This window comes from Muntiacus reevesi, chromosome X (assembly GCF_963930625.1).
Source record: "Muntiacus reevesi chromosome X, mMunRee1.1, whole genome shotgun sequence".
Classification (NCBI taxonomy): Eukaryota; Metazoa; Chordata; class Mammalia; order Artiodactyla; family Cervidae; genus Muntiacus; species Muntiacus reevesi.
The window spans coordinates 129,744,035-129,888,213 of record NC_089271.1 but is presented as its reverse complement, the minus strand read 5'-3'; the positions used below and the strand labels follow the sequence as shown (position 1 = coordinate 129,888,213).

At 42.1% G+C, this 144,179-nt stretch overlaps 2 protein-coding genes and 1 pseudogene across 10 annotated transcripts; 1 reads left to right on the top strand and 2 right to left on the bottom strand.

The window, feature by feature from the left end:
* Nucleotides 1–45,638: 45,638 nt before the first annotated feature.
* ATP1B4 (ATPase Na+/K+ transporting family member beta 4) lies at nucleotides 45,639–82,960 on the top strand. Of its 8 annotated transcripts, XR_010660493.1 has the most exons (10): nucleotides 45,639–45,772; nucleotides 49,691–49,949; nucleotides 53,873–54,001; nucleotides 54,271–54,375; nucleotides 57,536–57,732; nucleotides 58,374–58,430; nucleotides 61,827–61,922; nucleotides 62,640–62,766; nucleotides 81,792–81,926; nucleotides 82,879–82,960. XR_010660493.1 is itself a non-coding variant. In XM_065916420.1 (9 exons), exons 1-9 carry the CDS (start codon nucleotides 45,710–45,712, stop codon nucleotides 81,845–81,847), a joined length of 1,077 nt encoding a protein of 358 aa, XP_065772492.1. In that variant the 5' UTR covers nucleotides 45,639–45,709; the 3' UTR covers nucleotides 81,848–82,084. The 8 variants fall into 8 exon arrangements, 7 of the variants coding, with proteins under 7 accessions (XP_065772492.1, XP_065772491.1, XP_065772494.1 ...); XM_065916420.1 differs by lacking the exon at nucleotides 82,879–82,960 and having other exon boundaries at nucleotides 49,691–49,937; nucleotides 81,792–82,084; XM_065916419.1 differs by lacking the exon at nucleotides 82,879–82,960 and having other exon boundaries at nucleotides 81,792–82,084.
* A 14,665-nt stretch (nucleotides 82,961–97,625) lies between these two features.
* On the bottom strand, nucleotides 97,626–100,732 carry LOC136154709 (dnaJ homolog subfamily C member 15 pseudogene; annotated as a pseudogene).
* A 3,032-nt stretch (nucleotides 100,733–103,764) lies between these two features.
* Nucleotides 103,765–137,531, bottom strand: LAMP2 (lysosomal associated membrane protein 2). Of its 2 annotated transcripts, none has more exons than XM_065914805.1 (9): nucleotides 137,324–137,531; nucleotides 126,770–126,888; nucleotides 125,872–126,094; nucleotides 120,751–120,909; nucleotides 119,653–119,819; nucleotides 118,159–118,281; nucleotides 114,008–114,071; nucleotides 113,404–113,568; nucleotides 103,765–104,277 (listed from the first exon to the last, which is right to left on the bottom strand). In XM_065914805.1, the coding sequence occupies exons 1-9, from the start codon at nucleotides 137,520–137,522 to the stop codon at nucleotides 104,138–104,140; spliced, it is 1,359 nt and encodes a 452-aa protein (XP_065770877.1). In that variant the 5' UTR covers nucleotides 137,523–137,531; the 3' UTR covers nucleotides 103,765–104,137. The 2 variants fall into 2 exon arrangements, with proteins under 2 accessions (XP_065770877.1, XP_065770878.1); XM_065914806.1 differs by lacking the exon at nucleotides 103,765–104,277 and adding an exon at nucleotides 108,629–111,025.
* Nucleotides 137,532–144,179: the final 6,648 nt, after the last annotated feature.

Genomic DNA, 144,179 nt, shown 5'->3' with positions numbered 1-144,179 from the left:
TTTGGGTACCAGGAAAATCATCACAGCACCAGGAAACAAAGCTGGTACTTGTCTTTACTTTGTTATTGTTTCCTTCCTATTCTGTGACCTGCATCAGTTACCAAACACTGTCTCATTAGTGTTTTCCAGTACCAGTAAGAAATGTTTGATGACATGATTTTAAATGGATGGAGCATCATTTATTTATCATTCCCTGCTATGGAATATTTTCAGTTCAGTCTCTCAGTTGTATCCAACTCTTTGCGACTCCATGGACTGCAGCATGCCAGGCTTCCCTGTCCATCACCAATTCCCAGAGCTTACTCAGACTCATGTCCATCGAGTCGGTGATGCCATCCAGCCATCTCATCTGCTGTCGCCCCCTTCTCCTCCTGCCTTCAGTCTTTCCCAGCATCAGTTTCTTTTCAAACGAGTCAGTTCTTCACATCAAGTGGCCAAAGTATTGGAGCCTCAGCTTCAGCATCAGTCCTTCCAATGAATATTCAGGATTGATTTCCTTTAAGATTGACTGGTTTGATCTTCATGCACCCCAAGGGACTCTCAAGAGCCTTCTCCAACACCACAGTTCAAACACATCAATTCTTTGGCACTCAGCCTTCTTTATGGTCCAACTCTCACATCCATACATGACTACTGGGAAAGCCATAGCTTTGACTAGATGGACCTTTGTCGGCAAAGTAATGTCTCTGCTTTTTAATATGCTGTGTAGGTTGGTCATAGATTTTCTTTCAAGGAGCAAGCGTCTTTTAATTTCATGGCTGCAGTCACCATGTGCAGTGATTTTGGAGCCCCCCAAAATAAAGTCTGTCACTGTTTCCATTGTTTCCCCATCTGTTTGCCATGAAGTGATGGAACCGGATGCCATGATCTTAGTTTTTTGAATGTTGACTTTTAAGACAGCTTTTTCATTCTCCTCTTTCACTTTCATCAAGAGGCTATTTAGTTCTCCTTTGCTTTCTGCTATAAGGATGTTGTCATCTGCATATCTGAGATTATTGATATTTCTCCCGGCAATATTTTAGAGGTTTCTAATTTTCAACATTATAAATAACACAGTGAACTAAATATTGGCATCTTTATCACCATGGGATACAACATTACAGTGGAATCGTTGGTTCCAAAGTTTCAAATGTTTATTTCCCAATTAAAACATGTTTATCAACATACAGTAAAGTGCACAGGCCTAGAGTGTACCTATTAATGAATTTTTACATAAATATACTCTTGTCACCACCACCCAGATCAAGATGTTGAACCTTTCCAGCATCTCAGATGACTCCCTTTAGCCCCCTTTCCAGCCAGTAGCCTTTCTAGATGCAACCACTATTCTGATTTTGATCATCAGGGCTGAATATATTCAAGGTTTTTAATACATATTGCCAAATTTCCCTCCAAAAGATTTGTAGTAAATACATTCTCATCATCAGCATGTGAAAGTGCCTGGGTCCTTACCCTCGTGGTTTTACCTTGCAGAGGAGATGTTTTAGCACTTAAGACACACCTGGTTACAGTTAGCGATCAGAAGGACCAGTCAAGAAGCCAACCTGGGGTTCAGCTGGGCAGCCGGTGTCCACAGGGAACCACAGATGTAGGAGCAAGAGGTGGAGGGCAGGCCCAGAAGGCAGCAAGTATCCCAGTCCACAAGTACCTTAGAAACAACTGCTCAGTCGTTTCCTTGTTTTCACTTTTGTTCTCCTTCACACATACCCAACGTCTTTTTTTGCAGCTTTCAAAATTTCTATAATGATCTCTTAGTTATGCCTGGTATGAAGTAGGAACTTAGATACTTGTTGAATATTTGGCACTTTTTATATTGATTGATTGATTTTAATTGAAGGATAATTACTTTATAATATTGTGATGGTTTTTACCATACATCAATATGAATCGGCCATATGTATACATGTGTCTCTGGGGAGTAAATTGTGGGGGAGGGGGTAATTTACATCCTGATTACCTGTGGCATTTGTTATCCCCTAGCTTTTTTCTGCTTCCTGAAATTAAACTTAACACTAAATATTCTCCAAACTGCAGAGATGCATGATGTGATAAATTACCCCCTCCCCCACAATTCTACTCCCCAGAGATAACAAGTTGGAACACATCTTTCCTGAGTTTTTCTCCATGCATACTTTTACTTTTGTTTGTTTTGAGAGTTAAATACTCATTTTAAAAAGTAAACTTTCTCAATAATAAGATAATATATCTTTTGTTAGGCATTGTAAGCTGTATTTAGTAGCGTACCAATACACCACATCAAAGTTCATCTTCAATCAGTCAAGCCTAACAATAGTCCATCCTTGCACAATAAAATCTCCTTCAATTTATATTACTACACCTACTTAGCTCTTATGGGCAGGGAATGGAAATTATATCTCACTTCTGATCACTAATGTGTGGTGAGGAGTATCAAGAGAATTATATGAAAATGAATATAAAGAAATGATTCTGATTTCAAAGTAGGTGGTATGGAAACATTACCAAAAGCATAAAAAATGATACAGGTATACGTACTTCTAGTAAATTCTCGATAGGAATGTTCTGAAGAACAAACAACCTGTTTCCTCCTACAGAAAGAAGGTAGTTACCTTTTAATACCTAGTGGTTTTTTCCACAGAATTTCACATTTTCCCAATTCAAAGGCCTAAAACAGAAAACAATAATGCATTCAGCAGTGAATACACTGGGGAAATCTTGATATTCAAAAAGGCCAGATAATGCTTTTTTGAATTTTAGAATAAATGTGACAGAGGTTAATAATCAAAGAGTGTTAAGGTTAGAGTGAGATCAGTCAGTGAGTAAACATAATTAACATATTTTATACTGTAAACTATTTACTGAAGGAAAAATCCATACAGAAAAATTCACCATACATACTGTTTTCTGAACAGGAAGAAGGGGCAGGAGATGAAGTTGAGTGACCTTAAGCCCACAGAAATGGGTTGGGGATCGTTTGGTGGGTTTCATGGTTTGGATGCCCTGGTTTACCTGCCAGAGAGCAGGTTGGTGGGGAGCATCAAATAGGATTTAGTGAAGCTGTAACTGCCTTGTTTCCTTCCTCTAATTAATTACAGAGCTCAGTACATCCTTTTCCCTTATCCCCATCAAAAAACATTCATTAAACACCTAATTAGATGTGGCATTGTCGCAGGCGGGGTTCGTGTGTGTCCAGCTGCTTTGTTCAGGTTTGGACTGGAGAGGATTTCTGTGTTCAGTGTTTTCTGGGAAGCAATAGATTTGCTCCCAGTTCAAACTGCTCCACAGAGCCTTTGAAAATGTTTACACTCTGTGACCCAGTAATTCCACTTCTGGGAATCTGTACTAAGGAAAGAGAAATCTGGACTGAGATTTATGTGCAAGGATGTCCATGGCAATGTTATTTATAATAAGGAGGAAAACTGGGGGGAAAAAACCTGAAATGCCCAAATTCAGGGGAAAGATTAACCAGGTGATACCACAGCCATAGAAAGCACATTTTATATAGTTATATTTGGCCAAAAAGGTCATTTGTGTTTTCTGTACCATCTGATGGAAAAATCTGAGTGAACTTTTTGGCCATCCCAGTATCAAAACTGTTTCAAATATTAAGGACATAGAAATATCTATAATAATGAGTCAATACATAGGTTAACAACTGCATGTATAGTTGGATCCCGATTTTGTTTAAAATTGCATCTATATGCAGAGCAAAATGACTAGAAGGAAAGTCATAAATAGTCACTGTAGTTACCTCTGGGAGGTGGGATTCAGGTGACTACCTGCTTCTTTATACTTTTCTGTATCTTTCAAATATATTCAGTGAGCATGTATTCTTATTAAAATTAGCCTCCCGAACCCTCCAGATTCTATTTTATAAACAAATTGAACAGGTGAATGTTTCATAAATTGCACTCTGTCCTCCCTGCACTGTGTGGTTGGGGCCACTCAGGACTCACTTTGGTTCTTCTCCCTCATACACATAACACACCCCCACACACAGACACACACAGACACACACACACACACACACACACACACTGCTCTGCTTTCAGTCTTCCTTGCCTGAGTGCAAGTTTCAGGCAATGTGTCTCCTCTCTAAAGGGAATTTGTACTTCTTTTTCATTTTGTGATTAAAGCTTGTTGATGCTGGCAGGTGGCAAGTACTTTTTCTGATCCAGCTCTTTCTATGCCCTGGAAATTACACCGGTAGGGGGCTGTCTACTCTGTGGATTGCCTGAAAGGAACAGCTTTCTGAAAAACTGACCTGTCTGGGAAAATAAGAGGAATGCTGCCTGGGGTAAGGTGGGGCAGTGGGAATTTGAGGGAAAGATAGCCTAGAGAGAGGGTAAAATGAGCAGCTTTGTTTATTAGAAAGGATGCCCTTAGTAAGGTTGTATTTTAGGATCTTACTGTTTAAAAGAAATACAGCTCTGTAGTTGAGTTAGACCTGTAGCAAGTTCTGTTGAAGGTAAACTGCCCCTAACTCCATGCCTGCCTCTCAGCTCTGTCAGATCCTCAGATCCTACTGTAACGAGGAGGGGGTTCAAGATGACACGCAAATTCATGAAGCATTCCATATTTTTTTAGGGCTTCCCTGGTAGCTCAGACGGTAAAGCGTCTGCCTACAATGCGGGAGACCTGGGTTCAATCCCCGTGTCAGAAAGATCCCCTGGAGAAGGCAATGGCACCCCACTCCAGTACTCTTGCCTGGAAAATCCCATGGACCGAGGAGCCTGGTAGGCTGCAGTCCATGGGGTCGCAAAGAGTCGGACACGACTGAGCGACTTCACTTCACTTCACTTCCTTTACAAACAGCCAACAATTGCAAAAATGAAGTATGAACCTAAATTTTGAACAATACAGCAATTTGTATAAGTTAAAAAGTGAAATTCTTTTCCTCCCCAATGTCACTCTTCAGAGGTAACTTCTATTAAAAGTCTGGTGTGTATGTTTCCACTTTTCCTATGCATATACAAGAATAGGCACACACACAGAGAATTACACATATAGATAGTGAACAAAAATGGAGCCAAACTATAAATATTATTCTGCAACTTACTTTTTTTAAAAGCCCAATATTATTTCAGGGGCATGTTTCCATGTCAGTATATATAGGTTTCCCTCATTTTTTTAGCAACTGTGTAACATTCCATCGTGGGACTGCTTCAGACTTATTTAACCAAGTCCCCTAGGTTGGACATTTCATTTAGATCCAGTTTTTTGTAGTTACAAGCAACAGTGCAATAAACATCCCTGTGTGTATACCATGGAATCAACTTTAGGGGGAATCTTCTTTCCATCAACTGTGCATTACCTAAGCATTTGCAATTAGTTTCCTGAGCTCTGGAGAACAGTTTTTAATGGCCATGCCAAATGTTCTGTAGCATCCCGAATGGTCTAAGGCATCCTTTCCAATTAAGCTGCAGTCTACTACACACTGCATTTTAAATGACATTATGCTTTAAGGACAGGGCACTGTCTTGCATTACTGAGAGTGTCGTAATGCTCTGTCTTCATACTAATGCCCTGGACCGGAGTGGGGACAGCGACCCAACACAGGGGAACACAAATATGTGACCTTCCCTCATCCACTTCTATCCAGCATCTCTCTACCACTTCTGGCAGGAAGATCCAATGAGATATAAGGTACTTTCTTTGCCACCAACTGGCCTGGGGAAAAGAAATAGGAGAACAGTAATAGTAACTTCTGAATTGAGGGAGACCAGACTGCTTTCCACCCTTCTCCCCTCCCCCTGTCTCCCCACTACGCCCAGGTGCTCATTGTCTCCACTAATCTTCTGGTGGCTTGCAGGCCCTAGAAAGAGTCACCCTCCTTGGAGGTGACCTCAGCCACTGCCTGTACCCCCATCAGAACACATTTCTTTTCAGAACTCTCGGTTGCCAGTGTTCATTTGTGTTAGCATGACAGAGAGCGCTTAACGGTTGGCATCAAGAGACCATTTCCTAGCCCTCGGCCTTTGATCAAATCAATTAATCTCTCTGAGCCTCCATTTTGACATCTGCAAGATGGGGCTAGTACCAACATCTTCTCAGGGTTGATGTAGAGATGAAACGAGGTAGTGTAGGGAAAAGGCTACTGAAAGCAAGGAAGAATGTTCTGTGATTGTGAGGTGCTGTTATTATTTATGGATTCTCTCTTCCAGATAAACCAATTTGATTTGATTTTGTTTAGATGGGGGATTTCTGGAGACTATAGTGTTTTAACTGGGAGGAGTGCTTATGAGGGTAAAAATGTCAGGTTGTGGAGTGGGCCAGTGGGGAAGTTATTTTGAGATGGGGAATCCCTTCCAGACCTTCAAATCCACATATGGAGGGGGTTGCTGGCACCCCCAAGATGGAAGCTGATCAGACTCCCCCTGGCTAAAATGGCAGAAAGGTCTCTGTTTCCATTTTCTGTCTCCAGGGGAGAGGAAGACGGGTTGGAATGGGGGCGAGAACAGCATAGATTTCTGTGGGCGGGCCTGTGTTCTAGCAACTGTTTGGTGTATTTTTAAAGGTCAGAGAGGCTTTGGCTCTATAGGATGGAGTGGCTGTGACACCTGATTAATGTCTGTGCAGTACTTTCCAGAATGAAATTTAATCAGCAGAATGATTGCGGCAAGCAGCTGCCTGGAGGAAAATGATCCTGTTCTAATGGTGGCTTGTTTGATGTGTTGGCATTGTAGTGGGGCACGTACATTATTAGTCCAGCCCAGGGGGGCCCAGCTAGGGCACTGGCTCAAGTAGTAAGGAAATGCAGCAAACAGCAGCAGCCCTTCTATGGCTCTACGTAGGGTCACTGCTTTCAGATTGTCAGCTCCTCCCCACTCAGAAGACCTTTACTGTCAGCCTCCTGCCTGCCCCCGGGGGTCTTCCCTGTCAGCTCCTTTAACCCACTCCTATCATTATTCTCCATCCCCAAGGCCCCTCAGATCCATCATTCTTTGTGCTCCCCCCACCAGCTTCAAGGCCTTCCCTGACAGCTTCCTCCAGCACACTCAGACATGCAAGTGTGCGTCCCTCCGCTCCTCCCACAGGTGTTCTCAAGGCTTTAGCGAAGTGAAGATGGTCTCTCCTTGGTCTAATGAACCCTTCTTGGCCTATTTTCTCATCAGAAGCACAGAGGCCATGATACAGACTTGCAGAAATTCTGTAGTCAGTATTTTTTAAATGATTTTTCTAACACGCTTTTGGCTACACCATACAGCGTTTGTGATCTTAGTTCTCCAGCCAGGGATTGAACCCACACCCTTTGCATTAGAAGCCCAGAGTCTTGACCACTGGACCTCAGGGAAGTGCCTGTAGTCAGTATTATACTCCCTAACAGGTAGGAAATACAGCAGATACCTAGGTGATGTGTGTCTGTCCTTGTGCATGTACCGACTCTTTGCCACCCCGTGGACTGTAGCCTGCCAGGCTCCTCGTCCATGGAATTCTCCAGGCAAGAATACTGGAGCGGGTTGCTCCTTCCTTCTCCAGGGGATCTTCCAGACCCAGGGAATCGAACTCTCGTCTCTTCCATCTCCTGCATTGGTAGTGGGTTCTATACCAACCTAACCACCAGGGAAGCCTCTGACTGCCATGTGCTGCCACTCAAATGCCATGGTGTGCCTTCCACCCAAGCTGACTGTGCTGGGCCGTCCTCACCAGGACCTGTGGTTTGAGAGGTTTTCCCAGTAGTAGAGTGAGGTTGAAGGAGCTAGTCACGCTTTCTTGCTGCTGTTTGTTTCCCCAGTTTGAAAAGCTTCCACTTAACCCCTCCAGGGTATACCCCAGAATCACCACAGGGACCTGACCCAGCACAGGGGAAGTGCTTGGAATTAAGGCCCCAGTTTACAGTGGAAATGGTAGCCTTTTAGAATGAAAAGGAATCAAAGTGGAGAGGGCTGTAACAACCCTCTCTAACTCAAAGTAATGCTGAGTAGACTCTTCTCCACCGGAAGTTGCAAGGACCCCCAGGTTTCCCCAAGGTACCACCCCAGGGTCCTGTGTATGAAATGAATCTGAAAACCAGGAAAGCAGAGGGCAGTCTTCCTGGCCCCATCAAGCTGTGGATGCATGTGAGAGGGTCTAGAGGCAGAATTGAACCAGAGAAGGTAGACATTGTATTCACAATTAGAAAACATCTCGACTATTGTGAGCACTTGCATTGAGGCAGATTCTTTACCATCTGAGCCACCTGGGAAGCCCCTGCTATGTACCAGGTCCTAGAAATAATTAAGATTCAAAAAATAAGTAAGATCCTTCCTTCGAGGAGTTTGCAGTTTTTTGTTTTGTTCTGTTTGGTTTTTTGTTTTGTTTGTTTGTTCCCCACACGGGTTGTAGGGATCTTAGTTCCTGGACCAAGGATTGAATCCAGGCCCTGGCAGTGAAAGCAAGAGTCCTAATCATTGAACTGCCAGGGAATTCCTTCAATGAGTTCACAGTTAAGTGGGCAGAGAGAGGTTTGTAAATACATATATAAGTAAGTGAAAGCCACTCAGTTGTGTCCGACTCTTTGCGACCCCATGGACTATACAGTCTATGGAATTCTCTAGGCCAGAACACTGGAGTGGGTAGCCTTCCCTTCTCCAGGGTATCATCCCAATCCAGGGATAGAACCCAGGTCTCCTGCATTGCAGGCTCATTCTTTACCAGCACAGCCACAAGGGAAACCCCCAATATATATATCATATATGATATACTTACATACATACATATATATATATATATATATATATATATATATAATTTCAGCACAGGAAGCTAAAAGGAATGATAAAGGAGATTTATGCTGGATTCTGAAAGAAGACCAAGAAGGGAGGGGAGAGGTGGTGCCTGATTTAAGTATTAAAAGATTTACTCATTCATTCTCTAGGATGTAAATCCCATGAGGTCAGGGACTTGTTTTGTTTGCTGTTGTAGGTCTAACACCTAGAACGATACCTGGACTATGGTAAGAATGCAATATTCATTGAATAAATAAATACATGCCTACTATCTGCTAAGAGTTGGACACGACTTAGCGATTGAGCAACAACAACAACAAAAATGTGCTAAGCACTTGGGATACCTGGTGGGGGTGGGGTGATGAAAACTGAAGAGTCAGTGAAGAATTCTAGGTTTTTGGCTTGAGCAGAGGATTGGTATTAATTCTTCCTTAAACGCTTGGTAGAATTTGAGCGGGAAGCTATCTGGTCTGGGCTTTTTGTGTCTGTGAGTATATGTGGGAATTTTTGATTGCTGATTCAATCATCTTACTTATACTGGTCTATTCAGACCATTTCTTCTTGAATCAATTTTGCTGACTTGTGTCTTTCTAGAAATTTGTCCATTTCGTCTATGTTATCTAATTTGTTGGCATATATTTGTTCATAATATGCCTTTAAAAATTTTCTAAGATCAGTAGTAATGTCCTTAACTATAATTGTTGCATTGTCTATTTCTCCCTGTATTTCTCTCAGGTTTTGGTTCATGTATTTTGGTGGGGGTCTGCTTTTTGGTATGTATATATTTATAATTGTTTTATCTCCCTGAATTAGTGACCCTATTATCATTATAAAATGTCCTTCCTTGTCTCTTGTAATAATTTTTGCCTTAATGTTTATTTTTTTTATATTAGTATATCAACTCTCTCTTGGTTACTGTTTTCATGATATGTCTCTTTTCATCCTTTTAATTTTAACTAACTTAATTGTGTCTTTGAATCCAAAGCATGTCTCTTGTAGACTGCATATAATCAGATCATACTTTTTTATCCATTCTTCCAATTTCTGCCTTTTGATTGTAGTGTTTAATCTATTTGAATTTAATGTAATTAGCAAGAGGTAGGATTTATGTCTGTTATTTTGCTATTTGTTTTCTATATTTCACATCTTTTTTTATTCATCAATTTCTCCATTACTCCCTTCTTTTGGGTTAAGTGAATTATTTTCTACTCTACCATTTTTATTACCTTGTTCCTTTTACTATATTTTCAGTTATTTTTAGTGGCTTCCCTGGGGGTTGCAATTAGTATATTAATTTATAAACACCAACCAAAATTAATACCAAATTAATTTCAACATTATTTAAGAACTTTGCTCCAAGAACGTTCCATTCTCTCCCTGCTCCTTTATGCTGCTATTGTCACATTAATTACATCTTTATACGTTGTATGTCATCAACACAGATTTATCATGATTGCTTTACACAGTTGTCTTTTAAAACAGAAAGAAGGGGAAAAGGAATGTGGTATATGACCTAAAATTAATATTATGTATTGCTTTGATGGGCTTCCCCGGTGGTGCAGTGGTAAAGAATCTGCCTGCTAATGCAGGTAACCGGGGTTTGATCCCTGGGTCGAGAAGATCCCCTGAAGAAGGGAATGGCAACCCATTCCAGTATTCTTGCCTGGGAAATCCCATGGACAGAGGAGCCTGGTGGGCTACTGTCCTGGGGGTCGCAAAGAGTTAGACATGACTGAGTGACTAAGCACGCAGCACACACGCATTGCCTTGATATGTGGTAAAACGGAGAGCGCCTCGAGTGACCTCACTGCAAATTCCCCTTCCCATTCTGCTTCCACGGATAAGGTCCTCCAGCAAACGGCCCTCCATCATGGAGACCATGCACAGTTCCTGCTTCTCCCTGAATAGTGGGCTCCAGTTTCCTGCCAGCCCAGAGAACTAAACAGGCCAATCCCAGCCTCCCACGGGAACCAAGGGTCACTCTAGCCTCTTTTTTTTGGGGGGGGGGGGGGCTGTGTCTTGCAGCTTGCAGGATCTTAATTCCAAGACCAGGGTTTTAACCCATGCTGCCTGCAGTGGAAGCACAGAGTCCTAACCACTAGATTTCCAGGGAAGTCCCCATCCTCTAGATACTACAAAGTCTCCTCTCACACCCCTGGTTGTTCGCTCTGTTCCCAAGCACAACCTGCTTGTGGTTCTGTGTTACAGGAAGTGTCCTCCTCCCTCAGGCTGTAAATATATGTGACTAATGAACTGCTGTCTGTTTCATCTGTCCAGTGTTGGGTGTTGTATGTTTGGTCATCCCCATAACCCTAGGGCAGCATCCCTCCCTCAGCAGGGGGCTGAAGAGGACGTGGTCAGCACAATCAGTGTCATGAACAAGATGGACCAACCATGACCAAGGACACCCTCAGGTTTAATTAACTGTTCATGGCTAATGAAATGGTTCCATCATGTTGCAGATGCTGTCTAAACTTGGCAGTTCTGCCCAGTGGACTTGTTCTTTGGCTTGCAAGGCAATGTGTTGGCTTTGCTTGTCTCTTCCCATTCTCTATGCTCTAATCCTCAAGATAAGAATGGTAGCTATTCGAGTATATCCCATCATGGTATGCTATTGGTTTTCACCCGTATTTGGCAGGTGGTTTCTGAGGCACCTGCCTGTCAAGACAGCACACACAGCATCTTGTCCAGTTGGCAGTTGATCACAGTTACCGAAGGTGGGGCTATAGCTCTCTGGTCAGTGACTGTCACTAGGCATTTGGACAGCCATCACCTACCTTGTTCATGATTGTGCACTGCCAGAACGGGCCTGGGGACACTTCTTTGTAAGGTTCATGGAAAGGAAAGATACCATCATCCTGAGGAGAATTACTTGATTATTCGTTGCCTAATAGTCATTGCTATTCAGGCAAGGATAGCATCCTTGCTTCGCTCTTGTACTGCTGCTTCCCTTGCTACTGTCCTGTATGCTCTCCTGACTCCCAAAGGTATTGAGGTGCACGTTCATGGTGGCCCATGGCCCAGGCACCCGTGATTTTAAAAATGGGAAGGAATATTTCATACTTAGTTGCCATCCCAACCTATAACCCCTAGCCAGTGTGCCTGGGCTTTGCCTAACACTGCTGCTTGCCAGCACGCCAAAAGTCCTAATCTTGCAATCACGGGGCTTGACGAATCCCATTCAGGCCATAGACAAATTGATCTTACTGGATGAGGACTTTAACTCAGGGCAGTTTGGCATTCCCTGGAGGAGGAGGGAGCTGCCTATGAAGTGGGCCCCAGGGGCCCTGAACCTTTCCCCGTAACAATCAAGAAGGTCCACATCACAGGTGATTGGGTAGAGACAGAAACTGAAAGCAGCAGTTCTGCATGGCTAGAAATCTAAGTTGTTATGAGGAAATTTTAAGAAAAAGTAGAGAGGAGGAAAAGGGCAGTCCCCGTGGGGGAAAGAGTAAGGCTGCAGCAGACTTGTGGCCCCAGTGATCTGCTGCCACACCACTCTTCTGCTTATGCCTCTATTGCAAAAGGAGCTCAATTCTCAGGGCTGCAGGAAAAAAATTAAACTGAAACACAGGTCCCCAATTTGATACAACAGGAAATACAACATTGACTAAAATAATTTATACAGCAGAAAGATGAAAGGGCACTTTCACACCTCTACAACATACTTTCTGAATTAACTTCAACACTTGCAGTTGAAATGCGCCAACTGGCAAATCTTCATGGACCTAATCAATACTGGAGCTCAAATTATCGTTATACCTGGGGACCCATTAAATTTAAACAAGGTACCCTCTATAACCTTAGGGGAATTACTGACTGTAAAATATAGGACAAATAGGTATACCTCACCTTAACCATCAGAATTATTATTTTGCCTAAATTCCCCATGGTCACAGCACCCATTATCCTAAAATATCCTGTAGTGGGCATGGGCACTCTGACCCAATGAGTAATTAATCAAAATTAAATAAAGTTTTGGCACTTACAAATTTCTTTGACTAAGTGAGGTGCCATGGATTCCCCAGTTAAAATAGTTGATATGACCTGATGTAACCTAAAATAGGGCCTTCAAGGATTAAAACTTATAGATAAGACCTAATTAGTGAAGGAGAGATTATCTCCACTGCTCCTTCATTTGACATCCTAGTTTGGCCTATTCCTCAACCTGGAAAGAATGAATGGTGCCTCATAGTATGTAACTACAGCCTCAGTGCTGTGGTCCTATCCGTATGGCTCCCACATCCAATATTCAGTTTCACTGGAATTACTGACTCCAGCCACTCAGCAACTATTTTGCTATAAGTATTACAGATTTGGATAATATATTCTGTCCAGTATCTATCCCAATACCTTCTCAACTGCTGTTTGGCTTCACCTCTGAAAGGTCACAAAACACCTTTCCCAGGGTGCTCATGGGGTACCTCAGTGGCCTTGCCATCACACCCAAGACCTCAACTGCATCAGCCTTTCTCTGGGAATACAGGTATGACATTACCTCAATGATATCCTACTTCAATGAGGTTCATTTACCACATTTGTTAAGTATATACAAATACTCACAAGGAGCTCACAAAAAGGGGACAGACCATTCCACACACAGTGCAAAGCCTCACTACCTCTGTTACAACCCTGAAAATTCTTTGGTAGACTGACAGCTGCTTCATCTCTGACACTGTCAGGAAACAGCTATTGACCCTTTAAGTGCCCACAATGTTAATACAAGTCCAATATTAAAAACATTTTTTTTTCAATTTTGGCTGCACTGGGGCTTCGCTGTGGCTGGTGGACTTCGTTGACCTGGGTCATGTGGGATTTTAGTTCCCCAACCAGAGATCAAACCCGAGTCCCCTGCATTGGAAGGCAGATTGTTAACCACTGGACCACAGGGGATGTCCCACATCTTTGAATATTTCTTTTCTTTTCATTTTTTTGGTTCTGAAGGCACCATATTCTTCACTTACAAATTTTACTTTACCTCACTAATGCTGTTACTTGCAAACTGACCCATTTTAAATGGGGCCTTCTCCAACAAAAAGCTTTAGAATCTGTCAAATCGAAATCAACAAGCACTTCTGTTAGTGTCCTCATAGACTCCTTCACTGTAGCTTAGGCAAACTCCTTTCATGCCTCCTGGAATCTCTAGGCCACCTACAAATGACTATAGGTGGTCCCTAGGTTTCTGATGCAAGAAGCTGCCTTTCACAGGCCTGCACTATATAGCAACAGGACAGCAACTGAAGGCCACATATTGAGATCCCCTGAAATTTGAGTTTCTCACAGTCCCTGAGCCTACCTCGCTGCTCATTATGCCTTGGTTCTTGAAAGCAGCACCCCACAAGCACGTCACAGCTAATGAGGCCTCCTTGACCCAGGATGAAACCAAACCTGGGCCCTGTAGTAGATTCCCGCTACAGGAGGCATAGCCAGTCATATGCCTTCTCAGTCATTTGCCAGATGTCATGATGCAAGGAGGTCAAGCCTCTCCCAGACCCTCGGCTACCATGGGACTCCCTTAGGATCAACTAAGTGACCAATAATGGGAGTTCACACAGTTTATGGGTGGTATTGCACCATCACACTTGATGGAGTTCAGTAGAATGTTGCTGTTTTTCATCCCTTAACCAGAATGTCTCTGAAAAGGATAGTACATGAGAATCAGTCAGCACAATGGGCCACACTTCACGTAGTCATTTTAACATTGGATGCCCTGACCAAAAAGAAGTCTCATTTACATATTTTTATAAATTCTTGGGTCATTGCCCAAGAAGTGCCCCCTTTGGGGTAAAGAACTCTGAAAAATCTCTTGACTCATAGATACCCAAAATATAAATCAAGGTCACCCATGTTTTGACATATACTAAGGCCACAATACAAGGCCTTACCAGGATGCTTCTTATTCCCTTTGGAGTTGTAGACATTACTGATCATGACAAAGGGATTCATTTCATTTTTCAGAATACACAATACTGGCTCTTAAAGAAGGTATCCACTGGAACTTCCACCTCTACTGTAGGCCCTAGGAAGTTGGTTTAATTGAACGGCAAACTGAGCTCCACAGAGAACTCTTATTTAAGGTACAGAGTGGCAAATGGAGCCCCACTGGGTGTCACTATTGCCACAGGCTCTGATTAGTTTAAATTCATGCCCCCTGGGGACATGTACTGTCTTCACCAATGCCACACAGATCCCTCATGTGACTTGACTGGCCAAAAATGGATCACCTCTGAAGTTAATATTTTTCAATGTTCACCTTACCATGTGGTCCTCTTTCTCCTGGTCAAGCTGCTCCTTCATTTCCTAGGGAAGTACTCCTACTCCCTGAAATTCTTAGTCTGTGACCAAGATTTAAATTGATATCAAGACCTTCAAGAGGTCAGGTGTGATGTAAATCTTAATAAGTGCTGCCTTGTCAGCTGGTAAAATCAGGAGGGCCTCAAATAGCCTAACTCCAAGTTCCCCTCCTCACTCTGCTCATATGGATGATAAAGCCCCCTAGCCAAAAAATTCTCCTTACCATGGGGATTAGGCACAGTTCTTACTCAACCCAGAGTAGCATGCCTTAGTTGTCTGCCAGCCCTTGGAATTATTCAAACAAGCCAATCATGTCCTTCTGTGGAAACTGAGAGTCACCTCATATCCTTGATACTATAAACTCTGACTCCTTCAGATCATGTTTGTTCACCCTGTTCCAAGTACAACCCCCTCGTGGCCCTGCATGGCATGTGCTGTCTTTCCTCTCCTGGGCTGTGAGTATATGTGACTAATAAACTGCTATCCATCTCATTGGAGAAGGCAATGGCACCCCACTCCAGTACTCTTGCCTGGAAAATCCCATGGATGGAGGAGCCTGGTAGGCTGCAGTCCATGGGGTCACTAAGAGTCAGACACGACTGAGCGACTTCACTTTCACTTTTCACTTTCATGCATTGGAGAAGGAAATGGCAACCCACTCCAGTTCTTGCCTGGAGAATCCCAGGGACGGGGGAGCCTGGTGGGCTGCCGTCTCTGGGGTAGCACAGAATCGGACACGACTCGAGCGACTTAGCAGCAACAGCAGCAGCATCCATCTCATCAGTCCTAGCCATCCCTATAAACCTAGAATGGGGAATCCATCCTTCACCAATGAAGAGGTGGTGATCAAAACAAGGAGTTATAAAGAAAAAAATACATTTATATTGTCTCATACTTAGCTATGTAATTAAATTTAACAGTTGACTTTTTTTCATGCGCATTCAAGTTGTTACCTAGTGTTCTTTCATTTAAGTCTGAAAATATCACCTTAGTATTTCTTGTAGGGCAGACCTACCAGCAATAAACTCTCTTAGTTTTTGTTTATCTGAGGATGTCTTCATTTCTCCTTCATTTCTGAAGAAAAGTTTTGCTGGATATGGAATTCTTTAATTGACAGTCTTTTTCTTACAGCACTTTTAAAGTGTAATCTGACTGCCTCTAACCTCCACTGTTTCCAATGAGAAATTAGCTGCCAATCTATTGAGTAACTTTTGTATTTAATGAATCACTTCTCTCTTGCTGCTTTCAAGATGATCTCTTTTTCTTTGTCTTTTGACAATTTGATTATAATGTGTCTAGGTGTGGATCTTTTTACATTTATCCTACTTGGATTTGTTTAGTTTCTCAGATGCATAGATTCATGTTTTATTTTTTCTAATGAAATTTGGGAAGCTTTCTAACCTTATTTCTTCAAGTGTACTTTTTGCCCCATTTTTTCTCTCTTCTCTGAGTCACCCATTGTGCCTATGTTTCACTGTGTCCAAGAGGTTTCTGAAGCTCTGTTTATTTTTCTTTTTGTTCCTTCTTTCTGCTCCTCAAATTCAAAATTCTTAATTGACCTTTCCTCAACTCATTAATCCTTTCTCCTGCCTGCTCAATTCTGTTATCAAGTTCCTCTAGTGAGTTTTTCATTTCAGTCATTGTACTTTACAATTCCATACTTTCTATTCCATTAATTTTATAATTTCTATCTCTTTGTTGATGATTGCTATTTGGTGAGACATCATTTTCATATTTTGCTTTTAGTTCAGGAGACTTGCATTCCTTTATTTCAGCATATTTAAAACATCTCATTTAAAGTCTTTGTCTAGTAATTCCAGTGTCTGGGCTTTCTCAGGAACAGTGCTTATTGACTTCTTTTCCCCACTGTGTATGAACCAATCTTTCATGTTTCTTTGAATGTCTCAAACTGTTTTCTTTGAAAAATATAATGTGGCAACTCCTGAAATTAGATTTTTTTTTATGTTCAGGGTGTTTTATGTTTTGTTTTGTTTTTCTGCTTGTCTTTGTCATTGTCGCTATTTGTTTGGTTAATGACTTTTCTGAAGTAATTCTGTAAAGTTTGTATTCTTTGTCATGTGTGACCACTGAAGTTTTTGCTTGGTTAGCTTACTGATCAGCTAATGATTAGGTAGAGATTTCCTTAAATGCCTGGAATCAATGTCTCCAAGTATTTATTGAGGGGCTCTGTGTTTACTTTGGAGCTTTCAACACTGAGCCAAATCATTTGAAACTCTGTCTTAGCTGTATATCATGATTATGTAGAACCTCAAAATCATCCAGAGGTGAGAGCTTTGGGCCTCCTCAGGTTTTTCCTGAGCATGCACATAGCCCAACACATGTATGTAGCCTTCTAGATCCCCAGGACTTTGTCAGAGCTTGTCAAAACCCTTATGGGTCTTTCATTTCCCTGCTTTTCCTTTTAAGTTTTATGGTTAGCCTATTGTGTCCCAAGTATTACCCGTTGCACCTAGTACCAATGATGCTAAATAACTACCACTTATTATTTCCACAAACACCCTCAGGGAAAAGGCTGTTCATACTGGGTGAGCTCTGAGTCAGGTCAAATAAGGACAAGTCTTGTGAGTGAGGTCTTCCAGAAAAATATCAGACAGGTCAAATGATGACAGTTCTATAGGGCTTTGAAGGAGCTCTAACCTCATTTTGCCTCCCCCAGTGGCTGCCAGGCTCTCGGTTTTCCTCATGACTGTGGGCTGTCATTGTTAAAGGCTACTACAGAGCTGGAGAGAAGGGGATGGGCATAGAGCAATGCCACTAAGTTTGCTGTTCTTACCACAACTTACCTGTTTTTCTTCAGTAAACACTCTCTGATTCCTGCAAGCATTTGTTAATTCCCAGAGGTCTAAAAAAGTTGACTGTGACCATTATCACCAGTGTTCTCACTGCTTCTGTGGAAAAGAGTATTTTCTGTGGTCCTTACCACATCATTATTGCTGATATCATTCTAATTCAGTTTTGAACATTTGGAGTTTGAGATCTCTGTAGGCTATCTAGTTAGAGATATCCAATAGGAGACTGAATATATCAATTTGAAGGCTGGGTCAATCTGATAGAGAGATTAAAATGTGGGAGGTATCAGAATAGTTTAAAATACTGGAGTGGGTGAGCTCACTCAGGAAGAATTTGTATGATATGAAGAACAGACATTTTTAGGAAAGAACTGTGGAGAACAGCAGTATTTTTTAAAATTTATGTTTAATTGGAGGAGAGTTGCTTTACAATGTTGTGTTGGCTTCTGCTGTTAACAGTGTGGATCATCGATCAGTATACATGTGATAGTATGTAGAGCCTCCATCCCTCTAGGTCATCCCAGAGCACTGAGCTCAGCTCCCTGTGTTCTACAGCACTCCTCACTAGCTATTTATTTTACACATGGTAATGTATATGTCTCAAAGCTACTATCTCAGTTCGTCCCTACCCTCTCCCCAACTGTGTCCACAAGTCTGAATAACAGCAATATTTAAGGGTAATTTTGAGACCCAGAAGTTTGAGAAGGCACAATAAGAGAGGTAAGAGAAACCAGAAAAACCTGAGTTTACAAATGTATTTGTCCTTGGCCATGTTCTTCATGGTTTGAAATCCAGTGTAGTTCCCAGCTTGTTTTTTGCCGAAATGACAGCATTATGAAAACAAGGAACAGATTGGTGTTTTCCAAAGATTAGAGACAGGGGAGGGGGTTCAGAGGGAGGTGGGTGTAGTTATAATAGGGCAAGATGAAGGATTCTTGTGGTGTTGGAACTGTTTATTGTCTTGACTCTGGTGGTGGATACACAAACTTGTACAGGTGATAAAATTACATAGAACTTAAAATACACTCACATACAGACATATACACACAAATGAATGTGAGTAAAACTGGGGCAATCTGAATAAGTTCAGTGGATATTAATATCCTGGTTGTGATATCACACTATTGTTTTTTCATGTTGCTATTGAGAAACTGGTGCTTCCATGCTGGCTCAGATAGTAAAGAATCTGCCTGCAATGAGGGAGACTTGGGTTTGATCCCTGGGTTGGGAAGATCCCCTGGAGGAGGGCATGGCAACCCATTCCAGTATTCTTGCCTGGAGAATCCTCATGGACAGAGGAGCCTGGCGGGCTACAGTCCATTGGATCACAGAGTCAGACACGACTGAGTGACTTAGCACAGCACAGCATATTGAGAAACTTGGCAAAGTATACAAGATGTGTCTTTGTATTATTATTTACAACTGTATGTAAATCTAAAATTATATCGACACAATTTTTATTTTTAAAAAAGTAGCCAGAGAGAAAATACAGATGCCCTCACAAAGGAAAGGCAGACTGTCAGAAGACTTCTCAATAGAAGCAATGAAAATCAGAAGATAGTGCAATGATACCTTCAAAGGGTGGGCTAAAATCTGTCAATTCTGAATTAATACCCAGGAAAAATTATCTTTTGTGCATGACAGTGAGATAAAGGCACTTTCATATAAACAGAGAGTTTAGTAAAGGATGTACTTCAAGAAAAAAAATGATATCGAAAAGAAGATCTAAATCACAAAAAGAAATATTGAGAAAGAATTGGTGATGATGTGAGTAAATAAAAAAAAAACAAGGTAAAACAATAATGTATAACTTGCGGTATTTTAAAAAATATTACAGTGAAAATACTAAGCAATAATTGCGTGAGAGTAAGTACAGGTTTAGCAAGGTTGCTGGATACAAAATCAATATACAAAGGTCATAAATAAATAAATTCCACAAGTACGGGGTGGAACAGAAGCCCCAAATGGAATAAAATCAGAAACAATAACTTAACAGTATTTCAAATAAATAACACAACCATGTTAGGGGTTGGGTTGAGAGTGGAGAAAGAACTAACCCTAGAAATTTCTGAACACAATATTTTGACTAACCTAGACTTAAAATAGCTGTAAACAAATTGTGTACTCTAGGTAGTGAGTATATTTTTTGCAGGGGTATGGGTAAAAAATTCTGCAGCTGCTTATGTGTGTTGTCTCCTTCCTTCACTATCCATCCTAAGTTCTCACCCTCAGATATCACCTCTGCTAGTCCTGTTGGCTTCCTTGGTGATGTCAGTGAAACCCTCATTACTGTGAAACCTGAGTCCCTGGCAACCATACACACCTCGGTTTGGGGTTGCTGCACTTGTCCATTCACAATTAAAATGGACTAAGGCAAAGGTCTACCAGGAGTTGTCCAAATGGATTACATAAGCTCCATTCATATCTCATCTTGTCCCTGTTTTGTAACAGCAGCCCACGGGGACTTGGCACAAACTCTACAATACATATTTTCTCACCCCTTATTCTTCCTACTCCATAGGGTCTGCTGGATCATATAGTTTAAGTAGCAGAACTGCTTTCACTTCCTGGATCTGTTGAAAAGAGTTCTTTCCTGTTCAATGACTTACTCAAAGGTGGTAGACTTCCCCGATTCCAGGTATATGACGGGACTAGTGTTCCTAGGTATGGAATGATTTGCTGTAAAACCCAAATAGTTCTTCCTGGTACTGGGTTTTTCTTCTTTGTAGGAGGGATTACAAGGTGCCACAATTTGTCTTTTACTTTGGCAGGAATGTTCCTGCATGCTCCTAACCACTAGATCCTTTAAAAAAAAAAAAACTTCATTAAATCTTTACTGGTTTTATCTCCTACAGTCTGGAGCACGTATCTGTACCAGTACCAAGGCTTGTGGAGTAGTAGCCATTTCTTGCTCATCCTGCTCAATCAGCATAATGGTATCATTAATGTAATGGATAAATGATGTTCTGTGGCTGTTAAGAGAGGCCAGATCTCTTTGAACTACTTTATGACATAGGGAGAAGTAACATATCTCTGGACAAAACAGTAAATAAATATTATTATATGTTCCACGAACTGTGAACTCTTTCTGATCCTCTTTCTTGTTTGGACTAGCAAAGAAGATATTTGCTAAATCAATGGCCATACATCATGTAATACCTAAAAGCCAAATTAATCAGCTCTAGTAAAGATACCATGACCAGTACAGAAGCTGTGATTGGCTACTACTTGCTTAACTTACAGTCACCTCCACTCATCTTTCAAGTTCTATTCATTTCTTCAGGATCTGTACTGGTTATGTATGAAATGGGGAACACCATCCTTTCATCTCTGAGATCCTGAGGGTAGCACCTATCTCTGCCATGTCCCATCTTGAGTTAGGGAACTAAGTACTGATTTTTATTTATTATCTTGACTGTCACCTAAAGTTTTAGAACCTCCAACCTAGTCTTTCCACTGTTGTAGCTCTTACCCTACAAGACACCCAGTGTGAAGGTTATTCCAGCTGCCAAGTATGCCAATCCCAGCAAAGACTCAGTGACCAGGGAAATGAGCATCTGGTAAGTCTAAAGACCTAGTGAACCTCTTGTAAGATGTCTTTTTGCAAGGACTCTATTTATTATCCAGTCTCCCTATAACCCACTCTCTAATAAGGGAGTCATAATGACAATTTGGGTGTCTGGGTATCAATGTCCCGTAGTCCTCTAAATGTCTCCTCTTTCCCCAATGGACAGTCACCCAAATAAATGGCATTAGGCCCCTTTGGGGAAAACATGGGGCTAGTATTATGGTCTATAATTTCCGTGGTGATTTAGGGTCTTTCTTTCCGGGGACCTGGCCACTTTTTCAGCCAATGAGTTCCAGGTCTTGAAAACTGAATCAGGTCCAGGAACTTGGCAAGGGATCATGGTTTTCTCAGACTCCTGCTCATTCATTGCAGGTCTCTGTATGAATGAGCACTCAGTTACCTGGTAAAGCTGCTGTCCATCTTGCTAGAATTTTCCTCATGACCTTGCTAAATAGTGTGTTCCCTGAGCCCCTCCATGAAACATAATCTCCAGTGGGTCTTTTGGGCTTACATAATATATACATTCCAACGTTCCTACGGCCTTAGGTCTTTTAATCCCTTCCTCCAGTCTCCCATAACAACTTGGGCATTTCAACCTCACTTAATGTGAGGTTCCCCAGGCTTCTAGGAGTCACCCTAGCAGCGTCTGTGTGTCCTGGCTGGAGTATTGCCTCAATCCGTTCAGGTGGCTGTAATAAAATACTACAGCCTGGGTAGCTTATAAACAATAGAAATGTATTGTTCACAGTTCTGGAGGCTGGGAAGTCCAAGATTTAAGGGCCAGCATAGTCGTGTCCTGGTGAGGGCCCTCTTCCTGGCTGACGCCCCTCCTAATCCCCTTATCGCTTGGTCACACTATCATGGTCTCATTCCAACATGCTTTCTCAATTTTTTGCCATGTGGACAGGCTGAGAATTTTCCAAACTTTTAATTTTTGTTTTTCTTTTGATGAACAATTTTAAGCCATTTCTCTCTTCTCTCATTTTACTATGAGAAGTCAAGAGAAGACAAGCTGCTCCTTCAACACTTTGCTTCGAAATAGCTTCAACCAAATATCCAACTTCATCGTTCACAAATTCTGTCTCCCACAAAACTCTAGGACATGAACACAAGTCGACGAAGCTGTCTGCCACTTTATAAAAAGAATGGCCTTTCCCCCAGCTTCCAATGAGATGTTCCTCGTTTCCATTGAGACTTCATCAGAATGACCGTTAGTGTCCATGCTGTGACATGCTGTGACCATTCTGTTTGGACCACTTAGGTATTCTGTAAGAAGACTGAAGCTCTGTCTATACTCTTACCTTCTTCTGAGCCCTTACCCAAACCACCTTTAATGGCCCATTCATGGCAATGTAGACTTTTTCTAGCATGCACCTCCAAATTCTTCCAGCCTCTACCCATTGGAGGTGATTGTTTAGTCACTATGTTGTATCCGACTCTTTGTGACCCCATGAATTGCAGCCTGCCAGGTGCCTCTGTCTGTGGGATTTCCCAGTCAAGCATACTGGGGTGGATAGCCATTCCCTTCTCCAAGGGATCATCCCCACCCAGGGGTTGAACCCGGGTTTCCTGCATTGCAAGTGAATTCTTTACCAACCGAGCCACCAAGGACGACCCCTCTAACCATTACTCAGTTCCAAACCTGCTTTCACATTTGTTGCAGCAGCATTCCACCCCAAGTATCAAAATTTGTGTTAATAAGGGCTCTTCAAGGACTTCCCTGGTGGTCCAGTGGCTAACTCTGCGCTGTCAACACAGGAGGCCCATGTTTGATCCCTGATCAGGAAACTAGATCCCACATGCTGCAACTACAGATCTTGCATGCAGTACCTGCTGCAACTAAGACCCAGTGCAGCCAAATAAATAAATATTTTAAAAAGTAAGAGCTCTCCAGAGAAATATAATCAATAGGATATATATAGATATATGTAAGATGAGATTTATAGGAATTGGCTTACACGGTAATGGAGGCCAAGAAGTCCCATGATCTGCTGTCATAAGCCAGAGACTGGGTAAGTTGGTGATATAATTTCTTCCGAGTCCAAAAGCCCGAGAACCAGGAACTCTGATGTCTGAGGCCAGGAAAAATGAACATTCTAGCTCAAGAAGAGAGAAAGGAAATTCGCCTTCCTTTGCCTTTTTGGTGTTTGGGCCCTCAACAGATTAGATGATACTTGTCCACACTGGTGAGGGTGGATCTCTTTATCAGTCTACTGAATTAAATGCTCATGTGTTCCAAAAACACTCCCATGGGACACACAGAAATCATGTTTTATCAGCTCTCTGAGCATCCCTTAGCCCAGTGACGTAGACACAGAAAATGAGCTATTATGACAATTAAATCTTGTATCCCAAGAAATTGTGAAAGTGTCAGTTGTGTCCAACTCTTTAAGAGTACCCCAAAATCTATAAACTCTCCCTTTTCCAGTCTTATGACATGGCCCCCTTGATTGAGCACTCTCACAATCAAGTCCCATGAATACCCTTCTGACTCCTGCTGACACATTCTAGTTAATTTGTGTGGCTCCCTTGGGCTTCTTGGAGAAGGAAATGGCAACCCACTCCAGTATCCTTGCCTGGAGAATCCCCTGGGCAGAGGAGTGTGGCAGGCTACAGTCCATGGGGTCGCAAGAGTCGGACACAACTTAGCGACTAAACCAAACCTTGGGCTCTAGGGCCTGTCCTCTGCAGTGGGCCCATGTTGTTCTTACATGGGCTATGCTGCTACTTGGGGCTGGCAGGAGAAGAGGTGGGGGCAGATCCTGAGGGGGGTCTCCTGCTGCCTTCAGAGACAGACACCTTTGCTGTGTCTTCTCACATGGGGGATGGGGTGGGCTGGAGTGCTATTTCTTAATAAGGAATGGGCCATTGTACAGGTTCTGAGGGTGCAGAGGGGACTAGGGTAGGGGTGTCAGATAATTGACTGGATGCCCAGTTAAGTGAGAATTTCAGATACATGAATAAGGTTTTGGTATTAGTGTGTCCCAGACAATATTTGAATTTTTGTTATATTTTATTTGCTAAATCTGGCAATGTGAGCCTAGAGAGCTGCTTTGATCTGAATATTTGTGTCCCCACCCCCTAAATTCATATGTTGAAATCCTAATACCCAATGTGATGGTATTAGAAGGTGGGGCCTTTGGGGGGTGATTAGGTCACGAGGTCGGAGCCTTCATGAATGGGCTTAGTGCTCTTATAAAACAGACCCCAAGGAGCTCGCTAGCCCCTTCCACATGTGAGGACACAGAGAGAACTCTGCAACCCGGGAAGAGGGCCCTCACCCGACCATGCTGGCACCCTGATCTCAGACTTCCAGCCTCCAGAGCTGTGAACAATAAATTTCTGTTGTTTCTAAGTCACCCAATCTGTGGTATTTTGTTAGAGCAGCCCATACAGACTCAGACAGACGTCAAAATGTTCAGGCTCACTCACCAGCCCGTGTCCCAAGTTTTCCCAACCAAGGCTCTCACTTGAGCACAACAGACTTGCCTCCATCAGATGTTCAGTCACCTTCGAAGCTCCTCAACTCTTTACAATCGTTGAGTTTGTGGCCTTGAGACTTTTTTTCTGTTCTTCCACTGCAGAAGACAAGAGCTTTGGTGTAAGCCACCAAAGAGATGTTCTGGATTTCACAGTGCTAACAACCCTCACCTTTTTATTATCCTTCTGTAGGTATCAATGCAACTAAATGAAAGCTGGCAAATTTCATTGTCTTCGTATGATTCCCTCTTCTCCCCAACCCATTTCCCAAAAGCCTGAATCATTGCACTGACAAGGCATTATTCCCTTTTCATAGACTATTTCCCCAAGACACTACCTGTGAAAGTTTTAGCAAGAGCGCCACCATCTGGTGCCTGGGACAATCCATCCTTCACATACTACTGGGTACGGGGTTTGCATTGACAGCCTAGTCATGAGTGATCCCATTCCCCAAATTCCATTTTACTGCCTGATTTCTTGGATCACTCCTGGTAGCAGATATGTTAGTCCTCTGGTAAGAAGACACTGAATTGGAGAACGAAGTACGAGAGGTTTATTGGAGGGTAACATCTGAAAGGACAGGAAAGCAGGTTTGGGAAAGGAGAACCTCAGATTGTGAAAGTGAAGAGCTCATTAAAGAAAACCCTCAAAGGACTAGGCCTTAGTACACCTCCCATGCTCAGGCACTAGCTAGGGGCTGCGTAGGAAGAGCTTGGCTTCTGCTCTCTCAAAGGTGCTTCACCTGGAGGCTGACAGCTAACTGCACTCCTTGCAGCTGGATGGCAAATTCTTGAAAGAACAGCCAAGAGACACAGGTGGTTCTTTTCAAAAATGGTGCTAGGACAATAGGGTACCCATATAGAAAAAGAAAAGAAAGAAATCGGATCCTTACTTCAATGAATACCCCCAAGATCAGTACAAGTAGATTATATGTCTAAATTTGAAGGGCAAATTATGCTTTTGTGATGTAAATGATTGTGATCACAACTCTGGGATAGTGAAGAATCTTAAACAGCACACAAAACTATTAACCATAAAAGAAAAAAATTAACACTTTGACTACATTAAAATTAACATTTCATTAAGAGAATTAAAACTTAATCCATACAATAGCAGAGATATTTGCATTATACATGTAGCAAATAAAGTTCTAGGACTTGGGACATATAGCAAGCTGCTGGAATATGATAAGAAAATTTTAAAAATGGATAAAAAGTCAGATCTGAAAGAGACACGTGCACCCCAATGTTCATCACAGCACTGTTTATAATAGCTAGGACATGGAAGCAACCTAGATGCCCATCAGCAGACGAATGGATAAGAAAGCTGTGGTACATATACACAATGGAATATTACTCAGCCATTAAAAAGAACACATTTGAATCAGTTCTAATGAGATGGATGAAACTGGAGCCCATTATACAGAGTGAAGTAAGCCAGAAAGATAAACACCAATACAGTATACTAACGCATATATATGGAATTTAGAAAGATGGTAACGATAACCCTATATGCAAGACAGAAAAAGAGACACAGATGTATAGAACAGACTTCTGGACTCTGTGGGAGAAGGCGAGGGTGGGATGATCTGAGAGAACAGCATCGAAACATGTATATTATCTATAGTGAAACAGATCACCAGCCCAGGTTGGATGCATGAGACAAGTGCTCGGGCCTGGTGCACTGGGAGGACCCAGAGGAATCGGATGGAGAGGGAGGTGGGAGGGGGGATCAGGATGGGGAACACATGTAAATCCATGGCTGATTCATGTCAATGTATGGCAAAACCCACTACAATATTGTAAAGTAATTAGCCTCCAACTAATAAAAATAAATGGAAAAAATGGGTAAAAAGTAATAAACAGTTACTTCACAAAAGTAGAAAACCAAATGGCCAATGAATACATGAAAATGTCCTTAACTTCACCAGAGAAATGCAAAATAAAACCATTATGAGATACCATCACATCTACCAGAAATGGCTGATGTTGTTTTTTAATCCTTACAATACCAACCATTGGTAGGGATATGGAACAACAGGAATTCTGACACACTGCTAGTGGAGATGTAATTTGCTTTAACCATTTCAAAAAAGTTTGGCATTATCTAGTGGATTTAAAGCTAATGTATTTTCTGTGGCCCAGCAATTCCACTTCTATGTATACACCCAAGAGAAATTTGTAAATATGTTCATCAAAAGACATGTACAAGAAAGTTCTTAGCAGCACTGTTTTAACAGCCCTTACACTTGAATAACCCAAGATGTTGACCAGCAGTAGAAAAGATAAAAAATTGTGATATTTTCAAACAATGGAAAACTATTCAGCAGTGAAAATTAATGAGCTACAGCTACATGCAACAGTATGAATGTACCTTACAAACATGATGTTGATGGAAACAGTTCAGTTCAGTCGCTCAGTCGTGTCTGACTCTGCGACCCCATGAATTGCAGCACGCCAGGCCTCCCTGTCCATCACCAACTCCCGGAGTCTACCCAAACCCATGTCCATCGAGTCAGTGATGCCATCTAGCCATCTCATCCTCTGTCGTCCCCTTCTCCTCCTGCCCCCAATCCTTCCCAGCATTAGGGTCTTTCCCAATGAGTCAACTCTTAGCATGAGGTGGCCAAAGTATTGGAGTTTCAGCTTCAACAAGAACAAATATTGCATACTGTATGACTCCATATATACAAAGTAGAAAAACAGGAAAACCTAATCTACATCGTTTAGGAACTCATACATAGGCAGTAGAACTATAAAGAAAAGCAAGGACATGGTTAACAAAAGTCAGGATATTGGTTATTTCTTAGAAGCGGAAAAATGGGAGTGATCAGGAAAGGGGAAAATGGGAGGGCTGCTTCTATTTTTTCCCAATTTTTTATTATGGAAAATTTTGCAGATAGAGGAAAAATTGAAAGAATAATACAATTAATACTCACCTACCCTCTAATTAGATGTAACATTTGCTAACATTTTAGCATTTTGCTTTATATCTCTCCATGTATACTTATATTTTTAACAACTTTATTGAAACGTAATTCATATCTCATATAATTCACCAATTTTAAGTGTACAATTCAATGGTCTTTAGTATAATCAGAGATATATGCAACCATCAGCATATTCAATTTTAGAACATTTTCATCACCTCAAATGTACACTTCATACTTTAGCTATCAATTCCCCATCCCCCTTCCTCTCAGCTAGCAAGCATATACTTTCTGTCTCTGTAGATTTACCTGTCACAGGCCTTTCATATAAACAGAAATCATGTGATTTTTTGTGATTGGCTTCTTTCATGTGGAAAGTTTAAAAAAGTTTAAAAACTTTCATGTAGAAAGTTTTATTTAAAAGTTCATTCATAAAAAAATAAATAAAAGTTCATTCATGTTGTAGCATGTGTCAGTACTTGTGTTAAGTCTGCTTGGTATGTCATAACAGAATACTACAACCTGGGAGATTTAAACAACAAATTTATTTTATTTATTTTCTCACAGTTCTGGAGACTGGAAGCCCAAGATCAAGGTGCCATCAGGGTTGGTGTCTGGTGAGACTCCTCCTTGGGTTGCAGGTGGCTACATTCTGACTGTTCTCACGTGGCCTTTCTACTCTTTCCACTCTGACTTGCAAAGAGAGGTCGCTGGTGTCTCTTCCTCTTCTTACAAGGATGCCAGTGCTATGGGATGAAGACCCCATCCTTAGCACCTCATTTAACCTTCAGCATCTCCTTAAAGGCTCTATGTCCAAATTCGGTCACATTGGGTGTTAGGATTTCAACATATAAATATGGGGGGGGGGTGGTTAGTAATTCAATCTATAACAGCAATTCATTCCTGTCCTATGCTGTTCTTAGTTGCTCAATGGTGTCTGACTCTTTGCAGTCCCATGGACTGTAGCCCACCAGGCTCCTCTGTCCATGGGATTTTCCAGGCAAGAATATTGGAGCAGGTTGCCAATCTCTTCTCCAGGGGATCTTCCCAATCTAGGGATAGAACCCAGGTCTCCTGCATTGCAGGTGGATTCTTTACTGTCTAAGCTACCAGGAAAGCCCAGTTCATTCCTGTTTATGGCCAAATAATATTCCATTGTATAGATATGTCACATTTTGTTTATCCATTTACCAGTTGAATGGCATTTGGGTTATTTCTACCTTTTACCTGTTATGAATAATGCTGCTCTATTATAAACAATTGTGTATAAGTTTTTGTGAAAACATGTATGTTCATTTCTCTTGGGTCTGTACCTAGGAGTTGAATTGCTGGGTCATGCAATAACTCTATGTTTAACAATTAGACGAACTGCCAGACTGCTTTCTGAAGTGGCTGCACCATTTTACATTCCCATCGGGAGTGTATGAGGGTTATAATTTTATCAAATCTTTGACAACACTTATGTTATCTGACCTTTTATTATAGTCATCTTAGTGGGTGTGAATGGCATCTCATTGCTCTTTCAATTTGCATTTCTCTGATCAATCATGATGTCAAGCACCCTCTTTATGTGCTTATGGACTATTTACATTTCTTCTTTGCAGAAATGTTTATTCAAATCCTTTGCCCAATTTTCAACTGGGTTATTTCTCTTGTTAAATAATAATATTTCTCACCAATACAGTATACTAACGCATATATATGAAATTTAGAAAGATGGTAATGATAACCCTATATACAAGACAGAAAAAAAGACACAGATGTACAGAACAGACTTTTGGACTCTATGGGAGAAGGCGAAGGTGGGATGATCTGAGAGAACAGCATCAAAACATGTATATTATCAAGTGTGAAACAGATCGCCAGTCCAGGTTGGATGCTCAGGGCTGGTGCACTGGGATGACCCAGGGGGATGGGATGGGGAGGGAGGTGGGAGGGGGGTTCAGGATGAGGAACACATGTAAATCCATGACTGATTCATGTCAATGTATGGCAAAAAACACTACAATATTGTGAAGTAATTAGCCTCCAACTAATAAAAATAAATGGAAAAAAAATAATGAGTTTTAAGTGTTCTTTATAAATTCCTTGTTTTGTATTTCCTTGCATTTCCTGTTTTTGTCTTGTTTTGTATATCCTTAGAATTTGTGGAAGTTCTCGGATGTGTGCTGTGCTGTGCTAAGTCGCTTCAGTCGTGTCCAACTCTTTGTGACCTTATGGACTATAGCCTGCCAGGCTCCTCTGTCCATGGGATTCTCCAGGAAAGAATACTGGAGTGGGTTGCCATGCCCTCCTCCAGGGGATCTTCCCTACCCAGGGACCGAACGTGCGTCTCTTACATCTCTTGCATTGACAGGAAGGTTCTTTATCACTAGCACCATCTAGGAAGCCCCTCTTGGAGGTGTAGACAAATATTTTTCAATAAATTTGTGAAGTTTTTAGCCATTATTTGTTCAAATATTTTTTCTGTTCCTTCCTCTCTTCTGCTTCTAGGAGCTTGGTATTCAGTGGAATGGAGGGCTATAGCTCCGAGTTTTCTAGGCTCACTTCTCTCAGCACAAACCACCACCTTACAAGGCAGAACAAAAGTAATGGGGCCCCAGTATTCTCAGTGGGGCCATGCCCAAGGTAGAGCCTGCATCCCACAAGTGGGTGCTGGGTAAAAAAGGAAGCCTGTGCTTCCTGGCCACGCTCACTGGATCTTAGCCTCAGCAATGAGTAGCTAAGGGCAAGATGAGAAAAGCTCACATCCTGCACCGCCTAAGAAGGCAGCCTTCCAACTGGGAGCTAGGGAAGGCTGGAGCCCTGTGTTCTTGCTTGCATCAATCAGGAGAGGAGTTTCCTTCTTGCAGAGCTAGGAAAGTGGGAGGAAGAGAATGGGTCTTGTTTCCAATACCACATACTCCCCATGTTCTCATCAAATTTCAGTAGACTCTTTCTTAAGTAGATGTTTTTTCATTTTCTGTATGTCCTTAGGATCATTTCCAGAGAGTTTTTTCATAATTTTCACCAGTTTCACTGGAGAGCTGTCCACAGAGCTCTTCACATTGTCCTACCAGAGTGGAATTTCCATATATATCCATGTATAGTTTTTGCTGAGCCATATCAAGTAAGTTTCAGACATCAGGAAAAATCCCTAATTATTTCAGTATGCATCTCCACTAAATAAGGACATTTTCCTATATAACCACAATACAATTACATTCTTGAATATATGAACATAATTTCTACGTATCATCTAATAAATAGTCCATATTCAAATACCTCCAAAAATGTCTTTTATGGGTGTTTTTTGGGGTGGTGGAGGTGGGGAACCAACAACCAAAGTTTACATGTTGCATTTTGTTGCCTTGTCTCTCTAGATTCACTTAACACCTGCCGATGTTTCTTTTCATGTTATTTATATTTTGAAGAGTCCAGACTTTTGGAAGTCTACATGGGAGGACGGTTATTTCTTGAGTGTTGTCAATCTTTTATTTCCTGGCCTGGGTAGTGGTTTTCCTATGGCATTAGCTTTTTACATTTTCTCATTACACTGCACAATAATATTTTATGCATCAAATTTGTATGTAACTGGTACTACCAAGAAATGAGCTATCAAGGCATGAAAAGATGTGGCATAACTTAAATGTATATACTTTAGTGAGCGAAGCCAATCTAAAAAGGCTACCTACTGTACAATTGCAATTATATAACATTCTGGGAAAGGAAAAACTATGGAAACAGTGAAAAGGTCAGTGGTCGCTAAGGGTTAGTGGAGGGGGATGGATGATAGATAGAGGACAGAGGACTTTTAAGGCAGTATGATACTATAGTGGTGGATACATGCCATTATACACTTGTCAAAATGCATAGTATATACAACACCAAGAGGGAACCCCAATGTGAAGGAAGGACTTTGGATAATGGTGATGTGTTAGTGGAGGCTCATTGATTGTAACAAATGTATCACTCTGGTATGGGATATTGATCGTGGGGGAGGTTGTTGGGGGTAAGGGGTATATGGAAACTCTCTGTTCATTTTTGCTATCAACCTAAAAATGCTCTAAACAGCAAAGGCTATTTTAAAATCTGTATGCATATTATATTTCACAGCTTTTTGAAAGGAAGACATGTCTGGGGAGAAGTGATTACAGTTATAGTGCTCTAAGTTTCTCACATGTTTTAGAAGGTGTGTCAATATATTAACTTTAGATTTAATTAAGCATAGTGGGCCATCAAAGTAAAAATTCTATGCTTTCCCGTATTACACTATCTTTCTCTCTAGAACCAAGTAAGGGATTTTTGACTTTCCAAGGTCTCTAGGTTCACTCTTGATAAGTAAACAATCAGATTTAGTGCCTGGGCTCATCTTTGCAATTGTCATGGCTGCTTCTTCCCATCTTATGAGGGTCTCCTCAGAACAAGTATTTGAAAGTTCATTCCAATCTCATTCTCTCCAGAGAGTTGGCTTCTCCCCTTGACCTCCAAGTTACAATAGCTTGGAGAGGTAACCATCTCCCCCCTCGTGCCCTCCCCTGAGGTTAATCACTTCTTGCCCTTTGCCCTGGGGAGGAACAGTGACAGAAGTCTTGGCATACTGCTTGGAAAGGTCCTTGACTCCTGATCAAGGGGATTAGACTAAGAAAGAGGCCAAGCTAATGATTAAAGAGAGAGTTAGGGATAATGTTTCCTTGCTTCTATTCCTAGCAGTACTGTACTAGCACGGGATTGGTTCAAATTAACACCTGACTTTCTATCTGTGAAACTAGGGAGACCACTCTGTTTGGGCTAACAAAATACTCGGGGGAAAAATGTTTTTGTTGATACCGTAAGAGTGACTAACCAGAGAAGTCTGGGAATTTTTATAAATAAAATAACCTCGAATATACTTGTAAACACCATACCATTCCACAGCATCATTCCTTTTTTTAGCTCGATTTTTTTTTTTTTGAGAACAGATTGTGTCACTGAACAGATGCAGGCTTTGCTGGGAAGGGAAGCAGTGGACATGCGTTACAAGAGAAGGTACAGGCCTTGCCTTCAAGGTTCTTACAATCCTATTGGAGAGAAGAATAGTCAACTAGGAGAAAGAAGAGAAAATATCTCACTGGTTTGGAGTGCATGGTCATATCTTTATATGCCAGAGGTGAGGCTGACCTTTGAAGAAGGGGAGGGAGGGCTGTGTTGCTAATTAATTGTGGAAAATGATGGCACTATGTAGATTCCCTAAAAGTGAAGGCCAACAGATTTGCTTTCAAAAACACCTTTGGGGAATTCCCTGCTGGTCCAGTGGTTAGGACTCCGTGAAGCCCGGGCTGTATCCCTAATTGGGGAAATAAGATCCCACACACCTTGCAGTGCAGCCAACAACAACAACAACAACAAAGTAACAGATTTGGCAGCTGTGTTTTCTCTTAAAGAATGTCTGAAAAAAAAAGAATGTCTGCTAGCCTGGATGGGAGGGGAGTTTGGGGCAGAATGGATACATGTATGTATTTACAGCTGAGTTGGTCTGGTGTGTACCTGAAACTATCACAATGTTGTTAATTGGCTATACCCCAATACAAAAGAAAAAGTTTTGTAAAAAGACTGCTGATGTCAACTGGGATGTGTTCAAGTCCTCAGCACATTACAGAAGGCTTATTTCTCTGACCCTCTTTTCTATCGCTGGTGCTGCTGCCTGTCTTAGAAAGTAATAGGACTCCACTCCTTGGACAGTGTTCTACATCCTAGCTGGTCCACAAGTTTAGATTGACCTTTCACCTACTTAGGGCCCAGGAGTGAAGTTGAAATCATCAAGGAAAAGTGGTAAGAGATAGGATCCTATGTGGACAGGCTCTCTCAGTGAGTCAGTTCAGTTCAGTTCAGTTCAGTCGCTCAGTCGTGTCTGACTCTTTGCGACCCCATGAACCGCAGCACGCCAGGCCTCCCTGTCCATCACCAACTCCTGGAATCCACCCAAACCCATGTCATCCAACCATCTTATCCTCCGTCGTTCCCTTCTCCTCCTGCCCTCAATCTTTCCCAGCATCAGGGTCTTTTCAGATGAGTCAGGTCTTCGCATCAGGTGGCCAAAGTATTGGAGTTTCAGCCTCAACATCAGTCCTTCCAATGAACACCCAGGACTGATCTCTTTTAGGATGGACTGGTTGGATCGCCTTGCAGTCCAAGGGACTCTCAAGAGTCTTCTCCAACACCACAGTTCAAAAGCATCAATTCTCGCTCAGCTTTCTTTATAGTCCAACTTTCACATCCATACATGACCACTGGAAAAACCATAGCCTCAGTGAGTCAGGGCAGGTCAAATGAGAGAAATGGGTATAATCCTCTCTTCCATATGCCATGCTTTTCTGGTGACCAATCATTTCTAATTTATTTAATGTCCATCTCCCCAACAAAAGGGCATACTCCATGAGGCTACTGACCATGTCTTTCTCATTCTCTGTTTTATCACCAGCATCCAACACAGCATCTGACACGTAATCAGTGTCTTATAAATATCTGTTACATAATTAATCAGTTAAGTGGGACTTAAATCCCGACAGGATGTAGATGAAAACTAGCAAATGAGTGAGAAAAGGTGGGGAGAAATGAACTGGAGTCTTTGTTGGGAGCCATGAAATGACTGCAGGAAGGAAACAGGAAGTGTGGAGTAGTAGGGCCTTCTAGTAACCGTGGTGAGAAAGTGAGCATGAGTAAAAGCATCTTGTTGAGCATCTTCTAGGTATCTGGTGCTTTAACATGTATGAACTCATTTAATCTTCATGACTCTTCGAGATAGGCAATATGACAATTTTACATTTTACAGATGAAAAAAGAGATTCAAAGAGGTTCAATAATTTGTTGGTGATCATTATTGTGAGACAATTGCTCATGGATCTCTCCTGTTTCTGCACATCCTATGAACAGAGACAGTGAGTGACCCTGTACTGGACTATTTTCTTCAAGATATTTGTACAGTAAACAGCTTTGGAAGATCCAGTGTCTCTCTCTGGGCCAGTGGAAAGGCAAACCTACTGCTCACCCTAAAAGATTCAGACTCATTAAGGTCAGTGTTGCTCTCCTGTAACACAACCCACAGCATGTGCAAGCATCACCTGGCCCTTTTTGAGTAGCTCCTCTGAGATCTTGGGGGCAAAGGGAATTGACACAAGAAAATGCTTATACTCTGGCCACTACTATGGCTGACCCAGGAGTCTCATATCTTCTGCCAGCATTCATAAAATGATGTGGCAGGCTAAGTTGGTAGCTTGCAAGTAAGATAAAATCTCAGAGGCATCACAGGTCCTGATGGTTACACAGGTGAAGTGCCAAAAATGGGAATGGTACCCATACCTGTTTGACTCCAGAACCCGCATTCTTTTCCCAGGATGCTGCTGCTTCCTGAGCTACACATAGGGCTAGTTGCTACATCATATGATGTCATTTCTCCCTGTCCTCCCCCCTGCCCCATACCTTTGTGTCATTAAGTCTGATTTTACTTTTCAAATTGGATGATTGGGGTATTCGGTGAAGCAAAGAGGTTTAAAGTATCTGATTATAATTGTCTTTCCCTCTGTCTCCCAGGTGAATGGGAGTCCTTCATCTATCATCCCATCTTCTTAATCATACTATTTGCTCAGGGTTATGGTTCTTATAATAGTGAGGCTTTTGTCAGGCATATTCATCTCAAAGAACAAAAATTCCCAGAGGACGCAACAACTGGAACAACTTAGATACTTCATAAATAACCAACTAGAGCTTCCCTCGTGGCCCAGTGGTTAAAAAACCTTGCAATGCAGGGGACATGGGTTCAATCCCTGGTCCAAAAAGATCCCACATGCATCAGAGCAACTGAGCCTGCAAGCCACAACTATTGAGCCCAAGTGCTGTAACTACTAGAGCCCGCAAACTCTAGGGCCTGTGGTCTGCAACAAGAGAAGCCACCATGATGAAAAGCTCATACATTGCGACTAGAGAGTAGCTCCCACTTGCTGCAACTAGAGAAAGCTCTCCCAGCAACAAAGACCCAGCACGGCCAAAAAATAAAGAAAGAAATAACTTTTTAAAAAAGAAAGTAAATTAACATTCACATTTTAATAAAATTAAATAAATAACCAGCTAGATTTAGTGCTTTGGAGGATACTTGCCAAAGTTTACCTCACAAGGCTCTGGGGCTCCTATATCCTTGCTGGGCCATCTAGGTAGTAGTTCAGAGGGTATACAATGGTGGCATCCCAAGATCCCATTTTCCATATGTTTTGAAACCCTGAAATAATTGTATTAAAGTGGCTTCAGTTAGAGATTTCTAATCTCAGGAGTCCCAAATATCCCTTTTGTTCATATAGGTCTTTTGCTCTTATTATCTACAAACTCTTTTGATCTTCAACAATGTTGGCATGTCAGGCCATCATTCTCTGTATTCACTAAAGTTAGAGCTACAGCTGCCAGCACAGGGTTGGGAAGAGGGGAAATCAGAGGCTAAGGAGCAGTGAGGTCATTCCCCTGATCATGTCCCCAGAGGAATGGTCTACCAGAAGACCTGATGATTTGTCTAGCTTTTGCACCAGAGTGATCATATACCATCCTCACAAGAGTCCTTTGAGGAAATAGGTCCAAAAAGTAAGTGACTAAGCAGTTCAACATTCTGCTGTGCACTCATAGCAGATCTGGGGCTAGCATTCCTTTCTATACCTTGCATATTTAGTGAGTCCAGAGGCTGGTGCCCTAGTTTCCAGGAGGTAGAAGAGTAGGATGAAGGGTAGGATGAGGATTCTTCCTTTTGACAGCTTCTGTCATCCTACCAAAAGAAAGGGCCATGCCTAGACATGTCATGCTTCCTTCCACTGAGGCAGGGCAGAAGGGTGATGTAAGGATTGGTGTACTGCACAGAGCTGGGGACTGGGAGTCCTGAAGTCTGACTGGACCATGAATTCTTCTTTTGCATGAGTTCTCTGCATGCAAAATCTACATGTACGTGTCTTTGGGCCTCAGAGTCCAGCCACATAACCAGTCCTCCTAGCCAAATGGCCCCCTGGCGGAGTAGTAGACAAAACCTCCCCACAGCTTTCAGCTATGTCCTGCCTGACCCCCTCTAGCAGCTGTTGCTCTTACCTGAACAGAGGAGGACTGTTTCACTTCCATGACTTCTGGGCGTGGATTTACCAAGCTGGGCTGTGCTTGGGTTGGAGCCAGGGTTGGTGGGAAGCAAACAGTTGCAGAAAAGGGCTACACAACTTGGAGTTGCCACCATCCTGAACCATGCACGGACGACTGGGGACAAGAGAGGGAGGCATTTGGGATGCAGGCATCTGTAAGGTAAGGAGAGTCACCAGCACGTGGGCTCAGGGTTTCTCCTCTTGAGTTGTAGGTCTGTTGGAAGAGGCCAGAGACAAGGAAACAATTTATTTCAGTCCTGCAGGCTCCTCAGGTGAACAGCAACATGCTGTAGAGACAGTTTCCTTCTTGCTAGTGTGGGCATTAGCAATTCTCCAAGAACTGGAAACTTCAGAGAAGGCACATTAATTTACTTCTTTTATCTTAGATAACAGAGGTCTACTTAGGAGACCTCGAGAAAAGATTATGGTGAAGATACACACAGCATAGAGAACTACTAGATTCCAAAGTGGCTTAGTCATCAGCATCGTGTTATACAATGTCCCTGATTCCCTCTGGAAGTCTGTTCTATTCTCCTCTTGCCAGGGACTGGGAAATTCTCCCTCCGTAGTCTATAGGGACAATGCCACAGGTTGCTGGTCTGACTGCCTTAGCTTGTTACTGTCAATCCTATTGAACAGAACTGTGCCTGGCTACCCAGGTGGCACTAATAGTAAAGAACCTGCTTGCCAATGCAGGAGACATAATAGATGTGAGTTCGATCCCTGGGTCGGGAAGATCCCCTGGAGGACATCATGGCTACCCACTCCAGTATTCTTGCCTGGAGAATCCCATGAACAGAGGAGCCCAAGGGGCTACAGTCCACAGAGTCGCAAAGAGTTGGACACGACTGAAGCCACTTAGCATGCACACACGCACTTACCTGTCACCAAATTGTGGGGGCCCATTCCTGCTACAGTCAAGGTCACCCTAGGCCACACTAGCTGGATTTGCTTTCCTGACCGGGAGGCAGCAAGCACAGTAGTGGACACGGCAGGCACCATGACTGACAGGTCTAGTAAAGAGGACTTCCCCTGAAGGTTTACATCAGCCTTGGTGACAATCCACCTATGAGAGATCTGGCTGAACACAAGAGAGACAGGGTCAGTTCTGTGTGTGCGTGTGGAATAGGCAGCTGCCCGTGCCAGTCTTTCCCAAATCATGTTCCTCAGACCCCTGCAGGAGACCCATCTTAGTGTTTTAAAACTTCAAATTTCTGAGCTCTATTTCAGTCTTACAGAATGAGAATTGTGGAGTTGGGATCAGAGAGTCTGCATAGGTAAAAGCTCCTCATATAACTCTGTGTCCACTAAAGTTGAGGACCTCTGTTCTATATTCTTCAAGCTTCATTCAAGTAGTCATCTCCTTCTGGAAAGTTCTTCTACTGCTATCTCTGTTTAGCAAAATCCTGCTCCAATCCTGGAGGCCAAGCTCAGATGTAGCTGCCTTCATGATGTTTTCCCTGATTTCATGTCTCCTTAACTGCAACTATCTCTTGGTGCTATGGGGTAGAGGATACTAGGCATCTAAGAACTGGGGTTCAAGGAACATTGGGGATATGAGAAGGCATATCTGGGAAGGATGGGATTGTAGGAAAGGGTTTATGTTTTGTCCCCAACTTTTTATTTGGAAAAATCTGAAAGTAAACTATGATCAATAACAGCACGTCCTTCCTGGAAATTAACCAGGACAGTAGCATTTTAGATTTGCACATATGCTCTCTCTATATACACACATAAAAACATGTATGTATTTGTATGTATTCAGCTCCAACATTTGAAATTTAATTGCAAGTATCATGCCACTTTACATCTAAAGTTTTGCATCTAAAATTGCATCTAATTTCAGTATGTATCTCTTATGAACAAAAGCATTCTCTCATTCCCTTGCAAAATAATAATACCATTATCACATCTAAGAAACATAACATTGACAAAACAGCATTGTTCAATATTGACTCATATCAAAATTTCTCAAATTATCTCCCAAACATCCTAGCTATTTGTAATTCAATCAAGAATCATGGATTTCATTTTACTGTCTTTTCAGTTTCTGCTAATCTAGATCTAGAACAGTACATTTGGCTTTTTTCCTTAATGATACTGATATTTTTAAAGAGTCCAGGTTGGCTGTCTTGTTTACTGTCTGGATTTGTCTGACTGTTTCCTCATGATTAGATTCGTATTAAACATCTCTGGCAAGAATACTACAGGAGTAATAGTGTTTACTTCCCAGCGTGTCACATCAGGAGGTTCACATGCCATTGCCCTGTTATTGGTGATGCTAAATTTGATCCCTTATTTAAGGTGGTGTCTTCTAGAATTCCTCTTTGAAAAGCTACATGTTTCCTTTGCAATTAATAAGGAATCTGTGGAGTACTCTGTGGAGTAATCAGGAATAAGCATATTTAATGAGCTCTTATGGTGATTCTTGAGTGCACTGAAGTTTGAACCACTGTTTTCCACGGTGTGATGTGAATGAGGGTCCTCCAAGGCCTGATCTGCCTCCAAAATACCTCAGGCTTAGCATGTCAGCCTTCACCTTTCACCTCTCACTCCACCTCCAAAGACCCTCTTGCCTGGCTCCAAATCCTTGAGAGACATTAGTAGACCAGATGGGGGCACTGCCTACAACCCAAGGGAGCTTGCTCCCCTTACTCAGGTCACTGGCCTTGTGAGGAAAAGTCCTTGAAAATGGACAAGGTATTTTTGTCTGTTTGATTTGTATCATTATCAATAATAATAATAGTGGGATGAACTAAGCCAAGCACTGTATGTAAATTACATCATTCAATCCTATGCCAATCAGGTGACTTTACAGATGAGAAAAGTGAGGCTCAGAGAAGTGAGCGACTTCCCCAAGGTTACACAGCTGTTAAAAATGGGAACTGTTTTGTAAAGCAATTATCCTTCAATTAATAAATTAAAACATAGTAGAAAAAAAAAGTGGGAACTGGATTCAAATCCAGTACCAATTAAAAAGCATATGCTTTTAAACACTCAGTTCTACTCCCTAATGAATCCCACTTCAGAATTCTCTTTCCATTTTCCTCTGAAGAGCTCCAGGCCCACAGCATCCCTAAGCATGAGGAAGCAGGGACACTGGACTTACTATCTTTCAAGATGGAGAACAGCGAGATCAATTGGCATTCCTGTGGTCTTGCAGCAAGTGAGTAACCGAACCGGGATGTTGATGGAGGGACCTTAAGCTCTTGCTTATGAATTTGATTTTGATTTAAGAGGCAGCTGAGAGCCACTGTGATTTCTGACTGGTGCTTGCTGAATCCAGAGTGGGTTCAGGTTGGATTAATATCATTGTCCTTTGTGTGGGGAAAGGCTGCTGCTTGATAATCAACAGGCTTTCGGGCTTTGGTGGAAAAGACCGGTGTTGCTTAACAACCCCTTTCTGAGCTTTGCACACTTGATTGACTGCCTTTAGGTTTACAGTGCTCTGTCCAGCCTGTCACAGGGGAAAATGCTACCTCTTAGATTCTAGTTAGGTCAAGAAAACCTCTAGCTCTCACCCTACACCCTCCATTCCCAATAAACAGGAACAATAATAATAATAATAATAATAATAATAAAACCTTGTAAAGGTGCTCCAAATTTGTGTATCCCGTAGTTTTCTCTAGTCTGCCAATTCTCCCATGAGGATGCCCAGTCAAATGCTGCAGTGAAATGAAAAACAAACAAACAAACAAAGCCACAGGAACCAAGATTCTCCTGCTAGTAAGAGTCATTTGTTAAAAAAAAAAAAAAAAAAAAAGAGTCATTTGGGGAGGGGGGTTATTGAATGATTTATCTTTAGCTTCAGGTTGCCCGTTTCTTAGTGACAGGGGTGTCAGGAAAATATTTCTGCACCTGTTGCAAGGTTTCATCTCTGGCTGGAGATAGACACAGACAAACACATATAGAATATCATCCCAATTTTAGCATATGTGCTGTTAAAGCAAGCACACATACATATAAAGTATCATCCAAGTTTAGCATATGTCCTGACATATTAAACAACGTCATATATAGACACAAAAGATTCCATAGTTGGAGGAGTCCTAAGAGGTCATCTAGCAAACCTTCCATCCTACTCTTCACCCCCTGGCCGCACATGCTCAGAACAGCTCTTACTCAGAAACCAAAGTTTGGGCAGCTCCAGTGACAAGTTGGGACTTCCGTGGTGGCTGAGAGGCAAAGAATCTCCCTGCCTGCAAAGCAGGAGACCTGGGTTCAATCCCTGGGTCAGGAAGATCCCCTGGAGAAAGAGAAGGCAACCCACTCCAGTATTCTTGCCTGGAGAATCCCATGGGCAGAGGAGCCTGGAGCGCTACAGAGTCAGACACGACTGAGGGACTAAACAACAACAATGCAAATAAAGTTATGCAAAAGTTTCAGAGGCAGCTGGTGCCTGTGACCAGCATTTTTTTTTTCACAATGATCTCTTATAAAATAAAGCGAAATCCATCTTCCTAGTAACTCCTGGCTTTAGGGGGCTGCTCCCTTTCTCTGGAGTCACTCATTATAAAGGATCTCCTTTTCTATGCAGGCTTGTCCCCCGACCCTAGAGAGACTGAAACCTCCAGCACCACAGTGCCCAGACAGGATCTTCTCTGCAGTGACCCTCCTCCCCCTCCGACTGCTCCCTTTGGATGGCATGGGTCTGCAAGGATCACTCTCCCAGCTGCTCCTGTCCCACCTGTATTGCTCTGCTTCCCCCACCCCCACCCCACCCCACCCGGCAAGCAAGCACAGAGCTCCTGGGAGGCTGGGCCACCGTGGGCCCACTGCAGTGCCATCACTCAGCTTGCCAAAAGCCATGTGACACAGCAAGGAAGCAAGTGGTTAGAGAGGTACATTGGGTTTCTGAGAGGCACTAGTGCAGCTAAGGCAGAAATAGGCTCGAACTTAATAATCTGCTCATCACCCACAGTAAGAGACACCCTGACTTATTCAAAGACACCGTGGGCGGTGCAGAGGATGAATAAGCATGATTCACTGCCACTCTGGCACCCGGGGCACGAAGAATAATAAAACCCAAAGAATTGTAGCCGCCTGAGTAGTAAATTAAGAGATCCGGGGCTCAGCTAGACTCTCGACATCAATGTTACCATGGCAATAAAGGGCCCCAGCATTCAGCAGCTATTACAGAGCAGGCGTCTAATAGGCTAGTCTATGTCACAGCCAAAGCCCAAGGGGCTAGCAAAGAAGACCAATTAGCATATCCATTCATTAGGGGCCTCTGCACACTTCTTCTCTTAATTCCAATTAGTTGTTTGTTTGAACCAACGTCTCTTGCCTGCATTATACTCATTAGTGCCTTTTAGCCACTGGAAATAGGCTTGAAACTCCACAAGGACCTCACTATTTCCCAAGCCTTCATTTTCCCCCCAGGGGTCTAGGCTGATACAGTCACCAACTTAGGGCCCTCAGTCCCTCGAAATGAAAGCATCTCTCACTGTATAACTGTACTCGACAGATGGAAACTGCTCAGGAATGTGATGCGCTAAGGGTTCTTCCTGGAACCCAGCGAAATAAGGATCCGGGGCCATTATCTGGACCATTCAGGTCAAAGAAACCCTTCGGCCTTAGCCAGTGAGCCCGCTGGCCACGCCTGCTGGCCACTACTCAGAGGCTAGTTGTTCGGGAGGGGCAACTTTGGGCACCCGGGACCATACTGGCATCATCAAAGTCGAACAGTAGCCATTCCAGCTTGAAGGACTGCCCTTCAAGGTCCAGCCCAAACCCCGCCTATTCTGGGAAGCCTTCCCTGATCTTTGCAGTCTCGAATGAGTTCCCCCTCCTCCATGAATTTTGAAGATGACACCCTATGCTGGGCAGCATTCATGGCAGCCTCAGCTCCTCGGCCAGCCTGGAGTTCCCTCACCCGTGACTTCAGAGTCCTCAAGGTCACTGGGAGGGACTGGGGTTCTAGGCAGTACTCATAATGCCACTGCAAATGACCTTCTAGAGGCTCCCCGAGGACTTAGCCAAACTCCAGGCAGGGACACACCCCACCCCCACCCCCACCCAACTGTGTAAATAGCTCACAAGAACAGATGCCATAAACTAGCCTCTCTCATGGCAGAAGGAGAGAAGCTCTCAAAAGTGCTACCTTCTCTTCCTTCCTGGGAACAGGACGACCAGGTCCATAAGATTGTTTCTGTTCCCCGTCAGCAACCATGTGGTTTGACTGAGGCAGGCAAGCAGGAAAAGGGGCTTACAGAAGCAGCTGCTAACATCTGTGCAAAAGGACTGACTTGAATCATTTGCCTCTAAACTCGGTAGCAAATTCCAAGCCTCTCCTTCCTCCCTCCTCTCTCGCCTTTGTAGCCACTGCTTCATTTGCAGCTCCATTGGTCACTTCTGGCTCCAGTCTGCTGTCCTGTTAAGCAGATTGCTTTTTTCCCCCCAAATTGGCAGGAACAGTTTCTCCTTTAGTCTTCTGAGTGTGAGCTCAGACAGATTTCTGTCTTTGAGATCCTATGGGATTTTGTTATTGTACCCCACCCAACAGCTGGCATTCCAGAAGGCAGCCTGGGCTATAGTCAAAGTACATTGCAAATATCTTAAGTATATGGCAAACCCCAAATCACCCAGAATGCTAGGGAATGAGAGATTCTGGAGAATGGAACATTTTGTTACCTGAGTTCACATTAATCCAAACCCCCTTTTGTCTCCTACTGTTGGTTTTTTTCCTCTCAGCTTTATTCAGATATAATTGACATACAACATTATGTGAGTTTAAGGTGTACGATGTGATATTTTTCCATGATACACATATATATTGCAAAATGATTACCACCATAGGGCGAGCTAATACCTCTAGCACATCACATAATTACTATTTCTTTTTATGATGAGAACACAGAAGATCTACTCTCTTAGCAGCTTTCAAGTATATAACACAGTACTATTAACCACAATTACCATGCCACACATTAGATTTCCAGAGCTTATTCATTTCAAAACTAGAGGTTTATACCCTTTGACCAACATCTCCCCAATTCCCCCATGTCTCCCTAGCCTCGGGTAACTATCATTCTACTGTCTATTTCTATGAATTTGGCTTTTTTTTGATTCCACATAAAGTGAGATCATACAGATCATTTGTCTTTCTCAGTCTGACTTATTTCACTTGGCACAATGCCCTCAGGTCCATCCATGTTGTCATTAATGGCAGAATTTCCTTCTTTCTCATGGCTGAGTAATATTCCATCATATGCATGTATATACACCACACCTTCCTCGTCCATTCATCTGTTGACAGGGCACTCAGGCTCTTTCCGTATCTTGGCTACCATGAATAATGCTACCCCTACTCCTGACTTTTTAAATCTTGCTAACATAACTGTACACTTTTTTTTCTGCCTTAGTAAGAGAAGACCAATGTATCTATCCTTTGTTTGGTTTTTGAGGCTTCCAAGAGCTTCAAGTTCCTCATGTATACTGAACATCAGGAATCACACACAAAGTTCAAGTGGAGAAAGCATAAGAGGTAAAGCTCAATGTCTACTGAGACCAGGGTAACCCCTGGAATATATTTTGCTTTCATTGAAATCCCAAAAGATGAATTTCTCTTTTCTTTGTCAGTGTTCTCTTCCTCGTGAAATGAGAGTATCAGAGGTGACTCTGTTAAAGAAGAATCCTGAGTAGTAACGTTCTAGTAAATGGAGTCTTTATTTTAAATTAGCCACTATTGAAGCTGTCTTCATCAGAACAGCCTAGGTTGGCATTATGAAAAAATCGATCTTTCTAAGTGGTTGGGCTGATTTTTCTGGTTATCAATATGCCCAGAATATCAATGCCTGCAACATTCTCAGTCACCTGGGTGTGATGGGAGGGGGCGGGGATTTATGAAGGATCACATATTCCTCCTAGGCCTTTTAGCTACCCAGGCTCCAGTGGGGTGAACCAAACAGACCAAAACTGCTATACAATGTTCTTGGCTGTTTTTACTAATTTTCCTTTTGGTGGATCCCACATTGGCTTCAGGAGTTATATATGTCTGGGAAACCGACACTGCAAAGTTCTGGCTTGTTCCCTGCCCTGATGCTAAGGGATAAATATAGATCTCAACCACTACAGAAATTTGGCCAGGATTCCAAGGGGTGTGTGTGTGAGGGGCAGTGCTGATGGGGCCATTCTGACATGTGGGAGAGAAAAAAGGTTTCTTTATATCCAAGGCCCTCTTTGGTGGGGGGGAGGGACCAAGCAGGAACCTGGCCTCTAAAATCAGAATGCATAATCCATATTTAAGGGGCTGGTGGATTGACACAAATAAGGAATATTATAGGTGGCTTAGTGTGGGGCAGGGGAGGTGGGGAGAGCAAAGGGAATCTTTCCTGACACCTTAGATCCTTTTGCATGAGATCAGCCTTATGAAAAAAGAAAGTTATTCTTGGCCAACTCCCCTCACCCCCAACTCCCACCCAGGCCCCACCCCCTGCATGCACTGATATCCAGCTCTCAACGGAGAAGGACACAACTGAAGACTGCCATTGGGCCCATGGTGGCTCAGCGCTAGAGAAGGGCAGGGAGTGGGAAGACGTGAAGCTTCGGGGTGGGGGCGGGGTGAGTTGCTCATCCTTGTGACCCAGAATATCTCCCCCTCCCTGTAATGATGAGCTTGCTTTTCCATAAGGGCTTTCCTTTGATTCAGAGAAGGGGCCAACCAATGAGAGAGGGGCATGTTAGATTATTTTGGGGAAGGGCTCATGCCAGGAGGGTTCACTTTTACTAGACGCCAAGTAGCCCCAGCAACCAGTGTCTCCTGTACCAGCAGCAGCTCCGGAGCTCTCGCCCACTCGCCTGCCTCTGCCCACTGCACAGCCATGAGAAGGCAGCTCCGGTCCAGAAGGGCTCCGACCTTGCCTTATGGTTATCGCTACAGACTTGTGAGTCCTGGGGAGCAGAATATTTTTGCTGTCCCTTTAGAATGGGGTGGGTGGGGGTTGTGTAGGTCATGACTTACGGCTGCTTCTCTTTAGGATGGGCAGGAACAGTGAAGTTTAAGGAAGCCCAGGGTTTCAAGCGTGAGCAGTGACTCCCGGGACCCCATTGCACCCTGAATGGCTAGACTGAAGGAGGAAGCCCCTCTCCTGTGTAACAAAGATAAGGGACAGGGGAGAGGCCAGAGAATGAGGGGGCCTTCTACAATGTTTTCGTGGGAGTCTAAGAATTTGAACAGACCTTTTGGAGTCTGGGAGTAGAGGTTTCATTCCAATAGCAGGAAATGGAGCCAAGAGAGAAGGGAAGGGAAAGAGGAAATGAGAGTTGTTTGCCTACCCAGTTGTCTCAGTCCCTTTGGGTGGGAGCTTCTGAGGAACCCAGCTACTCTTTTTCTAAAGCTGAAATTCCAAGCTATAGCTAAAATCCTGGAATACTAGACAGAAACTGGGAGCAGTCCTAGACATTGTTTCTCTAGAATACCCTCATCACTTAAAGGAGACTGCTGTGGCTCAGGGCATGGGAGGTACTGGCCATTTACTGCAGAAGCCAAAGTGAGAATGCAGGTTTCCTCATTTCTCATCCTATGCTCTTTCATATTTGCAGTATGCAACTCCCTAACCCTCCAGCACCCATGGCCTTCCTGCCTGCCACCCCACCCTGCCCAACACTCACACACCCCACCTTCAATGTCACCATTTATCTCCAGGATGCATTAAAATTTTTTTTGAACCCAAAGTTTCCTTGCATTTACTTTGCTAGATATCATGAGTATATGCCACATGCAGTGTTTTTTTTGCTGGGAAGTATATTCTGAAATCTCCCCCAGAGAGGGCTGTGATCTGAGCCTCAGGAAGAAACAAAGCTTACTCCATTTTTCTTGGGGAATGGCCACTCCCCAACCGGGGACCTAAGTGGAGACTCTCAACAGCCGGCAGAGGAAGACACAAATTCTAACCCCATACCAACCTGTGGAGGGCTTCTCGTAACTTTCTAGCCACGGTTTGTAGAATCTCTCTTGATGTTCCCCAAAGTCCCTTCCGGTTCTCAGAGCAGTCACAGCCTGTAGGGCATATAAAATCATTCCTTATTTGGATTCTTTTCTCTATAATGCTGCTAAAGTGTTGTGTACAAGTTTAATTATCTGTCCCTCGTTTTGGATTTTAAATGCATCAGGGGATCTTGCTTTATCGGGAACACTTGATCATGTTTACAAAGAGAGGATTTGATGCAGTGAATAATTGTGTGCTAATGTCTCTTTTAAAATTAATCAATAGTTCGAATGTTTATAGGGTGTCACTCAATGCAGGGCACAAATTTATCTTCCGGGTCATACTGTTTGTTTATGTATTTGTTTATATGTTTATATATTTAGAGTGCTCAAAATGGAGCCATGTTCTGCCCTTCAGACTCTTTCCTTTTAGGGCAACACCACGGCCCCAGCACACACCCACTCTTCCATCTCTGCACACTCACACACACTATCACAGGAGGTCAGTGCCACTTTAGGAAACAGACAAAAACAGGCCCTCTCATTACAAAAGGATTCCCTACTGGGTTCCATTAAACACTGAGCTGCCCCCAAAGTGCCCCTCTTGTACATTGTGAGGTTCTCCTACACCTGGAAGCCGGGGCAAGGGGGAAAGATATTTGCGGTTCCTGAAGCCCAGGCAGTGTGAGAGCTGTGGGGAAATTAGCTTTGAGAAGGTTAATTCTTCCCGGGAGGGTAAAGCTTTAATGACAAGCCATCTTTAATGGGATTATCGTGAGAGCTCATATCTACAAATAAGATCAGGCAGAGGCCAAAGCCAGCTGCCTCCTCTGTGGAGTAGGGGTGGAGGGCAAGCAAAACAGGCGACTAGGAGAGAAAAGATTTTCCCGAAAATATAAAGGGAACAGAAACTCCTTCACCTTGAAATGTTATACTTCAAATTCTCCGAGATTTTCAGTTACATCAGATTCTCTGGAGGCCAGGATGACTGACTACCCACTACAGTCCGGATGAGCGCCTTGACGAGGGCATGGTTCAGGAGTTTTCAGTCAGGCAGTCATCACTGATGTTTGTTCGGTGCCCACTGGTTACCTAGCCGCAGGCTCCATGCTGTGGAGGGCCATCAAGGAGTTAGAAAAATGGCCCCGCCCCACCCACCCCCACCCCAGGCGCTCAGAATGTAATTCTGGAGGTCAAGTGGGTACCTATGTTCACACACAAGTGAAAGAGATTTAAGAACACGTATTAATCCGTTCAACATTGAGTGATGGGGGTTTATTTTCCTAAGCCTTACCCCGTGAGTCCTTGTCAAGAGTTAGAAATCTCCAGTTGTAAGCACCTTCAGCCTCTTGGGAACACAGAATCTAACACATTGCTGTGTTCTGTCAATCTGCTCAACCACTTCTCAGTTCCTGCGCTCAGAGTGGTAGAGGAGAAACATCATTGTCAGGGATGTTGCGAGACATGGGTTCAGAGACTGTCTGCTCTGTCGTGAACTAGCTGCATGATTCTGGCTACATCCTGTTGCCTCTCTGGGCCTCACGTGGACAAGTGAATCTTCAAGGTCCCCGTCAGGTCTGATACGCGCGTGACATAAGACTGTACCTTTGAACAAATTAGAGAGCAATTCAAGAGTGCTTGTAATCAAGAGCTAGACAGCGCTGGGCAGACTGAATGCTGCCAGTAGAGCCTTGTCATTCTGTCTCACTTTTACGGATCCTGAACAATCTAGCTCTCCGGCCCGCCCCGCCCCGCCCCCCACGTCAGCCCTTTCAGTTGAGTGTCCTCTAAATGGCCTTTGAGGAATCAGGCAGGGAGACGGCGGCATGGAGCCCCTGGCCTCTATCATTGGACACATCCCCCCAACAGGTGCACAGGCCCTGCCGCTCTTCAGACTTGGACGGCAGAGAGAAGGGAGGGTGGCCTCATTTTCTGCTGCTGCAGTGAGCCTTGGCAGACCCACAAACAGCAGAGATCCAACTCGCCAGCCTGTGGCTGGGAGGCATTTGAAATACCATTTGGTGAAGTCTGGGTTTTTCTCTTTTTTTGTTTAATTTTCTTAGAACCACTTGGAGAAGATTACAGTTTCAGATCTCAAGTAATGGCTGCAATCAGTCAATCAACAAATATGTGCTGAGCATTTCCTACGTGCCCAGATTTCTGCCAAGGGTACGGGCTTGGGGGTGGGGAAGACGAAGGCAATATCAGTTGCCGTCCCAGCCCTCAGGTGGTCTATCCAACCTGCTTCTGGCAGGCAGAGGTTCCAGCGTGGGCAATAGTCAGAGAAGCAGCAAAGAACTGCACCCCCAATCTCTTGTTTCTGTGGGGAAGACAGTCTAAGTTTTGAGGAGGGGTACAGCAGCTGGCTTTTCCTCCTGATGTCTATTCCAAGCTATTTTTAGCCACAACTTAGGATGGTGAGGTTGAGCAGCTGAAAGCATCCAGGGTGTTAGGACAAAGCTGCCTTGGACTGAGAATGTGCCATCACAGACACAAGTGTCTAAAACTCCCCCATCGTCCAGTGTTGAGCTCAGTCTGCCCTGACAGGCCAAAGTTAACGGGAAGCCATGGCCCCAGGACAGAGTAATGACATGAACAGTCCTAGGGGAACAGCCCAAATGCCTGCAGCCGAGAATAACACTTGCACCTCTATGGAAAGAATATTGGGTCAAAATGGGTCATAGAAAGGATATTTCCTGCAAGAGAAAAGAGAGAAAGAAATCTGCCTCTTGTAACAACAGGTATGTTTCTGGGTAAGTGGACATCTGAAGCATCTCCAAATATTGAGTTGTTTTTCATTTATTTCGGCTGGTGGGATGTGCCATGGGAAATTTTCTTTTCCAAAAAAAGGGGTTGTGTGTTGTCACTGTTTCAGGATGATCAGGATGAAGTGAACCAGAACTACTTAGCAGATGAAGAAGAAGAAGCAGAAGAGGAGGCTAGGGTGATGGTGGTACCTGATTTGGAGGAGGAGGAGGAAGAAGAGGAGGAGAAAGAAGAGGATGAAAAGGAGGAGGAAGAGAGTCACAGTCAGGAAACCGACAGTGCCTGGTGGCGGAAACTGCAGATTGTGAATGAATACCTGTGGGATCCGGAGAAAAGGATGTCTCTGGCCCGAACAGGTCAGAGTTGGAGTAAGTCCCAGTGGTCCCAATGCCCCAGTCAGGTGTCCTTTGCTTTCGGCTTGGCGTCCAGAGCTCCTTTACCACACGTTGGATGGGCTTGTCTGCAAACTTCTCTTAGCTCTTCACGTAACCGGATCAACGCCTAGGGAAATAATGGGCAGATCTCATCAGGACAAACTCCAAGTGGGTGAACAGATGATTGTGTAGCTGAAATCCACTGGGCTCAACAGCATTTTGTAGTGCAGAGAGACAGTAAGAATGCGTTGGAAAAGCACAGATTTTATGGAAGCCCCAGCCCTGTCATTTATCATTTATCGTTTATCCTCTCTGAGCCTCAGTTTCCTCGCCTGCTGAATGAGGAAAGCAGTATCTCCCTTTCTCTCTCACAGGAGCAGCCTGAGACTCCGATAAAATATGAACATGGTAAAATCGAAAGTATTACGCAGAAGACTATTCCTAGGATACGAGACTGAGGTCCCTGCTAACCTGACCAAGGGTTTGTACGGTCTCATCATTTCACCCTGTATGTCAGAGAAGGATAGCCAGGGCTGCCACTGACCCCAGGTTGTGGGTACTCTACGGCTCCAGGGTGTTTGGAGAGAAATGGGTTAAAGGGATCATTTCTAGTGATTTAAGCCCAAGCTTCTGTATTTCTTGATCCATGGCAGAACTGCAGTCCACATGCAGCCACCATGTTACTTCACAGCTTCCCCAGCACTCCTCTCCCAGGGTCCCTCCTACTCACCTCTTGAACTCTTAATGCTGATCCTTCTCAGGAGATTTAGCTTGTGGTAAAATTCACACTCGCCACACTCTCTGCACATCCCAGGAAAAGAGCAGCTGCTGGTCTGAACTCAGTTAATTCATGGAAGGAAAAACAGATAAGTCTATGGATGAAATAAGAGTCCCCCAGTGCCAAGAATCTACATTGCTGAAGTCCGACATTCATGCCTTCTAAAGACCCCTTTAACTGAGAATTCTCTCCTTTGTAGCTGATGTTTCTAGTTCAGCTCAGTCAGGGTGAAACGGCCAGCCCCGCTTCCTGAAATTGGGAATAGCAGGTGTGGGGCCCCAAACAACACCCACCTCCATTCACCCCTCTTCAGTTCCCAGCCCCACCCCTGCCCATCCCTCGAACTCTAAACACTCGACTGGAACAAATGTACCTTTCAAGGAACATTCTGACATTCTGGAAGCTGCAGACAAATGCAGGACACTCGCTGGGGCTCTAAAGGGGGCACAGCTGTCTCTGGCTTGCCTAAAGAGGACTGGAAAAACAGGCCTTGTGAAATGCAAGTGTGGTTCTGGGAGAGGAAGCCCTGCGTTAACCCTTAAACAGCCATTGGAACTTAACCAGATGAGCTGACCCAAACTGTGCCTGCGGAGAAGAATCCATAAGCCAATACGAGGGGACAAGGGAGGAAGGTTCGAGTGTCCAGGGGAGATGTGGCAGTGGGGACACTGCATATCCAGGCCTCTGGGAAGCGGGTCTCAAAGGCTAATCCTGGGCAAATGGCAAATAGTGATGTTAATGCCCAGGTCACCACATGCCTTGCTGTCTTCTTGCTTGAGAACTAGGTGCCAATTAAGCACTTACAAACCCTATCCAGCCTGGACATCAACATGACAGACATATTCACCTAGACTGTTATTATATTCTGGGCTTTTCCTCTTATAGCTGGGCAACTTCTATTCATAGGAGCTATATGTTATTTTTTTGGGTACTGACCAGAAGTCTATGAGGTAGTAATATTATTGTCCCCATTTTACAGATGCAGAAACTGAGGCTTAGAGAGGGTAAGTAACTTACCTAAAGTCACGCAGTTAATAAGTGGCAGGACTGGGATTCAAACCCAGTTTGGATGAACACTGGAGTTCCTTCTCTTGCCAGAACACCACACTGTCTTCATGAACTCTAGCAGTGAGCAAGGCCCTGATGGGTAGGGCCTCAGGACCTGATGGGATGTCTTAGTGGAAGGACTGAAGAGTTGGGATTGCAGGTATCTTGTCTATTCAAGATATAATCGTCTATCCAAGCTTGGGTGGGGCATTCAGGGGCGAACCCTGGATTACCTAGAGGAGCAGCCCAAGTAAAATTTGGATATTTGGAGCAGAAAAGGTTGGAGGGATCATTGGGTTCGGGTGGGTACAGTGCTTGGTTTTGCCGGGGGTGGGGGTGGTGCAGTGTAGCTGAGACAGCCTATCACAGGCTCCAGGGCAGAGACTCCTGGGCAAAGCTGAGGGGATGCATTGCTAGTGCCATTCTCCCATCTACAGCTTCCCGGCCACACATCCTGAGCAAGAAGGAAGACGTCTCCAGGGGAATGTACCTATCTTCTTTTGCTTTCCTTAAATCCATGAAACTGAGCCTTCTGGTCCCCCAGGATGGTCCCAGCTGTGGATGGGTTGCCAGGATGAGGACAGAGGAGGGGGCACAGGGCACATCCCATCAGGCCAGCCAGTGGGCAGCAGCCAAGTGCCACAGGCACACAGGTGCTGCTGTTTCTTCTCCGGGGCCTCCAACTGAAGTGAGGTGTTTGTATTCCAGCTCCGCTTTAGTGCATCTTAGAAAACATAAAGGTTCACCTCCAGTGAAGTTCCTAAGGAATTTTTTTTCCTCCTTTTCCCGACTCTTTTTGGGGGCTGTTAATTTTATTTGGTTCATGGTTCAATTTAAAAATTGACATTTGGATTTGGTTTGGGGTACAGCAGAGTTAGGTAGTTTGTTCCGGTTTCCAGCTCATGATATGGTTCAAATCCATAATTCTGACATCATGTCACTGCTGTGAGCAGAGTTAGATGCTATTTTCTGAGACAGTCCCAAAGAGGGGCATGCTTATTCACTCATTCTGTGCTGCCTAATCCTGGGGCAAACCTGGTCCTGATTCAGCCCACAGAGGAAGAATTCATACAACTGTGCCTCTGGAAACTATGGTAATAATAATAATAACAGTGATGAAGAGTGTCATATATAGAGGGCTGAGTGTCTGCCAGGCCCTGTGCTATTCTATTTATATGCATCATTCAATGTTAAGAAGTCAGTACTATTATTATCCTCATTTTACAGATGAGGAAATTGAGGCCCAGAGAGGTAGATAGCATGTCTAACATTCAACAGCTAGGAAGTGGTAGCATCAGCACAGGATGGAAGGAGAGGCTGAATTTCAAATATTGTTAGGGACATAGATCAGAATATGAGGGAAGTGCTAAACTTATCACCGTTTTATCTGCAAGGAATCAGGGGGTGCCCAAAGGTTCTATATCTTGCCCAAGTGCACAGTTAGAGCTCACAGGTGGCAGGTATCAGTAAGTACAGTTGCCCCCTCCTTCCTTCCCCATCCTGTGTTAGTGTTCTTTTTGAAATCAGAGTCACTTAAACTTTTGCCAAACATGAGTAAGATTTGAAGTACATAAAGTGAAACCTTGCTTTGCCTTCATTAGAGTCAGGTTCAGTGGAAATGAATCAAAAGTTTGAATTATGGACTATGTGAAAAGAAATGCTGGTTTCTTCACTTGCAAATATATATAATCACCAGAACCAAGTGGCTAGAACTCTTTAGGACACATGCTTTAACGAATAGCAGAGAATGATTTGTATATAGGACACTGACCATAGCCCAGAGGACTCCCAAGCAATTTGCCCTCTGCAGTACTTTAAACTCTGTTCCCCTGTAATTTCGTTCATGGTCATCATTTGCTCAGCAAGCCCTTCCATCGGAGATGCTGTAAAGGTAAAACTGCAATCAGATCTCTGACACAATTCTCACCAATTTCAAATCGGTGACATCTGAATAAGCAAGGACAAACTGAATCTGGGGAATTACAAAAAAAGCCACGTCACATGTTTACGCTGGTTCTGATTCGTAAGTTCAAATGCAGACGCAGGGCTTATTGGCCAGCACTGACCACCCTCATCTCTGATTTTTCTGCAGGCCTGATCTTAGTCATTTACTTCTTCTTCTATGCCTCCCTGGCTGCTGTGATCACTCTCTGCATGTACACGCTATTTCTGACCATCAGTCCTTACATGCCGACCTTCACTGAGAGGGTGAAGCCTCCTGGTGAGTGCCCAAATACCCTGAGCTGTCCGAACACCCTGGACAGAAATCTGCTTGCACGGCATGTTCAGCCTCAATTAACTTTGGCTCTTCCCGGTAATGACTTAGGGATTCAATTATTAGGAGTAAAAGTAAAATGGTACTTGGCAGATTATGGTCCTTTTCATTTTGATTGCCTGGGAGGGGGTTGGGGGGAATGGTTTCATGGGAATCGATACAAAAAATTATCTCAAGAACGGGTTAATATATCCAAGACTTGTTTTCATTGCCAGGAGTTATGATCAGACCCTTCGCCCATAGCCTTAACTTCAACTTCAACGTTTCTGAACCTGACACTTGGCAGCATTATGTGATTAGTCTAAATGGGTTTCTCCAGGGTAAGTGCCTCTGAATGGTGAGAATATCTTTGGAAAGGTGATGGGTGGGAACTAAAAAATCACTTGGCTCTGAAATCCCAGTCTTAACTAACACTACCCATTCTGGTTTTTCCTTACCTTGTGTCCCCCTCAGCACCTGTAGATACAATCAAAAGTACTGTAGTTTGTGACTGTATGTTGCCTTAAAGTATATAAGCCAAAGATGGTAAGTTATATGTTTATATGAAAGCATATAAGCCAGTAAGGTGATAAGTTTATTAGGACAGAGAACTTGCTTTCTCTTCTGGAATACCCTAGAGCACCTAGTTATGTCCTGGACATATCCAGATGGCTCAATAATGATCAATTATAAAAGATAATTCCAGGGAGGGGGCGGGTGGTGATGAGAAAAGGAGAGTGTTCTCCAGAACAGGAAAACTCTTACCTCTTGTGTTTTCTCAAGGTGAGAGAATTCATTTCTTGGAGAGGATCCATCTTAAAGGATGATCCATCTTAAAGAGCCTTTATTTAAGGCTCTTTATTTAAATAGCAGTCCAAAAGGGAGTTGGAGGACAAACCTCTGGGTGGCAGTCACTCCAACATTTTGATAGCCAGTGTTTTCAAGATGCCTATCTCTGTAGTATCATCAGATAATGTTTTCAGGGGCAAATGAATGGCTTTCTGAGAAGCCCTTACACAGGGTGAAAACTGAGGTAGCAACTTGGTTAAGTTTAAACATAGAGCCCACAGTCTCTGTATTTCTCCAGCTATCAAGGTAAATCCATGGGTTAACTGCACCTATTTTTAGTGGGGGAAAAGCCAGTTAGACTGGTTTGGTTGTCCTGGCCTGGCTGAAGCCCAGTGATGGGGGTGGCCTACAGAACATGCACTGAACTAAGAGGATTCTCTTAAGTGATAGGAAGTGTTATTTAAATGCATAAATGTCACTGAACTTTAACCCTGCATCTCAGAGTCTATTGTCCCCATTTTACAAATGGGGGAATTGAGGCTCAGAAGGGGGAAGAAACCTGATCAAAGTCTTCCAGTAGCCGAACCAGTGTTTCAATTTAAACCCTTGTTTCTGTTCTTGACACCCTTGCTACTCAAAGTGTGATCCAGGAACCAGCAACATCAGTATCACTTGGGAGTTTGCTGGAAAGGGATAATCTCAGGCCCCACACAGACCTGCTGAATAAGGATCTGCAGGTGGTCTTTACACCCTTTAAAGCTTGAGAAGTGCTGCTTTTCACAATTCTTTTCTGCTGCCATATGACCAGGAATTAGAAACTCAGCTTTGTATCAGAGTCATCTTGATTAAGTCTGAGATTCAGAATCCTCACCTGTAAAATGAGAGAGGCATGGTTCTTTTTGAATCCTTGGAGTCCCATTTTTGGCACCCCAAAATGTTTTGGGCATCATAGCCAGCACAATATCTTCTCTTCTTTAAAAATGCTTGTGAGCGATTGCAAATGTACTATCAGAATCTCTGCTAAGGAAATTCCTCTGAGAAGACAGAAGATGCAGAAATATCAATTCTGACCTGATGACAGAGGTGGGAAACATTAGGAAAAGCATTGGGTTTTTTAGTTCCTAAGTGTAGATAATATGCCCTGTTTAAAAGGAACACATCTCTGAAATAGACATCCCAGAGTATCAATTTCATTCCTGTGAGGACAGAGATTTTGCAATAAGGGTCATGCTCATGTCACATTATTTTTAAAGGAACACCCTCAAGAGAAACAAAGAACACGTGATTAGAGTTTCTATTTAGAAAGTTATTTGAACATAGTTCTTGTTCTTCAAAAAAAGATTAAAAAAAGAGAGAGATTAAAACAAAACCTTGAATTGAATGTAGACTTGTCAAAGGAAAAATAAAAGCTTAGCCATAACTGAAATAGATTTAAAATTCCCAGTTGCTTCTAATATCAAGCCCAAGTCACAGTCTGTCTAGATAAGGGTCCAGCAATACTTTTGGAGTTTTACCTCTGGTGGCACAATCTCCTCTGAAAAACTGAGCTACTTGGAACATAAATGCATGGAGGTTGGATCTAATAGAAACTGGATTTCATCATTGAGAACCAAACTGGGAATAATGTAGTTATTTCTAAAGCCCAGTTCTATGGTATCTAGTAGCCCAGTCAGCACACAGACAGACCCTTTTCAGCCCTCTCCCTGATACCTATACCTTGAAAGTGAAAGTGAAAGTTGCTCAGTCGTGTCTGACTCTTTGCGACCCCATGGACCCCAGTCCGTGGAATTCTCCAGGCCAGAATACTGGAGTGGGTAGCCTTTCTCTTCTCCATGGTATCTTCCCAACCCAAGGATTGAACCCAGGTCTCCCGCATTGCAAGCAGATTCTTTATCAACTGAGCTATCAGGGAAGCCATGAGTACCTTGGACACATGCTAAATTCCACACAAGGGAAAGGGACACTAACTCTGAGTCCCTTGGGTCTCAGCAGATAAGACCTCACCCCCTCACCCTCTCCGTGGAGACCCTACGTTTGTCATTGTTTCCTGTCTTTCAGCCTAAGTTTCTATTTTTCAGTGCTAACTTCCCTCTATAAAGAATGAGGAGCTGGTTTATTTCCTCCTCTTCTTCCTCCCGCTTCCTCCTGTTTCACAACACACAGTTTTCACCTTCTCGCATTGGGTGCCTCTGATCGACCTCAAAGAGAGGTTTCCTAGACTGAACTTAAAGAGATATAACCCCCGTGCTTTGCCTCTATGTATATCCCATGCCTTGATATGACTCAGTCCTTCTTCCAAAATCCGCCTGCTATGCGCCTCTTCCTCTCCCAGAAGTATTAATAGAAGAGGCAGCCCTCCATGTTTACAATTTACCATGTCAGAAAAGAAATAATGGAAAATAGAGAAGAGTTATAGAGCGACAAACATAATACAATCCAGAGACGGATATGGAAGAAGTTCCAAGAGAATGAGAAGCAAGGGGACAGGCAATCCAAGTGGACTAGGGGGACTAGCCCAGAAGGCTTCATGGAGAGATGTTGTTGATGAAGGGCCTGGAGCCCCTGATGCCAGGTCACAGGGTCTAAGACAGACTGAGTGGGCTTTCAGAGGAGCACAAGTAAGCTGGGGAAAGGAAACCAGGGAGAACTACTGAAAACCTGGCCCTCTCTGCAGCACCTAACATGACCCTTTGCCACCCCCACATGCTTTAGGTTACAATGACAGTCTTCAAGAGGAAATGAATGTAGACTGTCCCCCTGGCCAGTACTTCATCCAAGACGGTGATGAGGATGAAGACAAGAAGGCCTGCCAATTTAAGCGCTCCTTCCTGAAGAACTGTTCTGGCCTGGAAGACCCAACTTTTGGCTACTCTACAGGACAGCCTTGCATCCTTCTAAAGATGAACCGGGTATATTGGCCCATGATACTCTGGTGATGAAAAGTGGATGAGTTGGGTAGGAGGGCTCTGGCCACTCCATGTCTCTTGGGTTCTGTCTTCATACACTGTTAAGCTTGGTCATTTTTACCAAAAGCATCAGTAATACAAACAACTGGATAAACCTACCAAGTAATAATTCCTTTTCTCCCTGAATACTTTCTATTTGGATTCTTCTCCAGCACCCCTGAACCTGCCCTTGGATGCCTGTATCAGGAATGAGATCTTGAGCTGTTTGGCACAGGGGACTGACATGAAGGTGGTGGTGGGGGGCAATTCTTCTATCACGAGAAATGCATTTTCCTCCTCTCCCACCATGCCTTGGGGTGGCAGAGCCTTATCAGGCATGCTCTTCTTTTGACACCAGTACGTTCTTTACATCTTCAGGATAATCTTGCTGCAGTTACCACTGATATTCATATCAGCCACAAATAAAACAAGGAGTAAGCTGAGCTGTGTAGCTCTGAAGATATTTTGCATCTTCTGCTTTCTGTAACATTTCTGAGAGGACAAATAGATCAAGTTTGTGCCTAAAGAAGTGATGACTCTAGGGGGATTTAGAAAAGCCCCACTTTTTGACTGTCAAATCTGTTAATTTTTTTTTCTTTTGCTAGATTGTTGGCTTTCGTCCTGAGCGTGGAGACCCTGTGAAGGTTTCCTGCAAAGTTCAGGTAAAGTGCCCTTTTGAAGAAGTACTGTTAGCACATCTGTTTCGTGCAAAAAGGTGGGTCATCTCTTCCAAGGGCTTTACCATGGACAGTTGGCTAAGGGTCAGAGAAAGGGTTAATCTTTTCATAACTGACCTCCATTTATACCTTCAGTCCTCCCTGTTTCCAGAAAGCATTCCATTCATGTGTATTTGTGTGTGTAGTGTGTGTGTGTACGTGTGTGTGTGTGTGTGTGTGTGTGTGTGTGTGCGCTGATGTATACCTGTGAAAGCCAAGGACTGAACCTCAGCTAAGGGCCACAGCAGGGAACAACAATCTGCCAAGTCATTAATTGGGATTCTGTTTACACTTTTGCTTTTAGCTCTAATTACTTGTTTCTTTGAACTAAACAAGCGGCTTTCATTAGAGTCATTAGTCCCTGCTTTTAAAACTGAATTTCACTTTTTGCAGCAATGACCAGTGGCACTGGGTGTTGCAATAACAAATGACTACAAAGGAAGTATAAACAGAACTCCATTAATATGCTAATTAACTGTCCTTCAAGGGACCATTAACTCCTATCTCATCTGTGCCAATTAGCTCCCTTGTAGGAAAAAGCCCTAGATCTTGGGTTTGCTTCTTAAACCGGCAGTAGCTGCCTCCTGTTTGCTAACAGCCACTGTACCCCCAGTCCTGGGCAGATGTCTCACAAATAAGTGAAGCCAGGGAATCCCATTCTCAGTACCAGAAATGCCACTCAAAACTCCAGTCTTGATGGTGGCAGATCAGAAAGCAGCAAAAGGTGGCATTTATTCAGCAGTAGTTCACATTCAGTAAGAATTTATGAATCACTTATTAAGTACCAGGTACTCTGCCTGGTGTTGGGAGTGCCAAGATAAATATGAATCTGTCTCTGAAATCAAGGCAGTCAAGTAATACAGATGCAGTGGGGACATAAAAGAAGGAAAGGTTAGTTCCACATGGGAGGTGATGACACTGAAGATGAGCTTTGAAAGGTCAGGCCATGCTTCCCCAGTGACCAAGGTAGGAAGGACATTCATTTTGTTCACATATACATGAGCATGTATAAATATACACACATGAGAGGTATGACTACAATTGGTGGAACTGATTCCACACACCATTCACCAAAAATAAATTTCATTACTTTTTAGAATATATAAATAAACCATGAAGACGAACTCAGTCTTAAACTAGCATAGTAATTGGATTGAGTCCTGCTTAGAGTTCCCTAAGGAAATCAAACCAGTCAATCCTAAAGGAAATCAGTCCTGAATATTCATTGGAAGGACTGATACTGAAGCTGAAACTCCCAACACTTTGGCCACCTGATGGGAAGAACTGACTCATTGGAAAAGACCCTGATGCTGGGAAAGATTGACGGTGGGAGGAGAAGGGGACGACAGAGGATGAGCTGGTTGGATGGCATCACCAAACTCAATGGCCGTGAGTTTGAGCAAGCTCCAGGAGTTGGTGATGGACAGGGAAGCCTGGTGTGCTGCAGTCCACGGGGTCACAAAGAGTCAGACATGACTGAGCGACTGAAATGAACTGAGAGTTCCCTAGTGGAAGTCATTCATTTTTCAGTTTACATCAAACCTTGCTGAGAACTGTCTTAAAAAAAATTGAGTCATTATACATTCTATAATAATCAACACTGGTCAAATCCACACCCACTTGTGGAAGTCAAGCAGGATGAGGTAATTACTAGAATAAATTAAGGAGAGTTCAGTTTATACTAAGCCATTATAGTATATTGATAGAAGTAATCACACGACCTGAGTGAGTGATTTGCTAGTAGTGATTCACTATTTGTCTCTTACTAACCTCCAGACCTTGACTATCTAGGGCAATCCTAACGCATGGGCAGAAAGCCCTGCCTGACATACTATGATGAGAGTCAGTTCAGTTCAGTTGCTCAGTCATGTCCGACTCTTTGTGACCCCATGTGAAGCATGCCAGGCTTCCCTGTCCATCACCAACTCCCAGAGCTTACTCAAACTCATGTCCATCAGGTTGGTGGACCATCTTCTGTCGTCCCCTTCTCCTCCTGCCCTCAATCTTTCCCAGCATCAGGGTCATTTCCAGTGAGTCAGTTCTTCCCATCAGGTGACCAAAGTATTGGAGTTTCAGCTTCAGCATCAGTCCCTCCAATGAATATTCAGGACTGATTTCCTTTAGGATGAACTGGTTTGATCTTCTTGCACCCCAAGGGACTCTCAGGAGTCTCCTCTAACACCACAATTCAAAAGCATCAATTTTTCGGTGCTCAACTTTCTTTATGGTCCAACTCTCAACATCCGTACATGACTACTAGAAAAACCATAGCTTTGACTAGTGGACCTTTGTTGGCAAAGTAATGTCTCTGCTTTTTAATATGCTGTCTAAGTTGGTCATAACTTTTCTTCCAAGGAGCAAGCATCTTTTAATTTCATGGCTGCAGTCACCATCTGCAGTGATTTTGGAGCCCAAGAAAATAAAATCTCTCACTATTTCCATTGTTTCCCCATCTATTTGCCATGACGTGATGAGATCGGATGCCATGATCTTAGTTTTCTGAATGTTAAGCTTTAAGCCAACTTTTTCACTCTCCTCTGTCACTTTCATCAAGAGGCTCTTTAGTTCCTCTTCACTTTCTGCCATAAGAGTGGTGTCATCTGCATATCTAAGGTTATTGATATTTCTCCCAGCAATCTTGATTCCATCTTGTGCTTTATCCAGCCCGGCATTTCACATGATGTACTCTACATAGAAGTTAAATGAGGGTGGACTTGTTTATTTAATCATTCCCCCTTTGCTTATCCTCCTGACCCCACCCCCTGTAATGAAGGCCCTCAGGGAATGTGGTCAGAGACACGTGTTTAGGTGAGCCACGTCCAGACCGTGCCCCTGTGCCCCTCCTGGTTTGACCTCCCCCAGAATTGAGCACACCACATGCATGGTGCTGTAGAGTGGGATTTACAGAGCATGTTCTAATTTACACCTGCCTCGGCTCCAGAGTCCAAGGCTGGGTGCCAGGTCCAGTATGATTCTTTGCAGACGGGCTGGCATGGTAGGCCCTCTTGCAAGAGCAACACCAGGTACTGCAGGCCCTTTGGAGCCCCTCGGAGCCCTTCCGCCTGAGTCTCCTAGGAGCCCGCACAGAGCTACACTGAGAACCTTCAGCCTCCCATGGTCTGGGCCTTCTATTCAGAATTCTTTGAACTGCAAAGCCAAAACCCAGTCTCTCCCTGGAAACATTCCTCTGGCAATAAGTCTGGCCTGAGCTATGCCTCACTCTGCTTTCCTGATCTTCCTGAGATGGACACACACAGTGTTTCCACCTGGGCCTCAGGCCCCTTGAGCTCAGGCTCCAACTCAGGGACCCAGCGCCTGATACATACTTGCTTCTACTTACAGAGAGGTGATGAAAACGACATCCGATCCATCAATTACTACCCAGAGTCGGCTTCTTTTGACCTCCGCTACTACCCTTACTATGGCAAACTGACTCATGTAAGTCTGTACTCCCCTTTAGTCTTTGCTGTCAGAAAGGGCTCAGGCTGGGATCAATGAGAATTAGGGAGCAGCAGGTAGTAATAGCAACGGGGCGAACAGCTGCTGGCCCAGACCAGGAGTTCACTCCACCAATTTCTATCCCAACTGCTCCTTGCCAAATCTGAAGGAATCTCAAACATGGTGTGGCCTCACTCCTTCAGTTTACAGATAGAAAAATGAGGGTCCAGAGAGAGGAAGTGACTTGCCCAAGGTCACACAGCTAATTAATGGCAGAACCAGGGGCAGACTAATCACTTACCATTGCACTCAATGATGCCCAAATAATCGGGTTCCTTTTTCTCCTGCTTGGAGTCTTGGGGCAGTGAAGGCTTCAACGCCAGCATGGAGACTTAATAAATACTAGCTCTGGTTTGATTCATGGTCTGATACCCAGAGAACCATATCATGTTGAGTTAGAACTGGTTCTCCCCAGAGGACAGTCAGACAACTGACACTGACTTATGAGAGAAACGCGTCATTTTCCCCCAGGCCCAGGGCAGACAGAGCGTCTCAGTTGCTTCAGCCACCTGTGACTTGGCATCATGGGATTTACACAGTTCCCTTTGTGGAGGCTATTCCATCCTGCACTGACCATCCAATCACATCCATCCTACTGTCCTTCCCCACGCCCCCTCCCCTCCTCCCACTTAGAATTCATTGTTCTTCCACCTACAGGTTAACTACACCTCCCCGCTGGTGGCAATGCACTTTACAGATGTGGTGAAGAACCAAGCGGTGCCTGTGCAGTGCCAACTGAAGGGCAAAGGCATCATAAATGATGTCATCAATGATCGTTTTGTGGGTAGGGTAATCTTTACTCTAAACATAGAAACCTAAGAACTTCGGGGGGCCACTCCCACCAGTTCTGTTTCTGTTTTATTTCATGTTACCCTGGTAGCACCTGAATTCTTTTCTTCAATCAGGACACAGCCAGATGGACACCTGAGACAGTAGACCATTTTTCCTTGCCTTTGACATATGTACAAAATGGCATTGTGGGAACTATTTGATTTTTAAAGGTAGTCTCTCCTGATGACAAATAGATGATATTTGTTTCCTTTTCCCCCACTTAAAACTAAAACCCGTACTTGCTGCTAGAAGTCTCATTGCAGTGTAAACATAGTATTTGATAAAATTCACAGTAGCCATGAAGGAGAATTTCTGTAACGATTATAAAGTCATCATGTTTTCTAAAAATGTGTTGTTTTTGGAGGTGAGATTCCTCCCAACCAGGCTCATAACTAACCCCTTTTGTTAACCTGCCTGGCAAGATCCTGCCCTGAGAATCACCAAGCAGACCAATCCAGAATACACCTAGGGCCACCATGCCCAGGGAACTCTGTCTCCAAAGGTGCTTGTGAAATAGGTCATGGGCAACTAAATACTGCTTCACCAACTAGATTGTCTCCAACTGGAACAGAAGTCACTGATACCTGGATGTTGTTCTGGGACAGACCAGAACATAGGCCTTCCCTACGACTTCTTTGGGGAGGTGAGGCCCAGTGCAACTAGGATGAACACCTACCACACGGATGTGACTGTTATTAGATTTCTTGCTTTATGGTGTAAACATCCAAAGGCTAATGTCCCCGCAGAAAGGTTGTCTCAGCTTCAGGCAAAGGAAAAGACAAGGATGATCTCCACCACCTAATTCTTCTCGGGCTATTTGTTTGACAGTAGTGTGATGTTCTTTGAGACCTCAGGGATGGATGTGTTGACCACCCTCACACCCTCTGCCACGCCTTTGGGGATTGAAGTCAGGGTCTCCCAGCTGATACATGGTAAGACAGAAATCTCCTGCCAGGCCACCCTCTATTCAAGTCCCATTAGCCAGCTTTTCATTTTCTTAAAAAAACATGGTACGAGGCAGATGTTTATCCAGGTGTGGATCAGCCAGGCTGCTTTGTCTTATCCTTGGCCATTATGACCATTCCGCTGCTTGTCTCTATAGGGGAAGGGCTGGGACCAGGAGAAAAAAAGAGAGAGTGTCAGAGAAAAGCATGGTGTCTCAGGGTCCAAAGCAAGCTTAAAGGCCACCTGGAAATATCCAGAGTCAGAATCTCCTCTACAATGTTTACCTTCTCCCAAAACAGGGAACTGACAGTTTGGTAGTAAAGGCAAACAAGTAAGGAAGTAACTACAATATAGTGTGACAAGAGCTTTAATATTAGTATGTGGGAATGCTATGTGAACACGAGGAAAAATAACTCAAGCTGAGAAAGTAGCAGAGGAAATTTCACATGCAAAGTCACAATCATGAAAGACCATGGTGTGTTTGGGTAACTGTGAGCAGCTCATGTAACTCGAATGTAAAGGGCTCAGAGCAACGGCAGGGAGGGGCAGTGGACTGGGCTAGAAAGGCATGCAGGTACTGAAAGAGGCCTTTGAGTTTTATCCAGTAGGAGAAAAGGAGTCATTAAAGCATTTTATGGGCTTCCCAGGTGGCTCAGTGGTAAAGAATTCACCTGCTAAGCAGAAGATACGTAGGAGACACAGGTTCAATCCCTGGGTGGGGAAGATCCCCTGGAGAAGGAAATGGCAACTCACTCCAGTATTCTTGCCTGAAAAATTCCATGGACAGAGGAGCCTGGCGGGCTACAGTCCATGGGGTCACAAAGAGCCGGACACGAGTTAGTGACTAAACGACAACAAACAAAAGCATTTTATGCAGGGAAGCTTTGTGATACTTACTTTTCAGAGAGAGCACTTTGGCAGCCACATTGTGAAGGGTGCATTGCAGAGGGACAAGACTGGGGAATGGGCAGTGAGGGAGAAGGAATCAAGAATGACACTAAGGTTCTGAGCCTGGCAAGAACCACTGGGATGGTGATACTGTCGATTAAGACTGGGAATACATGAGTGAGGCAGGATTGGAGAGGAAGATGTTGAGATCAATTCTGGACATTTTAGGCTTGTGATTTCTACTTGTCAGACACTGATGTGGAGCTGTAGATATAAGTGGGTTGGGGAAGAAGGAAATCTAAGAACAAAAGCAACATTTGCTTAAGTGAACTCTCCTAAGAAAGTCCATGGTATTTAATCATGGGACTCTGAACCACTTGTGTAAACATCACAGCAATCTGGTATCTCAGGTAGTGCTTCTCTCTTGGCTTATGGCAGAAAGGACTGCTGCTGCTCTTTGGAATCTCCTTCCCACACACCTTTCCACCTCTTAGTGACAGTAAAGGGGAGCTGACTGCTATTAACAAGTGATTCAAAGACATGCGACAGCAGATCTGTGGAAAATACAAAAAACAACGCAACTGTCTCCCCTCAACTCCTTTCCTTACCAAATTCGACTTTCAAAGCTAACCTTTAAAAAGAAACCAACTTGAAGATAACAACTTGAAAACCTCCTAACAGTCACCTCAAATGATCAACGTCTCGAGATTGAGTAGTAACAGATAATAGAACAGTAGATCTGGAAAGGAACTTAGAGAGCGTTTAGTGAAAACAACCCGCATTGCATCTGACTCCAGGTCCAGTGCTCTTTCTACTCTGAGCTGCTGCTTACCAGGAAGTACCATCTTTTAAAAAATCAATGAATGATATCCCAAACATTTTAAAACATATGTCAAATTTGAGTTAGAATAGTTAACATTTCACAGGAATTCAACTGGTGCTATATATTATACATAATACATTATCCTGTTAAATACGTTGACTATTAAACAGACAAGGAATTATGAGTCTTTTGTCATACAGTATTTCTCATTCAATGGAATCCATCATTTCCACAGTTTCAAAGCAATGTTGAATAGAAGTAGAATACTTGGGGATGTCAGCCAGGACATTTAAAAATAGCTTTATTATACAGAACTGGATATTATAATATATTCATTAAAACTGGATTCTAACATTTGAAGAAATTTCCAGTGGATTAATTTAAATAGTCCACTAAATGGTGCTGTACCAGGATTTGATTTGTATACCATCTGTTGCATTGCACTGGTTTTACTTGATTGTCAATGAGAAATACTATTTCCAAATGCCTTCATGATTTTTGTCCATGCTAGACTTAGGATTTTTTACTTCTTAGCCCTTGAAATTATTATTCTAACGTTACCTTTCTTAGGCATCTGTTTGCTGGGAATCTTCATGTAGAAAACATTAATATTGTCTTGGGGAGATGTTGACAGCAATAAATTAAAATTAAAAAGGAGTGTATGATTTCCTCTTTCTAAACTATACCACTGATTTCCCCACAGGAATATCGGGCAGACATGTGGGTGGAAAACTTGACAACTGACAGCCTATTAGTTTAAGACTTTTTTTCTTCTCCCTCCCACCATTTTTTCCCCGACTCTTGGGATTCGGCCACAGGAGGATGAAACTAAAAGTTGTTCCATTTCTAAGCATTTTTCCTTTTGCAACATTCATGCTCCAGTTTCTCGGAAGACTATTTTGTCAGAGTAAACTGCCTTTCTTCATCAAGGTTGAGTTTCTGGTATAAATTATTCTGTTTGTTTGCATAGAGAAGAACGCGACAAGAAACTTTGAGGCAGGGGAAAGGAACAGAAATTCAAAGAGAAACTGCAAGTTAAGTGACTTCAGGGCACATCTGACCACAGACTATCTCCCAGAGCAAATCTCTAGTGGTAATTGCAGCTAAAGACAGAAATATTTCCATTCCCTTATTTGACTCAGAGGCTAGGCTGCAGTCGGAACCCCTTCTTTCTTTGCAAGCTGCCGTGGGCTAAGGTCTACTAGCAGATATGGTTTGAACTGGGGGGGGGGGGTTTGTCTGTGATTGCAATGTATTTCCCCCATCTAGGTTCTGTGTTAGAGTCCTTTTTCCTTACTAATTTCAACCATGATAAAGCAATTTAACCAAATCACGCAGAAGTGTGATTTACCGTGTGATTTTATCCAGGCAGAAAATAATTTTGGGTGTCTGTATGTACTGAGGGGTCTCACACCCTCAGTGGAGTGAGGAGTAGATGGAGGCAAAGGGCAAGGAAAATAGAGTTGAAATGCAGAACAGCCCTGCCTACTTCACACAGTTCTTTAGTTGTAGGCTAGGAAAGAAGAAAAGCTGATAGAGGGATCTAAAAGTTTTAAGAAGGATGTGGTAGGCTCTCAATCTGACAGCCCTGTATTCAAGATATACTTCTCCACAGGCCCCTGATTAGCCATAGCATCAGTTAGAATTCCAATAAGAAATAGACAGCATGTTGACAAAATAGAATAAGTGGTAGAGGATTTATTTACAAAGAGATTAATTATAAATGTGTCAATGTAGGGAACCACAAAAATAGCACAATAACCCAGGCTAGTACAAGCCAAACTCTTAACCTTCCCTAGGTCCTAAGGGACGGGGTTAGGAAGAGGTTCCCAAAACCCAGGACTGAGCAGGGTACAGCTGACCACCTCGAGAGAAGTGGTGACCTTGCTAGAGAACTAAGCTATCTCAAGGTGACCTAGTAGGCAGGGAAACAGGAGAATACATACCTTGACTTAATCTTCCTCCCTCCTTCTGATCTCCTGCTGGTAATTCCCATTGCCCAAACCCAGCCAAAAGTCAGAGGGCAAGTAAGCCCTCTGGTGTGGTCCATACAGGTCAGTCTCCCAAGGAAAAAAGCACGGTGGAAAGGGGAGGGGGGACTACTTTTGGAGTGTCAGACACAAAACATCTAGCACAGCCACCAATTTTGAGATTCTGAGCACAGACTCCTGGGAGCCTGGCAGAGTGCTAGAACCATCTACTGAACCGACTCCAGTGACTGGGGCATTTTGTCTTCATGCATCCTCTACTCCACAGCCTTGGAGTCAAAGGCAGTAGGTTTTCCCATGATAGGAACTCATTTCTCTGTTCTTTAATATTCATTCCCTTTTCCAGTTTCCTCCTTCATACTTTCCTAATCTGGTATCCTTTGGTATGTCATTTAAAACTCTTTTGCTTGTAAGTCACAAAACAAATGAATAAAAACTATCTCAAATAGACTTAAGGATAAAAAGAAATTTACTGAATCATGTAACTAAAAAGTCCAGGTCCTGGTTACTTTGGTTTCAGGCATAACCAAGTCTTGGAACTCTATGTCATTAGGAAACAGTCTTTCTCCATCTCTCTATACTGCTTTCCATCATTCCCAGGCTCCACAAATCAAGATATGTACAATGGCTGCCAGCACTATCAGGCCTATATCCTCAAAGGCTAATTTTCCTTTGAAAGGCTTCCCTGGTGGCTCAAACGGTGAAGAATCTGCCCACAATTTGGGAGACCCGGGTTCGATCCCTGGGTGGGGAAGATCCCCTGGAGAAGGGCATGGCAACCCACTCCAGTATTCTTGCCTGGAGAATCCCATGGACAGAGGAGCCTGGTGGGCTACAGTCCATGGGGTGGCAAAGAGTTTGGGACAATTGAGCAACTTAACACTTTCACTTTCCCTTTGAAAAGGTAGCTTTCTCTTCCCTGATAGTTCAAGTAAAAATTCTGAGTCTCTCATTGGCTTGAATTGGATTCTGTGTCCATCCCTGAACCAACCTCTGTGGCCACAAGGAGAAACTTCTCTAGTTGGCCAGGCTTGAGTCACATGCCCAACCTTGGAGCTTGGGGTGGTATCAATACCACTCAGCTTGCCTGGAGTGAAAGTCAGGGAGAGGTGATCCTCTTAAGGAAAACTGAAGTGATTTTACCAAAGAAAGATGCATGAGTGGAAGTTAGCATAGCTGTCCACTGCATTTTGTCAGTGTCCCGTCAAATCCTACATCTACTTATGGTTGTTCCTGACAGTCCTTTCACTCTACTCTGGCATTTTGTCAACACCTTTGGCTTGGAAAAAAAAGCAAGGTGGAAAGAGAGAGAAAGAAACCATCTTGATTTATTCTACTTTGTCTTTACCAAAGAGAATTCCATTATTTAAATCTGCATTCAAAGTCTGGCTTCCATAAAATGTTTTCTTCTCAGAATAGAATGATACAATCTTCATAAAATAGTTATTAATAACTTGAATCATAAAAGTATTTGACTTGCATCAGAACAAATATGTTCACAAATAAGACACAGGATGAGGGTAACATCCTTTCCCTCCCCTCCAATCCTCTGACTGATGACATCATCTTGTATATAGAAAATCCAAGGAATTAAAAGACTATGACAAAAAAAAAAGACCATGACAGCTAGAGAATAAGTTCACTAAGGTTGCAAGATAAAATATCAGCACAAAAAAATTGATTGTCTTTCTCTGCACTAGTGGTGAACAAACCAAAAATGAATTTAACAAAACAATTCCATTTATAATAGAATAAAAAAGAATAAAATATTTAGGAAAAGGTTAACAAAACAAGTGTAAGACTTACACACTGAAAACTACATAATATTGTTGGAATAATGTATAATGGAAATAACCCCAATGTCCACCAACTAATGAATGGATAAACAAAATATAACATATCCATACAGTTGAATATTATTCAGGCATAAAAGGAATGAAATACTGATCCATGCCACAGCATGGATGAATCTCAAAACATCATGCTAAAAAAGCCAAACACAAAAGGTCACATGTTTGATTCATTTATATGATGTATCCAAAATAGGCAAATCCATAAAGACACAATACATCTGTGGTTGCCAAGAGCTGGAAGGAAGGGGAATGGAGAGTGCCTTTTAATAGGGATGAGCATATCTATCTACATATCACTTATCTATCTATCTATCCATCTATCCATCTCTATATAGAGGAAGAGAAATTTCTGGGTCATATGGTAATTTTATGTTTAACTTTTTGGGGAACTGTCAGACTGTTTTCCAAAGCAGTTGTGCACCCCCATTTTACAGTCCCACCAGCAAAGTATGAGGGTTCCAACTTCTTTATATCCTTGCCAACACTTTTATTATTTTTTTCTTATTACAGTCATCCCACTGGGGTTGTAGTGGCATCTTATCATGTTTTTTAAAAATATATATTTATTTGACTGCTCTGGGTCTTAGTTGCAGAATGTGGGATCTAGTTCCCTTACCAAGAATTGAACCCGGGTCCCCTGCATTGGGAGCTTGAAGTCTTAGCCACTGAACCACCAGAGAAGTTCCCTTATCATGGTTTTGATTTGCATTTTGCATTTCCCCGATGACTAAGGACAGAGAGCATTTCTTTTTCTTGTGCTCATTGGCCATTTGTATATTTTCTTTGGAGAGGTGTCTATTTAGATCCTGTGCTCATTTTTAGTTTGGTTGTCTTTCTACTCTTCATTTGTTAGGGTTATTTATATATTTTGGATACTAGACCTTTATCAAATACAAGATTTGCCAAAATCTTTGGAGCAAGTTGTGAACTCAGGAAGTGTGAGTCTTCCAACGTTGTTCTTCTTCTTCTTCTTTTTTTTTTTTAAAAAAAGGTTTTTTTTAGCTTTTCTGCATACCTTTAATTTCCATGTAAATTTTTTGACCTGCCTGTCAATTTCTGCAAGAAAGATTCTATTTCAATGATTGCTTCAGAGTTAATAGCAGGTTTTCTCAATCTCAAAATTGTTGACTTTTTGGTCCAGGTAATTCTTTGTTTCAGGGACCATCCTGTGCATTTTGGAATGTTTGGCAGCATCCCTGGCCTCTACCCAGTATACATCAGTAGTATCCCCTTCAGTTGTGGAAACCAAAAATGTCTCCAGACATTCCAAAATGTCTTCCAGGGGTCAAAATCACCCCTGATTTAGAACCACTGGTTTAGAGTATATATCATTAACATCATAATCCATCTTTAAGTTATTTCATACCACTTACATATTGTATATGAACCTTACCATAGAACCATATGTTCGACTTCTCCCCTGTGGGTCTTTCTGCTATTGTTATCATACATTTTACTGATTCATATATCATAAGCTGCTCAACACATTGTTATTATTTTAATTTAAACAGTAAACTATTTTTAAAGAGATTTCAGTAATAAGAAAAAATTATTATATATTTAATTATGTAGTTATCATATATTTTATACTGACAACCTCTACCATTTGAATTGTTTAGACCATTTATATACTATGTGATTACTAATTTGGTCGTATTTAAATCTACCATCTTGCTGTTTGTTTTCTGTTGGTCCCATCTGTTTATTGTTCTCCCTTTCTTGTTTTTCTGTCTTCCATTGGAATTAATTGTTTTTAAAATGATTCTACTTTATTGACTTATTAGCTATTATTGCTTCATTTGTTTCTTGTGTGTGTGTTTTTAGACATTGCTTTAGGGTTTCATTGTAGAAATCTTTATCACTCTCTACCTTCAAGTAATATTACACCAATTCATGTATAGTATAGGAACTTTACAACAATTAACTTCCATTTCATCTTTGTGCTATTTATCATGCATTTTTCTTCTATGTATGTTATAAACACCACACTGCATTGTTATTAATATTACATTTACTTTAACATATATCACTCTTTGTTCTTAACATGACTTTTAATAGCTAAATAGCATTATGTACTATCCAGAGTATGGATGCATCAAAATTTATTTAATCAATTCCAAATTGTGCATTAAGGTTGTTACTTATTTTTCCTTGATATTAAAAATTAAAAATCAATGAACATTCTTGTGCTAAAATCCCTTTGCACACTTCTGATTATTCCTCTAGGATATTTTTTGTGGCCAAAAAAATATATATACACAACAAAAAATTTGCCATCTTAACTATTTTTAAGTGTAGAGTCCAGTACTGTTCAGTGAGTTCACATTTTTGTGAAACAGATCTCCAAAACTTTTTCATCTTACAAATCTTAAACTTTGTACCCATTAAACAGAAGCTCTTCTTTTCCCCTTCCTCCCAGCCTCTGGTTAACAAACATCCTACTTTATGTTTCTATGAATTTAGATACCTCATATAAGTGGAATTACACAGTATTTGTCTTCATGTGGCTGGCTTAGTTCACCTAGCATAATGTCCTCAAGGTTCATCCATGTTGTAACTAACATATGACAGAATTTCCTCCCTTTTTAAGGCTGAATAATATTCCATTGTATGCATATTCCACATTTTGTTAACCCATTCATATGTTGATGAATATTTGGGCTATTTCTACCTTTTGGCCATTATGGATAATGCTCTTATGAACATGGGTGAACAAATATCCTTTCAAGACTCTGTTTTCAATTCTTTGGGGTACACACCCAGAAGTGGGACTCTTGGATCATATGGTACTTCTATTTTTAATTTTTAAAGGAACATCCGTATAATTTTCCATAACAGTTGCACCATTTTACAGCCCCTTCAAAAGTGCACAAAGCTTCCAATTTTTCCAAGTCCTTATCATCATTTGTTATTTTCTGTTTTGTGATAGTAGCCATGCTAATGAGTGTGAAGCAGCTCTGTGTTTCATTAGGGTTGATGCCTAGAGCTTTATTTTGTTCCGTTGATTGGGCCATGTTTCTCTGTTTCTTGTTAATTTTTTTGCTGGGCTTTGGGCATTTGAAAAACCACCACTTCTCCCAATCTTTAAGCGCTAGCTTCTTGCAAGGGAAGACGTTCTCCAAGCATCGCTGCTCCACGTTCTGAAACCTCTCAAACCTTTTCCGATCTCTTGCTCCCCCTGGTGTCTGCTTGCAGAACTACAGTCCTAACACGGTTGCCATTTCCTTCTCCAGGGGTCTTCCCCACCCAAGGATCGAAGCCAGGTCTCCCTCATTGCAGGCAGACGCTTTAACCTCTGAGCCACCAGGGAGGCCCATCTTTATTCTCAGTGACTTTCAAGTCTATTTTCATGCGTTCGTGTCCGACTCTTTGCGACTCTATGAACTTTGGTCTCCAGGCTCTATGTGGTTCTCCGCACAAAAATAGTTAAGTGGGTTGCCACACCCTCCTCCAGGGGATCTTCCCAGTCCAGGGATGGAACCCATGTCTTTTATGTCTCCTGCATTTGCAGGCAGGTTCTTTACCACTAGCTCCACCTGAGAAGCCCAAACCTGCTCTCAGTGGCTTCCAAACCGTGGTGCTGGTCCCATCAGTGTTCTGAATCAGACAAGACAGAAACTAGTCCCTCTGGCAGTCCCAGACAAGTCAGAATGTTGGACATATGTTCCTTTTTTATTCCTTCTGGGGGGAGGTGCTCTGCTATGGAGGTTTTCCTCCTGGTTACTCTGTACTCTGCTACACAGAGGGAGTGACATGAACGAGTAACCAAAATGCATGAATTTTCCTACTCTTTCACTGGACTCCCTCTTGGTTTTATAAGGGCCTAGTTGCTGTAGCTTCTCAACTGGTCTCTAGAGTTTTCACAGAGGTATTCTGGTCTGTGTATTATTGTTAACTCAGTGTCTCTGTGGGGAAAGGAGAGCCTGTAACTTCCTAGTCCACCACCTTGTTACCTTTGCCTGTATTTTAAATCAGGTTTTCTAAATCATTCAGTTGTAGAAGATCATTATATATTCTGCATATTAACCCCTTATCAGATTTATAAATATTTCTCCCATTCCATGAGGATTCCTTTTCTTTTTTTTTTTGAGTATTCCTTTTCAATCTGTGTTTTTAATGTGTCCTTTAATGCAAAGATTGTTTTCTTTAATGCAAAGATGTTTTAAATTTTGACATAGTGCAATTTATATATTTTTTAAAATTTGATGCCTGCATTTTTTTGGTGTCGAATCCAAGAAATCATTGCTAAATCCATTCTTTTACTTTTAAATTATTTGTATTTTTATATTTAAAGTGTGTTTCTTGCAGGCAACTTATAATTGAGCCTTGGTTTTAAATCCAGTCTCTTAAAAAAATAAATGAATCCACTCTCTTGAGAGTCTCTGACTTAATTGGGGTACAACTTCAGTGGTGTATTTGCCCCATTTATTCCTTTTTCTCTTTTAGACTTATTTTTGATTAATTGCATATTGTTTATTATTTCACTTTTGCCTTTGTTGGTTTTATTAGCATTAGCTCTCTAGTTATTTTAGGGTTGCTTTATCTACACTAGATTGTTAATATTATTTTAAGTCAATTTTATCTTAGGGATTTAAATAATAAGAAAAAATCATATATGTATGTATATCTCCTTATTGTAATAATTTCTAGTGTTCTTTATTCCTTTGTAGAAATCTACATTTCCATCTATCATTTTCCTTCTGCCTGAAGAAATCCCTTTGACACTTACAGTATGGATCAGCTAATAATGCATTATTTCAGCTTTTGTATATCTGAATAAGTATTTCACCTTCTTTCTTGATACTGTTAAAAATATGACAACAGGTCACAAATGGAGTCACTTATGCTAAGCCTCACATCACCAAACAAAACTTAACTACAGTTTCAGCTTTCCCAAAAATGGAATCTTAAACCAATCGGTCAGGAATTACCTGATCAGTACTAGTGAGGCAATCTTCCTGATAGACCCCTGCCATCCCCTAAAGGAAACTGACCTTGCCACAACGAATCTGCTAGCATAATTTCCTTGCTCCTGTTCCCTTCTGCCTATAAAAATCTTTCATTTTGTACAGTTCCTGGAAATGCCTTTCTACTAGATGGGATGCTGTCCGATTCATGAACCATTGAATAGAGCCAATAAGATCTTTAATTTTTACTGAGTAAAAATTGTTTTTTAACAATATTTTCACTGGGTAAAATTCTAGGTTGACAATCATTTTTTAATTTCAAGACTTTAAAGGTTTTGCTCCTCTGTCATCTTACATAATTTCTGATATGAAATTTACTATCATCCTTTTATGTAACATGCCTTGATCTGGTTGATTTTAAGATTTTTTTGGGAAATTCTCTAGTGATCCAGTGGTTACAATTCAGTACTTTCACTGTCGTGACTCCAGTTGAAACCATGGTCAGGGAACTAAGAGCCTTCCTGAGAGCTGCACAGTGGGGTGAAAAAAAAATTTTTTTTCTCTCTCACTCATGAGCAATTTAACCATATATGCCTTGGTGTAGTGTTCTTTAATATTTTGTGTGCTTGAGGTTCTTTGAGCTTCTTGGATCTGTGAGTTCATAGCTTTCATGAACTTTTGAAAGTTTCTACCAATTTTCTGAACTCCCTTTGAGAACTCCAATTACACAAATACAGTTTTACCATTGCTCAGTGATGCTTTGTTCATTTTTTTGGATGCTTTTTCTCCTGAGTGTGTCATTTTGGATAGTTTCCATTGCTGTATTTTCAAGTTTACTATTTTTTTCTTCTTCAATGTCTAATTTACTGTTAGTCCCATTCAGTATATTTTTATTTCAAATTGCATAGTTCTCAATTTCATAGATTTTATTTCTGTCTTTTTATATTATACATGTCTTTACGACTTTTGAACATACAGAGTTATAGTTATAACTGTTTTAGTAGCTATAACAACTGTTTTAATGCCCTTGTCTGCTAATTTCAACATCTCTGTTGTTTTGGGGCTGCTTTTGATGGGTTGATTTTTTTTTTTCATCTCATTATGACTTACGTTTTCCTGCTTCTTTGCATGCCTAGCCATCTTTGATTAGATAACCAACAATGAGAATTTTAACTTGTTGAGTACTAGTTGTTTCTGTAATCCTACAATTATTGAAGCTTTTCCTCAGAGACACTTAAGTTATTACAAGGAAACAGTTCAATCCTTAAGGATCTTGCTTTTATGATATTTTAGGTGGGTTGAGGTTGCAGGGGGCCCAGGTTCAATCCCTGGCTGGGGAAATAGATCCCACATGCCACAGCTAAGAGGTCACATGGTGCAACTAAAGAATTTGCATGTCACAAGTAAAGATCCTGCATGCTGCAAATAAGACCTGGCACAGCCAAATAAATATATATTTTAAAATAAATAAACACATGACTGAATAAATATTTACTTTGTATCCAGCAACCATGATGATGTCATCAATCGTATTAGTATTTATTAGTGTCTCTTGGATTTTCTGGGTATACACTCACACCAGAAAAAGTTATGATTTTTTTCAATACTTATTATACTAAATCATTTTATTCCTTTATTGCATTGATTAGAATAAGAATATGTGGAAGAACAATTATAATAGCATTCCTGTGTAATTCTTGGTTATCTTGGAAATGCTTTTAGTGTTTCATTCTTCAGAATGATATTTGTTGTTTGTTTTTAGTAAGGAGCCTTTAGGTAGGTCTTTCTGTTCTTATTTTACCTTGTGTTTTTATCAGGGATAGTTACTGGATTTTATGAAAGCAATTAAAGTATATTATTAATATGATCCATGATGTTCTTCTTTAATTCATTTTGTTATGAATTACGAGTACAGGTTTATTTATACCAAACCACCTTTGTATTCCTTGAATATATCTAAAATGATAATAATGGATTATACAATATTTTCAGCACTAAATCAGTTCAGAATTAACTGCAACTAACAGAAAGCCTAATTAAAAATAGCCTGTTAACCATAAAGACACTGAATTATTCAGCAACAGTGGAAGTGTAGAGCAGGTGTTTCCAAGGCCGTTGAGAGGCTGAATAAACTCATCAAGGACCCAGCTCTCTCATTTTTCCATACTGCTCTAATAAAGTCGAATCCCTTTTTCAATGTTTGACTGTTGACAGCTTTTAAGCTTCACCCTCCCTCTTCCCTTTGTGCCTCACATCTTGGTAAGTTGGTAAGAAAGCCTGGGTTCTCCTTTCTTTGGCACCAGCCACAGATTCAAACCCCCAGACCCCAACCCATGGACAGAAACCTTCACTCCAGCCCACCACTCCCCAGACCACCATAAAAATCCCCAGCCAGGGCTTCCCAGGTGGCACTAGTGGTAAAGAATCTGCCCTCCAATGAAGGAGATGCGGGTTTGATCCCTAGGTCATGAAGGTCCCCTGGAGAAGGAAATGGCAACCCACTCCAATATTAAGAAAAAAAAAAGAAAGAAAAAAATCCCAAGCCAGTCTTTCTTTCCTTCCTCTCTCATATCATTTCAGATTAATTTGAGATGCCTGCCCTGGTTGCCCCAGAAAGTCTCATTATGTGAGCAATTTCAGTGTTGACATCAAAACCAAATTTGGGGTGGGGGTCCATGCTGTCTCTGTAGGGTGTCCACAGTCAGTACTGTGAGTAGAATGCTGAGACAATGATCACCACCAACAGGGGTGTGTCTTCTCTTGCTCTGGCTTGCTAACTGACTTTGATGCCTGCTGGCTAGCTTGCCCTTTGAGTTGTGCTTCATCGTGCTGCATTGGCTGAATCCTACAGAGCTCTGTTATAGATTTAACTAAGTCAGAAGTTTCAATAATTAATTGGCATTTAGAAGTACAGGATCAGAGCCCTCTTTAAAGTGAATGACCCTGGGTTGTGTGTCTTGGCCCAGACCTATCTGTGTGTCTTAGAATGAATCATCTGTCTTGATTCCAGCCTAAGCTGTGACTAATGCTGTTGCTGAGTCGCTAAGTCGTGTTCGACTCTTTGCGACCCCATGAACTGTAGCCCACCAGGCTCCTCTGTCCATGGGATTTCCCAGGCAAGAATATATATATATATATATATATATATATATATATATATATATATATAAAATCATACATCAATGCGAATCAGTCATAATTACAAAAGAAGAGAAGCAAAAGGCAAAGGAAAAAGGGAAAGATATACACAACTGAATGCAGAGTTCCAAAGAACAGCAAGGAGAAATAAGAAAGCCTTCTTAAGTGAACAATGCAAAGAAATAGAGGAAAACAATAGAATGGGTAAGACTAGAGATCTCTTCAGGAAAACTGGAGATACCAAGGGAACATTTTATGCAAAGATGGGCACAATAAAGGACACAAACATCAAGGACCTATCAGAAGCAGAACAGATTAAAAAGAGGTGGCAAGAATACAAAGAAAAACTATACAAAAAAGATCTTAATGACCCGGATATCCACAATGGTGTAGTCACTCACCTAGAGCCATACTGAACTGTGAATTCAAGTGGGCCTTAGGAACCATTACTATGAACAAAGCTAGTGAAGTTGATGGAATTCCTTCCAGCTGAGCTATTTCAAATCCTAAAAGAGGATGCTGTTAAAGTGCTTCACTCAATATATCAGCAAATTTGGAAAACTCAACAGTGACCACAGGACTGGAAAACGTCAGTATTCATTTCAATTCCAAAGAAAGGCAATGCCAAAGAATGTTCAAACTACTGTACAATTGCTCTCATTTCACATGCTAGCAAGGTGATGTTCAAAATCCTTCAAGCTAGGCTTCAACAGTACATGAACCAAGAACTTCCAGATGTATAAGGTAGATATAGAAAAGGCAAGGAACCAGAGATCACATCGACAACATTCATTGGATCATAGAAAAAGCAAGAGAGTTCCAGAAAAATATCTGCTTCATTTACTATGCTAAAGTCTTTGAGTGCTGGATTCCAACAAACTGTAGAAAATTCTTAAAGAGATGGGAATACCAAATCACCTTACCTGCCTCCTGAGACACCTGTATTCAGGTCAAGAAGCAACAGTTAGAACGGGACATGGAACAAGAGACTGGTTCCAAATTGGGAAAGGAGTACGTCAAGGCTGTATATTGTCACCCTGCTTATTTAACCTATATGCAGAGTACATCATGCGAAATGCTGGACTGGATGAAGCACAAGCTGGAATCAAGATTGCTGGGAGAAATATCAATAACCTCAGATATGCAGATGATACCACTCTAATGGCAGAAAGCAAAGAAGAACTAAAGAGCCTGTTGATGAGGGTGAAAGAGGAGAGTGAAAAAGCTGGCTTAAAACTCAACATTCAGAAACCTAATATCATGGCATCCAGTCACATCACTTCATGGCAAATAGAAGGGTAAAAAGTGATAGCAGTGACAGACTTTATTTTCTTGGGCTCCAGAATCACTGTAGATGGTGACTACAGCCATGAAATTAAAAAGATGCATGTTCCATGGAAGAGAAGCTATGACAAACCTAGACAGCATATTTAAAAGCAGAGACATCACTTTGCTGGCAAAGGTCTGTATAGTGAAAAAGCTATGGTTTTCCAGTAGTTGAGTATGGATGTGAGAACTGAATCATAAAGAAGGCTGAGCACCGAAGAATTGATGCTTTTGAACTATGGTGATGGAGAAGACTCTTGAGAGTTCCTTGGACAGCAAAGAGATCAAACCAGTTAATACTAAAGGAAATCAACCCTGAATATTCATTGGAAGGACTGATGCTGAAGTTGAAACTCTAATACTTTAGCCACCTAATGAGAAGAACTGACTCATTGGAAAAGACCCTGATGCTGGGAAAGATTGAAGGCAGGAGGAAAAGGGGATGACAAGAGGATGGAGGCAGGAGGAAAGGCAGGAGGAAAGAAGGCAGGAGGAAAAGAGGATGAGATGGTTGGATGGCATCACCAACTCAATGGACATGAGCTTGAGCAAACTCCGGGTGATAGTGAAGGACAGGGATGCCTGGCGTGCTGCAGTCCAAAGAGTCAGACATGACTTAGTGACTGAACAACAACAATAATTAAGACTGGTTCACATTGATGTACGGCATAGACCAACACAACATTGTAAAGCTATTATCCACCAAGGGAAAAAAATATGTTATATAAGTCTTAAGTGAATAAAGAAAAATGTATAACTTTTAGTATTAAAGACTTTCAAGTGAAAGAAGAATGAATGATGCCCCACTGTAGATTGTTGTGGCCTCAGTGCTGTGGTCCCACCCATTAAGGTTTCCATACTCAAAATTATTGAAACTACTGACTCTGTCCAAGCAAATGATAGATATTTTTCTGTAACAGATTTGACTAATACTTTCTGTTCAGTCTCTATTTCAAAAGTCTCTCACCTGTAGTCTCCCTTCACCTCCTAAGGTACATGTGTAAGGCATAGTTCCGGCAAGGCAGAAAAGGAAAGACGACCTCAAGAGAAGTAGGTTACCTTTATTCAGGCAAGGAGGGGCGACAGTCGGCCTAACGACCAGGCTGAGCGCCGAGAGGGATCAGGGAGGCTTCATACTTATAGGGAGGTTTGTGGAAGCGATAAGGGAAACGTCAATCAAGTGGGATATTTTGAGTATTCTTTTGTTGAGATGACACTTGTAGTTGGGCAGGGGGTGATAAGTCTTCTGGGGGGTGTAGGGGGTGGTGGGTTTCCAGACAGGGGGTGATAAGTCCCAGATAGATGCAACGGGCCTGGAGCATCAGGATGGAACTAAAGTTATGCTTTGTTTTCTCCGAAGTTAGATGATTCAGCAAGGGGCCTTTGAGACTGTTGTTCTCTTTTCTAGGCCCAAAAGACTCCTTCTACATGATACACCTTTACCTGGTTATCTATGGAGCACATCAATAGTCTTGCCATCACACACAATTTTTGCAAAATGATCTTAACTGCATCCAGCTTTCTCCAGGGGCACAGTTATGGCTTTATCCTACTCTGAGGCTATTCACTAGGCACATTTATTCAGGACGAACACATAATCACAAGGGAGCTCAAAAAGGGGGCTAGGCCATTGCCTCACACACAGTGCAAGACCCCACTACCTCCGTAAATTCCTGAAAATGATTTGGTAAATGGAGGACCCCTCCGTACCTGACACTGTCAAGAAATAGTTATTAATTCTCAACTTCCACAGTGTTAAAACAAGCCCAGTATCTTTTAGGCCTTTTGGGTTCTGGAGGTTACATACTCCTTATTTACAATTTTTCCTTTAGCCCATTTATGCAATTATTTGCAAATCAGCCCACCTTGAATGGAGCCCCTTCCAACAATGGCTCTAGATTCTGTCAAAATTACAATACAACAGCCATTCTCAATAGCGCCCCTCGGCTAGACTCCTTTCACAAAAGAAGCTTTAGCAACCTTCTCTCATGCCTCCAGGCTCCTCTGTCCATGGAATTTCCCAGACAAGAATACTGGAGAGGTTTGCCATTTCTTTTTCCAGGGGATCTTCCCTAGCCAGGGATCAAACACGTGTCTCCTGCTTGGCAGATGGATTCTTTACTGCTGAGTCACTTGGGAAGTCCTCAGGCCACATAGAGTGCCATAATAAACTTCAATTAAATGAAGTGTCTTACACTTTTGTCACACTCAAACTTTGGAGTAAATTATCATGAAGCGTCTGACTTCGCTTTTTGATGTTTGACTGCGGACAGTTTTTAGGCCTCCACCCTCACTCTCCCCTTGTACCCCCTCATCTGGGAAAGCCAAGAAGAAAGCCTCACTGCTTTCTCCCTTGGTGATGGCAAGAGTTTCAGACCACAAGCCCCCACCTACACACAGGAACTGTCACCACAGCCCCAACTCTAACTACAACTAAAATCCCCAGCCAGTCTTTCTTTGCTCTCTCAAGCCATTTCTGGACCAACTCGGGAGCTCTGGCTGTTCTCCCCAGAAAGCTCCTTAATAGAATAAACATTTTTCAAACCCTCTTACTGTGCATGTGATGTCATCAGTCTGGACATCTGGACCAAATCTGGGATGGAGGCTCACCTTACATGATGGTCACAACATATGTCTGCCATGTCTCCCCTCCTGGTCTCAAGGTAACTGCTGCAGCTGCAAACAACACAGCCTCATACTGGCATCCTAAGGATGAGGGCTCGTTGGTAAAAGGTTTTCACTTTATTGGTCCTCTATCTAATCACAAAGGAAAATCTTTCCCTGAAACTCCCAGCAAATTTCCTGATATATCTCACTGAGCAGCACAGGGTTACATGTCCACCCCTAAGTCAATCACAAGACCCTGCCCAGGGTTCATATGCCACTGACTAAGCAATGTAGAGGTTCTATTAGCAAGGAAGAAAGTAAGGTTTGCTGTCATAGGAATGTTGATACTGTCCATTTTCAGATATGTAGGATTTTTGCAGATCGGTCAGTGTATTTATACAATATATGAAGAAGGAATTCAGAGGGCCTGGACTCCATCTCAGGCCTGTCTGTGCTGATCGTGCTCGGCTGCCTCTCCAGTGGACTCTGAACTCTCTGCTTAGTGCCTGTGGGAACGACAATGGAAGGAGAAGACCCCCTCCGGACAGGGGAACCTTGAAGATCACATCCAGGTTACTCATCACCTAAGAGAAAACAGACACTAATCACCCCTGCCTCCGGACACTATCTATCAGAATGTAAGCACAGGCTTATCGGTTTTTAACTATTTGAAATGTAACTGCGGGCTTATTGATTATTGACTGTTTGAACACATAACATGTGAATGAGGGGGTTATTGTAGTTGTATTTACCCTTCCTTTGTTTATGTAAGTCTCAAGGGAATTGGGGTGGTGGGTTTGGATACGTGCACATGGGGTATAAAAGAGTTTCACAAATGCTGGTCGGGGTCCTTGGCTAAGAGGAGACTCTGCCTTGGGCCCGCCGGTGTAATAAACTGCACTCCACTATCTGCATTGTCCTTCTGAGTGAGTCTGTTTCCTGGAAAGCGTGGCTATAACATATTACCTTGCACACTATTTTTCTGATTGGCTATTAGCTTTATCAGCTTCACAAAATGAACTGGGGAGCTGCCCATCTTTTTCTATGCTGTGGAATATGTATCTTTAACCTACAATATGCATCTTTAATATACCTTTGCTGCTGCTGCTAAGTCGCTTCAGTCATGTCCGACTCTGTGCGACCCCAGAGATGGCAGCCCACCAGGCTCCCCCATCCCTGGGATTCTCCAGGCAAGAACACGAGTTATTATACTCCTTCATATATAATGCAAGAATCTCACGACAAGGAATTGTTCTTGGATATGAACCAAAAGTAACATATAAATGTTGGTACAATCTCTTTGCAGCTGTATTTATAAATAAGATGGGTCAATAGTATTCTTTTTGGTACTATATTTTTGTCATCAGATATTATATGATAATGGCTATACAAAATGATCTGGGGGAGTTTTTCCTATTTTTCTATGGTTGAAATGGCATACATCATAATTACCTGGTTTTAAAGCTTAAATAGAAATTAGCACAGAATCATTTTTGTGCTTTTAATAACTGACTATACTATAACTGTGTATTTATAAATTGGAGTGCCCTGAGACTCAGTCCTCTGTTTTCTATTCTCCTCTCTCCCTAGGAGATCTCATTCAAGTCCTTGGTTGTTAAGTACCATCGATTTCTTCCCTGTGCTCCAAATCTGTATATCCCAGAAGGCCTGCTTGATATCTCTAGTCTGGTCACTAAAAGACATCACAAACCACATCTCTGAAACAACTGCTCAAACTTTAAAACTAGGGGTCATCCTTGTCTCCTTTTTTTCCTCTCAATCTTTACAATCCCCATCCAAACAATCTATAATATCTGTCAATTTTACTTTCAAAAAGTGACTCTATATGTGTTCAATAGCTACATGTTAAGGGAACAAAAATGTATGGATCTTAAGTTTAAGAGAGATGTCTAGGTTGGGAATACTTCGACTTGTGGTGGAAGTAGTATTTTAAATTATAGAGAGGCTTCCCTGGTGGTCCAGTGGTTAAGACTCTGCACTTCCACTGCAGGTGGTGCAGGTTTGATCTCTGGTCAGAGAACTAAGATCCCACATAAGATCCCATATGCTGCACAGTGTGACCAAAAATAATAATAAAATAAAATAAATTAAAAAAAAATAAAATGTGGGATTGGGTCAGGCAGAGTAGAAAGACCCTGAGCTCATACCCTCTCACAGGCATATCAAAATTACAATGATTTACAGCACACCTATCAATGAAAAAGCTCAGAACCTACAAGAAAAGATAATCTACAACTAAAGATATGAATAAGAAATCACAACAAGAGGGGTATGAAGGGTGGAGTCCAATATAGTCAAGTCTCATCCCCCCAAGTGGTGACCCACAAAAGGGAGAATAATTATAACTACAAAGGTTCTCCCCAAGGAGCGAGAGGTCTGAGCCCAACACTGGACTCCCCAGTCCAGGGGTCCTGCACAGGGAAAGATGATCCCCTAGAAGGTTTGGCTTTGAAGGCCAGCTGGGCTCAATTTCTGAAGACGAAGAGGACTGGAGGAAATAGACTCCACTCTTAAAGTGTGCACCCAAATCTTAACATGCTCCGGGACCCAGGGCAGAAGCACTAATTTGAAAGGAGCCTTGGTCAGACCTATCTGCTGATCTGGAGAATCTCCCGGAGAGGCAAGAGGCAACTATATCTCACCCTGGGGACACAGACCCTGGTGGCAGCCATTTCCGAGAGCTCTCTGTACCATGTGGACGCTGGTGCTGGCAAGCACATTTTGGAATCCTCCCTCTAGCTTATTAGCTTCAGGACCCAGCCCCACTCACACCCAACAGCCCGTAGGCACCAGTACTGGGATACCTCTGGCCAAGCAACTAACTGTGAGGGGGCACAGCCCTATGCACTAACAGACAGGCTGCCTTAAGATCCTCTGAGCCCACAGCCACCCCTAGACTAGACCCTGCCCAGGAGAGGGCCCAGAAGCAGGCCCCATACGCCAGTGCACATGTAATAGATCAGGGACCATCGGGTTCCTGTGGCCAGAGATCCTGGGACCCAGCTCTACCCAACAGCGGGCAGACACCAGCCCCAGAATCCCAGGCCCTGCCCAGCAGCAAGCCTGTTCTAGACTTTCCCCCCCAGCAAGAGGACACTAGCTCCATGAAAATCACAGCCCCCCAAACCTATGTACCCAAGTCACTGACCAGCAGGCCAGCTCCAGCCCCAGTACTAGATGGACCCAGGCCCTGCCCACAAGCAAGCCTCCTCTAGCCTCAAGACAAGCCTCACCCCCCGCAGGTGAACACCAGCCCCAGGAAGACCACAGTCCTGAAGCCTACAGACCCAGATCAATCACCAACAGGACAGAACCAGCACTAGGACCGACTGGGCCCTGGTCCCACCCACAAGCGGGTCAATATAAGCTTCAAGACACTCTGGGCCTTGCTGTCAGCTGTGTCAGGAACCAATTGTGGGACACCCCCCCCCCCCCAGGCCCTGTAGCCAGATCCCAGGACCTGGCTTTACCTACCAGCAGGCTGGCACTAGCTCTGGCTAGTAAACAAATTGGACCTAATTAAACTTTAAAACTTTTGCACAGCAAAGGAAATCATTGACAAAATGAAAAGACAGGCTACTGAATGGGAGAACATATTTGCAAATGATATGATCAATAAGGGGTTAATATCCAAAATATATAAATAGCTCATACAACTCAACATCAAAAAATAAACAACCTATTCAAAAAATAGGCAGAAGACCTAAATAGTTTCTCCAGAGAAGATATATACGTGGCAAACAGACACATGAAAGGATGCTCAATAGTGCTCATCATCAGAGAAATGTAAATCAAAACAATGAGCTACCACCTCACACCTGTCAGAATGGCCATTGTCAAAAAGGCCATAAATAACAAGTATTGGTGAGAATGTGGAGAAAAGGGAACTGCAGTACACGGTTAGTGCGAATGTAAATTGGTGCAGCTACTATAGCAAATAGTATGGAGGTTTCTCCAAAAACTAAAAATAGAACTACCAAATGATCCAGCAATTCCATTCCTTGGTATATATCCAAAGAAAATGAAAACACTAATTCAAAAAGGCACACACACTTCAATGCTCATAGCAGCATTACCTACAATTATTTACAATAGCCAAGATATGGAAGCAACCTAAGTGTCCATCAGCAGACAAATTGATAAAGAAGATCTGAGGTACACACACATACACACACAATGGAACACTACACAGCCATAAGAAAAATGAAATTCTGTCATCTGCAACAACGTAGGTGGACCTGGAGGACAGTATGCTTAATAAAATAAGTCAGAGAAAGTTAAATACTGTATATCATCATTTATATCTAAAAAATCTGAAAAATAAGACAAACTAGTGAATATAACAAAAAAGAAATAGACTCGCAGATATAGACAACAAACTAGTGATTACCAGTGGTGAGAGGGAAGGGGGAAAGGCAAGATAGGAGTAGGGGATTACGAGGTACCAACTATTATGTATAAAATAAATAAGCTACAAGGATATATTTATTGTACAGCACAGGGAACCTAGCCAATATTTTATAACCATAAATGGAATAAAATCTATAAAGATGTTGAATCACTATGTTATATACCTGAAACTAATATCATATTATAAATCAACTATCTCTCTCTCTACATATATGTGCATATATATATAACCAGACAGGATCTGGGGCTGTAACTGGGCATAGACTGTTAAAACCATCACCCCACCATTACCACTATTATGACTTTTATTAGCAGCAACTATGTAATCATTGTAATAAGAATTAACATATTCTAAACATTTTAATCTTCACAAGCTCATAAGGTAGAGCCTACCTATATTCCCATTTTACAGCTGATGAGGTTGAAGTCCAGAGAAAATAAAATAATACATAGGAGTGAATAAACTCATTCAAGGAGAACAAACAGAATGAAAAGAGGAGGGGTCTGAAGACAAAACTGGGAAAATACTAACTTTGGAGTCGTGGGCAGAGAAGAACAAACAGTTGAAAGAAACAGAAAGATAAGCCAGAGGGACAGGAAGAGCATCAGAAGAATTTGATGTCACAGAAAGCAAGACAGGATAGAGTGTCAAGGAGGGAATGGTCAAAAGAATCAAAGCCTGGGGAACACATGTAACTCCATGGCTGATTCATGTCAATGTATGACAAAACCCACTGCAATGTTGTGAAGTAATTAGCCTCCAACTAATAAAAATAAATGAAAAAAAGAAAAAAGAAAAAAAAAGAAAGCCTCCTGAAAAAAATCACATAAAACCTATCAAAGTATGCACTTGCTTTTGTAGTGAGGTAGTGACTACTGGTGACCTTATGAGAGATTTTTTTTTTTTTAATGAGAGATTTTTTCACTAGAGTTTTTGTAGGGTGAAAACCAAAGTGCAGCAGGTTGAACGGTAAAGGAAGCACAGTGAAGTGGACCTAGTATAGACTATTCTAATGAGAAGAAAATCCAGGACATAGGTTAGAGGGAGGAAATTATTCCAAGCACATAGGGAACCTGAACAGGCTTCCCAGTCTGGGAGAAAAATAGCCAGCAGCACAGGGGTGGTGCAGCGTGGCTGAGATGCAGGAAATACGGGGGGTGGGGGTGGGGTGGGGTGGGGTGTGGGGGTGGGGTGGGGGATGGGTGAGGTGGGGGTGGGGTGGGGTGAGGTGGGGGTGGAGGGTGGAGTAAGGTGGGGGTGGAGGTGTGGGAGGGGGTGGGGTGAGGTGGGGGTGGGGTGGGGTGAGGTGGGGGTGGGGGTGGAGGTGGGAAGATGTAGTGAAGTCCCTGAAAAAAAGGAATAGGAGGAACTGGGATCTAGAGCTTGAAGACAGGGTTCAGCAAGGAAAACCAAGGGGCTTCATGGCTCAACCACTTGATTTTCTTGACGAGCCGAACTCCAAGGCTGTCTGCTTTAGGATTAGGGAAGGGTACAGACAAGTTGAAACCACATAGAAAATGTGAGAGAGCGGCTGACGGTAAAGCCAGAGGGCGCTGAACCAAAAGACCCCACCCCCACCCCCGCACCCCGCCCACTCAACCGACTCCCGGATTCGAAACTCTTTAGTATCCAGGTGCTTCAGAATCTTTTGGGAACGCGAGTTCACCCTGCGGCGCACTGCGATCACTAGCTAGCCCGCCCTGTAGGAGGCGGTGCTCCAAGGAAAGGGCGTCCCCGCTGGATCCAGGGGCAGGCGCTCCACTTGCCGCCACACAGGGGGCGCCAGGCCGAGGACGGGGCTCCCTTCTGGCCTTGCAGCCTCATTCAGAGCCCACAGCTCTGAGGCACCACGCGGGGTGAGGAGCGGGTCACCCCAGTCTTCGTTAGGGGACTCGTGGGTGTGAGGGCAAGGAGGCGAACCCCAGGACTGAGCTAGGGCTGAAGGAGGACTGAGGAGCCGAGAGGCGGATCGGTTTAGCAGCCATCGCTCACCACAGCTGCAGCGTCTCTGCAGACTAGGCCGCGGAGGTCATGGCCGTGGACCTCGGAGATCCCAAGAGCGGTTTTCGCCACAGCGACGTAGTTACGTTCATCAACCAAGAAGTACTCAGAAATGGCGGCGGCTCAGATTTCTACGTGAACTACCGCTCGCGGCCCTGGAATGAGATCGAGGACGAGCTGCAGTCCGTCTTGGCCGACATGCATGTGCCTCGCAACCTCAAGAGGGCCTGTGCCTGGAGCGCGCTGGCCTTGGGCGTGCGGGTGGCCACGAGGCAGCGAGAGCAGCAGGCCCGCCGCATCCAGCGGCTGCAGGAGCAGGTGGAGGAGCGCGAGACGGCTGCTTGGGCCCTGGCCTCGCAGCTGCAGCGTCTGCGCGAAGAGCGGAAGCAGATGATCATGCAGTTGCGCCACACGCGCCAAGACCTGCAGCAGGCGCTGAGCGAGCGCGAGGCCCTGCGCGGGCAGCTGCTGCAGGCCGAGAGTCAGTCCCAGGCGGCCGTAGTCAGCTCTCAATCCCCGCAGCTCCGGGCTGACACGTGGCCCCTGACCACTGAGGAGCGCAACAAGTTGCTGGCCGCTACCTCGCAGCGCAGGCAGCTGGAGGCCCAGAGGGAGGAGGCGCAGAGTGCTTCGGCAGGCGGTGTGCAGGGAGCCCAGGATCCCTGGGCCCAGGTTGTTCAACCCCCGGCTCCCATGCCATGCCCCATGCACATGCCATGCCCCATGCCCTTCCAATTCCCACTACCTCCCCCACGTAGGGTACTCCCAGAAGCCCAACTAGCCGCTGCCCCAGCAACGGCATACCCGGTCCCCCAGATACCTGCTGGGGTGATGTATGCACCTGCTATGTGGCCTGTAGTTGTGTCCCAGGAAGAGGTCGCCCCGCCGTGGGACCAGAGGATCGAGGGCCAAGGGGAAGATCCCCACTTTGGAAGCCCTGTGGAGCACTTCCAAGATGGCCCAACGAATCAAGAACCTCAGGATCAGATGCCCAAGACGCCAGATGGTAAGAAAGACTTTAAACCCTAGGAAGAGGGATCCTCAGGAGGAGGGGTTGGGACTGCCTAAGGTACAGAATGGGATTAATTTTTCCTGATGTTTGGCTTGGGATGAATGCAAGAAAATCTAGATGCTAACTATGGTGGGAAGTCTTGCCCCAAAGAAGCTCCTCACTGACTTCAGGGATGTAGAAAAAGAATGGAGGCATATTCTAAAGAGTAATCAATTTGTGGAGGTCCCCTTCTGATCAAAAACTTTTATTTACATCATAGAAAATTTGAAAACCCATCAACCAAAAATTTTCATTATTCTACCAACTAGCCATAACCATTTTAACACAATATGTTTCTACCTATGGATCTCTTCCCCCACTTTCATATTATACGTGTATACATGTATATATGTGTATTGTTTCAAAGAAAGATGAGATTCTAATGAATATGTTAATTTTGAAAGGAAAAATTCTCCAATGGCATTTAAATTCACAGGTGGTGAACTGTTGATGGAGACTACCAATTGACTGACACCTTAAGGTATACGGACTGATGTGATTAAACATTCTTTTTCTCCTTCCTGTATTCTTCTTAGCCTCTCTCTCCCATGATACCAGGTCTTTGGCCGAGAATAACCGTGCTTTTAGAACATAAGATACATTTTATTCTAGGAACACTGCTTTTCCTTGAGTATGCTATCGTTATGCTGTATACTGCAGCCATGTTCATATTTGTTCCTTGATTTGTTTTTATAACACTCATTGGTCTGGGCCTGTTCTTTGTGTCTGTAAGCTCCAGGACCTCCGTGTGAGGCTGAAGAAGGTCCAGCTCCCCATGTGTGAATTGCCACAAAATGCCCTTCCAGCTCTCAGCAGCCTTCCCCTTAGTGAGATCTCAGCTGGATGGAGCAGAAAAAAAGAATGAAGAATCAGAGGAAAGAAGACATTCTGACACACATCTTGTAACAAGGGAGGGCAGACATTTTGTTAAGCTTAATGCATCTGTTGAGGAAAAGGGAATGACAGAGTTTCAAAGAGGGGTGGGAGGGTAGTATTAAATTTTAGGGGTTTAGCAAGTTTGTCAAATTGCATTCATTAACTCATTGAACAAGCAGTTATTTATTGTCTAGTATGTACTAAGAATTACTACTGTATGTTGTTATCTGGTGCACACATTTTTTTTTTTTTTTTTTTGGTGCACACATTTTTAACTCAATTGGAGGAAATAGGCTACATGACAGGAGAGAGCCTAATTTGGCATACCAATTATATCAGGTATGACTTCTTTGCCTTACATATAGTGTGGCTTTTAAGTAAACCCAATTGAAATAAAGTCAAGATTCGTTTCTACAATTCTGGGGGCAAAATCAAAAAGACTTTCGTGGAAGAATTTGAATGACTGAACTGCTCATCACATTAATCCCAGTGGAAATAAATGAGCAGGGGCATATATTGTAGCCTCACAAAAGTACAAGCAGGACTTTTCTCATACTCCTGCTGATTCCCCCCTGAGAGGGACAACTATTTTCCTGGTTTTCTGAAAGACCACTGGGTTGTCTTGCTACATACTCAAGCCCTCAGCCTCAGCCTGCTCCCATCCCAAGCCCTTTTTCAGTCAAGAGTAGATGAAGAATAAACTGTGTTTTCTGGGACATTCATTGTGCTATGGATTGTGCTTTCTTGAACTAGATTAAAAATAGAACTGAACTGGGATAGGCACTCTTGAGAATGCCCCTGGGCCCTTCTCTTCCACTTGGTGTCTTCAGTCGCTCTGCTCCCCTGAGGCGGCTGCTGCAATCCAGAGGGAGCCAAGGTCCGCCCAGAGAGTGGAAGTCAATTCAGGCTCCAGTCTGAACAAGAGGTGTCCTCGAGTTCCTCCAGGAGGTTCCAGCTCACCAGGCTCAACCTTTGTCAGAGATTTTCTGCTTCTAACTAGTAATAAAGAGTGTTCACTTACCTGCTGTGTCTTCTGTGTTGTGTGTACCGAGGGGCAGGTTTGCTCAGAAGTAGCGGTTTAAATCTACCTCTTCCCTCCATCCCACTGAGGTGACTGGAGAATTCAATTTCATTCACTATTGAAGGGCCCCTCCTCTTCCTGCGAGTTACTCAAGAATTGGGGGGAGGGACTTCTGTGGGGTCTTCAGTCCACTGTGATTGTCCCTGCTCCCCTCACTGTCCAAGTCCTTGAAGGTGGGCTTCTCTGCTACTCCTGGGCCCATGGGGCACAAGAGGGGAGGAGAGGTGAGGTGAGGTGAGGAGGGGGCTTCTGCCTAGGCTGGGAGCCCTACTGCCTTGTGTCCAGCCTCCCTACCTGCACCAAGAAGCCATTTCTCTGAGGCCCTGTCTTCCAGAAGTGCCTTGAGCAGAAATTTCTGCTCTGCAAGGCACTGTCCCCTCCCTCCTATGCACAATCCCATCAAGGTGCTCAGGATTCTGGAGAAGAGCCAGGCTTAGCCAGTCGGCTAACGTGGCAAATGTTCCTGGAGGCAAAAGGGGTAGAGTCTGGCTCCCTGCTTGGTGCAGAGACACATGGGGCAGAGAAAAGACTTGAAGCTGCCCCACCAGCGTCCTCACTCCCAGGGTCCTGATTACCGGGAGGCCTTGGTTATTCAGGAGGGTACTGGGGAGGAAGGGGACCGTCGAGGGCATCAACACAAAGCTAAGTTTTCCGGGTTGGAGGCTGGATTTGTGATACACTTGTGTATGCTGATAACTCCCTGGAACTCTGGGAGGACAAGACACAGATGAGATGGGAATATTATAGTACATTTTAATCTGGCGGTTCTCAATGCATGGCTTTTGAATCAGCAGCATCAGGATCAGCTGGGAACTTCATCACAAATGCAAATTCTCAAGCTCTACCTCAGACCTCCTGACTCCAGAAGTTGTGGGGGGTAGGGTCTAACAGGTGTTTCTGGTGCTTACTAAAGTTTGAGAACCTTTGTTTGTACCCATAGTGTAATGGGAACAAATCACCCTGGATCTCATTATGGCTGGCTCACTTAAGGCTCCACAACACACTCTGATGACCATTGGAATGTCTGTAGAACTGTAAGAAACCAGATTCTCCAGGTACAACTCTTCTGTAGCTCAATATAATCACCTAATGTTTCAGGGCTGACTTTTTTTCATAGCAACCTGCATGAATCTTTGGCCAGAATCATTAAGGTTGGCTGTGCCCAAACTGGACACACACAGGTAAAGGCAGTAAGTTGTTTAAGAGCCTGGGTGACTGGGTTCATACACCTGCTCTACCAATTACTAGCTGTGTAAACTAAAACAAGCTACTGAATTTCTCTGATCCCCAAAAAGTGTTGGCTCCCTTCCCCCACCATTAGGATTTCTGCGATAATGGGGTAATGGGTATAAAGGGTGCCCCTGGTGTGACTTCTCATACCACAGAGTGACCACCATGTGACACTGTGTGGCTATTACTCTCATTGGTGACAGCTCTGTAAAGTATAGGTATAATAGATGCCTCTGTTAATAGTTCTTCAAGGAGGATGTTTTACTCCCATTTTAACAAATGTGGCAACTCAGTAAGTTACCCAAAGTCATTTAGTTGGGAGCTGGTGAAGCGTGGGTTCTAACCCGTCGCCTGGCACCAAACTCCATGCCCTTTCTGCTATATCAGAACCTCAACCTTGTACCCTTACCAGTTACTAGCAGTGAACTGGGTCTGTCAATACCTTGCTGGATGTATTTGGCTATAATGGAAGGGCTCTGAATCACAGAGCCAGTCTGGTGGAGAGGGAAGTGAGTGGAGGGGGTCAGAGAGTCAGGGTTGGTTGTTGTGGAGTGTTGATGCTACAAAAGAAGGTGGTGGAAGGAGTGTGGACATAGCTTCGGGGTGTCAGCTTGCTGAAAGTTACAGGGAGAGTGATGCAGAAAGCAGAGCAGCGTAGGGTAGCTGCCACGCTCCCCGCCCCACCTCCATAGAGCCCCTTGCCATGAACACTTCCACTCCCATTTGTCTCACACAGTTGCAGAAGCAGTGGCTCCAAGCTGACCCTTCCTCTGGGGGCCTCTGCAGGCAGCGAGTGGTAAGTGTAGGGATGGGGAGAAGCCTGCTCAGGTGTGGTAGGAGGCAACAAAAGACTGCTCCCTGATAGGTGTGCTGCATCCCTCTGCAGGTGAGAGCTGTGCCCAATGCATTGCAAATGCCAGTTAGCCAGACTACTGAGCAATGTTCAAGTTTTCTGTAATAAAAACAAGTTTCAAATGAGGGCAGAGCCCTGATACCTGGCAGGAGTGGAGGCTTTGTCCTCCCACAGAGTCAACCCTTATTTATGAGTAAGATGCAAGAGAGAACCAAGGAGATTCATAACTCACTCTCTTGGGAAATTATTTTCCTGAGGCCCTTTCTGACTATCAAAGTAAACTGGATTCACCAAAACAGAAGTAGGAAAAGCAATTAAAACCATGTACAATCCCCAAACCTGGAGGTAACTACTGTTTATAATGTATTTACTTCACATACACACACTTAGGTGTATATAGAACCACATATTTATATACACCAAGACACAATATGGTACATACTTTTTTGTAGCCTCCTCAACTGTAAAAGTAGTGACTCAAATTTGGATCCCTTCTATGGTGGGCTCTGCACCCCACATGGGGGAAGGTATAGGAATTGAGAAGCACTTTTTGGGTGGCAGAGCAGTTATAGATACATAGAGATTTATTTACCAAAACAGATTAATTCAGTACATATACCTTTCCTATATCTGTCTCACCTAGCAGTAAGGCACACTGTCTCATATCTGAATTATTTGAGAATGTAACTTTAAATGGTCATGTAAAATGCTGTCATGTCAATTTATTGTACTTAAGGTGTTCTCATTGGGCATTTAGATTATTTTCAAATTTTCATTTCACTCTCAACAATATTAGTGTGCAGAATCTTCCGTATCATGCCCAAGAATAAATATGAATGTGAAAGTTGCTCTGTCGTGTCTGACTCCTTGCGACCCCATGGACCCCATGTCCTTGGAATTCTCCAGATCAGAATACTGGAGTGGGTAGACTTTCCCTTCTCCAGGGGATCTTCCTGACCCAGGGATCATACCTAGGTCTCCCACATTGCAGGTAGATTCTTTACCAGCTGAGCCACCAGGGAAGCCCAAGAATACTGGGGTGGGTAGCCTCTCCCTTCTCCATCTTCCCAATGGGTCTCCTGCATTTCAGGTGTTCTTTACCAGCTGAGCTACAAGAAGAAAATCTAATAGTAAATATAATCATATAAAAAATCTTAACCAGTTTGAAAGATCTTAGTTCGATTTGTATTTCTTTGCTTATATAGAAAGATGGAGTATTTTTTGAAATTACTTATCCATTTGTACTTCTTCTGTCATGATTTATTCATGTCCTAAGTGTACTCATGGAATACTCACCTTGCTTTTATTTGATAGTAAGGATATTAACCTAACCCTTCGTCATAATTAGGATGCCAAGTATTTCCCCTTGTTTGTAGATTAAATTTGTGTGTGGTGGCATTTTGATAGAAGTATTTTAGTTTTATATACTGAAATCTTTTCCATTGTCAGTTATTCATTTTCTTTTATTCTTAGGAAGCCCTTTGAGATAAAAAACAACTACCTATATCTGATTCTGTATCTTTTAGAGTTTTTCAAAATTAAATCCTTAATCATCCTTGAATTTACCTTGGTACTTATGAGGTAGGTCTCAATGTACTTTTCCGCAAAATAATCAACCTAGTATCTCAGCATCATTTTCAATGTTCCAGTCTTTCCCCATTGATCTGAAAGGACCATCTTTAACAAATACCAAATAGAGTGTGTGTATATATGTTGTCCATTAAATTGTTGGTCTATTATTATATCCATCTAACATTTGATCTGAGCTTTAAAACACATCTTAATAAATGTGTTAAATGCAGTAATCACTCATTTTTTTCTAAATCTTCTTGGTAGTTATCACCTGTTTATTCTCAGTTGAAGCTTTATAATTTAACTCTATTCCTCTGTGTCTCAAATGTACCTCTTCAACTGGATTCTGTGAGATTTTTACAATCACTTCATAATTCATTGCTCTTTTTATAACCTAGTTTGAGTGGATTTCTGCTCCTTAAGGCTTTATCTCAGCCCTATTCTCTCTTCACTTCCTCTTTCTATATAAGATTCCAACCTATATGGTTTTTTAAAAGCTCAAGTTTATGTGAGCTTACTTTGTAAATTTGGTGGCATTATCTTATTTAATTCCCTTTAGAACCTTACAAGATAGTAAGTAGAAGATAGTACCATCTCCATCTTACAAATGGAGAAATCTAGGCTTAGAGGTTGAATAACTTGTTCAAGTTACTTATCACCATGCTGTGTGTCAAGAGCAAGGATGCAAATTCTTTTCTGATATACCTGCCATGCTATGCTATGTAGCATTTAAAAAGAAGGAAACATGAATATTAAATACTGTCTGCTTTAAAATGGAAAATCATAGCCGCCAGACTTTTGCTTTTGGAATTGAAGATGACACAAGCAGCAGTATGTCATACTGAGAGGAGGTTGTAACGGTAGAATGCTTACGGCTTGGCTCTGACTGCTTGGGTCTGAATCCCAGATGCATTCAGTGGATTAATGGTAGGTGTTATAATGCAGGAATAGTACTCTCCACAGTGCCTGATGCATATCAACTCTAAGATGTACATTTTTTTTACATTTTTGAAAACAGTAGGCCTCTCACAGTTTAAGGAGTATTTATCTTACAACTGATAGCATCTTAGATTTGATAAAACAAGGTATTAAGGAGTTAGTAAGTGTTTAGCTATTACTGCAAAAAATGACCACTTATCCATCAGCAAATATTTATTCAGTGTGAACCGTGTGTCAGGTACTAGAGACTGGAACAGCCTAGTAAACATTGTAGATTCCTGCTTTCGTGAAGTTTACCTTCTAGTGGGAAGCATACATGAAATACGGATTAGCAAGTAAAACAAATAGCATGTCAAATGGTAATGGGTGGTAAGTAATATAAGTGAAACAGACTAAAGGGGATGGGAAGTGGTGTGGGGGGAACACTGGAGTTATAGAGTGGTCAAGGAAAGCTTCCCTGACTAGGTGACATTTGAAGAGACCTAAATGGGACTAGAGGATGAGCCATGAGGATAGCTAGGGGATCTTTCCAGGTAGAAGGCAGAGCAAACACAAGGGCCTCGAAAGGAAGACACCTTTAGGGTCTTTGAGGAGCAGCAAGAGGGCCAGTATGGCTGGAGAGGAGGGAGTACAAGAGAGTAGATAAGGTGGGTGCGGAAGAGTTACACATTATGGCTGGAAAACAAGTAGGCGAATAAGGGCTTCCCTGGTGGCTCAGCAGTAAAGAATATGCCTGCAATGCAGGAGACGTGGGTTCGATCCCTGATCAGGAAGATCCCCTGGAGGAGGAAATGGCAACCCACTCCAGTATTCTTACCTGGAAAATCCCAGGGACAGAGGCACCTGGCAGGCTATACAGTCCATAGCGTCACAAGGAGTCGGACATGACTGAGCGACTAACAACAAATGTGAATGAGGATTTCTTTTTTTTTAATTGTTTATTTAATTGGAGGCTAATTACAATATTGTGATGGTTTTTGCCATACATCGACATGAATCAGCCACGGGTGTACATGTGCTCCCCCATCCTGAACCCCCCTCCCACCTCCCTCTCCAGCCCATCCTCCTGGGTTGTCCCAGAGCACCAGCTTTGAGTGCCCTGCTTCATGTATCAAACTTGTACTGGTTATCTATTTTACCTATGGTAACATACATGTTTCAATGCCCTCTCAGAAAGGCTCTGGATAGGAGGAGGAACTGCATACTGGGGCTCAGAATCACCCAGCAAGGACTGCCAAGTGTCACGGCTACACTGCACTTAAAAGTTAGGGGATGGCTGGGGGGTAGGGATGACATTAATTTAGGTAAAGTGAGGAGACAGATCCATTTAGTCTCTTAAACATACTAATGCACGGTCAGAATGATTCATGGTGCAGAACAGTTTGAGGACAGAATGATAATGATACGTGATCAGAATAACTAGATGAGGCTACTCTGAAAAACAGTGACATTCAGGGCTTAACATCTCTAACAAGGTGCAGCACAAACTGGCCTTGGTTTGATCTTTCACAATGCACGCTGCCACCACATTCGTTCTCACTTCAACTGGGCTGAACTAAACTCAAGTTATTTTAAGAATACTGAAGAACATTTATAGGGTGACTACATGCAGGATAGAAGAGTACAGAAATCAGATTTCTGTAACCATTTAATGTATGTTTTTTTTTTTTTTTTAATCTATTCTTTCTTAGAAGCCAAGATGCATGGTGGTGAAGAACACGGTCTTTGAAGGCAGACAGAACTGGGCTCAAATGTCAGTTTCATCACTTACTTTGTGGGACTTTTGTTAAATAACAGCTCAAACCTCAGTTATCTCCTCTGTAAACTGGGAATGACACCACCCAACTTGAGAGAGTTGCTGTGAGGATTAAGTGAATGAAATGTGCACAGTGAATGAAGTGAAGTGAATGAATTTCATTCAATAAGTGAATGAAATAAAGTGCACAGCACTGTAATTGCTCAATAAAACTATAGCTGCATTTTCCTACTAAAAATGAATTGGATGCCAAGATTTTTCCTGTTCATGCTCTCTTGAAATAGAGGGACTCAAATTTACAGTCATCAAAATATAATAAAAAGACAATAGCAAAGAGAAAGCAAAACTTTTCCTTAAATTCTAAAGGCTGTTCTAGCACTTACAGTATACACACTGAACTTAAAAAAGATGAACCTCAAAAAAAAAAAAAAAAAAGATGGACCTCCACATTTTTTTTTTTTTGACCGCTCATCTTTTATTATTACATAGCTTGGTCATGGAAGAAATGACTGTGGTCAGTACACGTATGAACATTACGAAGGCTATGGTTTAGATGAATTTGCAGGACTAGATTTATAAGGTCCCCCTTTTCTCCATCAGAGTGGTCTCTGAGCATCCATCAGTGTTTGGTGGTTGCTTCTAGCAAGTCTTTTGTTTCATTAATTTTGGTTGCTAAGTAAGGAGATCCACCTTTATCTGGGTGATTCAAAATCATGATTCTCCTGTGAGCTGCTCTAATCTTGGCCTTGCTGGCAGATGGGCTTACACCCAAAATGAGACTTGCTTCTCGCCTACTCATTTTCTGTTCAAATCCTCCTCCACAGTAGGGTGAAAAGCTAGGAGTTGAAATCTTCTTCGCAGTTTCTGTGATTACTTGTCCTAGAGGTTTCCAGATCTGAAATGCGTAGCGAATTGCAAAGCCAAGAGCTGCAATACCCAGCCCCGCAGCTATCAAACTTCTTGCCAGCTCGCGGTCGTGGCCGGCGTCCGACCGACGGCTGGGCGGGGTCTGCAAGGATCCTGCGTAGCGCAGGCCCTCGGCTGCCGGCGCTATGCCGACCGGGGCAGCCAGGCGGCGCGGCTCGGGGCCCTCGGAGCGCCGCCCACATTGACTTTCTAGATAGATGGCAACATATATGGAACCACTCTACTTGCTATCTATAAAGTGCTTCTTTCAGAGGCTTTGTGAGGTGCAGAGTTATGAAATATATTCAGCTGAGAAAAGAAAGACCTCCCCCCAAGTCCCACAAATGCAAGGTAAGGCCATTTTTTGACTGAATTAAAGCCCATTAAGCATTTAACAATCAGAAAATGAAACCCCATTACTCAGGAACTATGGAGAGAGCAAAGTTCCTTCTCGCACCAAAAATGTCTCTTAAGTAAAAAGGAATGTTTGCCATTTTATCCAGTCATATAACATTTGAGCATTAGACTGGGTTATCAGGAATTCAAAGGAATTTTCAGAAAAGGGATAGCTCCTCTTCTGCCCGTCATATCCCTGAGGTGTTTATCTTACTCAGAATGGAACCAATTTCAACAGTGAATACAGTTTATCAACGCAGACAGATATATATATATATATATATATATATATATATAAAGTACAATTATTATGAAGCTCTTAAATTTTATTTTTATATTTTATTTTCAATATCTTCTTGAAATTTTCATGACCATATATGCCTCTATATTTGAAATGTCTACTTTAAAGGTTCTAATGCCTTAATGACTGCCCTATGTAAATTTGCAGACTATGAGATCATGTAAATCCTATTGACAATTCAAGAGACAAAAATTTGAGGAACTCAGTTATACAAACCAATCCAACCTCTAAATACTGAGAACATGGAATAAAAATGAAGTTATCCATAGCAATATAGATTGAATAATCTTTATTATTATATTTTAATCCACCGATCTAAAATTCACACATATCAGATGAAACAGGAGTGCCACAGTATATTTTGTAGGTATTAATTCACTATATTGATATATCCAAAACTTTAGGTAGCAGCAAGCATCAGTTCTTCCAAAGAAGCTCAGGTGAAAATAATTCTTTATATTCATGAGTTCAAAACCCCACTATCTGATCCACTTTTGTACTGACATAAAAATGAACTCAGTAAAAAAAAAATGAACTCAGTGAACAAAGTTTATTGAACACTCAGTTCACAGATTTTGGGCTTCCTGTATTTTACTGGAATTGAAGCAGTTTTTGTTCTAACCGTCTGATAATTTTATATTTTAATTAATCTTAATTCTCAAGAATGAAATATGTTTGCTAATTATCTAAGATAAAACCATGATACTCATTGAGGAATTAATGATGTTAGTCTCCTACCCAACAGGTAGAAAACTTTTACATGAACCCATACTTCTAAATATATCTGAATTTTCCAACCCATATACCTGGCAAGGTCACAAGCTGATTTAAATAACCTGGCTTTAAGACAATCATCTCAAAAATATTTATTGAAACAAAGCCACTGTTCTTTATGGTGCCATCACTTTGACTAAATAACAGCTAAGCAATTGTTTTAAAAAAAAACACATTTTAAAAGAAAACATTCTTTATATACTTAGCAAATCGAGGAGAGCTCAAGTCTGCAAGTAAGAACTAGAAAGTTCTAAGGGAAGTGTAGTTGAGCATTCTGACTTTCTACTCCAGTTTGGAATATATGCTTTTGAGGTGCACATATAAAGATAGTAAAGAAAGATGTTGATGAGTTTTTTTTAAATGAAAGTTTCCAGTCCCAATTATTGGCAGAGTTCTGGCATCACTTAATGGCAGCAATACAGTGGACAGCATCTGCACTGTGCTGAGAGGTAGATGGGGATCTTATCCTTGGATTTAATAACGAACTTTATTTAAGGCTTAAGCCTAATTTTTTAATTTAAGAAAGTTTTTAAAGCGAAGGCAGATCTTTGGAAGACACTTGTTTTTTAGTTACATAGAGAGAAAATAGCTTGATAAAATCAGCATCTGCCTTCATACGAATCACATGTGTGCAAAGCTGCACACTAGAGAGATACAGCACTGTGCTTCCAAATCACAGGGTGATTCAATAGCCTGGCCAATCAAGCAGACACTGGGAGGAGAAGCCTCTAGTACCTGACTCCAGCAGCCTGGGCCATCAGAGGTCCCTACAGGGATACAAGTCTGTTATCAAGATCAATAAATTTACAGAATATTCCTGGTCCAGTTTTGGCCAGGCAGCCATCTGACTGATGATACTTCAGGGCCCACTAGTTTCTAGAGTTAGCACTTGCTGTTATAAGAAAAAGAAACCAACACATTAAAAATTTATCAATTAGAACTTATTCAAACAGGGGACGAGAGAGTGCAGACGGCACACAAAATAAAGCTTTGTCTTATTCTTTTTTAGCGGAGGATGAATTAACTTTCTGAACAAGGTAAGGCTCCATGGGGAAAAAAATTCTAATTCATAATTCTAAAAAAAAAAAAAAAAACAACCCAGGGAATTCCCTGGCGGTCCAGTGGTTAAGACCCTATACTTCCACTGCAGGGGTCAAGGTTTCAATGCCTGTTGGAAGAACTAAGATCCCACATGTTGTGTGGTACAGTAAAAAAATTTGGTATGAACACCTTAAAAAAAAAAAAGGATTGTAGATCTTACTTCAACCTTCGGCATAAATGGCAAGTCTGAGATAGTCAATATATTCCAAACTCTAGTAGGAAAAAAAAGATGTCCTTGTTAAAATAGAGTAGCCACTAATCGTAATTAAGAAAACAGCCAGATTTTTGCTATTAAATACAATATTGGGAAAACATTCCTTTCTTTCTAACTAGCAGAAAAATCAAGATTTAAATAATCTTGGGAAAACTAAGTCTGATGACAAACCAAATTTTATGTTTGCCACCAATGAAAATGAATTCCATTATGTTCTTGATTTTCTGAAGCAAGTTAAATTCTCCAACAGCTTTGATTTTGCAAATAATGTCAAACAAAGAGGCAAAACACAAGTAACTGCAACATACAAAATTACCCTTCAATAGAAATGCTTTCATAATTGGAGTCAGAGGCTTAAAATCATTATTTACTAAAAAAGATACTATAAGTCACAATTTTTCTTTCAGTTACACTTTTACAAAGGAACAAAAAATAGAAAAATAAAAAACAGAAATTGTTCCTAAGAGTGCTACTCATGCCCAAGTTAGCTAGCAACTCACTGAGGTTAATCTGCATATCCCAAACAATTGCACAGCATTTCCTGGCTTTTAGCCAATGGAAGACATAACTTCTGATAGCCAAAAAATAAAAATAAAAAAACCCTACTAGATTTAATTGATTACACAGACTGATAACCAGTACGACTTTTCCTTCTTCCAATCATATAAGAGATAAAGACAACAATTATAAGGAAGCCCAAGGCCACACCCACTGCAACAGGAATAAGAAAGTTGAGGTCAGAGTCTGCAGAACATTCTTCAGCTGTCAGAAAAGAACAGACAGAAAGCAAGGAAAGGAAATTAGTAAGGAATGCAATTAAGCAGAAACAAGCAAACAAGAAACAAGCATTTTGAAAGTGTACATAGGTTAGTCTTTTAGAGCATTACCCCATCTTCTATTTTTACTATATCCACCCAAATATTAACATTTCCAACTAACCAATCCTCCTGTATCTCACTGTCACTTCATCTTTAATCACACCTAATTCCTCAGTACAAAAACCATAAGTTAAGGGGACAACGGGAAAGGGTCTGAAACAAAGAACTGTGCTTGCCTAATATGGGAAGACTTTATGCTGAATTGTCTAATAGTACCACGGGAAAAGAGCAAAAAACCACCGCCTGTGTATTTCCCCACTCCCCTCCTACCTTGCCACAACTGTCGTGAAAATATAAATAAAAATTCTGAATGAGTAATAAAATTCCAGTTAAAAGGGATTTACGATCAAGAAAATGCAGTATAATGTTTTTCATACAAGCATTAGGTAATTATCAGGTTATATTATTTTTCGCTGAGCAGTGACCTGGAATAAAGGCAGAATCCAGTGGACACCACTGAACCACCAGGAAGGCTGTGTGCACGTGCAGTGTAGATTCTGAGCTCTGGATTGACAGAACTGAGTTTTAAGTCTTGACTCCTTCAAGTATTAGCTAAAGGACCTTGGTCAAGTAATTTAAACTGAGCTTCACTTTCCTCATCTCTAAAAGGGGGATAATACCTACATTATAAGGTATCTGAGGATTAAACACAATTATATTTCTAAAGTATCTGATACACATCAGAAGGTCAACAAGTGTTTATTCCCTTCTCTTTTCCTCCCATGTTTGTGATCCCATCCAAGGAGATTTTAGGCTTTGAAGTAGCAAACAGATCAAAATAGAAGTCATTCAAAAAGCCAACATTACCTTCAAAAATATTTAAGCAAAGTTGGGTGTCATATACCATTTATTGGAAGCAATTAGTACAGAAACTCAAAGTGTCCAATGCTGATCTCATAGTTTCAAGTTTAAACCAGTTTTACTATTGATATTGAGTGACTAGATTTCACTGGGACTCTTAAATCAAAATGGTAATAATGCTTTTGTTGTCTACTAGATATATAACTTCAGTGAAGTCACTTCTTTCTGTAAAAATTACGGGGTTTAGAGTAAATAGTCTTTAAGGTCCTTTATAAATCTCATGCACATAACAAATGTGGTACTTGGTGTGATTTATGATCGAACAGTAACTTGCTTTTTTACTCTAATTTTAAAATTAATCTTTTTCTCTTCTTGCATTTTGTCATGCATAAAAAAAGTAACCGTTCTGAATATATAATATGAATTTCAGCAATGACAATAGCTTTTATTAAAAGGATTTACTATATTTTACTGAAAGTTTTCAGAGACTGATAGCTGGGTGCCAAAATACTGATTAGTGAGTTATAAAAATTCTGAACAAGTCAATATATACATAGAATGAATTAATAAAATAATCACTTCAATGTGAAATTCTCAAGCTTCCTTTTTACTTGTCTATACATTCAGTATCTATGCTGCACTTCTAACATGGAGCATGCTTCGATAGGGGCTGATTATCTAGCTCATTTTAACACCAACAGCTTCTCTCTACACCCCCATCTATACTCTGCCCCACAGGGGCTGTCTTGGAAAAACTAAGAGCCTAGTTGCTTGCCTCACTGCCTGCCTTTTGAGATTGCTGTTAGCTTACATTTCATAAGTACCAGTCTGATGACAACACTAAATAGATTTTAATGCTCCAGAGATCAACAAGATGAGGTAGAGAAACACAACACAATCTCTCCTAATTAGTTCATAGAATATTTCTATCTTTCAATGCTAATTGGGCATCCAAGGAAGAGAAAAACATTAAAAAAAAAGGCAAGTGGTTAAATATATTTGAATCTTTTCAGTCTATACTGCTGAAAAAGAAACATCTTTTAGAAAGCTCTTAATTCTAAAGCCAGATTAAGCACTGTTGTGGTCTCTTGGGTCTGTTTTATACCTAGGGAAAAATCACAAGCCTAAGATACTGACTTCAGCTTCAAAGAAGTCAGCAAAAGTGACAGTCCCGAGGACATTCAACTGAAAATCGAGTTTAAGCATATGATGGGCATTTATGCCACATCAACATTTATTTAATCAACTATATGCAAAGGCACTGTGATGAGTTTAAATCAGGATAGTTCTTATACACTGAAAACAGAACACCGGTAGTGAAACAATATTTATTAATTCCATGAAGAGACAACTACACATTCAACCTCCATAATGGCCATGTTAATAAGTTTCAGGCATCTTGGGTTAGAATCCAAATTTGGCCAAGGCTTCTTAAGAAAGACCTTGAAACACAGCACACCGATGTTCTTTTCAACAAATTTGTCTTCAGGACCAATTAACATGATGCTTTTTCAGTTTTAAGCTGTTCTATTTACAGTTTTCATTAATAAAGAATGATCTCAAAATGCTGGGACTGATTTAAGACTTAAAGTTTTGCTATATCAATCTTCACAAAATATTTCAAAACTGAAAAGGAAGAAAATCTTATGTGCATGTATTTTTATATAATCAATCAGAATGCAGGTTTCTAAAATTGCTCATATCCAGCATGATGGCGCTTGAGACCAATAAAGTAAGCCAGCAACACTAGAATAAGCACTCCTGCCAAGGCCGCTCCCACCGCTATGGGCACAAGGAAGTTGTCGTCATCTGCACTGCAGTCTTGAGCTAGATGTGGAGAAAGGACAATTGAGAACAAAAACAATGACAACATTTCTAATGTGTACACTTTAAAATGACAGTTCTTCCCAACACACACATTTGTTTTTCACACCCAGGCAACAAATCACTGGCACTCATTACCAGCAGATGAGATGTCCCACCAAAGTGATTTTCCAAATAACCAAAACATACTTTTAAGTACTGCCCCCCGCCCAAATACAGTCATTTTGGATGAAAGACCTAAAATGATCACCTACTTCCCAGATTTCTTAAATGGAAGATAATGGATAAATATATTTAGCCTTTCCTTGATGATCAAGCTGTGAGCTTTCAGAAGCAAACTGTTATGAAGTTGAAGAAGCACAGTGCCAGGTGCACCACAGATTGGGAAGCAATAATGAAATGAGCCAAATGAGCAACTATACAAAGCAGATAAAAGACTCGATGCAGAGCAATATGCGATCGCTTAGTAGTAAGGAAAGATATCAACCGGCCCGGATTAAATAACTGTTAGCCTCAAGATTTCAGTCTGGTATAGGAGTCAGACAAGAGAATCCAGTAGTTACAATTTCAAAATGTGCTATAACAGGCAGGGAACACACAAAGTGTCACCGAATTTTTTCAGAGGCGCACTCACCTCAGCCTTGTTACCCAAGGCATAGGTTGAAAAAGGTGACACTAGAGCTGAAATTTTAAGAATGAGTAGGAATTAGCTGTGCATGTAATGGGCGAAGGGCATTCCAGGTATAAATAGTATAGACAAAAATACGGACCTTTGGATGGTAACAAAACACAGGGCTTTGGGTGAAATGTAAGCAGGCTGGCATAGCTAAAAACAATGGATTAAGAAATACTCTTGAAAAAGAGGTGGAAAAAGGATGTTAGGACCAGCTAAAAACACATTGTATGCTCTAGGTAGTCTAGCCTTATACTGACAGCAAAAAAAAATTTTTTTGCAGAATTTAAAGCAGGATATTTGTTTCAGAATTTACAGCAGATGGAAGGCTGGAGGTATTGTTAGGAAGCAACTCTACCACTAGAAGCCAGATGACCAATAATTCAATCCTGAACTCAGTAATGTGCAGATGTAGAAGGGACGGACTAGAGATCCAATGAGAAGGCAGAATTGACCAAATGGATGTAGGCAGTGTGGTAGGAGATAACAGAATGGCCTCCAATCCCATGCTTTGGTGATTAGGTAGATGCTGGTGCCATTCATGGTGATAAGGAATACAGAGGAATAATATGCATTTCAGTTTTATATGTAATTATTTTTGTGAGGGTTTATTTTTTTAATTTTTAAAATCTGTGTGTTGGGAGAGGGTAGAGAGGGATCTGTGGAAGAAGGAGACATTCAAGTTTCAGATACCTGCTTCTTAACCAAGTGGTTGATGTACTTAAGTGATAGGTCAAATCAGGGACAGAGGTATTTCTCAGCAAAGGTAGATAAAATAAGAGGGTCAGGGACAAAACCCTTTGAAGAATAAAGGAGTAGGGAAAAGTAGGAAAGGTAGATAGAAAACGGTGCCTCAGAAGCCAAGGAAAGAAAGTTTCCATTATCATGGGAGAATAGTGTCAATTATTAGAGATGCCTGAGAAATGTCCACTGGATGAAGCAATACAGAGGGTGGGGGCTAGGAGTCATATATTGTTGCAGGTTTAAGAGTGAGTGGGAAGTGACTGGTTAGGAGATCAAGAACTTGGGATGGGGAACACAGTATTTGTTATGAGAAGTTTAGAGGGACCAAAGAAAGGTAGACAGAAGGGGGACACAGGGTCAAGAAAGGATATCTTCAGGGTGGGAGAGACGTAAGTGGTTACAAGATCAAGGAAAAAGCCACGAGTTTTTTTTACAGGTTGAAGATGCCTCCTGGGGGGCAGGAGAAATGCAATTCTAGAAGCACGGACCAGAAGAAAACCTACTGAGACTCCAGAAGAAAGGAACAGTGTAGACGGTGGTATGTTTGCAAAGACAGAAAGCAGCTAGTGTGTTGAGCCACAACTTCTATTTTCTATTTCTTTGCCTCTTACTGCCCTAATTCTCCTCCTCGCTTGCAATTTACCAGGGATTGATAAATCAGATAATTATCCTTATTAGAATTGTGCCGAAAAGAAGAATGAATAGTTGCAAGGCAAATCTGTATTTTCATGTAGGAAATGTGCCAGCCTTTCACTAGTGTCTGGAGCAATAACTGGGAACAAGATGCAATCCTAGAGATTATGGACTTTGTGACATCAACTTTGGTTGCCAGCTCAATGATCTTTTTCACTTGTTTCTTGGTTTTGTTAACAATCAGGATAGCTGAGATTGCCAGATGTGACTTTTGTGGATTTATGGTGTTAAGATCACCCAGTGAGCTCCTCCCCTTCAATTTCCCAAATTACCAGCCACCATATAAACACTTGGGTGACATGTACCATAAAGTATTATGCCTTGGATTTTATATAACTTGGTTTTTAAAAAATTCATTAGTAGATTAATTTCTCATTCTGGAAACAAATTCAAAGTCCTCTCTTAGCCAAATTGGGTATTTGACCCAGTACTAAAACGACTTTCATAAATACTGCCAATAAGGCTTTCATGTAAGACAGATATTCTTAGATCAAAAAGGCAATTCCACTAATACAAAGATCTTTCTAGATGCTGTCATTTACCTAAAATGCTCTCCTCAATGAGTATCAGTTCAGTCGCTCAGTTGTGTCCAACTAATTTATAAAAACTATTGATTTTATGAATTCAACCTGTAAAAATTCTTCGGGTAACGGAAAGATGTTTTGGTAAAACAGAAATTTTAACAAAATCACATCTTGAAGAAAAACCTCCTTCTGTAAGTCATTCTGACCTGCTCTATCTGCCTAATGTACACTTGAGACCATACTGAAAATATTTCTGGGGAATGGAAAAGTGGAAGAGTTTAGTAATCACAGAAGCAGTGAAGATTTTTAAAAAAAGGTAAAATTTCATGGCCATTGAAATCTCAAGGAAAATGTTCATGGAGATTTTTTAAATGCTGTTAATCTTCAATTTTCTGTTAGTTCAGAAATCTGTCAGATACAGTTTTCAGGGTGAGGGTTGAAAAGTCAAGATGTACATTTATAATAAAATAGAAAACAAACACCTCTTTAAAACCAATGAGTTTCTCTTTGGAAAATCAACATTAAGAAGTGTGTTCTTATGTGACATTTATCACATACATTTTAGATCTACAGTCAAACTGTTTGAAGTTTATTACATGGATCTGAAAAGATATTTGAAGCTACTCTATACTAGTTTCAATAATATGATAATTATTGATGCAGAAAATTAGGTACTAGGATAAAAGATCAGGAGATAGGTAGGAGAAAGATGAGCCTAAGACAATGTAATATTATCTACTTAAATAAATAGAAATAAAAATGCTATAATCCTAAAAATATCTTGATTCCTTTAAGAATTCCTCCTAAAAAATGCAATAAACTTCAGATGGTATGTTTTACACTTGATGAAAATACATTTTTTTATCCTAACAAGTAGCTTCTTAGCAGGTTTCTTCTAAAAATACTCAGATGTATATTTTTCTTCACTGAAATGAAAAATTTCACTCAAAGAAATAAGAGTAAAAAAAGAAAAGAAAAGAAATAGAGTAATAAGACTTGAAAACCCTCAGCCCCCAGATGAAAAAACTGAGAGACCCCAGTTGAGTAGCTTGACCAAAGGCACATGGTTGCTAGTAGAGTTGGGAGCTGTGATGATTAACTGTCAGTCACAGGCTTAACTGGGTAATCCAGAGGAAAGCCAGCCAGGCTGCTAAATGGCTGTGTGTGACACACTAAGGCAGACTGGGAAGTCATCTAGAAATTGGAAGTTTCATGCATTTTAAGGTGATCTGAGAGAAAGATTACATACAATCCTGTTTTGGTTTGGATCAATAGCTCGGTTTGTGTGGCTGCAATGTACAGATATTAAATAGCAGCCTCAGTTTAGGTGTTGAGAAAAGTATACAGAGATACTCTGTCGCTTTTACTGTAAAATATTCTAGATCATTGGTTTCCTAACACATTAGATTCAACACACACACATATACCCCATACACATCTCATCCCCGGCCTGATTTTTACTCTAGCCACCCCAACATCAGTAAGGACCTATATACATATATATGTATACATACACACACACACACACACACACACACCCCACTCTCCCAGAAAGTAATACACAGAACATCACACCCCACTTTCCCAGAAAGTAATACACAGAACATTCTGGAAATAATTTAGTTCTAAGCATTTCTGAAGTTTTTCCTTTTGGAAGAAATTGCCATTATATAGTATACAAAATCTAGACTTTAGCCAACAGGAAAGAAATGTGAGCAAATTTCCTTAAGAAATAAAAGAATCTTTATTGTTTGTTTTAGAAGCAATATGTTGAGCAAACGGACAGTCAAATAACCGAAGAGAAATACCATACATCAACTAGTGGTTTAAACATTTGAGGAAAAAACATAAAAGCATTTACATGGACCAGATTCTTTATACAAATGCTAACCCATGAGAAACACCCAGAAACCAAATAGACTGTTAGACCCTCAAGATGTAAGCCCAGTAAAACAAAATTACAAAAAGTACAAAGAACACGTGGCTATATGAAATAATAGTGAATAATAGCATATAAACTGGCCCATGTAAAGTACGAAAATAGTCAATTAAGTCAGGTTCTCTATAAAACAGTGCTACTTAGAGGTATTTTAATATGAATCAGGTATATAATCTAAAGATAGAAACTTCTAGAAACATTAACAGCATTAAGCCAGTGCCACTCGCTTGTGCTTCCAATTTTTATTTTTTAAAAAAGCTGCTTTGACTCTTGAGAAATATGTAAGGCTCATACTCTTGGAAGCGTCGTCCATTCCTATAAGGGTTAACAATCTTACACTAAAACATTATTTAAATAAAATTTTTTTTTTAAAAATCAGATTTATATTTAGCCTTTAAAAAGTGCCTTAAGCTGGCAAAGCAGCTCCAAGTAGCTTTCTAGAGAGGGGCTAGTTAGGAATCTAATTCTGAGTCAGTAAGATTTTCAGGGTACTCTAAACAGAGAGCAAATTTAAGTAGGAGAAAATATCATGCCAATATAACTCAAAAGGTAGTTACAGACATACGCTGGCTAACATGCTATGGCCTCTGTGTGTCAATTGCTGGACTACCAAATTAACTCAAAACAAATAACATTTTGGAACCTAGCTATCTCATTTTCTAGTGAATGGAGGGGTACATAATCTCCCACCTCCCCAAAACACAGAACCTGCCATATATTGCTGCATATTAACAATTTTTTAATTGCTCAGCCATCTCAAAGCCAAAAGAAGACCTATTAGAAGCAGCAAGAAATACTTGTTATCAAGTTGAAATGCTTTGCCTTCTCCTATAAACATCAGGTGGTGCAGATGAAATGGACAATTGGTGCCTCTCCCCAGAGCACAAAACTTAACACAAAGTACGTGAATTGATGATGCTACCGTAATGAATAATAACATAAGCTTTGATTAGCACGGAACTAGTTAAATATGAAAGCCACGTTAGTAAATGTAGCCATCAATGCAAGCTGGAAAGGAAGAACAGCTTTTTCGTCAACAAAGAGGGGACCAAGACTTTTTTGGGTTAGGTCCAAGTTCTTTATCTAGGTTCTAGGACATACTGGCATTTCTTCTTTAAGGAAAAGGAAAGAATAAAAACAAACTACCACCAACATGGAGACTCAAAGACTAAAGAGTAATCTACATAAATCTAGTGACATTAATATTAGCACTGTGTGTAGGGGCCAATTTATGGGTACAAAGAACTAACACCCCAAATTGGCACTGCCTGGCAATTACCTCTAAAGCATCTAGATAATGGATTGAAATGCCCAGTTGGAATAGTCTTGTATCTTACCATTTAAAAGGCTGAATTACCCAGTTTTTTTTTAAAGAAAGGATTCAACGATAAGATTAACACCTATTCTAAAATTTTAAAAGCTTTTGTATCTTTTGTTGCTACAGCCATATTAAGTACAAGTGTACTCAAAAGGCATTAGAAAAGCATGCATTGCTAAGAACATAATACTATTAGACCCTGTTCACATCTACTGGCATATCTCTCATAGTCAAATATGCAGCAATGCCAAAGCAGCTGAGTTAACCTGCAAACAAAATCACTAAGAAATGCAAAAGGAGCAAGTACAAATCCACTGTAGAATGTGTTGTCTCAATTTGACTACATACGAGGGTGGGGAGGGGGTTAAGTTCTTTTTCCTAAACTGTGTATTTCTAGTCAGAATGTCTACAGTGACAACAATGAAATACTAATTCAAGACAATGTAAAACAGAATCTATAATCCATGCAATTTTGCACATTTGGGGGGGAGGCACTATAAAAATGTTTTAAATTCCTTAGTTGGAAAAGCCAAAATCGTGTGATTCATTTATCGTTTATCATTTTAGGAGTCTTTTTATCTATTTGAGTTTGAAATCCCTGATACCACCTGTTTTAAGATCAGCACTGTAAACTATATATACCTTAAGTTGAACAGTATTGCATGTTGGAACTTGTACTTGCTTTTATTATTCTGTAACAGAGCCTCATGTAGATTAGTGTTACAGAGTCTGATATCCAGCATAACTTTTTCTTCTGCCAATTAGGTAAGCAATCACTATAACGATAATCAAGCCTGAAAGACCAGCACCAACTATAATTGGTATTAGAATGGTGTCATCATCCAGCGAACACTCTTGGGCTGTAGGTGAGAAAAAGTGTGTAACAAAGAGTGAGTATAATAAAAAAAAAAATGATGTTCCAAAAGTAAAAGATGTTCATTAAAAAGTCAGAAAATGCTCTTAAAAGATCAACTTTAAGTAATTAAGACAGGTCTATTTTTATGATAAAGCTACATAAATTATGGATTGTTCTTGAATCAAAATCCTAAAACTTATTTGTCCTTTCATTCATGTATGTATGTATATATTAGATATATATGTATACTCATTTATGTAAAACACATACATGTATCTATATTTCTTTGTTTATATACTCCAAGTGCTTTCCAAATTAGGAGTATTACTTTATCAGAAATGAAGGGAGCCAATCTAGCCAGATTTCTACATAATCAGTTTAGACTTCGTGGTAGAGTGATTTCTTTAGGGAAACTGGGAGCAGATCAGGAAGGTTTCATCACGGGATCAGAAGAGCCACACTATAGCCTGTGAACCAAATCTGGCCCAAAGGCTAAAAAAGTGCCTTTTGAACATTTTTAAATGACTGGGGGAGGGGAGGGACAAAAACAAAAGAAGATGATTTTGTGATTCATGTGAATTACATGAAATTCAACTTGCTGGTATCCACAAGGCAAGTTATACTGGAAAACAGCCACGTTCACTTGTTTACTGCATGTGGCTCTTTTCATGCCTCAACAGCAGAGCTCAATAGTTGTGACAGAGACCATATGGCCTCCGAAGCTGAAACACTGTCTGAGCCTTTACAAAAAAAGCCTGCAGATTCACAACTTTGAGGAAACGCTTCTAGTGGCTGCTACGTCAAGAAACTGAGACCTCTGACTAATTTGAGTGTGTTTACCACATTTATCAATCCAGTCAGGGCTCACAGGGGCTATCTTTTCCATTTCTAGAGAGCAGTCTGATTCAGTAAAATCCAATCAATAATCTTACCTTACTGAAAGTCTATTTCCTCCTCCTATATAGTCAAGTATTGCCAGTCAAGAACCTAGCTCCACGAACAGACTACACATTCAGTATCAGTACTAAATGTTGAATACTCCTTTGGGTGATATTTTTAATTCTATGTATATGAAAACTAAAGTGGCAAATAAGAGAAAAAATACAGCTCATTGTATTTTAGTTGACTAGATTAACAGGCTTGAGCTGACTGCAGGCTACAAATAGTCTGAAGTTCTAAACACAAATCTGGACTTAAAATTTGAAGGTAATAATGTAGGGGAGGAGCTTGATAAAAGACTCAAAAGTAAAACAATGAAAAAGGATCAAAATAATTGAGAAGGAAATGGTAATCCACTCTCAGTATTCTAGCAGGGAAAATCCCATGGACAGAGGAGCCTGGCAGGCTACAGTTAGGCTACAGTTCATGGGGTCGCAGAGAACCAGACACAACTGAGTGACTGAGCACACAAGCAAAAACTGACAAAGGGGAAAATGAGTTCTTGAGACTATGTTTTAATTGTGATCAATTCCTCTAATCACAAGAATGGTAGCGTCAAGAGCCTATAATTTATTCTGGCCTAACCAAGGCTGGCTAGGTGTTCAGCACTACTATAAAACCGCTGAGCAGCTCATAGCATATTCACTTTCAGATGCAGCTTCCACATTTCTAAACCACTGAATTCATTGTTGAAAAGGATGTGGATGACTGGTGTGGCTCTGCTTGGCAGAGCTGTGATCCACAAATCGTCCATTTTATGTAATCGGGTTTAAAAGATGAAGTCAATTAAGAAATTTTATGTACTTTTCCCTCTTCATGCAGATTTTAATCTTGCAATGCCAAATGCATCTTTCATAATCGTATAAACAGTGTAATGAGCTGTTCACAAAGCTTTCACTAAAACCGTTAGCCCTGAGTAGACCTTCAAAGAGCCTCATTCACACTGGCACATGCTTTTAAAACTCTCCAGATCATTCTAGTTGGCCAAAACATAGGCCACATCTGAGGCTTTCCTACCGCAATCTTTTGTCTTAATAAAATGAGACCAAACTGCCTTAATTCGAGTATGAAAATGTTTCCAGTGAGAAGATGGCCCCAAGAAGGCAGTCAAGATGCTCAAAAACTGCTGCTCCCCAGTGCCATCCTTCCTACAAATGACAACCCATGGAGGAGTGCCTGCGTCTTGTGTAAAGCTCACGTAAAGCACCTATCAGTTTGTAGCTTTAAGAATTTTGCTGCAAATGGTTTTGAGATTACAAAACACACCTAATTTGAGCAAAATGTGAGCTAATATAGTTACACCACTTGCTCAGGGCTCTAAGAGTCAAGAGGTGAACTCCTATGTCTCTACTCCAGGGCTTAAATTTCCACGACTCAGAAGAAAAGCCACCTAGCAGTCAACCTGTGAGCATAAATTATTCATAAAACTTGCTTGGTTCTTACCGGTAGAATACTTTCCTTCTGTCACACTGAAAGGCTGAACCCTTAGATCAAAGGTATTTATCTGAAATGCTCCAGACACGGAAACCGTCTGCTCTTTGTTGCACATGTAAGAACTTCCCAGGGGAGCATCCCAGTAGCTGAGATTGGTATTTGAAATGCTGTAAACTTTAAAGGAAAAAAAAATGTTAGTAACTTATCCTGCCAATATTTTTTAAAAAGGGGGGAGGGGGAAGACAATCCTGAGGATTTTTCTGTGAAATACGGGAGAGGGTACAGGGTCTGCCCACAAAAGCCATTCTTAAGATCACTAACTAGGTTCCCTATCTCTCTACGGATGTTGCGACAGTCTAAAACCCAGTCACATTCTTAACTATTGCTTAATATGCTTTGAAAATACAAGATATTGCAAAAGATAGAACACTAGTTCTAAGCTACCAATTTTAAGTTATGGCCAAAGCCCAATTTTGACATAGAATCTTCTGTCCCATTAAATAAGGCACTTGTTATTAAATTATCTTGTTATTTGGTAACAAGATAATTATGGTTTGTATTCTTTCAGTGAAACCCATACTCTTCCCCACCCGCAGGCCAATGTTTTGCTTACCAGAGCCATTAACCAAAATCATGCTGACATTCACCTCCTTCAGATAGAATCGGTTTTCATTTTTCTGTGTGAAAAAAAGCATTCAGTTAGTCAATGCATCACAGCTGTTTACAGACACAGTTAACATCTATGGAAGGAGAGCAATCTAACATTATCACCCAGAAGATGCAACCATGGATTAGACCTGGCCCAGTAGCACAAACTGCAACCAAGTCAAGAGACTCAAAATGTGACTGAAACCCTTTTCCTCTTCATTTTTCTTTCCAACTTTGGGACCAGAGATGATGTGCTCACCTGGTTCCCAGACACTCAGCAATTCACTCCCTCCATTTCGATCTTTCTGTCACTTTCCAAGCCCTTACCACCTCCAGCCTGGATTACAACAGCCTCTTCACAGGGCTCCCTGCCTTTCTACCTGTCCAGTTCTGTTTTTCCTCCAATGCTGTTTTCTTTCTGAGGCATTAATCTAATCAGACAATCCTGATTATTTCACCGCTTAGTATGTACAAGGTAACACATCTAAGTGTTCCAGGGAGCCAGCAAAATGGACACATTTAGATCCTGCCCCCATCATGTTTACAATCTGCCAGAGAAGACAAATAAAAATAAATAACCGTACTACAAAAAAGAAAGTGATAAATTATGAATAAAAGGAGAGGAATTCCAACTAGGGAAGGAGCAAAGGCAACAGAAGATTAGGGGCGGGCCATTTGAATGGGATAGGATTCAATTAGGAAAGCAGCAGAAATGAGTATTCAAGAAGGGAAGAGCTTGAGTAAAGAAGTCAGAAATGAGCATCATCACAAGCACACTGGCATCTGAGAACTTTAAGTGCCAAGCGCTGTTCCTAAAACTTTACCCAGGAGGATTCATGGAAGAATTACAACACCCCATTTTGAGATGGGATAACTGATCCATGGAGAGTGTTGAGCAACTTCCGCAAGGCTACAGATTTGACCGCAGGGAGTCCAGCTGCAGAGCCTGAGTGCTGGTTCCTCGGTCACTCTCCTACCACACTGGATGTGCACAGGGAACAGGGTGATGGAAGCATGAGATTCACAAGGGAAAGACAGAATCATAAATCTGGATACGCAGGTTACTTTGCACAGCAGGGAGGGGAGGCTTGAACTATCCCGGCATGGGATTTAGATGTTTCCTTGTTGGCAAAACAGAACTACTGCAGGTTTCTGAGAAAGAGCTGAGCTTCAAGAAGATTCAGCTGAGGCTGAAGTCCATTAGGGGAGGGGAGGAGAAGGGGGGACTAGTTAGGAGGTGGTCTGAAACTAGTTAGGAGGTAAGCGGTAATGTAGGCTGGAATCGGTAGGGAATGAAAACAAGGGGGCAGACTAAGAGAACTTCAGGAGAAAGCACACAGGAAGTCTTGACAACATCACCCCATCTCTCCTTGGTTCGTCATTCAAGGCTCTCCACAATTTGTCCCAAACACTCTTCCAAACTTATCATTCACTAAATATGCTCCATGCCTCATTTTCCACCTAGTCTAAATTGTGTTTCTTTATCCAGGGATATTCTGTACTTTTTCACTTACTCCCCTTATACTCCACGTGTACACATCTGATCCATTCTTGTATGTCCAGCTTTAATGCCATTTCTTCTGTAAAACCCTCCTGACTCTCCCCTCCAGCCAGAATTAATGGCTTGTTCCTCTATACTCCTATTTTTGTGTCGGGCCACTCAGTCATGTCTGACTCTTTGCGACCCTATGGACTGTAGCTTGCCAGGTTCCTCTGCCCATGGAACTCTCCAGGCAAGAATATTGGAAGCAGCCATTCCCTTCTCCAGGGATTGAACCTGGGACTCTTGTGTCTCCTGCAATAGCAGGCAGATTCTTTACCACTGAATCACCTGGGAAGCCCTCCTTTACTCCCAAAGCACTTTGTACTTCCCTCTGGTCTAACACTCACCCCACTTAGAATGCACCTCCTACAGCACAGTCTACTTTTCCACAGAATCAAATCCAAAAGCCAGCATGGCATTCAAGGCCTTCCATAAAAGTGGTGGTTATTTGTACACTGTTATCTTTACCACTTGGGGGCTTCCCGAAAGGCTCAGTGGTAAAGAATCCGCCTACCGATGCAGGAGATGCAGGCCCGATCCCTGGGTCAGGAAGATCACCTGGAGAAGGAAACAGCAATCTGCTCCAGTACTCTTGCCTGGAAAATTCCATGGACAGAGGAGACTGATGGGCTACAGTCCATGGGGTCACAAACAGTTGGCTACCACTGACTGCATGCATACACACACCTTGACCAATAAATAATGGGCATCTTAAGAATACAGGCCTTCTTCTTTGTATCCCACCATAGCATCCTGTGTTGTTGTTCAATTGCCCAGTCGCATCCAACTCTTCGCGATCCTGTGGACTGTAGCATGTCTGGCCTCCCTGTGCCTCACCACCTCCTAGAATTTGCCCAAGTTCACGTCCATTGCAATAGTGATGCCATCCAGCCATCTCATCCTCTGACACCCTCTTTTCCTTTTGCCCTCAATCTTTCCCAGCATCAGGTCTTTTCCAATGGAAAAAAAAGCCACATGCCTTGTCGTGGTGAGTGGCCTGTGTAACTCAATTAAGCTACAAGCCTTGCTGTGCAGGGCCATCTAAGACAGACGGGTCATAGGAGAGTTCTGACAAAATGTGATCCACTGGAGGAATGAATGGCAAACCACCCCAGTATACTTGCCATTAGAACCTCATGAACAGTATAAAAAGCATCCTGTATATACACTGAATTCAATTATCCTAAGAAGCAATTGTCATGATAGGATTGGCCCCACTTAACTCTGGTGACACTGCAGATATTTCTAGACTTTTCAAAGCGCCTGTAGCAGGGTTAAAATGTCACTATTTTGAAGTACATTTTAGAATAGTCTTCTGCAATTAAGTAGTACATATTTCCCCATGAGAGTCAGAAAAAATCATGTTCCCTTTAGGATCCTACCTCAGCTAGAAAGATCAAGCTCAATCACTCAAAAGGGAATGAATCTAAAATACTGCTTTCTTTGTTCTTATTGACTACAATATAATCTCTATGAGGCAACTTGGGAAGCTTGCTCTACCACATTGAAGATGACAAGCTTAACTATACATTCTTAATAGCAGTTCACTGGTCATATGTGTACTGTAATGGAAAAATTATTTACATATTGGAAAAAGATTTTTATAAATCTTTCTAAAACATAATCAATTCCTCCACATATATTCCATACAGGAAAAAGGCTTTATACTCAAAATATCAAGTTTAGACAAGAAACAAAGACATGCCTAACTTTTCATATATCAGATGTTGAAGCTATTTCCCCATCCCTAGATATGAGTAATCTGATTTAAAAGCACAACTTTTTTAGTCACTTATATATTAACTGTTGGTGGGTCAACAGGTCCCTCACGGGTAGCTAGCCCCTCTTCCCCATTACAATTTGCTGTAACCTGTGCATGCACATGCACACACACACACGCACACATACACACACCCTTCAAAAAATTATGGGGATAACAACTGCTTCTGAGGTGGAAATAAAGGCCCCCAATGATTAATTTATGCTAGCTAGAAGTAGAACATGCACAAAAACTTCTGTTTAGGGTCCAGCCTTTGATGGGACCATGAACAAAGAAAACCTGGGGGCTGCCATTATAAACTATCCTGACGTAGTACATGCAGAGCCTTAGACACAGTGAGTACTCATTAAGTGTTAGCTATCATTATTACTGATACTAACAAGTAGTATAACCATGAAAAAGCCTAAATATCATAATAGACAAACAGGAGAATTTTCTAACCAATAATGGAAAAAAACTATGGAAAGTACTTTGTCTTTTATAAATAGACTTTATTATTACATATATCTATTTGGACAGATTAGATTTTTTTTTATATGGGTTAATTCTTACACCTACCCTAAGATCTACAGAACAGCAGAAGAGGAGAATGAGCTCAGTCCACAGAACATGGAAGTGACCCTGCGGAATTAACAGGAATCAATGGACAACACTGTTTAATTAAGTAGTGTTGAAATGGAAAATAGAGATAATTATCCCCCTCAACACATAAACATACACACCCATTCACACAGAGACTTTCAGATGTGTTTCTGAGAGAATGATCCTAATTCTTGATGAACCAGTTACTCACCACAGCAAAGACAAAGTCGAGATACTTGATGTTGCTGCTGCTCAGCCTGAGAAGAGCAGTTTGAGGTTGGCAGCTGCCAGTAGTGTTGGTTGTGTTGGGATTGATATTAAAAACTGAAGCAACCTTCAGGGGAAGAGGAGGGGAGAAAGGCATAGATTAACCATAAAAATCTACAGCAAAACCTTATATTCCAATAAGATCAAGTTCACGGAGAACAAAAACTCCTTTTGTCTCCTGGATACTTAAATGTATGATGTCTTACTTTCAAAGTTGGCACAAGACCCTCAAGCTGTAACTCAGCAGACTTTAAAAAAAAAAAAGGAAGACAAGAGGGAAGCTTCCTCAAACAATGAGCCAAATGAAAAGACATTTCTTACGGAGCACAAGAGCCATCTGTCTAGCTTGTTTAAGTCCCAAGACACTGGAAATGAGATCGGTTTGCCAGAACGCCCTCTGTAGGCCCAATAGAGCTTTGCAAGCAGAAGTGCCGTCAGGTACTCCTTTCTGTATTTACCTACCTATAGCATTCAAATCAGCAAATAGCTGGAGAAACAGCTGCACTGTGTTCCAAGTTTACAGTGTCAGTAGCTCAGTTGTGTCCAACTCTTTGCAACCCCATGGCCTGACCACGGAATTCTCTAGGCAAGAATACTGGAGTGGGTAGCTATTCCCTTCTCCAGGGGATCTTCCTGACCCAGGGATAGAGCCAGGGTCTCCTGCACTGCAGGCAGATTTTTTACCACCTGAGCCACCAGGGAAGCCCTCACATAAAAGTTTCAAGGAGTTGTACTTTAAACTAACTGAAACAAAGATCAACTGCTTGGACTTCCCTCGTGGTGCAGTGAATAAGAATCTGCCGGCCAGTGCAGGGGGCTCAGGTTCCATCCCTGGTCGAGGAAGATCCCACATGCCACAGAGCAAATAAGCCCGTGTGCCACAGCCACTAAGCCCAAGCTCTAGAGCTGGAGAGCAGCAACTACTGAGGCCCGTGTGCCTAGAGCCCAGACTCCACGACAGAGAAGCCTGTGCACAGTAACGGTGAGTAGCCCCCACTCACCACAACTAGAGAAAGCCCACCCAAAGCAATGAAAACCCAGCACAGAGGAAAAATTTTTAAATAAATAAACAAGTAAATTTTTAAAAGACTCAGCACAGACAAAAAGAAGTAAAAATAAATAAATAAAATTTTAAAAAAAAAAATGCTCTTTAAAAAAAAATACTGCTCATATTCTGACCTGCTGATGGCAAAAGAATCTATGCCCCAAAGAGTCTCTTAAACTAATAGGTTTCCTGCTGGCCAAGACAATCCCTTGACAGCGACATTAATTCTTTATGGTTGTATTAACTCAAATTAGTTACAACTCTACAAGACAACATCAGATCACTATTTAAAACTGCATCAGTCCATTACACATTCTTGGACTGAAGGCTGGACCCACTACATTGGAAAGGAGATACAGAAAAGAACATATCAATAAAAATAGGCAACTATACCTTATCATGAGTAAGGTTCAGCTGCAGCCCCATGGTAGCCAGAAGACAGGTACCATTGCTATTTACAACTGAATAGGATCCGACCACTGGTTTTGTTGGAGATGGCACCGTGGTGGGAATGATGGGCACGGCAGTGGTTACAGTTTTATCTTTATCACACAAAAACTCTAAAACATACAAGGACAAAATAAATTGTTTAATTCATAAGGTCAGGGAAGAGCAACATATTTCTCAAAACAGAAGTACAAAAGGATTATATTCAGGATAGGGAATGTTTTGAAAGTATTATTAGTATTTTAAACTAAATGAGGCAGAGGTCCTCAAACTGCTGCTTCATATGCAATCTTAAAAAAAGTTATGACACATCAGATGGGCTCCAGACACATACAAATGCTTTATCTACTCACATGTGGCCACACACTCATCTTTTTATACCCTTTGTTCCCCCCAAATTATCACCTGCTTCTGAAATGAAAATCAGAGATTTAAGTTTGAAAACAGTTCACTCCTACATTTAAAAAAAAAAAAAAAAGTGTTTTTAGCTGAAAAAAAGTTTAAAAATCACTGAAGGATTTAAATACAAATGAACTTTTTTTTATCTGTGTTGCCCCTACAGCAAATCATAGGCATTTCAACCTCTTCTTAGGAAGTGTTGGTCATTTTCCAGAACTGGTGCCTGAGAAATTAATGTATTCCCAATAAAGTCATACAAAAGTTACAAAATCAATTTATAAAAGTCAAGATTAGAACACAGAAATTCAATTTCTCAGCTTTTGTCTGGGATCTTCAAAAGCTTAAGAGCTAAGGATCAAATGCTATTTGAGGATTTGTTCCAACAAAGATTAGGTTTTATCCACGGAGAGCACTAGAGGTAGGGTATTTCAGAAGATCATTCCTCCACATGTCCATCAGAAACCTGAAAGCCAAGTTCTACCAGAATAAGAATTGCTGTTATTTATAAAAACTTTACAGTGCAATGTAGCTGTAAGTCTTAACATATAAATGCTTCAGATAATACTTCAACTAAAGCTTCTTGGTATACTCTAATCTTAAGTTAGGACCCAAGTATAGAAATGTCTCTGCTTTTAAAGTGCTCACCTGTTGTGCTCACTGTGCCATTCTGGACAAAAGCTTGTACATGAACATCCCAATAGTGCTGGACAACATCACTGTTTTCTAAGGTTGACAAACTATTGCATCTAAAGATGTCATTCAATGGAATCTTGAGTGCCACATGGTAATTAACAGTAAAAACTCCTGTAAGACAAGAGTCAACAACAGCTATTTCCAAGAAGGTAGGAGGAAAGTGATCATATAAATATATCGACTTTCACCTTTTCTGTGTGCCTGCCCCACCCCACCCCTGAAGTGACAACAGACAAGGCCTGTTCAGGGACAGACAAATTCACTGTGGCTGAAACACAAGGGGTTAAGAGGAAAGGGGTGACGGGGATTAGGAAGGAAAGATAAGTTGCAGGTGGTCACACTTTGCAGCATATTCTAAGACCTAAGGACAGGTCGGGCACTGTTTTGTTAGCAATAGAGGGTCAGTTTTAGTTTTTAAAGCTGGAAATAACAAAAGTGTCATTTATTTTAAGGAAGACAGCAAAACTATAGAGGTCAGGCAGGGCAGAAACTTTTTAAGCGAAGTCATTTAAGAGGTAAACTAGTTAGTAGGCTAATGACCTGGTTAAGGGGAAAGATGAGGGTTTCCCTGGTGGCTCAGCGGTAAAGAACCTGCCTGCCAATGCAGCAGACATGGACTCGATCCCTGATCTGGGAAGATCCCATATGCTGCAGAGCAACTAAGCCCACAGTCTTTGAGCCTGTGCTCCAGAGCCCACGTGCTACAACTACTGAAGCCCATGCGTCCTACGGTCCATGCTCTACAACAAGAAGCCACTTCAATGAGAAGCCCGCACACCACAACGAGAGAGAAGCAACTGGTCACCGCAACTAGAGAAAAACCTGCAAGCAACAAAGATCCAGCACAAAAATAAATAAAAGTATAAAAAAGCAGGGGAGATAAGGAGGAGTTGCCTAAACCAAGACAGTGAGGGGCAGTAAGAAGACAGCATGCGTGCGTGCTCAGTCATGGCTGACTCTTTGTGACCCCATGGACTGTAGCCCGCCAGTTCCTTCTGTCCATGGGATTTCCCAGGCAAGAATTCTGCACTGGGTTGCCATTTCCTCCTCCAGGGGATCTTCCCAACCCAGGGATTGAAACTATATCTCCTGCACTGGCAGACAGGTTCATTACCACACTGAGCCACCAGGGAAGCCCAAGAAGAGAGCAGAAAGGCAAATCGAAAACACATATCTAAGGTAGAATCAACAGGACTTAGTGACAAAACAAACAAGAGAGATGGAATAATCAAGGATTATTTCTGTGCTACAATCCCAAAGTAAGTGAAAGTAACTAAAATGAGTTTTTGAAACCTCTTCCTGGATAGAATTTAGAGACTATTCCATTTAGGAAAATCTCAGAATATGAAAGCAGTAAGTTACCACCTTTCTGTGCCATTATTATAATGCCTATAGTGAAATGCCAAAGGGGAAAAAAAAATTTAAACCAATGAACCAGAACAGTTTCCTACAAAACCGTTTTTCACTGTTAACTAAGTGAAAAGATGTCTGAACTGGCTGTACATAGACAGACCTCAAAAAACAAATGAGTGCAAAAACAAGTCATAGACACACCGGAGTTACATTATAAAACTGTCATTTGAAAAAAAAAAAAAAACAAAAAACTGTCATTTGTAAAATGATGTATTGTGTCTGAACATATATTGACATATATATTAGTCAAATACAAACATACAGACAGGAAAGTTACACTCCTAACTCCCAAGAGTGGTCCCCTCTTGGGAGGCAGGGAGGAAAATGGCTCTGAGGAGTGGGTACAAAGGAAACCTCTAAAGTACCTGGTAAGGTTTTATTTCTTGAAATAAAACAATGAGGCAAATATGGAAAAAACAGCATTCGTTCTGGGTAATGGGTTTATGTGTGGTTCTGTTATTTCCTGTACTTTTCTATTTCTACACTGTAATTTTTAAAAATTTTTCATTTATTTAACACTAAACACATTTTGTATTGGGGTATAGCCAATTAAGTGAAGGGACTCAGCCATACATATACATGGTGGCTCAGACGGTACAGAATCCACCTGCAATGAGGGAGACCTGGGTTCGATGCCTGGGCTGGGAAGATCTCCTGGAGGAGGGCATGGCAACCCACTCCAGTATTCTTGCCTGGAGAACCCCATGGACAGAGGAGCCTGGAGGGTTACAGTCCATGGGGTCACAGAGAGTCAGACACCACTCACAGCGAAGCACAGTACATTCTCCCCCCACCCCCTACCTCCCATTCGAGTTGGCACATAACACTGAGCAGAGTACACTCTATTTTAATCATGAAAAAGAAAAATTTAAAGGAAACAGCAGGAGGTAATTCCCTGGCAGTCCTGTGGTTAGAACTCTGGTCTTTCACTGCCAAGGATGCGGGTTTAATTGCTGGTTGGGGAACTAAACTCCCAGAAACTGTGGCACAGTCGAAAACAAAAAACAACTTCAAAGTCACTTCAATTACCATATGCCTAAAAATACAACGCTAAATTATTTCAAAAAACTATCATCAACAGTTTGTTTAAGGGAGTCATTTAAAATCTCAAATAGTTTCAAATATTACAGAAGCTAGCAATAAAAATTGTATCTTCCCTTAGTCAGGAAACTAAGATCCCACAAGCCATGTGGTACAGCCAAAAAATGTTGTTGAGGCTGTTTAGTAGCTCAGACATGTCCCACTCTTTGCGACCCCATGGACTGTATCCCGCCAGGCTCTTCTGTCCATGGGATTTCCCAGGCAAGAATACTGGAGTGGGTAGCCATTCTCTTCTCCAAGGGATCTTCCCGACCCAAGGCTCGAACCCACGTCTCCCACTTGGCAGGAGGATTCTTTACCATCTGAGCCACCTGGGAAGCCCATGGCCAAAAATAAATAAATAAATGGGGGGGAGAGATCGGTGTTAATGTTTCAAATTCCACAGTCTTCCCATCAAATCTATTAGATTAAGCCCCATCTGCTTTTACTGCCACCTCCCCTTGGTCCAGGTACTTATTACATCATCCGGTGAGTTCTGTAACAGTCTCTAAGCTGGTATCTCTGCCTGTAGTCTCCTCACTTCCCATTTAATCCTGCAGAACATTCTTTATCAACTACTGTCTCTTACTTTTGTTACATCATTCTTCTGCTTAAAAATCTAAAATGGTTCCCCAGTGCCTACCCCATCAAGCTAAAAGCAGTTCCTTGGCTTCCAAAGCCCCCTATTAATTTAGACTCACTGCACCTGGCCAACATGATTTTCCTTCTACTATGTACAGCCTCTATTTTAACTGGGCAGCTCTCCAATCACTACTGCACATACTGTGCTTCCCCCTGCTGGAAATACTCTGCTCAAAATTCTCCGCTTACTCAAAATCTACCATTAGGCGAAGTTTCAGCTCAGGTCCTCCTCCTCTACACCAAGCTTTCTCACTCCTCCAATGCATCACCTCCTCTGCTTGTCATCAGGCCCTCTTGTCCACAGGCATCCACTGATGAGCTCAGGGACTATGTACCATAGGTAAAGTTCACTCTGTGCCTTGACAAAGAAAGTCTAGAGCTTTCCTCACATTGTCAGTAAAGATTTATGAACCCTCCACCCCCAAAACACAAACAATAACAAAAGCACACAGATCTCAATGCTTTCCAATTTTCCCATGTATACTTGGGAAAACAATTTCACTTTGTCTCTCCAACTAGTTCTTAAGCTCCTTGAAAGTTAGGGGCAAATCCTAATCCTAGTTCAAGACAATATACAGCAGAAAGCTAAATATACAAGATATCCAAGAACAAACTTGCTTCAGTCATCCTCTCAAACTAACAGATCAGTAAAAAGGAAACTAGGATTTGATTTCTGAGTCTCAGTTAGTGATACTGCCCATGTTTTACATGAGCTCACTCACTTCTGGGTCTTTAAAAATATAATCTTTTGATACTCCATAAATCCAAATGAATTACTCATCCCCCAGACCAGGCAACTCAAGCCCATCTATTTGTGTTTCTGAGGTCAGGATGAAATACTATCTATGACAAATGCTAAGCTACTAGGAACACCATGTTAATATCCCAATCTCAGTGGAAGGTAAAAGAGAGAATTATATCCCTAACAAGACTGAAATCTCCATTATCCATGCCTTCAAAATATTTTAATACACATTTCACTTCTAGTAAGTTACCAGAGCGGCTTCCCTGGTAGCTCAGTTGGTAAAGAATCCACCTGCAATGCAGGAGACCACAGTTTGATTCCTGGGCCAGGAAGACCCGATGGAGTAGAGATAGGCTACCCACTCCAGTATTCTTGGGCTTCCCTGGTGGCTCAGCTGGTCAAGAATATGCCTGCAATGCAGGAGACCTGGGTTCGATCCCTGGGTTGGGAAGATCCCCTGGAGAAGGGAAAGGCTACCAAACTCCAGTATTCTGGAGTTACCAGAATGGCCTAATTCCCAATGCCTTCCCAAGTTCATTTTGACGTAAAATTGTCTCAAAATAGCAGCAAATGTTGACTTCAGTCATCTTACCTTTTTTTTAGACAACTTTTTTCTCTTACCTTTTTTACTCTACAGTCAAAATCCTATATAAACGGTAACAAGATTCGAAGATGAAGTTTTTCTGCTGGCCTCAGGCTACTAAACTTGTACCCATTTAAAATAGTTATCAGTAAAGGATTTTCTCATTCATTCAACACTTATTGACTGCCCACCACTGAATGAAGTAAATAACAGTAGTTATGTGCCATGGACTCTATAAGCACAACAGGCTTTGGTTCAAACACCAGCTTACCGCTTACTAGCCTGTATGACCTTTGGTAAAGATATCTAATCTCATCAGGCCTGTAAAGCTGAGATAACATCTACTTCCCAGGGTTGCTGTTAAGGCTTCAGTGAGATGCTCCTGGCAACATACTTAGGGTACTACACGGTACACAGTAAAGAATCAAGCAACGACATCAGACATCCTCACTGTGTCAAATACTATGCTGTGCAAGAAAGTCCAAAGACATGACATTTCCATTCCGATTAGGGAGACAGACAGGCATAAGCATGGCTTTTAAATTATTTACACTGTTCATTATTAATGAAGAGCAAGAGAACACAAACACAATCCAATACTTAAGGTTACCTTTTTCCTTCGCATCAGGAAATGTTGTGTTATCATTAGTGTTGTAGGAAAATGAGATGTAGTCGACTAAGTAAGTAGATGTAGATGATGCCTCTTTTGTAAAATTCACAATCCAGGAAAAACCGGACCCAAACTGCACTGCTATTTTGGGACCATTCTGATCGTCCCCACAAAAGCTTCCATTGTAGGTTGCAGCACTAAAGTCTGAAATGGTTACAGTTTTCTAAAAGAAAAAGACATCTGTGGCTTAGTCCCAAACAGGCAGCAATGAGAACAAGCATTTCCACCAGGGGTGCCACTGTGAAGTTGATATATCACACCCCACTGGCCAGCCTGGCCCATCTATGCTGACGGGTTTCTGATTCTTTAACTACACACCAGTCCCTCTGGACAAATTCACGTTATGTCTTAAAACAAAAGGAAAACCAGCCTGAAGTTCAGCTATTGACTTTAAAAAAAAATATCAGGCTGTAAGCAGGCAGGATCTCAACCAAAAGAAATAAGGCAAAAAGGATTGAGAGGATAAACCCACCTCCGTCCAAAGGAGACTTTAATAGCAAGCTATTTAAAAAAGCTTTAATGTTAGTACATGTCAAAAAATTATAGAAGTGGTTACACCTGAAACACCATAGTCTTCAGATCATTTTCCCTTAACCAACTCCAAAAAACCTCCAAAGAACTGATGAATTAGAATATTCATTCCTAAATAAACAAAAAAAATTCACTTCAAAACTAAATAGGATACCTTCAAGTATACATGCTAAATAAAATAGCTCCACAAAATGTACATGGTGTAAGTTAACATGAAATTATATTTGTATAAATGAATCCAAAGGATTAAAAAAAAAGTACAATTAAATTCCTACTATAAAACCCAAAGAAAAATAAAAACACTTACGTTATGCTTGTCTGTGGTCTCATAGCGTATTGTGAGATTCATCTGCCATTTTGCATAAAGGCAAGTGGCTTTTGATGAATCTGTCAAATTAAGTTCCAATGCATAAGATGAGACGGCACCTGGATTAAAAACAATAAGATTTTTTTTTTAATATTATTTTATTAGTTGGAGGCCAATCACTTTACAACATTTCAGTGGGTTTTGTCATACATTGACATGAATCAGCCATATAGTTACACGTATTCCCCATCCCGATCCCCCCTCCCACCTCCCTCTCCACCCGACTCCTCAGGGTCCTCCCAGTGCACCAGGCCCGAGCACCTGACTCATGTATCCCACCTGGGCTGGTGGTCCGTTTCACCATAGATAATATACACGCTGTTTTTCAAAACATCCCACCCTCACGTTCTCCCCCAGAGTTCAAAAGTCTGTTCTGTACTTCTGTGTCTCTTTTTCTGTTTTGCATTAAAAACAATAAGATTTTTAAATTGGACTACAAAAACACATATAAAATAAAAGCAAGCTCTACTCATCACTGAAGTTCAACCTAATAATCATTTACACACTCTGTGTCTTGCTAGTTTTAGACAATTATTACTTATTAAGACTTTTGGTTTTTTTTTAGGTAAATGAGGTGATGGGGAAATGTGGAAGGGGTGTTTTCTCAAACCAGCTGGTGGAACCTTCTCTATAAAAATAATAGCTCTGATTTCTGCGATCTTGCTTTAAATCCTGTCAAACTACATGACCTATGATACTGAGAAGTCTTGGCAAACTCTTTTTTATTCTGATGTAAAGATGTGGGCCAGGTCTAAGCATGTGTATCACGTGACCAAAGGAAAAGTATTGCAAAGGTTGTTAGATTCACAAGCAAAAAGTTAATTTTTAGAAATGCAACATTCATCATTTCAGTTTCATTTTAAAACTCAATCGATTAGAAAGCCTAATTCATCTTCTGACATGGACTCAAAGTCCCTTCCCTCCATTCTCAACCTGCTACCTCTTTATTTTAGCAGAGAAACCTTTCAGGGACAGAAAAGTTTTGGGGATTTTCAGCTAACTTGACTCTGATCTTCTACACTAGTTTAAATGGGGGACATCACCTATTAAATTGAAGAGCCCAAGGACTCAAAACACGATATGCCAGCAGACATAAATGATGGACCACCACCTAAGGATTTTCTTCACTGTCTCACCAAGGGGTGCACTGTTTCCTGTTGAGATAGTTGTAGAGCCTTGAATGATGCCTAAGCATGCCAGCGTCACCTACAAGTGAGGACATGCTCTAGACTACAGAGAATCAAGTCCCGAGAGGAAAACCAAGAAGGCGTGCCTCAGCAACAGCTTTCAAGCTGTACACAAAGCCCGCGTCATGCTCTGGAGACCAAGCTGCCTCGCCAAGCCTGAATCTGATATGCCTAAGCTCGTGGTTACTGACAATGCCTAAATGTACTGGCTACAGGCTCCAAAAGACCTGTGAAGCCTAAGTAGGTTTTACAGCCATTCTTTTCTCAGAACAATCTGGAATGGAGCTACCATCACTGATCCAAGGCTACCCCTGCAGTGGTGGCTCAGAATTCTTCTGATCAGCTGGAAGCCTACTTTCCATACACATTCTCTGGGTTTGTTTCAAGTCCCCCATTTTAACATATTCTCCTTGTATTCAAAGTATTCAGGACTTCCCTAAGGGTGCAGTGGGTAAGAATCTGCCTGCCGATGCAGGGGACAAGGGTTTGATGATCCCTGGTCTGGAAAGATCCCACGTGCTGCGGACCACTAAGCCTGTGTGCCACAATTACTGAAGCCTTCGAGCCCTAGAAGCGGTGCTCTGCAACCAGAGAAGCCACCACAATGAGAAGCCCGTGCACCGCAACTAGAGTAGGCCCTGCTCATTGCAACTAGTGAAGCCCACGCAAAGCCAAAAAGACCCAGCACAGCCAAAAATAAATTTAAAAACAAAAAAAATTCTTTGTTGATTCTGAATAGACTCATTAAAAAAAAAAAACAACCACCAAAACATTCAAAACCATCAGAAACAACCAAAAAAGCCTGCCATATGTTAATCATTTTCTTTCCAAAGATATTAGAGTAGCAAACAAGACCATGTGAAACAGCAATCAGTATCAAAGGATCAGTATCAAGGGTGGAGGACTCGGCTCTCTGGAACAGAAGGCAAAGGCAGTCGTCTGTATTCGCGGCTACATTAACATCAAAATGACAGAGGATGAGATGGCTGGATGGCATCACCGACTCAACGGATGTCAGTCCATCTGAATGTCCATCGAGTCGGAGCAAGATCCAGGAGTTGGTGATGGACAGGGAAGCCTGGTGTGCTGCAGTCCATGGGGTCACAAAGAGTCGGACACAACTGAGCAACTGACATCAAAACTGACATCAAAACAGCCTACCCACCATCCCAGAACTGAGAACTGGCCCAAGGGCCCAGCACATTCTGTCCTCTGACTTCACAACCCAGCTCCCTGGGAGAACTGTGCTTTCAGAGGGCTTCTTCCACCCCCAACTGCCCACAGGCCACTTTTACTCAATGCCTGTCACCTCGAACTCAACAATTCCAAAACATCCATTCTTCAACTTCCTCCAAGCTCGTTCCCCTCTATTCAGCCTCACTGGCTTGAAAGGAAAGGCAGCACCCTGTAGAGACACTCAGGCTCAAAAGGTTTTGGGAATTGGCTTCTCCTTCATTCTCTTCTTTGAGTCCTATTGATTTTTTTTCCTCCCAATTCCCTCTGAAATCCAATCTCTGCCTTTAATTTCTATTCCAAATCCACCAGCACACCCCTAACTTACTACAGATGCCTCCAAGCAGCCCCTAGAGGTGTTGTCAGATTAATGGTCCTTAAACACCTCTTCCTCTCAGGATACTGTCTTGTTCAAAACCTTTTATGGGCTCCAAAATACCCATGCTAGAATTTAATTCCTCTGCCTGACTTTCAAAGTAATCTTTAATCTTGTCCCACCCTATTCCTTCAACTTCTCTCAAGGCCTTGTTCCCAGAACACACCCTTCAATCCGGCTGAACTTGTTCCACTGGACCCATTCGCCACGCTCTAGTCAACCTCTGTCCCAGGCTTCTACCGTTCCTAACATTTGAAATAGACTTGTTTACCTCGGAGGGGATTTCACTATTTCTGGCTGTCCCCAAATCTACAACACCCCCGCCCTTTTTTAAAAACAATTTTTGGCCGATACCACCTCCCCTCACTGTAACAGCTGAAAATGTGGCAGGGGCCAGCCAGTAGGGCTGGTGGCAGTCTAGCTCAATGGCATGAGTTGGGACACTAAACTTGGCTGTGGGATACATAGTCAAGAACTCCAGTAATTCTGAGTAATCCACTGCACCTTTCTTAAAACGTGAAAAAAATTTTTTATGTGTGATGTGTAACATACATACAGAAAATATTACAGCATACATATGGAAGGGATTTCAAGTGCATCAAGTATCCAGCTCGAAGCATTTTCACAAACTGAACCCACTTGTGTCAGGACACAGAACATTCCAAGTACTCCCCTGAAAGTTCCCTCACTTCCCCTTTCCAGTTACCAATTCCCTTCCAAGGGCAGCCAACAACCTGACTTCTAACAAACAGCAGAGTTCACTTTTGCCTGTTGTTCAACCTGATGTAAATGAAATTCACTATGCTCTCTTTTGTACCTGGCTTCTTTCACGCAACATTATGTCTTTTGAGATTCACCCATGGTGTTGAGCGTAATTGCGGTTTGTCATTTCTCATTCTGAATGTACAGCCTTCTTGCATTAGGTCAATACTCCACTACATGTGTGTGCTACTGCTTATGGACATTTGGATAGTTTCCAGTTTGGTTCTATTACAAATGGATGCATCAGTGAACACAGGTGTGTTGTGTGTCTATTGGGTATACGTTTACGAATGAAACTGAAGGGTCTAAGGGTATGCACATGTCCCAGTATCTTTTTAAGAAATTCCTTTTCTGCTTAAAAATTGATGAGATTTAACTTCTGTTGTTTATAATTAAGAACCCAGACTGATAAGCTGTCCATTTTTCAGCCACCATTCTCTCCTTAAAGATTTCCTGACAACACACTTCCATATATTTTATACTACCCTGAATTATTCAGTTATTTTATGCCTGTAAATCCTGTCTCCTCTATTACTTAAGCTCCAAAACAACAGTTTTCAACTGTAACTTCGCAACAAACTGACGTGCCAGGGTAAATTGTAGTATACAGCAAATAATTTGTTAGCTAATAAAAAAAAGTACCAAAGTCCGTGAATGAATGATATACACAAATAGATCCAAGATTTCCTTTTGATAAGGTCTCTGCTACTCATTTGAATTCCAATATTCTCCCTTAGGCAGATGATCTTATCTACGCACAGCCCCTTGGAGTGTGTCTTTTTTATGAATGTCATCCATCACAGGTGTCAGGGAAGGGGAGACTATATCTATTACTTCCCTCTATCTCCCACCATCCCTAGTAGTGCTGAATATATTAGATTGTCAATAAATACTGATTGATTATATCCAGGTGAAAATACCATGCAATCAGGACCTGGAACACAGCTTAATCTAATTATAGGAAGTCTAAGCCTTCACCTCTTCCAAATCATGAACCCAACCCATCAGTCTTCTGGATACTCCTCTCAACCCCCATGTCGGTTTTTTGCAATACATTTTGACATGGATTTCAGCTAGTAATAATGCTTTTCCCAGAAGTTTATAGTTGAAACATTTACATTTTGGTTAAAAAAATATCTTCAGCAAGCCACTTGCATCCTATCAAAGTGTCTGATTTTAGACTAGCCAACCATTTTTGTCTAAAAGGCTTTATGACATTAAAAAACACAGCTGAATATATCCTAGAGTGTGTAATTATAGACCTGAGAGTTTACTCTCCAAAGGGGCAGTGGGGAGGAGGGGGCAAAATCAACTTTCCCAAATGCAAATATCCTCTTGTTTCCAAAGAAATCATTTATAGGTTCTTTTAGGACTCAGAACTCTAAGCTCAGTGTCTCTAAGCATGACACACAGCAAAAAGTGGCTAGGTTTTCCTAAGTCTTTTTGCGATCCAAAGTGTGGTTGAAAAATATACATTTGTAAACTATATGGGGGTGGGGTGGGAACATCATAATAATGGTAAAACAAAACCAATAAAAAACAATTATCTAAGAGGCAATAGTACAATTAAAGAGTCCCATCACTGGAGCTGAAGAGCTAGAATTCAAATCAGGCAGTCCAATTTAAACACAGGTTGTGAGATTCTGGGCAAGTTAACCTTGCTAAGAATTGTACAGTGCATTTCTCTAACACATTCTTTGAAAGCGCGAGAGCCCTTCAGAGTTAAGAGGCCTTTGCCATGCAAGTTAAGAGATTCCAACTTAAAAGTTTTTTTCCCTTCTAAGAAACAGCACCTAAAGGGGTCCCTCCCAAATTTTCAGTATGTCTACTTTCATTGCATTAAGTGATGGACTCTTGTCCTCAAACTCATCAATTCAGAATGAGGTTGAGCAAAGGATCTTAAAAACAAAAACATGAAAAAAAAAATCAGGACATACATAGGCATACAGTATCTATTTACACTTTGTTTTCAACTCATAGGTTTGTTAAGTCAACCAAGTCAAATCAACTGTTCCTCAATTCCTAATATAAGTACAATTACCACGTGGTAGTTCCTGATACCCTGGATTTCTGGTAAATTTCTTAAAAATTAAAAGAAATAATAGATTTCAAGCTATGAAATATTTTTTTAAGGTCAGAGAGTGGGTAAAGAAATAAAAGATTTCCATTCAACTAATGGAAAGTGCTTATTGCTGAGTGGTGTTGGGCAGACCTCCAGAATTCTTTTGCAATGCACGGCAGGATACCAACAAGTACTCATAAAGTACACTTCTGGAGCTGACGGGATCTCTGATCACTTTAATCTGAAATTATGATCGGAATGCTTTCATCACTACAGGAGGAAGAGCAGTTTTCTTGCACCAAGGATCACTGAATTCAGCTATAATGCTGTGAAATAATCCTTCATCACAAATTCCACTCAAGGATATAGTGGAAGAAAGCTCAACTCATGGGAAATATGTGAATATCTATAAATCCTATCAGATGTGATAACCAATGGCCAATAGATGAATAATAAGGCTATCCTTTTGAGTATCTTTATTAAAACTAGAATAATTTCAGCAGAACGGTGAAACCAAAGTTATCAGTGGTAAGGCTACAGAAAAATCTCAGTGCTTACTTTCTTACTTTTCAATCACATCCAAGAGAGATAAACTGGTTCTTTGTGAAAATCTCATTCTCCTCACCTAGGAGGTTCTGGTTCCCCAGGTGAACCTTCACTACTGCTTAGGTTTATGTGAAGAGACAGAGGTAAGATGAGGCTTCCCTGGTGGCAATGCAGGAGACGCGGGTTCAATCCCTGGGTTGGAAAGATACCCTGGAGCTGGAGAAAGAAATGGCAACCCACTCCAGCATCCTTATCTGGAAATCCCCTGGACAGAGGAGCTTGGCAGGCTACAATCCATGGGTCGAAAAAAGAGTCAGACACAACAGGTAAGATACCAGCATTATTATATGGGATTATACTTTAATCAGTTGGTTTATATTCATCTGTACAGCTTAGCACTGATCTGAAAGTTCTCCATCCGAAAACACACAGAAAAACATCTTGCAAAGCATAATGTAAGGTTCACAGAAGAAAAAGGTAACCAACGTAATCTAGTTCACCAATGTCTCCCCAGCGCTCACCAACGAAGACCTTCAACAAAAGCCTGAGTTAACCCCACGCCCCAGGCCCTGTGCCAGGGAGGCAATGGGGAGTTAACAGCAGAGCAGACAGTCTCCACTCAGAGACTAAATCCACAGAGATTTGCCTAGTACCGGGGGGGGGGGGGGGGGGTTGGGAATAAAAGGGTGGAAAACAGGCTAATAACCTAGGCGTTTGGCAAGACTGACTCCTATTCCTCCAAATAAGTCACTTGGGCTGGCCTCCTTCAAGCCTCTGCTCAAAAGTCACCCAACAATGAAGGCCTTCGGGCCACAAATGTCAAGGAGGGTCAACCCCACCACTCCCTCCCTACCGGCTGCTCTTTCTTCTTCCTCATATCCTGCCTCATTGCCTTCACCTGCGTATCGCACTCTGCAATTCTATCCTTGACCTGAGGGGCTGTCTTCCCCCACTAAGAGGTAAGCTCCCTGAGAGCAGGAACCTGACCGGCTTCTCCATTGCTCCATCGAGCCCTTTTGCCCAGTGGCTTCCATCAACAGGAACTGGTAGAGGGACTCCTCCACCAGTGAAGTACACACTTGGGACATTTCTATCAGGTTTTTCCCCACCCAGAAAAGCCTCCACCCTATAAAAACCAGAAGTCAGACTAGTTATGGGAATCAGTAACCACAGAACTCTGAAATCCATAATGTCACAGGGGGAACATAAGCAATGATGCTAGGAAGTTTTTCATCCACTACTCTCTAACGCCTCTAGGTAGCTTTTCTTCAGACTTTCTCTAGCCAGGTCTAATCCATTCCAATAAATACTAGCATAATTTAATCTTTGTGAAAAAGGCCAATACACAGGCTCTAAGAATTCCCTTCTATACTTATTCTAAAGCAGCTATTTTTTTTAAAATCAGCTATTTTTAAAGCGCTACCTGGTAGAGCTGGGAAAGAGTTATAGTTACCAAGTGAAACCGGTGCAGCTGGTGCACTAAGGGTTCATGAGGTCATAAATCCAGGAACAAATCCCCCTCCCTGGGACCCTCTGCAGTGCTCAGGAACAGCGTGAATTTCACAGCAGATACTTTATTGACTTTCCAAAAAAACTATTACTGGTATCCATTTTGATACCTAAAGGTAAGGTGCAAAATCCACCAAGCAACTGAAGAATTGTTAAATTCTTAAACACACATAGCAGTTTGAGCTCCTTCTCTCTCACACACACACAGAGAGCCACACAGAAGGAATCTGAGTTCCCCCACTGCACCCACAGCGGGCAGTAAAAGCAGCTGCAAAGAAAAGAGAGTTTCTATTTTATCCTGGTACCTTCGAAAAATCTGACCTAGGAACAGTTACCTTTTCTCCAAACCCTGTTCTGAACTGGGTTCCCTATGGAGGTACTCCATCCTGGAAATCTTCCAAGAGGATGAATCTAGCTTAGTCCCAAACAATAAATGGCAAACTAGCAGATGAGCTGATGGGTTTTTTCATGTGCTTCTTTTGCCTGTTTATTTTCTGCAATGAGCAAGCACTGCTTTTGTAAAAAGAACACACAAAAAAGCTTTCATTAAAAGGAAAAAAAATAATGACAAGAAAGCCAACAAGACAATGATTTTTTTCCCCCTTTCTCTGAACAATAATAGTGTTGTTTGTGCCGATCCAATTGGCAGAGAACTACTGATTACCAGATGCCTTGGTCAGATGTGTTCTAGTCACTGATAAGGTGCTTCTCTCTGTAAACAATCCTCTCATAGGGTCACCTGGCCTCCCTAAGTGCTTCAGAGGGGAGTCAAGGCTGCACATTACATTTGAGAAAAAAAGCTCCGTGGCCCCTTTCAAAAGGGTTACAGAAGGTTCTCCTGCACTAAATGCACAGCTGGACTCCCTTCTGGCATCAGGGCCCTTTTACTCTCTTATCCACTGAGGACCTCAAAGGGCTTTGTTTATGTGACTTACATCCATTGCTACTTGCTGTACTAGAAATTAAAACTTAAAAAAAAAGGGACTAAAACACGTCAGACCCGTGAGAGTGGTGATGTCATCACACTTTCTATAGCTTCTGGAAAACTCCACCGTACTGAGGAGAGGAGAGAGAGAAGACGACAAATGTCTTAATTTTAGTCTGGAAATAGTTTTGATCTGACAGGAACTCTCCCCCCCAAAGATCCTTAAGAATCACTAGATGATCCAGACCCCTTCCAACGCCATGGCTTTGGAGCCAGATTCCTCATCTTTTGGCACTACTGCCATTCTGAGATGGGTGGGGTGGGGGAGGGCTGTCCTGTGCCTTATGGGATGTTTAGACGCACCACTGGCCTCTTCCCACTAGATGCCAAAAGCAATCCCCAGTGATGACAACCCAAATGTCTCCAGACATTGCCAAATGCCCCCTGGGTGAGAATCCACCATTCCACGTGTTGACTTTATTCTTCTACTGAAATGCTTATTACAAAATGTGTGCCTTTCATTCCCCTTCCCGGGCCCCTAATGTATCTATTTCTTCTCTACTGGATGGCATCACCGACTCGATGGACCTGAGTTTGAGTAAACTCCGGGAGCTGGTGATGGACAGGGAGGCCTGGCGTGCTGCGATTCATGGGGTCGCAAAAAGTCGGACATGACTGAGCGACTGAACTGACTGACTCCCATCTGAGTCTGCCCCTTCTGGTCTTTTATTAGGTCACAAATGGCAAGAGTCAGGTAGCAACAAGCTCTGAATTTATCAGGTCAGGAAGAAACACTCTGGTCAAAGTTCACCTTTCAGGCATTTAAAGGCCTCGGGGACCTAAAGCTTGCGGGTCGAGGGGTGGGGGTGGGGGTGGGGCGCGGGGCGCTCTCAGCGCCAGCAGTCAGCCAGTCATCCTTAGGACCTAGTAAAAACCCGATCCTTAGAAAATCACCTGCCCTCCTTCTCCTCCGAAAACCAGGCGGTAATAGGCCAGTTGTGTGAGAGAGAAGAAAAGGAGCTTCTGAACGCAAAGTGGCAGTATACAAGATTCAGATACACCACTCCCAAAACCTCAATATCGGGGGACTTTTTTTTAATCGGTCTAACTGGAAGGAAGTAACAAAACTAGTTTAAAAAAAAAAAAAAAACAATTATGTCCTCAGCACCTCCAAGTCAGATATTCACTCCCCATCGAAGTTTGTATTCATCCCTTTTAGTCTCCGGAGGTTGGGCACAAGTTTTCTCGTCTGGAAATTGCCCCAGCTACCTTAGCTTCCCCATCGACACTCCAAGTGCCAAACCTCAATTTATCATCTCTTTAATCACCCTTCCTCCACAGCGTTAAACTCCTACCCCACCAAGCCTCTTACTGCCCCTCAGAATCTCCCCCTCTTTGTCCCCCGCCCCCCTTAACCCGAGCTCTTCTCCACGCAGGCAGTCCCCTTCCGCTCTCAATTTTCTCTCCCGCCCCACAGGGTCCCACCATCTTCAAAACTCTTCCTTGATCCTAGGACCAGGACTCTTAATCGTCCGTGCCACCCCAGAATCCGCACGTACCGCTCTCCCACGCTCACCTCTCCTTAGCATCTCCCCCAAGTTACTCTTTCCGCCCGCAGTGCTCCACTCCTCACTCTTCCCTACCTACTCCCTCGGCGTCCACCCCCACCCCTTGCTCCTTTTTATTCTCACGGGCCCTTTTCCCTCGCCATCCCTCGGTCGGGCCTTCTTCGCTAGGTCACTGCTCATCACCTCGGGCCAAGCGCCAACGCCCAGTGTCTGTCGTTCAGCCTCTCAGCCCCCTCCCCTCAGGACCAGTCTTTCAGGTTACGGCCTCTGAACTGGGAGCCCCGGGCCCAGGATCGGGGACTAAGCAGAAGGGCCCGACAACTCACCCAGGACGAGGCAGAGGAGAACGAACCCAGAGCCCGGAACCGGGGCGAGGCGGAAGCACACCATGATCCCACAGAGCGGGCGGCGGCGACAAGAGCAGCGACAGCAGGGAAAAGGCTCGCGGAACCCTGACAGGAATGCCGCTGACCACCGACCACAACGCTGCAAAAGCCAGGACTCGGCGCTTCCAGCGCGGGTCATAAGACCAGGGGCGGGACTCTTTCTTGCCTTCAGCCAATCTGCGCGCTTGAAAGCGGCCCTAGGGGTGGTGATGCTTGGGCCCAGCGGGCGGGGTGACCACGCCCTGGCTTTTTGGTTCACAGTCATTTTTATGCTCCTAAGAGATGCGCGCGGACGGCCCTTTCTGAGGTTTTTAAAGAGAGACGAACTTTTTGGGGGTGGGGGGGTGTAGATAGTATAGATTATTTCAGTTCCGACTCCTTGAGAATACTTTTGCTGGAGTAAAAATGGTTGCTAGGTATTGCAACGTCATACCTACAGAAATAAAACATGATTATTCTCCAAACACTGTTGCCCATGCAGTTCATGTCATTAAAAGGACAAGGGAGCTAGAGGGTGATATGGAGTCAGTGAACGCCAGAGCAGGCCTTGAAGTTCACCTAGTTACAACACCCTGTTTTTCAGATGGGGAAACTGAACTCAAAAAGAGGAAGAGTCTTGTTTAAATATAGAAAGAAAGAAAATGAGGAAGAGAGAAATAGAAGGACAAGGGAAGAAAGGATCATCCATATTCCTAGTACACAGAAAGAGACACCATTATCTACCTGTCCATCCAACAAGCTGTTTTTCCTCTACCTATACACATGTAAATATTCTTTAATTAGAATTCACGCTAAACACATTATTTGGTACAGTTGACAATTGAACAGATGAAACCTAAACTCTTCAACAAATGAAAGCATTCAAAAACTATAAAGATCTCAAATTGGGACAAAACATTGATTCTCAAATGTTAGTTTCCAAAAGTGTCATCTGGGGATTTTTAATAACATGCAGAATCCTCACCTCATTCCCCAGAGATTCTGAAACAGTAGGTCTGTGGCACTCCTAGGAATCAGTTCTTTTGTTTTAACAAGAACTCCAAGTGACTCTGATTCCTATGGTTCCCAGACTACATTTCGAATACCAGAAAATAGAGCTTCAAAATCATCTAGTCCCAGGAGATCTTAATCTGGTTCCAATGGATGAACTAGGGGTGGGGGATAGGTGTCTGTGAATCCCCCAACATTACAGGCAAGATTTACATATGTGTATTTTCCTGAGGAAGTTGGTAGTTTTTACTATTTCTTAAGTAGGACCTGTGACTTCTCACCCTAACACCCACCCCTGCTCCAATATTATAAGATCTGTTCCCCTACTGTCCTTCGCTTGAATGTGATGAATTCCTGAAAGTGAGAACACTGAATGTGTTCTGTCATGAGTGAAACTGACTGCCGCATTGATAAGGCTAGGAAGTAGCTCTGTCCTGGAGAACCTGCAGCTGAGTTGAGCGCTCAGAAGTGAGCCCTCCCCCCAATTATTTTTATTTTTTTATTTTGGCTGTGCTGCATGGCATGCAGGATCTTAGTTCCCCAACCAGCTTTTTTTTTTTTTTTTTTTTGGAAGCATAGAATCTTAACTCCTGGACCTCCAGGGAAGCATACTGCCCCCCCCACCCCATCCCCGCTCAATCCTCAATAAAGGGACTCTGTCCCTTCTCCCTCAACTATAAACTGCCTAAATTTCATGTTCAGTGAAATGCTAAGAAGAGATAAAAGAGCATAGTGGAAAGAACACTGGGCGGACTTTCAGAAGAGTTGGGCATGAGATAGCTCTGACTGACACCATGACCTTCATTTCATCTCTTTAAGCTTCTACATCCATAAAATAGAACGTGTGACTAGAGCTGTTTCTCAGCGCTGGCTGCACTCTTGGGATCACTTGTAGGGCTTAAAAACTAGTGATGCCCCTTGGTCCCACCCCTTGAGATTCTCTGATTCAGTAGATAAGGCCTGGGGCCTGGGCACTGTATTTTTCTTAGAACTCCCTAAGACAGTATTGATGGGCCAGAGATGGACCGTCAGGTAGTCCCAGCTTTACAAGTCTAGGATTCTATGAAAGTAAATGCTCATTTGTGTAAAATATAAGAAAATAAAGTGTCCCAGTGAGTCAAGTATTCCGCTTAACCAATTGTACTGAACTTCTTGCAGATGTCAATCAAATGAAAAAATGGAACAGAGAGAGAAATATCAGCGGCCTTACAAGCTAAATCCACCCCCACCCGCTCCCCGCCGCCATCACCACCATTCCCGCAAAACAAACGCTGGTTTCTTGACCGGGACAGCCTCCTTCAGGAGACAGAAGAGTGTTTGTTTTTTGTTGTTGTTGTTGGAGGATGGGGGGGTGGGGGGTGGGGGATTGGTGAGTAAAGGTTGGGTTATTTTGTCAGAAGACACAGGCTCAAAATTCTCAAACCTTTGTTTGGGCTGAGCGTCCCTACACGCACTTGTTTAATGTCTCCGCCCTCGGAGACACTGCGAGAACTACTCGCTTTTTTCTGCACTGTCTCCCATCACCCCGCCAGTTGAAGGAGCTTGCCCCTGACTCTTCTGCAGGAGAGGCAGATTCCTAAGTGGGACTAGGGTCGGTGGTTTGAAGAACTTTGTGAGATTCCCCTGGGATCTGAGCTTCCCAGCTGTGGACTTGATTGTTGTTGCCAGGAAAGGGAGCGCTTTCACATGCACTTCCTCTCTTAGGGGACCCCGTGCCCACCTGCCAGCGCAAAACTCCTCAGTCCCCCTCCCCCACCCTCACCCCCAGCCCCACACCACCCCAGGTAGATTCTGACTCTCTTTGAGCAGCTTTGAGAGCAAGGAATCGCTGGTAAACACTTCCCCTAAAAGTGAACACAGCGAAGGGTGGAAGAGATAATGACCCTCTCAGATTTGGTAAATGATGACAATGAAATGTGTAGGTCAGAGGGAGGAAATGAACATCAACATATAGAGTTAGAATGGAAAAATGATAAATGCTTATTAAATGAATGAATGAGCAGCCCTGAGGCTCTAGTCTCATCTCCCTGCCATCTGTTGGCTGAAGAAAAACACCATCTAAAAGTTAGGTTTTATTTGAGAAACTTACTGGTCTATAGCCCATGAAAAAGCCTCTCAAATAGCGCTGAGGAACTGTTCCAAATATTAATAAATCTATTTCTTGCCTATCAAAAAAAAAGAGGTAAGGAAGGAGCCAGGAATTTTTGCTGGGAAAAAAACAAGTAATTGAACATCAAAAAAAAAAAAAAAATTGCTGCTAATCACACAAAAAAATCTCAATGATTTTACTGCTTTTCTCTGCATGGGAAGATGCAAGAATCTAGGCTCATTGAAATAATTCCTTAGATATGCATCTTAAGGATTTAGGAGCAGTATCCTGTTTTTCTCCATCCTGAATCCCTTTGGGCAGGTGCCCTGCAGTGGCTGATGGCTTGATGGGGGGGGGGGGGGACATTCTTTGTTTATTGAAACAGCTGGCAACATTTTTTTTGTCTCCAAATCATGTAATTATTTTATTTGCATTCTTTCTCTGCCATTTTTTCCCATTTCCTTACTCTTTTTTTTTTTTAAGTTTCTACTCCACTCCTCTTTTCCTTTCCACTCCAAACTGTGACAAGATGGTTGTCACTCAGCCCCAACAGAGAGGTCACAGTGGACTCAAAGGGCTGCCATCCTCAACCTAGAGTACACTGGGTGAGTGGAAGCAGGCCATTGAAGTTATTCATTTCTGCAGCAGTACTCTTCTTCACCTGCCCGCCAAAGAGCTGGCCTAACCTGCTAATGGCTCGCAACTTGGAGAGTGTATCATAGTCACCAAAAAGTCTTTTGAAAACACAGATTACTGGGTCCCACTGTGGAGTTCGATCAAGTTTGGGGTGGGGCCTGAGAATCTGCATTTCTGGCAATTTCCCATGTGGTTCTGATGCTGCTGATCCAGAAACCAAACAGAGGTCACCTGTCCTCTGGGGAATGGGGTTAAAAGGTGGAAGAGAAGGGACTTCTGTTAACTCCTACAGTATTTCAATTTTTGTAACAATCAGATTATTTTTGTAATGATGGTTTTAAAATTAGTGAGTGCAAATCATTTAAACAGATCAAATAATTTTTTAACTTATAGAACCGAAAAGAAGCACACTTTCGCCTCCCCCGGACTCCAGTCCCACTCCTCAAAGTAATAACTTGTAGGAATCTATTTTTTTAAACTCTCAGGAAGAAATGATGCATGTATCTGCATATATATTTACATTTTAAAAATTTCATAATTACAAGCATGCTCTTCATATTGTTTAGTGACTTGCTTTTCTCACTTAGTGGCATATTTTGAAGACGGTCCTTACAAGTCGTACATCTTGACCTCATTCTTTTTTTTTGACCTCATTCTTTTAATTAGCTTTCACTGTGTAGCTGTACCTCCATTTATAAAAACCCAAATATTCTTAAACCCGTTCCCCCAAACAAATCCCTAGATCTGTCTGCAGCACCACCCTGTGGTTAGCATAGGAATTGCATCACAAGAAAGTGAAAGTCTCTCAATCCTGTCCGATTCGTTGCGATCCCATGCACTATACAGTCCATGGAATTCTCCAGGCCAGAAAACTGGAGTGGGTAGCTGTTCCCTTCTCCAGGGGATCTCCCCAACCCAGGGACTGAACCTGGGTCTCCTGCAGTGCAAGCAGATTCTTTACCATCTGAGCTACCAGGGAAGCCCCACAATAATAAGGGAATTTGAATAAATCATTTAGGCTTATGTGTTTTCATAAGCCTAAGTTTTATGCTATTTAAACAGCATAGGTTTTATGCTGTTTTCAAAAGTGGAAGCTTGTCATGAGATAAGCATTGCTAGTGTGGCCAGAGCGGAGTGGGGTCCAGCCGTTGTGATGCTGAAGTGGATTTTTGGCACCCTTTTCAGCCATCAGATTATCCTGCAAACTTGGGAAGGTCAGTCCATGCACTGTGTGCATCTAGTCTTCCCCTTCACACACCCCCTCCTGACTTGGAGGAGAAGGAACATACTCAGCTGGTGGCAGGAAGTTGCTTCTTAGAAGAGGGCCAACTTTAAATACTAATCAGTTTCTTGTGATCTTCATCATTTAAATGAACATCATTTAAAGGGGGCTGGGATAGTGTAGTAGTTGAGTGCTGGCTCTAGCATTGGACTGCAGCGATTTGAGTCCTTCCTCTGCTGCTTACTAATTGTGTGACCTCTGGGCCTCAGTTTTCACATCCATAAAATGGAGGTAATAATAGTAGTATCTTTCACATACGATTATGGTAAGGATTGAATGAGGCATATCGAAAACGGTGACGTGTAGTGCACTCCACAAACACTGCTGTCACTGTTAGTAGTAGTAGCACAGACCTAAAGAAGTTGGCACTGGCGCTCACTGCTTGAGGGAGGACCACTGCTTTCCTTCATATTCATATTTTAAAATTATTTTTTAATGTTTATTAATTTGGCTGCACCAGGTCTTAGTTGCAGCATGTAGGATCTTTAGTTGTGGCATGTGGGATCTAGATCTCTGACCATGGATGGAACCCAGGCCCCCTGCCTGGGGATCCTGGAGTCTTTGCCACTGAACCACCAGGGAAGTCCCTAGAATTCTTTCTATATAAATGAACACATAGCCAATGAAGAACATTTGTGACATGCTGCTAAATACAAAGAAGAAAATTAAAATAACCTGTGGTCTGACTGCTGCCTAGAACATTCCTTCTCCTCCTACCTCCGGCAACACCAGGCTGGCTTCTGCTTCTCTTTCAGGTGACATGAGCCTCTCCCAAGAAATCATTAACCAGTCAAGGCTGAATTAAGGGGGTTTCACTGGCTACTTCCCTAAAACCCTGCACTTCCCTCATCATGACTTCCAGCATGTTCTAATTGACTGTTCACTGGCCTAGACCCCACGAGCCTTCAGGCTTCTTTAGGGCAGAGGACATGGCCATTTTTCCACCAATCTTATGTTCATAGTAAGTGCTCAGTAAATACTTGTTGAATTCACAAATAAATGGCAGATCTAAGAATAGGCTCTGACTTTTGGAGATCATACGACCTAAGTGGTGAGCTGGCGGAATGGTCTTCCCAGCAGGGTATTTCCCAAGTTTTTCCATCTGCATCACATCAGGGAAACGGACCACATACATGCCTTCTTTCCACTAGGCCAGCCAGCTGATCATGAACTCACTTCTTACTTCCACTTCTACCACTTTCTCACTTTCTCTTTGTCTCTATGTCGCACTCTCTGTGTTTTATCTGAGTCTCTCTCTCTTTCTCACACACACTCACACATTCCTCGCTTAGCTCTTCACTGGAATCTCCAGATTCTCTTTGCACTCAGTAGATTATGAAGGAGAGGAAACCCAGAACTTCAGGACCCATGGAACTGTGAGATGGTGTGCTGCTCAAGCAATCATGTCATCCCACTCCCTTCCTTTGCAGTCAGGGTTTGGAGGAGAGGGTTCAGAATCAGAGATTCTTACCACCCGCCTCCTTTCTGACACTGTTGATGGTGACAGTCACCCTGGGCTTCAAGTGTAACGGAGAAGGCTGCTGCCAGCTCTTTGGCATAAGATGGCAGCCACTAACTGCAGGCTCCTGATGGGGAATGACAGTCATTTAAAATCAGAAGAGCTCTTGTCTGCTTCAACCCCTTGATTTTGCCCAGGGAGGTCAAGTTACTTGGCCAAATAGGCAGCAGAGCTGGGAGTAGAAGTCTTAGCTCTGTATTTCTTGCCTAGTGCTCTATTCTCTGTTGGCTCAAACTGTGCTCTAAAAGGCCCCCTTCGTTAAATTTTCATGTCCGTGAGA

What these genes read in the sequence shown, in the direction of transcription:
- ATP1B4 (XM_065916419.1), top strand. Translation starts at nt 45,710, where the DNA reads ATGAGAAGGCAGCTCCGGTCCAGAAGGGCTCCGACCTTGCCTTATGGT. An exon ending in CCGAACAGGTCAGAGTTGGA is followed by an intron (nt 49,950 to 53,872) that starts GTAAGTCCCAGT and finishes ATTTTTCTGCAG; the next exon opens with GCCTGATCTTAGTCATTTAC. An exon ending in AGGTTTCCTGCAAAGTTCAG is followed by an intron (nt 58,431 to 61,826) that starts GTAAAGTGCCCT and finishes TTCTACTTACAG; the next exon opens with AGAGGTGATGAAAACGACAT.
- LAMP2 (XM_065914805.1), bottom strand. Translation starts at nt 137,522, where the DNA reads ATGACCCGCGCTGGAAGCGCCGAGTCCTGGCTTTTGCAGCGTTGTGGT. An exon ending in TCGACTTTGTCTTTGCTGTG is followed by an intron (nt 114,072 to 118,158) that starts GTGAGTAACTGG and finishes TTTTTCACACAG; the next exon opens with AAAAATGAAAACCGATTCTA. An exon ending in AGAAGGAAAGTATTCTACCG is followed by an intron (nt 104,278 to 113,403) that starts GTAAGAACCAAG and finishes CTCCACATCTAG; the next exon opens with CTCAAGACTGCAGTGCAGAT.